Source organism: Muscardinus avellanarius, assembly GCF_963383645.1.
Source record: "Muscardinus avellanarius genome assembly, chromosome: 5".
In the NCBI taxonomy this organism is placed as follows: domain Eukaryota; kingdom Metazoa; phylum Chordata; class Mammalia; order Rodentia; family Gliridae; genus Muscardinus; species Muscardinus avellanarius.
Window position 1 is genome coordinate 70,012,497 of NC_137790.1, and position 144,179 is coordinate 70,156,675.

At 43.1% G+C, this 144,179-nt stretch overlaps 1 protein-coding gene and 2 pseudogenes across 4 annotated transcripts; 1 reads left to right on the top strand and 2 right to left on the bottom strand.

The window, feature by feature from the left end:
- Positions 1-3,204: 3,204 nt before the first annotated feature.
- GPR156 (G protein-coupled receptor 156) lies at positions 3,205-98,603 on the bottom strand (the record flags this gene model as incomplete). 2 transcript variants are annotated; one of them, XM_080695465.1, is made up of 9 exons in its annotated part: positions 3,205-4,518; positions 10,190-10,348; positions 17,157-17,393; positions 22,993-23,088; positions 24,311-24,424; positions 29,326-29,436; positions 29,694-29,823; positions 98,256-98,392; positions 98,508-98,603. In XM_080695465.1, the coding sequence occupies 9 exons, from the start codon at positions 98,601-98,603 to the stop codon at positions 3,205-3,207; spliced, it is 2,394 nt and encodes a 797-aa protein (XP_080551591.1). The 2 variants fall into 2 exon arrangements, with proteins under 2 accessions (XP_080551591.1, XP_080551590.1); XM_080695464.1 differs by having other exon boundaries at positions 24,299-24,424.
- Positions 93,237-97,735, bottom strand: LOC308263112 (ribonucleoside-diphosphate reductase subunit M2-like; annotated as a pseudogene). Its single transcript has 2 exons — positions 97,330-97,735; positions 93,237-93,915 (listed from the first exon to the last, which is right to left on the bottom strand). The product of its transcript is annotated as a ribonucleoside-diphosphate reductase subunit M2-like (transcript).
- Positions 98,604-134,624: 36,021 nt separating the features above from the next.
- LOC308263510 (proteasome subunit beta type-5-like) lies at positions 134,625-135,414 on the top strand (annotated as a pseudogene). Its single transcript has one exon. The product of its transcript is annotated as a proteasome subunit beta type-5-like (transcript).
- The last annotated feature ends 8,765 nt before the right edge of the window (positions 135,415-144,179 follow it).

Here is a 144,179-nt window from a genome sequence, read left to right on the forward strand (position 1 = left end):
TTGGGGTCAGAATCAGGTCTGGCTCCAGGCCACAGGTTAGCACCTACAGAGACAGAGTCTGGAGGACGGCAGCAGAGGTAATGTTGACTTCTTTAGATTCCTTTGCACAGTTTACTGCCCTTTCTTCAAGAGCATAAAGAGGGTGTCAAAATTCACGGCACACTCTCCCTTTAAGAATTTCTTCACTGGATTAGCTGGTCTTGGGGAAAAGCTTTAGGAAGAGGGCTGGCAAAAAGAAGAGGTGGTGCTGCGCAGAGTCAATGACAATGAAGACAATGTTTGAGGCAGACAGTCATGGGGCTTGGCACATCTTTCTTGAGGCAAATGATATGCAAAGAATATCTGGGTTGACGCTCCACCTTTTCTTTTTTTTTCTTTTTTTTTTTTTTGTGGTACTGGGGATGGAACCCAGGGGCCTTCTACCTCCGGGCTACACTTCCAGACCTATTTTATTTTATATTTTATTTGGAAACAGGGTCTCTTAAGCCGTTGAGGCTGGCTTCGAATCTGTGCAATCCTCCCGTCTCAGCCTCCGAAGTCCAGGGATTACAAGCGTGTGCTACCATGCCTGGCTGACACTCCACCTTTTCAACCAGGCCGGTAGCATGGCTCACAAAGTCTTTCTAGGTAAAACGATAATAGAAGCCTCTATACAGTTGGATCCAAGACATGAACTCTTAAACATCCTTCCTCATTTAACTAAGGGACCAGCTAATTTTATTCTGGGGTACTCAGGAAAGGCAGAAGACAGACAGTATGTTCTTTCACTTGAGCCTCAAAGGGTGAATAATTCACAAGGTGCACAAAGTGGGGAAAGAAATTCTGGATGGAAAGTTGGAGATGTGAAAGGGCTGGGGTGGTGGGACTGAGGCTCCAGAAGCAGATGGACTGAGGAGGCCATGATGACCACGCTGAGAGCCTGCAGGTCCCACATGAACAAATATCAGGCTGCTAAAGGTAGCATTCTGGAGGAGAGGAAGAGCTGAAGGAGGTGAAGGCAAGCCACAGGACCCCCAGGGTTGGGTGCAGGCGAGGGGTGCCAACATTTCCTCTATCTACCGGAGAGCATGTTTCTGGGAGAGGGAGCTGTGCAAGTTTAATACAGAAGAACACGTTGCCAAAGGAAGCTTGGTCGATGTACTCAGAACCCAGAGGAACCCAGCAGCAACTTTGTTGGCTTCTGTATTTCCTCTTTGTTGGGGGCTTCAGTCTTACCAAGGCCTTTCCTCCCCAGCCCTCAAGACAGTTTCAGAGGAGACTTGCCTTTCTTCCTTTCTTTTTATTAAGGTACCACTTAACAGCATACAAACAACACACACAGAAGCTACAAACCCACACACAGAATAAATTATGAAATTTATTTTTCAAGGTAGGAAATAGAAGAAGCTGTGCTACCAAGAGAGCCTCCTGGTGCAGCAGCTGGGGGACATGAGATGTCAGGAGACCCCTAGAGTCTAATAAATCTGTAATAAATCTGTGAGACTTTTAGTGCCAAATGCCCCCCTCTGAGGTCCAAACTCCTTCAGGAAAGCCCATGCACACTCACAGATGTGCAGGAATCAAGACAGGGGATGGTGTGCAAGCGAAAGCCAATTTAGCTGCAAGCAAAGTAGGCCCAGCTGTGCTCTCCCTGTGCCTGGGCGGTGGGCGAGTTCCTGGCACTCCTCCTTTACAGGCTTCCTGTTTCTGCCCCCTAGGAGGTGCAAGTGTGCCCTGAAATAGTGAGGAAGTGGAGGCTTGCTGGCCAGGCTGAACGAGTGACCAGGTTTGTTACCCTGGGCTACAGGGAGAGCACATCTCTGGTCTCTCCCGCTACCCAGGCTATATCATCGGCTGAGCCTCGCCTGCCACTCCCAAAAGCACGAGGGAAGAGATGCGTCCCCAGGGAAATGAGGGAGATGCGTCCCCAGGGAAATCCACCACGTTGATCCCGGATGCTATGTGCAAATCCTTCATCAGCAAATCCCTCCAGCAGTGTGATGCTGGGGAACCCACCTCATTTTTCTAACCTCAGATCCCTCATCTGTATATAAACAAACAAATAAAAAACAGAAAGAGTATCTAGTTCACAGGATTATCGTAAGGAATTACTAGAATGTGATAGTGCCAAGCATCAGCCCAGACTCAAGTGAAACGCACACAACCTGTTTTCTTTCTTGCCTTTTTGTCAATCCTTTCTCCTCTTCTTCCTCCTTCTTTTGGTGTTGGGGATTGAACCCAGAGGCATTCTACCTCTGAGCTACACCTCTAACCCTTTTTCACTTTCGAAACAAGGTCTTGCTGAGTTTCTGAGACTGGCCTTCATTTCTTCTAATTTCCCAATTTGTTCCAGGCCATATGTGTCTTTGGAAGTTTCATAATCCAAATGGCGCTAAAGGCACCGCTTGACCAGCAGGACCACCCTCCCCCAGCAGAGATGGCTGGTACGTGCTTTCCCCACCCAGTTCAACACTGCATTACTGGGACAGTCCAGGGGAAAGGCCGTGGGACCAGGAGACAGTGTGGGCCTCAGGTACTGTCTTAGCCCAGGAGAGAGGTCTGGGCTGCCTATGGGCACACGGGGACCTGACCGTCTGGGGATGATGGTGAGTGAGGCGCCATTATTGTGGACAGAGAGGAAGAAGAGTGAGAGAGTATGCTGAGCGGAGTCTGGCCAGAAGCTGAAATCCAGGGGCGGTGCTGTTTACAACCTTGAGCAGAAAGAAACCTATCCCATCCAGGAGTGGGAGGACCAAGGGCATAGGAGATTCACATTCTTGGCAGGTCTGTCCACCAAAAAGCCAGTTGATGGGTCACAGTCCACAACTTGGGTTCTGCAGAAACCTCCCACCCATCTCTCCAGCCTTCCGTCCATTCATCCATCCTGCAGACAGTACCAGTTTTGTCGAATGCGGGCTTACCTGGACAGAAAACTCCATGTGCTCAGTAAGCACCATATATTCAAGGGGGGAGTGTCTTCTAAAGTCACTCAGCAGGAGTCTTTGACAGTAGTGATGTGAGGTAGTAGCAAGACAAGGCAGTATCCTTCTTTTGCTGGATCAAGAAGTGCTTAAAGTTAACAGTTGAGCCTAGCTGAAACACGGTCAGAGCTGGTCAGCTGCAGCACCGGTCTGTCTGTTCCCTGAAGACCAGGCTCTCCTTCTGGAGGCCTCAGTTCTGTTTGACGGGAACGGACTGCTCCCTCCAGACCAACTCTGCTGCTGCTCACACCAGTGTGGGTTTCAAGTCATCTTTGAAGTTCACGATGGGCTTGGAGCGGCCCCACAGCTTTTCCCAGGAGGCCAGTCCCCCAGCAGGCTCCGGGTCAGTGTCTGAGGTGCCACTGTCACTAGAGTCAGAGGAGCTCTGGAAGCAGATTTCACAGTAGGGCCGGTGGCAGCGGCAGAAGAATTCGTCTGAGCTGCTAGACTCGGTGTCAAGGTAGTTGCACGGAGAATACAGGGAGGGACAGTCAGGGGACCCTGGGGGCCGCAGCTGCTGCAGCTGGGCCCGGTCTGGTGAAGGGGACAGGCGTGAGGCAGAGATGGAAGGCTGGTGATGGGGGGTGGTGTGACTCCCTCCGGCCCCCCGGGGCTCTGTCTGGCCTTCGTTGCCCTCCAGGGTGCCCAGCCTCCCTTGAGGATCCGGGAGGAGTGAGGGCTTCCTGGAAGAGAGCCTTGGTACCTTGGGATCAGAAGTTTGGAGGTGCAGCCTCGGGTTGCCCCCACTTTGTATATTCAACCCATCGTGTGCCCGTGAAACGGTCCTGTCTGCCCGATGCCCAGCACTGGATGTGCCAGATGGGTGTATACGGGCCCGCAGAGCTGCCCGCCTCCTCCGCACCACGTAAGGGCTGAAGCCCAGCTCCTTGGGGAGGGGCCTCTTCTGGGAACTGCGGGCAGCACTGCTCCTCCAGAGCTGCTGGGGATGAGACGGAGACAGGGAGATGGAGACGGGAGCCTCGGGGCCCAGGTCCAACTCTTTTAATACTTCCCGAAGCTTCTCCCTGACCACTGAGCTGACCCTAGGTCGTCTCTCTGGGGGCTCCTCTGAGCTCTGCCTCTGTCCCTGGGGGTCAGAGGCCCCTCCACCTGGTACAAGACTCTGGCTGGGGGCTGTGGATACTTGTTCTCTTTCTGGATCCTGGCTTTGCTCAGCCTGTGGCTTCTGCCTACAACCTGGCTCTAGGTGATCAGAAAAGTCTTTGAAGTTGGCTGTCTTCTCTTTCTGACCCAGGCAAGAGCTGGTGCTCCTCCCAGGTGGCCTGATGCACTGCAGGTTTGGGGAGGGACCTGGGGGGCACTGAGAGTCCTGGTCGGTCACGCCCCTGCCATTCTGAGAGGTGGAAGGACATTCTGATGGTTCTTGGGCTGCCAGGCCATGGGCAGAGGCTGCGGCTGGATCATCCTTGCCCTGGAAGGAAGTGGGTGTGGCAGCCCACCCTGGGGGGTCGTAGGTGCACTCAGCAGACATCAGCCTCACTAGCTTCTCTTTGGCGTTGTTTACTTGTTCCTGCAGGCTTTCAATCACAGCATTTTTCTGTAAAATAAAAGCCATTCATCAACCAAAGATGATGCCAAGGGTTCCATACTACCTCCTAAGGTGGAGAAAGTGCGGCGTTGGGACACCGCAGTTCCTCTGGTGCACTGGCTCTAGGGAGGTGCCTCTGTCAGCAGAAAGGAGTTGATGCATGCAAAGTGCTTAGCGCAGTGACCCACACACGGCACTCAATAAAGGCCACTGTGAGTTACTGTGCTAGGACCTCCACCTCCTCTTCCACTTCTAGACTGTGTGGTGCCATGAGGAGGCGGAGTCTACTGCTTGTGGCTGCTGAGCATGCCCTCATCTTTCCCCAGGGCCAAGAGGGTCAGTGTACTCTGCAGGATGCTGGCCTGGATAGAGTGTGGGATGAGCCACCTCTGGGGTTCTCATACTTTTGTAAACTACAGATGAATCTGAAGTGTATCTTCAGGGGATGAACAAATATTTTTCCTTTGCTAAACAATCTAAAAAAATTGGAAAGAACCAGCTGGGCATGGGATCCCAGGAACTGGGAGGCTGAGTCCAGAGGATCGCAGGTTGAAGCTCAGCAACTTAGTGAGGTCCTATTTCCAAATAAAATAGGGCTGGGAGTGTAGCTCAGTGGTAAAATGCTCCTGTGTTCAATACCAAAGTAACACAGAGAGAGAGAGAGAGAGAGAGAGAGAGAGAGAGAGAGAGAGAGAGAGAGAGAGAATTCCTGGGCCAAAGAAACCCAAGAACATGGGGCTGGTGTCATCCATCACCTCCCCCAGACTGGACATCTTGGGATGAGAGGCCCAAGCTAGCATGTGGCAACATCAGCTGTCAATATCTCCTGATAAAGTATGTTATGTGTGTAGAATTATCACTGAAGCTTGAGACATATAAACAAACAAACAAACAAACAACAAGGAGTATTGGGCCTAAGTTTCTGGTAGTTGAATTCAGTAACTCTAGAATGAAACCTGAAGATGAATGAGGCGGGGGAAGTTCTGCACCTGAGCTGTCCACCTGCTGCCTGGACATCAGTGGATAAACAGGCCGTGCACTGCAGGAGACAGCTGCAGAGGTGTACCCGGCGTATCTGCAGGATACTGGGGCAGGAGGTAGGCGTATCGGTGGGCAGTGGGTGTATTGGGTGTGACCACACTCTGGGCATCTTTCTGTGGTACAACAAGTGGATTATCTAGTACAGACAGTCCATCCACCTCTGGAAAGTTCTGATGCTCAAAGAAGCAGAAGGGATGAGGTTTTCCTGGGGAGTGGGCAGCCTTGGGCAGATGGCAGGGGGGTTAAGGGTTTCAAGAGGGCAACAACAGAAGCCCTGTGCTCTAGGAAGGGCTAATGTGAGTACCAGAATGTTACCTCCTTGTTACCATTCTCTTTGGAAATGGAGGGAGAGCATCCCTTTATCATACTCTAGAAACAAAAGGATATTCCCTTTTTTTGGTAAACATATACAGGTGCCCATGGGCCAAGCCTGTGTTTGCCTTTCAGATTTACATGAAAGAGTTGTCCAAAAATGACCCTTTAAGAGGGCAGTAACAGCAGGTGCGTGGTGGCGCATGCTTGTGGTCCTGGCGTTTGGGAAGCTGAGACAGGAGGGTCGTGGTTCATGGCCAGCTTCAGCTACTTAATGAGGCCCTTTGCAACTCAGTGAGACCTTGTTTCAAAATAAAGAATAAAAAAATAGGGCTGGGAGTGTTGCTAGGAGGTAGAATGTCCCTGGGTTCCATCCCCAGTACTTAAAAAAAAAAAAAAAGAAAGAAAAAAGCTGGGCGTGGTGGCACATGCTTGTAATCCCAGCGCTTAGAAGGCTGAAACAGGAGGATCACACAGGTTCGAAGCTACCCTCAGCTACTTAGTGAGGCTCTCAGCAACTTAGTGAGATCCTGTTTCCAAATAAAGTATAAAATAAGTCTGGAAGTATAACCTGGAGGTAGAAAAGCCCTTGGGTTCCACCCCCAGTACCACAATAAATAAATAAATAAATAAATAAATAAATAAATAAATAAATTAAATTAAATAGAGAAGTAACTTACATAAAATTGTCCAGCCGGACATGGTGTCACAGGCTTGTAATCCCACCATTTGGGACAGCCTCGGCTACTTAGCAAGGCCCTTCGCAACTCAGTGAGACCTTGTTTCAAAAAAATATAAAGACTAGCAGGGCGTGGTGGCGCATGCTTGTAATCCCCGCGCTTGGGAGGCAGAGACAGGAGGATCACGCAGGTTCGAAGTCAGCCGCGCTGGCTTACGAGACCCTGTTTCCAAATTTTTAAATGTATAAAAATAGGTCTGGGAGTATAGCCCGAAGGTATAAGGACTTCCAGGAACCCCAGTACCACCAAAAAAAGAAAAAAGAAAAAAAATATATAAAGATTAAAAAATAGGGCTGGGGGCGTGGCTTGAAGGTACAATACCCCTGGGTTCCATCCCCAGTACTCCCCCCCACACACACACATTGTCCAATGATCTGGCAGCAGCCCCCCAGGTGGACCCAGTGTTCCCCATGCTGAGCAGGAAAGAGATTTCTTGACACTCTGGTTTACTGTACTTTACCACCAGGAGAGAGGCCAGGACCAGGAGGCGATATGGTGAATGAGGAAGCAGCTTTTCTGACACCAGCCTGCCAGCTTTCTCCCGCTCCCTGCAGAGTGGTGAGGCCCGGGGGTTGCTGGAGTGTGGGCGACTCAGGAACTTGCCAGGGGCAGGTCAGGTGAGTAACAGGGAAGCACCCAGGCTCCTCCTGATATCTGGGATGTGCCAGATCGATCTCTGCTCTCTCTGTGATCTCGCGGGGAGGGGGGAAGACTGGGATGGGCACAGGGCACCTTGACCCTCTCTCTCCTCCTGAAACCCACCTAGTAACCCTCGTGCTGGCTTCAGGAGGCCTTTACTGCCTCACTGAGTCAGGAAGAAGCATGACTGGTGACAGCTGGGGGAGATCTGAATACTGCCTCTGTACTGAACCATGAGCTCCTCTGAGTATAAGAAAATAGCTTCTACATGAGTTGGGAAGACTGCTCTCCTCCCAGTAAACCAAACATCTGAAGCTGGCTGGCGACAGACTTAGAAGCATCAATGTAAACAGTGTATTTTCCTCCTTCCAGAAAAGGAAGTGGGACTCTGTTTTCACCTTGGACGCGTGCTCATTAGAGGCGCAGCACGAGGCCCTGCGTGGGGAGACCAAAATCTGACCTACCGCCTCAGCAGCTTTAACATTAGCTTATTAATGATGACTTTTGGCGTGCTGGGGAAGCAAATTGACAATGGATGTGTGTCACAGGGTGCATGCTATTTATTAGGGAGACATGGAGCCCAACGCTCGTGTGTTTGGTTCTAGGAGAGAAAATAACAGGTGAGTTTCTGCTGTTGCAGAGCATGGAGGGAGGCTCTTCCATCTCTGGGAGGCTCTGTCTGTGGCCTGCATACAGACTGGGAGGTCAGTGACAGATGTAGCCCCTAGCAGTTTCAGGGGGACCCCTGGCTATAGAGATGAGAGGGCCAAGGACGAGGAGATGGTGTGCCCAGGTCATGGGAAAGTAAGATGGAGGCACCGGGTGGCAGATGGGGCTGTGCCAGAGGAAACTGCAAACTGAATGGCTGGAGTCAGGGCTTAGGCACACCGAGGTGTGTGTGCTTATATGTTGGACAGGGCTGGCACGGGCGACGCGAATATCAGACCCTCTTGCGCCTTCCTTCCACGGGCCCGAGCTCTGGCTGCCAGATCTTAGGACTGACTTGGGGAAGGGGACTGGGGTGTAGTGGGTGCTGGGCAGCCAGCCCTGAACCACCCACACATCTGCGGACCTTCCAGCCCTTCCTCTGCGGACTCCAGGCTTCCTTTAGGATGGAGTAGATACGATCACTGCGTGGGAAACAGGAGCATGGCAGAAGTACAAAAAGCGCGTCACAAATTACCATAATGCTCAAGAGTCAGTCCGCTCGGCCGCTCCAGCATTAGCTGATTATAAAGGAAACCCATCCAGGCTGTTCTAAGCCAAGTTTCTGGCCTTCTGTTTAGCTGGGGGAAAAAATGCTTCTTTGACTTCACAGAGCATCGAAGGCAACGCTACTGTTCCCTTGCCAGGAAAGATGTCTGGCTTTGAACTAAATGTTTAATAAACAGTAAAGAAGTAGAGAGGAGTTCCCCTGATGGACAACCAAGAGGCCCAGGGCCGAGGGCATGGTTCAGGGGGCCAGTATAGCGGTGGGGTGTGGGTGCCCGGGCAGGCTCAGCCCTCCATCTGTGGGGCTTCTCAGGGCCTGCCACACCATGCTCTCACCAGGACTGTGTATGCCATCAGCAGTCCCATTGCAAAAAAAAAAGTCCAGTCTTCCAAACAGCACCTAGCCAGGTATGTCCCATAACCAAAAAACAAATGAAATGCAATTTAGTTAATATCAAAATACTGACTAATCCCCCTGGCCCCGTGCCTTCTTCCTGAGGAATGCAGCTCTCAAGCTCTTCCACGTGTTTGTCTCAAGCCCACAGAGGCTCGTCTGGGAGAGGGGCCAACTCTGGCTCCAGTAGAGAAGAAAGAAGGGCGGGTGGGGGCTGCCTGCCTGTAACCCTGGGTGCTGTGATGACATTCAGAGGCCCTTGTTCAGTGCAATAATGCATCTGTAGAATGGTCTGGAGTTCTGGGCTGACGGGCCGATTGAGATCTCCTCTTAGTACCTGGAGGAGACAGTAAAGGCATCTTGGATATGCGGGCACTACCCTATCTAAAGGAAGAATGTATATCCAGATGTCCACTACGACTCAGGGCCTTTCCACTGCTGTTCCCCCTGCTTAGAATGCTCTTCCCTGTACTCTTTGCCTGGTCAATTTGTACTTAACCTTCTGCTCTTATTCAGAGAGTTTTTCTGACTGCTCTAAATTAGCTTCTTTCCTGATTTTTTTTCTTCATAATTCATTGCATGGTGTGTGTGTGTGTGTGTGTGTGTGTGTGTGTGTGTGTGTGTGTGTCTAGGGATGGAGGCCAGGGGCATTTTATCTCTGTGTGATACCCTCAGCCCTATCTTATTCTTTTATTTTGAAACAGGGTCTAAGTTGCAGAAGCTGGCCATGGACTCATGACTCTTCTCTCTCAGCCTCCCAAGAACTGGAAACACAAGTGTTATTTGCTGCCGCCATGTCCACTAGCATGGTTTATGATTATATGTTTGCTTGATCAATATCCATTTTTTCCACTAGACTGTAAGTTCCATGAGGGTAGACATTAAGTTTTGTCTCTTAGCCCATAGCACAATGTCTGTACCACAGAAATGACTGAATATACACCTGTTCATCGACTGCAGGCAGTGGAGGAGGACCCTGGAAAGGCTGAGTTTTGTTTGCAGTCTAAAGAAAGTGGAAGAAGGGGAAGAGAGAGCTGGGCTTGGTGGTGCACACCTGTAATTCCAGTACTTGGGAGGCTGAGACAGGAGGATCACAGGTTTGAGCCTCAGCAACTTAGCAAGACTCTCAGAAACCTAGTGAGACCCTGTTTTAAAACAAAAAACTTTAAAGTGGGCTGAGGGTGTAGTTTGGAGGTAGAACGCCTCTGGGTTCAATCTCCGGTGCCACAAACAACAACAGAAAGGGAGGAGAAGAAGCGAGAGTGTCGGCCGTGGGGGCGCGTGGTCACCCGTGCGTGGCTGGAGTCTCTGATGGGGATTCGCCAGGCCGGGTGCGGCTTACTTCTGTGAGGAGCCTCTCCATGGAACTCTTCTCTCCTCTTGGGGGGCAGTTCTGTTCCTCACCAAACTGGGTATGGAAGCTTTTGCTGGGAGTGCTGAAATATTTGGCCATGTGTCTGATTGTTTGGTTTTCCCCTTCAAATGCCTTCCACTGCTTCAGCTGTTAGAAGAAAGAACACATGTTATTTATTTAATTACACACCCAGAAACACATTCCCTCACTCTTTCTCATAAACAGCAAGGAATGACTCCGTCACAGACACACATGCGCACGGGCCGTTCCTTGCTCTCCAGGGCTCACAGACAGCAATGACAGAGAGCGGAGGGAATGTTAAGGCTAGACAGTTTTAGAAATGCCCAAGGAAGATGATAGCAGGCAACAGATCAGGATGACCTTAGCTCCCCTACTTACCCACTGCCAAACGGATCAAAGAAAACCAGCACCGACATATACTCCTACAGCCACATTCTAAGGCCAGAGTTTAGGAGCTGTTAGAAGAGGGTCAAGCATTCTAAACGCTGCAGGTTTCAAATGAAACTGTATCTAGTTATATGTAGCTGTTCTTCATTATTTTTCACTTGTTTGAGAGTAATGATGTACTTCCTGCCATGAGAACCCAGTTCCTTGTTACTGGCCTTCCAACCCCAAGGAAGGGAGAGAGCGCGAGCAAGAACCACAGAGAGTAGTAAAAAAAAGATAGCATGTTTGGTCTGACGCATAGCCATAGTATTTCCTTGACGACCGAGGAGAGACTCGAGCAGGAGTGTGACTTGTCTAAGCTTAGAGGGTGAGCTGGCAGCAGACACACAGCTGTAACCAGGGCCCTGGGCCGCAGCACAGGTCCTCACACGCTGATGAAGACAGACTGCTGGCATAAACTTCCCGGAGAAGCAGTCTGTGGAGGCATGGGCTGGCTCACTGCGGTAGGGATGAATGGACACAGGACATTCACAGATGTCCACTTGGTAAACACCAGTGTTGTGGACTGACGGGGACACGGCAGTGGAGGCTTCTCTTTTCCCCTCAGGAATCCCCATAACTAAGCACCCTGGCAATAGATGCCGAGGACCACAGCACATCCGTTTGAGAAACGATGCTTAAGCATTTATGGGCAGCCTTAAAGGAACCGGGGATTTCCTTGGTTGCTCAGCAAACATGTACTGAGGTCTGATTATGGAGTAAACCCACATTCCATAAATCTCAGATAGGATTGTTGATTTCACCCTCAATTTCGGTACCACATGCCCAACCAAGCCCTCTTGTGTCCTCTGTGGACTTGTACCACGAGTCTGCACAAGCTATGCTGGGATGGGGGAGGAGCCATCTTTTCAGAATCTCTCAAAGGGCTCCGCCTACAGAGGGCTGCCTTCTGTTCAGGAGCTACTGGGGCCACTACCACAGGTCACTCTCTGGTCTTATGTGGATAAAGCAGACCTCCAGAGGGTAAACACGTCCCTGGCTGTGTCGCAGAGTTTCTGCTTCCTTTCAGCACCCCCTTCCTTAGCAATATAGCTTTTCTCTCTCACCCCTGGACCCCAAGTCTGAGCCCTCTCTGCAGGAATGCCAGAGGGACAGCTCAACGTGGACATAATGGGCCTCTGGGGCTCTGGGTTGGTCTTTCCCTAAGCTGGCCAGGTGGAAAGACGAAACCCCATCCCTCCTCCCAAATCCCTCATTTGTGAAGATCCTGGTGCTTAAGACGTCAGGGTGTCTGGAAGAGAGCTACAACTGATCCTCGGGTCACAAAGCACTTCCTCCCGAAGGGCAGGCATGTTCCTGCTTTCTCAGCCTGTGGTGAGTGGGTGTGGTAGGCTGCGTAGGGCCCCTCCACGGTGCTCACTTGCTCCCGAAACCCTGGAACTTGTGGCTATGCTACCTTACATGGCAAGAGAACCCTGTACATGGGAACATGGGATTAAGGATTTTGGAATGGAGAGATTATACCAGATTACCCAGGTGAGCCCACAAGAATCACAAGAACCCCTGTTAAATGCAGACCTGGGGGCTGGAATCAGAGCAGGAGAGGCGACAATGGAAAAGTGTGTGTGTGGGGGGGGGGGTTGAAGATGTCACATTGCTGGCTCAGAAGCTAGAAGGGACATGAGCCAAAGAAAGCAGGTGGCTTCTAGAAACTGGAAAAGACAAGGAAATGAATTCCGCTTTAAAGCGTCCAGAAGGAACAAAGTCCTCCAGGACACCTAGATTGTAGCCAGATAAGACCCATTCCAGACTTCTGACCTCAAACTATAAGATAATACACTTGTGTTGTTCTGAGCCACTGAGCTTGTGGTAATATGTCACAGCCTCAACAGGAAACTACTGCAGTGGGTCTGAATGTCCAGGCTTTAACAGATCACACCAGGGCTTTCAGAGGCTGGCCATAGGTACCTCTCACCTCCTGCCTCTCTCCCCTTAACTCCATTTGTGCTTAAAAAATAGCAAAGACACGTGGTATTCCAAGCACACACAGAACATTCTCTCACACCTCTCTGTCCCTGGTCCTGGTGTTATCCCATCTGAAATGCCACCACTGTCCCTCCCCCGTCTGCCCAATAAAGTCTTACAATTCCTCCAAGACTGCCCTTGAATGCTTCATTCTCTGAGCAGGTGGCACAGAGTTCCCAGGGTGGCTGGGTGGGCGCCTTCTTCAAAGCACTTAACACTTGCATCTCAATTCCTTCCCAGTCTAGAGGTGGACCCTCCCTGTTTTCACTCAATGTGACCGGCTGCTAATGCTTGGATGGATCCATGAATAAATGAATTAATGAAGGAAGCTTTTCTTTAAAAAGCTCTCCAGTCTACCAGGGGCGCTGGGACCCAGACAGATAACCATGGGGCAGGGTAGCCAGTCCTAAGCATACTCTTCTTGGAGGTCCCCCCTAATTATACTTTGGGGGGTCTGACCTCAGGCCCCGCCCGCCTCGCAGGAGGAGCAGGGCAGGGCTGGGAGGCTGGGTCACAAAAGCAAAGGCTGGCTGACTGGTGGTGATGACTTCAGTGCCTGGCACAAACACTTAGGCATTTCCCGAGTGCCCTTGTAGAATGTTTTATGGCCCCCTCGTCTCCTTGTCGCTCTCGTCACCTGGCTCTCCAGCGCCGTCTAGAGGCTCCTCGGACATTACTGCTGCTTTCACAAGCTCCTCCATTCCTGGCCAGTCTGAAGGCTCCGCGGAACCACCTCCCCCAAATCTCCTTCCCTGTGGTTCCCCTCACACACTTTCCCAAATATACTCGGATGCCTTTGTGTCCCGCGGATGCATGGTGCAAGTCTCACTGAGAACTGTTCTACCAAAGACCCTGCTGGGGGGGAGGGGGATTAAGGAGGGAGAATCAATTTAGTCAAATCTCAGTCATTTCTATATTTTGAGAATGAAATTAAAAAAAAAAGAATTTACGTCTTTCACCTACAATATAATAGACTATAAAATATTATTTTAGTTTCACATCATGGTCAGTTAAAGAAGAAAGAGGATGAGAGAAAAATAGAGATAAAATAAGAGAAAGAAAGCTCAGAAAGCTAAGAGAAAAGGGGGGAGACAGAGAGGATGCAGAAGGGCCAGGGCCCCCTGTCTGCACAGTTCCTGCAGCCCATAATATCCCTATCTTCACTTCCACTTCAACAAACCAGATGCTCCCCGCTGAATGAAGACACAGGAGTCAGATTTTGAGCTGACTGCCACCCAGCATCTTTGTGTCTGTGTAGAAGAGAATGCACTGAGGTGTCACCAGTGTGCTAGGTGCTGAAGATTCAAAGGCCAGAGGAAGTGGCCCTGTGGCTGAGGCTTAGGACACAAGGGGCAGAGGGGAGAGGCCAGGGCCCCATGTGGAGGCCACTGATTCACGCAGTTTCCCCTGGAGGTTTTGTTTACAGTGGGAAGGCTTCCCTCTGATGGTTCCTTGGTGAATACTTCTGTCCCAAAGTATTTGGTGCTGTGTTTCAGAGACTTCTCTTAGCTCTAAATTGTACTGTGAGATCTGTTCTCCATATTTTTATCTCTTTTCTCATTTTTATCTGTCTTCGTGCTTTCTGCTTCTTTTATTTACTAATTCCATATTTGCAGTGTCCAAGTACCTATTCAATGCTTCTATTGGGATTTAAAATTTAACAACATAGCCAGGCGTGGTGGTGCATGCTTGTAATCCCCGCGCTTGGGAGGCTGAGACAGGAGGATCGCGCAGGTTCAAAGCCAGCCTCAACTACTGAGTGAGGCTCTCAGCAACTTAGTGAGACCCTGTTTCTAAATAAAGTATAAAATAGGTCTGGGAGTATAGCCCAGGGATAGAAAGCCTCTGGGTTCCACCCCCAGTACCACACACACACAAAAAAAATTTAACAACGTATTTTCCTCCCTGCTCGTTATTTCACTATCTAAGACGGCGTCCTCTGTATGATGGGTTGTTTCTGTTGAACAGAGGCAATATCCTTTGGATCTTCTTCTAAAAATGTCTATTCCACTTCAGAGGAAGGTCCTCTCCAGATCTTCAGATATTTATGGTTCTCTTCTTGTGCAGGTTTTCTCCATAGGTCCTCTCCCCCTAAATTTACAGCCTTACACAGGAAGAGCTATACTTTCCTAGCATAATATATATAACCTCTTGCCCTCTCCCTCTTGGTCACAAGATGGCTACCATAGCATCAAGCATCACATATCCTCAAGGCAGGGACAAGATATTAGGGTCTTGCTGTGCTTATTGCCCCCCCACCCCAGGAAAGTAAAAGCTTTCTCAGAAGACTTCCAGAAAAACTACAGTGTCAATACAGTGCCCAGGGGCAGCACTGGCCCTCAGGGAGGCTGACAAACTAAATGTTTAGCTCTTTCAGCCTCCATAGTGGAGGTGAGCATGGAAGAAAGAGGTTGTCACTAATCAACAATGTTGGCCACGGAGGATACAGGGCAGGCCCCTCCCTGTTCCCTTGACCTCCAGGGAAGAACAGCTTTGCTTTTCAGAGCCTGTTCCTGCTGTGTCCCAGGAAATAGGTCTGTGCTTTCAGTGGCTTCCTTCAGTCCAGCTCCTACAACATTAAGATCTGGCAAGAATTCCTCCAGTCTCTGGCATAGACGCAACGCTCATCCTTGGATTCTAAATGCTGCTGCAGCTGATTTTTCCATATTGTTTGTTTGTTTGTTTGTTTGTTTATTTATTTATTTATTTATTTATTTGTGGTACTGGGGGTGAAACCCAGAAGCTTTCTACCTCCGGGCTATACTCCCAGACCCTTTTGTATTTTATTTGGAAACAGGGTCTCACTAAGTTGCTGAGAGCCTCACTAAGTAGCTGAGGCTGGCTTTGAACCTGTGCGATCCTCCTTTCTCAGTCTCCCAAGTGCGGGGATTACAAGCATGCGCCACCACGCCCGGCCTTTCTTTCTTTCTTTCTTTCTTTCTTTCTTTCTTTCTTTCTTTCTTTCTTTCTGTCTTTCGTGGTACAGGGGGTGGAACCCAGAGGCTTTCTACCTCCGGGGTATACTCCCAGACCTATTTTATATTTTATTTGGAAACAGGGTCTCACTAAGTTGCTGAGAGCCTCACTCAGTAGTTGAGGCTGGCTTCGAACCTGTGGGATTCTCCAGCCTCCCAAGTGCAGGGATTACATGCATGAGCCACCACGTCTGGCTTATTTATTTATTTATTTATTTATTTATTTATTTGGTGGTACTGGGGGTAGAACCCAGGGGCTTATCTACCTCCGGGCTATGCTCCCAGACCTATCTTATATTTTATTTGGAAACAGGGTCTCACTAAGTTGCCGAGAGCCTCCCTAAGTAGCTGAGTCTGGCTTCGAACGTCTGTGATTCTCTTGTCTCAGCCTCCCAAGTGCTGGGATTACAAGCATGGGCCACCACGCCCGGCTTACTGTTTATTTGTGTGTGTGTGTGTGTGTGTGTGTGTGTGTGTGTGTGTGTGTGTGTGTGGTGTTGGGGATTGAACCCAGGGCATTCGACCTCTGAGCTACATCCCTCACCCCCTTTTTATTTTGAAACAAGGTCTCACTAAAGTGTGGAGGCTGTTGAACCTGCCAATCCTCTGAGACAAGAGGACTAGCAGGGATTGATTACTGGGACAAACTCCGTGTCTGGTCATATTTGCTTATTCTGACAAACACTTTAATGAGAAGTTATGAGCAGGAGGAAGGGAAAAGGACCCAGGCTTGTGTCGCCATCATGCCACAAAGTGCTCTCTTCTCTTGTGTCAGTACACTGTCATCACTGGGAACCAGAACGGGGGCTGGAGAGAGGAGAAAAAGGAGAACTAGGAGGGAAAGAAGAAAGCGCCCAATGGCAGGTTCACTAATGTGGATGGATGCGGCTCCGTGGTCCCTGGGGCACAGCGTGAACAATTACACGCCACTTTCTCTGAGCCTATGAATCCTTCTCCTGTCCTCTGATGCCCTTTCTCCCTCTTTGCAGTCTGAAGAGTTCTGCTTCTATCTTCCTCCCTTAGATATTTTCTTCTTAATCCCCATAACATGAAACTCATTTTTTATTCCTCCCAGTTGTAAAAAGAAAAGGCACATTTTAGATTTTTCCCCAATAAAAAGAAAAGGAAAACATTTTAAAATCATAAAGTTCCAAGTAGATTTTCCCTTCTATGAATCTGCAGTCTCCAATGGAAAGAAACAACAGTCTCTCCCTCCCAAACTTGGAAAAGAACTAGCATTATTGAGATGAAGGGGGATGACAGGAATGGGTGAATCAGACTGGAGTGGGGGTGAGGGCGGAAAGGCAGCCACCAAGGTGGAGGCGCGGCCACTGCATGGCTCCCTCTGGTCCCTCTGGTCTTCCCTCTTGCAGACAGAGGAGCAGGGCTGTCCTCCCCTGCATGGGCGAGGAAGGACAGAGGGGGCCCCTGCCTTCCTTCTGCCCCTCTAATAAATAGCAAGGAAAGAAAACGAGCTGTCTGTCCTGCCCAGTGAAAACTCTGCCATGACCCAGAGGCCCAGCCCTGCAAAATCCCCCGGAGCTCACCTGGGGAATGAAGATGAAGCAGTTGATTGTGGTTGTGCAAACAAAGATGCCTCCAGACGTGAGTCCGAAGACCAGGTTGGGCCAGGAGTGCAAGTATCTGGTGACTACAAAAAGTAGCCCTGCAGCCAGTACCAGGAGGTTGACCCCAACCATGATGGTTAGGGACTGATTCACAGGAGGAGAGCTGACATGGTCCGTCAGCCCAGCCAGGTAGGCACCATACAGCAGGCACAGTCCCTGGAGGAGGAGAGGGAAGACAGGGAGCAGAGATTCGGAGGAGAACAGTAGGGATGCGAGCCACACCCACATCTGCAAAATTGGGCGAATAATACTTACTTTAAAGGGCCACTGTAAGGATTTGCTAAGAAAGCATTTAGGAATGCCCTTATGGCAGCCCCGTAAAACTAGTAGGTACTTCATGAATGTTATTTTCATCTCTTTCACTGATAATTAGTTTATCAGAGGTCAGCAAGTCAGCCATCAGGCAAGACTCTCCTGGGACAAGGTGCAGGATGGGCTCGCGTGGGTGGGTAGGGCCCCGCTGAAAGGGGCGATGGGTGCAGGAGGACTCGTCCATTGTGTGGTCTGTACTGCACAAAGCTGACGGGGCGGGTGGGAGCTGATAGTGACCCGCGCTCTGCTTCTTGGGTCCTCAACCACAGCGGAGCAGTGCCCAGAAGGAGAAACTTTCCCCCCTAATTTGCCCCCAAATACCATCTGCTTGCCAAGCTCTGCACCTGCAAGACTGCATCTGCCTAGAAGGGATGCCATTTTCTAATTGACACAAAGGATCTCTATAGGCTCTGGTGGCTCTGTGCCAGTGGGGGTTTATGGGAAATGGAGGGTGGAAGAGGAGAACAAAGGCAGCGGCGGGACCTAGGCCAGGCTGTGGGTCGCAGCCGGCACAGGCAGCTGAGCTGGTCTAGGCTTCTCACTGCTTGTAACATTCCCTGTCCCCACCACGAGGAACTCGGGCCAATTCTTTTTCCATGACTATAAACCTACGCTCAGAGTTCTCACTCGTACAAACGTCAAAATAACTCACAGCACCTTAAAGTGCTGCTTTTTCTGCAAGGTGCTGCATATATACAGAAACTGAAGCCTTAATCATAATAAATAGCATATAGCCAGCCACCACACAGGTGGTACTCACTATAATTCCAGTACTTGGGAGCCTGAGACAGGAGGATCCAAGGTTCAAGGCCAGCCTCAACAACTTAGTGAATGAAACCCTGTTTCAAAATCTAAAATGAGATGGGCGTGGTGGCGCACACTTGTAATCCCCGCGCTTGGGAGGTGGAGACAGGAGGATCGCACAGGTTCAAAGCCAGCCTTGCTGGCTTAAAAGACCCTGTTTCCAAATAAAAATATAAAATAGGTCTGGGAGTGTAGCCCGGAAGTAGAAGGGCTTCCAGGAACCTGAGTACCACAAAAAAAAAAAAAAAAGAGCTGGCGTGTTGGCACACGCTTGTAATCCTAGTACTTGGGAGACCGAGACAGGAGGATCGCAGGTTCGTGGCCAGTCTCAGCCACTCAGTGAGGCTCTCAACAACTTAGTGAGACTCTGTTTCAAAATAAATAATAATAATTTTAAAGTGCTGGGGGTGTAGCTCAGAGGTAAAATGCCCCTGAATTAAATCTCTATTTCCACAAGAATAAATAAACAAATAAATGAATGAATAAAAATAGGGCTGAGGTGTAGCTCAGAGATAGTATGCCCTTGGCTTCCATCAGTAGTACCCCTCCCCCACCAGAGCCCCCAAAGCATATAGAGTCAACATGATTTTCTGACTGTGTGCAAAGTGCTATGCTGGGTGTAGGGCAGAAATTTGTGCTACAAAGAATAAATTATGGTCCTGACTCTCAGGGGATAGTCTGGTAGGGAGGTTTAAGGGGAAGCCTGCACCGGTCCTTTCTTATAACACAGATTCAAAGATGCCGTGGGGGGTGTGATGGGGCTGGAACGATGGGGATTCAGAAGGAGAATGATGATAGTACAGTCAGATACCAGCAGGGCACCTCCTGGCGACACTACAGTCACACGACCTGGCCAACCCCACCCGCAGGGACAGGAAAACTAATTTCTGGACCACCAGATGTGTCAAGAAAGAAGGGATCAGTATAATCACACGTTCAAGGCCAGCCAGAGCAACTTAGTGAGACCTTGTCTCAAAATAAAACTTCGGAAGCCGGGCGTGGTAGCACATGCTTGTAATTCAGCCTTCAGGAGACTGAGACCAGAGGATCGCGGTTTGCGGACAGCCTCAGCTACTTAGTGAGGCCTTCCACAACTTAGTGAGACCCTGTTTCAAAATAAAGAATAAAAAAAAAAAAATAGGGCAGGGGTGTAGCTCGGAGGTCAAATGCCTCTGGTTTCCATCCCCAGATCTGCAAAATAAATAAATAAAAATAAATAAATAAAATAAAACTTCAGAAAAGGACTGGAGATTTAGCCCAGAGTTAGAGAGCTTGTCTAACATGGACAAGGCCCTGGTATCATCAATCCCTGGTATCATCAGAAAAAAAGGTTCAAATATGCTTCTAATAAAATATTTTAACCTCATTAGAATTCTTGCTAAAAGAAATCAGGCGTGACTATAGCCTCTCTACAGCGACGACTCCTGTTCCAATGTCAGACCTGATCTTGTCAGTCATTCACCTTCCCTGCTAAGCCAGGGCGAGGGTGGTGGACGGGTGGGGAGTTGCTGGGGTGATGGGGGTCCTGGAACTTAGTGTGGAGACTGGGGTCACGCTTGGGAGCTCCTCCCTGACCAGGGAGCCCATGGGGGTCTGGTCAGTTTCCTCTCCTCCTTCTTCCTTTGTCCCACAGAACAGTATTCCTGTGAAATATGATAGAATGAGAATACGGAAAGGCAATGGAGAAAGGAAGCTGAGGTGAGCGATGGTGAGCGCCGCTGCGGGTTGCTGGGTGTCCTGCGGGGAGCAGGAGCTCTGCTACAGGGGCTCTGGGACCTGGGAAAGGCGCCATGTTTTTCAGAGCTGTCCAGGGGACATGGAAGAAGAACAATAACATCTAATATTGATGGAGCTCTTGCTGTAGGCCAGGGTGACCGAAAACTCTTAGGACCCACTAACTCTTTAGAAGCTTCAGAACGGCGAGGAGGGGATGTCCTCGTCTCACTATTTTGCTACGGAGGGCACTGAGGCTCGGAGAGTTAGATGAGGCCCCATGACAGCTGGAAAGGGCCGAGCCCAGATTCAGACCCATTCTGTCTCCTTCAGATGCTCATTTCCTTAACCATTAGTGAGATGTGAGAGATCACCGGCTGTTCACTTTCTGCAATCTTTTTTTTTTTTTTTTTTGGCAGGTCTGGGGATGGAAACCACGGGCATTCGACCTCTGAGCTACGTCCCCTGCCCTATTTTTATTCTTTATTTTGAAACAGGGTCTCACTAAGTTGTGGAGGGCCTCACTAAGCTGAGGCTGTCTGCGAACCGCCATCCTCCGGTCTCAGCCTCCAGAATGCTGGGATTACAAGCGTGCGCCAACACGCCTGGCTGGAGTCTTTTACACAATATTTCTATCAAAGTAAAGTGTGCATGTAACTAAAAGGCAAGGTTTTCCTGCCCCAGCCCACCCATCTCAGGCCTGCTCGTAGTGGTAGAATAGGTAAAATTTACCTTTTCCTTTTTTGGTGCTGGAGGTTGAACCCATGAGGCATTCCACCTCTGAGTTATACTCCCAGCCCCTTTGACTTTTTTATTTTGAAACAAGGTTCCCCGAAATCGCTGAGGCTGGCCTCTAGCCTGCGATCCTCCTGTCTCAGCCTCCAAAGTAATGGGATTACAGGTGTGTGCCACCACCCCTGGCTAAGTTTACACACAAACATAAATATATACATACATTTATTTTTATTTTTATTTATTTTTATTTTTTGGTGGTACTGGGGTTCCTGGAAGCCCTTCTCCCTCTGGGCTACACTCCCAGACCTATTTTTACATTTTTATTTGGAAACAGGGTCTCGTAAGCCAGCACGCGTGGCTGGCTTCGAACCTGCGCGATCCTCCTGTCTCTGCCTCCCAAGCACGGGGATTACAAGCGTGCACCACCACACCCGGCTACATACATACATTTATTTGTTCATTCATTCTACCTCTGAGCTATACCCCTAGTACTATTTAGTTTTAGGGATTTTTTTTTTTTGTAGTACTGGGGCATTTTGCAGCCCAGGAGCATTCTATCTCTGAGATACATCTCAGCCCTATTTTATTATTTTTTTAAATTAGAAACAGGGTCTAACTTGCAGGCCCTCGCTAAGTTGCTGAGGCTGGCCGCAAAGCCCTCATCCTTCCGTCTCAGCCTCCCAAGTACTGGGATTGCAGTACCCATACAGTTTAACCTTTCAAGGCCACCAACTGCTACAAAAACTCCTCCTGCAGCTCTCTGCCATCCAGGCTTCCTTGCCTGACAGTCAACAGCAGCCTCCCGTCCGGCAGGGCAGGCCTGTTCACCAGCTGGCCCCATACCCTCAGAACCAGTTTCCTGGCCCTCCAAGCTGTAAACCAGCTAAGAGGGATAAGAGGAGACACTGTTCCCAGCTTAATTTGTTCTGAGTGCATGCAGTATGCCACTGTATCTGTTTTGAGGACCACCCTTAGTGCCCTGTATAGTTATCCTGTGCCCTCTGAAAACAGTACCCTGTGTTTGCCCATCTAACAGAGACTAAGGATGGGAGGTTGGGGGCAGTATGGAGATACTCTGAGGCAGCTGGAATCCTCAAAGGACACCAAGGATGCTGCCGTCCGTCTTGCAGGCTGACTTGTTTTCAGCCAGAGTGACAAAGTCAGGTGGGTAAAACGTAGCAGCAAAGCCAGTGTGCTGGCACACGCTTGTAATCCCAGCATTCGGGAGGCTGAGACAGGAGGGTCCTGGCTCCTGGTCAGCCTCAGCTACTTAGTGAGGCCCTTTGCAACTCAGTGAGACCCTGTTTCAAAATAAAGAATAAAAAGTAGGACTGAGAGTATAGCTCCGAGGTAGAATGCCCCTGGGTTCCAAAAACAAACAAACAAACAAACAAACAAACAAACAAAACCAGACCACAAGCCAGGAGTCATGGCACATGCCTGTAATCCCAGTACTTCAGAGGTTGAGACAAGAGGATGGCAAGTTTGAGGACAGCCTCAGCAATGTAGTGAGACTCTCAGCAACCTAGTGAGACCCTGTTCCAAAGAAAAAAAATGCTGGGTGTGGTGACGCAGGCCTGTAATTTCAGTACTGGGGAGGCTGAGACAGAAAGATCACAGGTTTGTGGACAGCCTCAGAAACTTAGTGAAGCTCTCAGCAACTAAGTGAGACTCTTGTTTCAAAATAAAAAAAGTAAAAAGGGCTGGGAGGTATAGCTCTGAGGTAGAATGTCCCTGAGTTTAATTCTCAGCACCACAAAAAAAAAGAAAAAAGGAAAAAAGAAAGGAAGGAAGAAAGGAGGGAGGGAGGGAGGGAGAAAAAGGGAGAGGAGGGAAGATAGGGAGGTGGGAAGAGATAGCATGCCCCTGGGTTGAATCCCCAGTATCACAAAACAGAAAAACAAAAAATGGACATGACATCGGAGAAATCAGTTCATGAATTCCACATGACTTAGGGGCAGGCTGAATGAGGAAGTCCAGAGTTGGAAAAGTGACCCCCCCCCAAATAAAGAGATAAATAGTAGAGAAACAACAGGGCTTTGAGATGCATGCATCAACAGAGGGGACCTCTGAGTTTGAGATTCTTTGTAGATGCCATTGATTAAAGGATCTCATTCATTCTTGTCATTCTCTCTTCATATCCATTGTTGGTGACAGATAAACTGTATCTCAAGGAGATGTGGTTACTGACCTTGCATCCCAAGACAAGAGCAATCCAGACATCGGAGTAGCGTGACGCACAGAAGTGTGTGTTGGTCAAAGAGCAGGACACGTCTCTCCCTGTCACCTAGGAGGGACACAGGGTCAGGTGTAAGGGTCCCACAATGACCAGGCTCACACAGCATCCATGTGAATGTCCTGGAGCGCGAGCTCCTTCACAGGACACAGCCCCCCGCCCCGTATGTAAAAATGGAAGTGTGTAGGTGACCCCACTAGAACCCCAATGAGACCGACCACTGAGCTGGAGGAAAAGATGAGGCAGCTGAGCGGGCATGTGGGTGCCGGGTGGCGCTGAATTACCCTCAGTCACATGCTTTGTGGCCTTTTATTTTATTTTATTTTATTCCTATACTGGAGATTGAATCCAGGGGATTTCTATCTCTAAGCTACACTCCCAGCTCTATTTAATTAAATTAATTAATTAATTTATTTATTTATTTATTTTTGTGGTACTAGGGAATGAAACCCAGGGGCATTCTACCTCCGAGCTACATACACCCCCCCAGCCCTATTTTTATTCTAATTTTGTTTTATTTACTTATTTATTTATTTAGTGGGTCGGGATGGAACTGAGGAGTATTCTACCTCTGAGCTACACCTCCTGTCCTATATTTTATTCTTTACTTTGAAACAGAGTCTCACTGAGTTGCGGAGGGCCTCACTAAGTAGCTGAGGCTATCTGTGAACCACAATCCTCCGGCCTCAGCCTCCCTAATGCTGGGATTACAAGTGTGAGCCACCACGCCCGGCTTGATCCTTCCACTTTAGAACCTACAGTGCTGTGATGTCCACTGAATTCCTTAGCCCTCTGGGAGGCTGGAGGAAAAAAGACTTAGCGAGGTTAAGTAACTTTCCCCGGGTCACATCCCTGGTGAGCTGTGGAGCTGGGATTTGAACCAGGAATGACTGGCTCCGAGACTGCTGCAAAATACTACCTCCGCTTCTCAGTAATCAGGGGAAGGAAAGGACACCGGGCTGAGAGTTGGGCTGAGAGTTGTCGTTATTGATGATGTGGAGGCAGAGATAACTGCCAGGTGGACTCCAGGTGTTGACATCTCCTGAGAAGGGCTGGGGTGGGGGCAGGGAGCAGAGGCGGGGCAGCTGGGCCTGCAGAGAGGCCAGGGAGCCCAAGGCAGCCACAGCTCCCAAAGCTCCTTTTCCTTCTTGCTGCAAGGACAGCTGCATGGTGAACACGGTGAACACAGCTGGGAGAATGACCCAGTGAACACAGAGGCCAGCCCCGCCGGCTTTAGAATCCCCAGGGACTGGGCCCTCACCGTCATGCTGACGCCGAGGATCTGGAGGCACTGGATGGGATCAGTCAGCACCCATGTCACCAGCAGGACCACGTCAGCCATCACCAGGGCCGCCACCAACCCCAGCAACTGCAGGTCTTTGATAATCTGAAAAAGAATCGAGGTCGGAATGTCCCCTTGCTTGCTCACATGCGGCTAGAGCGTCCCACATGCCCCGAGCTGTGGGCTCCATGGGCAGCCCTCCCCAGGAGCTTCAAAGGCAGCCAGCAAAGAAGACTCCGGCACCAAGCATCTGCAATGACTTCTATGCTGTAATTATCACGCTTACCGTTCTATACTACCATTTGTGTAACTTTTTTTTCTTTTTCTTTTCTTTTCTTTCTTTCTTTTTTTTTTTTGGTGGTACTGGGGGTGGAATCCAGAGGCTTTCTATTTTCATATTTTATTTGGAAATAGGGTCTCACTAAGTTGCTGAGAGCCTCACTAAGTTGCTTAGGCTGGCTTCGAACCTGTGCGATCCTCCTGTCTCAGCCTCCCAAGTGCAGGGATTACAAACGTGCGCCACCACGCCAGGCTCATTTGTGCAACATATATATATATATATATATATATATATATATATATATATTAGTGGTACTAGGGGTGGAACCCAGGAGCTTTCCATCTCCGTGCTATACTCCCAGACCTATTTTATACTTTATTTGGAAACAGGGTCTCAAACCTGTGCGACCCTCCTGTCTCAGCCTCCCAAGCGCAGGGATTACAAGCGTGCACCACCACGCCCAGCTCATGACCTATCTTTTCTAACAATGGATTGGAGTCAAGGAGTCTTCTCAATTAACACATTATTTCTAGATATGTTTAGATGAGCAAAAAGAGAAAAGTGGAGGTTTTAACATCAATCTGCTAACAACTATGAACTTGGAGGGCGGGGCTGAGAGATGGAGGTGGTACATGAGGAATTACTAGCATTTTATTTATATACATAGGAATCACTTGATTTAATAGGATGAGAATGTGTTACCTTCATGACCACAAAATTAAGAAAAAACGGTGGCAGGAGAAAACATTGAGAAATATCAGGGAACAGAGAAGACAAGAATTATGAGGAAGGCTCAGGCTCGGGACTGTATGCAGCTCTCGGAAACTGGGGCACAACTGGGGCTCGAAGCTTGTGGCAATCAATTAAAGAAGCACAACTAGTTATATGATTCAACAAAGTATATCTGCTGCCTAATCCAATGACTCAACCAGGAATAAAGAGGAACTCCCCAAAGCAGAGTAGTGATAAGGGAGTTATCGACGGTGGAGGGACAAGCTTCAAAGTGCAGAAAGAGAAAAAGAAAACCTTTCTTTAGAATTCTACACCCAGAGCTGGGTATGGTGGTGCATGCTTATAATTCCAGTACCCGGGAGGCTGAGAAATCAGTTCTCTACAGTTGAATACAAGATTCAACACAATTCCAAACAAAATCCCAAAAGGATTTTTGTAGAGACCAACAAACTGATTGAAAACTTCATACGGGAGCCAGGCGCGATGGCACACGCTTGGGAAGGCTGAGACAGGAGGATTGTGGTTTGTGGACAGCCTCAGCTACTCAGTGAGGTCCTTTGCAACTCAGTGACACTCTGTTTCAAAAAATAAAGAATAAAAAATAGGGCAGGGGGCATAGCTCGGAGGTAGAGGCCCTGGGTTCCATCCCTAGACCTGCAAAAAAAGGTATTTCTTTTTTTATTTTTTATTTTTTTGTGGTACTGGGGTTCCTGGAAGCCCTTCTACCTCCGGGCTACACTCCCAGACCTATTTTTACATTTTTATTTGGAAACAGGGTCTCCTAAGCCAGCGCGCGTGGCTGGCTTTGAACCTGTGTGATCCTCCTGTCTCTGCCTCCCAAGCGCGGGGATTACAAGCGTGCGCCACCATGCAAAAAGAAGTATTTCTAAAAGGAAACACAGGAGAGAAATCTTTGGTGCCTTGAGATAGGCAAACATTTCTTAGATAAAGAACAAATCAGTAAATTGAAATTCATCAAAATTAGAAATTTCTTCTTTTTGAAAGATACTCAAGTAAATATTAAAAAAAAATATTGCTGCAAATCATGTATCTAATAAAGAACTTGTGCCTTAGCCAGGCGTGGTGGCGCACGCTTGTAATTCCCACGCTTGGGAGGCTGAGACAGGAGGATCATACAGGTTTGAAGCCAGCCTCAGCTACTTAGTGGGGCTCTTAGCAACTTAGTGAGACCCTGTTTCCAAATAAAATATAAAATAGGTCTGGAAGTATAGTCTCTGGGTTCCACTCCTAGTACCACCAAAACAACAACAAAAAAAACTTGTGCCCCGAATAATGAGTTTAATTAAAAAAAAAAACTAGTGAAAGAGGGCTGAGACAGAAGGATTGCAGGTTTGAAGCCAGCCTCAGCAACATAGCAAAACCCTCAGCAAATTAATGAGACCCTGTTTCAAAATTAAAAAGATAAATTAGGGCCTGGGGTATAGCTCAGAGGTAGAATACTCCTGGGTTCAATCCCTAATACCAAGCCCCCCCCCCACACACACAGGGGGAAAAAAAAAAAGGGAAAGATTTGAATAGATACTTCACCAAAGAAGACACATGGGTGGTAAATAGGCACGTGAAAAATTGTTCAACGTTGCATTAGGGAGATGCAAATTAAAACCACAGTGAGCTATCTGCCACACACACTAAAATGAGAAAGACTAACACAATCAAGATTCGGCAAGGGTGCAGGTTGATCGGGAGGTAGGCTGGAACCACTGCTTTGGAAAACAGTTGTTACTTTTTTTTTTTTTTTAATGGGTGCTGGGAATGGAACAAACCCAGGGTCCTTCTACCTCCAAGTTACACTCCCAGATCTATTTTATATTTTATTTGGAAACAGGGTCTCACTAAGTTGTTGAGAGCCTCACTAAAGTGCTGAGGCTGGCTTTGAACCTGCAATTGTCCTGGCTCAGCCTCCCAAGAACTGGGATTATAAGCATGTGCCACCACACCCAGCTTTTATTTTTTTTAAAAGTTAAATATACACTTATCATTTGACTCAACCATTCTACTCCTAGGTTTTTATCAAAGAGAAACGAAAGCATAGGGTCCAGACAAAGATGTGTGCATGAATATTCATAGCTCGATTATTTTTTTTTATTTATTTATTGAATGCAGGGGTATTCTACCTCTGAGTTATATCTCCAGTCCTTTTTATTTTGAAATAGGGTCTACTAAGTTGCAGAGAGCCTTGCTAAGTTGCTGAGGCTGGCAGCAAACCTGTGACCTTCCTGTCTCAGCCTCCCAAGTATTGGGATTACAGGGTCTGCGTGAATTCAGGTGTGCACCACCAACCCTGGATAGCATCTTTACTTTTATTTTTATTTTTATTTTGGTGGTACTGGGGTTCCTGGAAGCCCTTCTACCTCCAGGCTACACTCCCAGACCTATTTTTACATTTTTTTTTTTTTAAATTTTGGAAACAGGGTCTCCTAAGCCAGCGCACGCAGCTTGGCTTCGAACCTGTGCGATCTTCCTGTCTCTGCCTCCCAAGCGCGGGATTACAAGCGTGCGCCACCACGCCCGGCAGCATCTTTATTTTTAATAGTCTTGAACTGGAAACAGCTCAAACATCCATAAACAGGTGAATGGATAAGCACTTGTCTCTACACTGGAATACTACTCAGCTAACAAGGAAAAAACTTTTGATGCATACAACAATAAGGATGAATAATTATACTATTCACCAAGATAATCATATGGGTATTTGAGGGTCTGAGACAGGAGGAAGATGGCAAGTTCAAAGCCAACCTCAGCAACTTAGTGAGACCCTCATTAATTTAGAGAGACCTTCTTCAAAATAAAAAATTAAAAAGAGCTGAGGGTATAAATCAACAAAAGAAGTTTATATGGGTAAAATAAGCCAGACCCCCCCCCAAAAAAAAGGACATACTGAATGATCGCATTTATATTGAATTCTGGAAAATGCAAACTAATAATGACAGAAAGAAAATCAATGGTGTCCTGAGGACAGGGAGAGGCGAGGGGACTCAGGAAGCTTTGGGGAGGGCTGCATATGTTCCTTATGCACCATGCTTCATGGGTGCATACATATGTTGAAACTTATCAAATCGTATGCTTTGAACAGATGCAATTCCTTGCATGTCAATTATACCTCAGAAAAAAAAGAGCTGTTTTTGAAAGGGAAATCAGTGTTCTGGGAGGATGGATGAACTTTTTGTCCTTTCAGGCATCTTCCTCATCTGCATGGTTACTCACAGCTGAGCTTTTCATAAATATTCATCATGATTCAATAATATTTGCTAAAAAATCTCATCATTCCAAAGAAGTAGACTGTGACGGCATGACATAAGAGGTCTGGGAAGAGCCTTTATCCAGAGGCTGGGGGTTGGCGCTGAGGTTCGGGAGCCTGATAAAGTGGAGGGTATGGTTTTGTCAATTCCCGGTATCAGGGATTTGTGGGTGATCTGGCCACCAAGTGGCTTCTGGGGCTGATTCTATCTGCTGCAGGGGTTTCCTCTTCTTTGATCACTGCTCTAGCCACATCCTCAGCCTTCTACAGCAATCGTTCTTCTTCCTGTCATTTCTGGACCACACCGGTGCCAAGCACAGGGTATAAGCCAACAAAAGAAGCCATATGGGTAAAATAAGCCAGGAAAAAAAGTACATACTGAATAATCCCATTTATATGAAAATTTGGAAAATGCAAACTAATAGTAACAGAAAGAAAATCAATGTGTGTTAAGGCTTCTTGTTCTCCCTCACGCCTGTGCCAGGTATTCAGGTCCCCATGGGGCCTGGGACGGGTGAAGGAAGAGCAGAGGCCAGGTTCAAAGACCTAGCTCATAGTCCTTCAGTTGTGGGTCTTTCTGAGGCCGCAGGGTGCCAAGGTTTGAAATGAGGAGCAAAAATTTCAGATGTTCCTCATTGGGGCAAGGCCTGGCGAAGTGGGCAGGCTTCTCTAGCATCTGCTGCAGCGTGGAGCTGCTCTCTGAGATCCAGCATGGTGTGCGAGCTGCCTACTCACCACTCTCTTGTCTGGGACCCTCTGGGTAAACACCTTGTAGAGTCGCCAGCTCTTCCCCAGGATGGGGCCAAACACGAGGGAGGTTCCGATGCACAGCATGGACAGTCTTATCTACGGGTGGAAGGGGCAGAAGAGAGTCAGGAGAGGATCCTCCATCGGTTCTCCATGCATCCTGATCTGCAAAGCCTCAGGCCCAAGGAAGACCTTGGGGCGGAGAGTGGGCCTCACGGGTTGGACATACCAGGGATCGCCTCTGACCATGCCCACACCAATGACACAGGGAACCGACACTCACGGGAGCAGCTAGTTTAAAACTTTATCAAGACTTTAACAGTATGTTCAAAACCAAGTTTCAAAACATCACCTACCTGAATGAGAGTTTCCATCGAGCTCCCCACTAGAACATCTTGAATCCCAAAGAGGAACGCGCTACTGTAGGTCAGACAACTGCCCAGCAAGGTCACGATGTTCAGATTGGGACTGGACATCTTCACAATCCTAGATGGGATCAGGAAAGACACATCCATGACTCCTTGTCCTGAGGCCAAAGATGTGTGGGACCAGTGATTCCTCCCCAGCATAATCTCCACTGCAAGAGGGCCAAGTGAAGGGCCCCTGCCTGGAAGAAACTACTTTACTGTCTTGTGAAAGCACATGCTTGCTTGCTGCTTGCTTGCTTGCTTTATTTGTTTGTTTATTTATTTACTTACTTACTTATTTATTTTTGCAGAACTGAGGACTAAACCCATGGGTGTTCTACCTCTGAGCTATACCTCCAGCCCTATTTCATTTTTTCTTTTGAAACCCGGTCTCACTAAGTTGTAGAAGGCCTCGCTTAGTTGTCGAGGCTGGTCTTGAACCACCACACCCAGCAAATTTATATTCCAAGAGAACTAAATTCTGGTACTTCTCGCTTTGTATCTACAAGTCTTTTAAAAGAAGGCTGACTACCTACACATAGGAGGGACAGGATGAGAGTTAGGATCCTACCACAAAGGTTAGAGTGGCTAAGGCACTGCTCTATGCAGTGTAGTGAATACATGACCGGCAGGTAGACACCCGGAGAGAGAGCTTGGAGCTTTTGGAAATGAAATGTAAGGCAAACTACTACTTGGAAAGAGATTTGGAAATTTTTGGCAGACACCACTCATTTTATTTGATATGTAAATTGTTTTCTTTTCTCTACTTGAGTAAGAAAGAGAAACTTGGGATGAAAAGTAGGAAAGACCGATGTTGACACTGATTGGAAACAGAGGTCCCTGCTGACCCAGCCATTGGTGTAGTGAGAAGCTTGGGTGGTGGTGTAGCCAGTGGATGGTTTCCTGATGACCAGTACCCAAGGCCATTTGTGTGTGTGTGTGTGTGTGTGTGTGTGTGTGTGTGTGTGTACGCGCGCGGTGCTGGGAATTGAACCCAGGGGTATTCTATTTCTGAGCTATATCCGCAGCCCTTTTTATTCTTAATACAGGTCTTACTGGTTTGCTGAGAGCTTCACTAAGTTGCTGAGGCTGTTCTCAAATTTGTGATCCTCCTTTCTCAGCCTCCCAAGCACTAGGATTACAGGCATGCACCACCATGCCTTGTTCCCAAGACCATTCTTCCCACGGTTGTACAAATACTCCTGTACATCAGCCATGAATACCTGGCGGTGGCTTCCTCACCAGACACCTGCCTGGCTCTCAGAGCCACTCATCTGACCTGTCTAGGTCACCGATGGTCAGTTTTCTCATTTTATTCCTCTCTGAATCCAGTTTATGTGAACACCCCAATCCAGTTTTCTTTGAGTGACTGAGTAATGTATGAAATTTTTATGTAGAATTATTCCCCTTTTTGATCAAGTTAAGAGGAACTCAATTGACTTGGTTTTGATGGAGCAGACAGTACATAGTCTTCACCTCTCAGACACTGGTATAACTTCATTGTTCAAACGACATACTATGAACTTACATAGGTATATTTTTATTTTTTTCTGAGCAATTTTACTGAAAACTTGTCTCAGAGAAGAAAAAAAGTGAATAGAAGATGATTTTCCTATTTTGTTTGGCCAAGCAAACACCTGCAGAATCACTTAAAGGAGAATTATCTCTGATTCAGCAGGGGAATTTTGTATGTCTGGGGAATGTCTTTGCTGCATTGATATGAACTCAACCACCAATGCATTTTATATTTTTCTGTTGAACTAAAAATGAACTATACATAGCTGAATATTTTAATTCAGCCACAAGCATGCATAATTTACACAAAGCCAGAAGATTTAAATATTACGTACTTAATTATGAACATCCAGTATTCTCTTTATTACTTGTATCCATTTATGAGGAGATAAAGCCTGAACTGCTGAACTGGCTGTATGAAACAAGGTGGGATTTTTGTTTGTTTGTTTGGTTTGCTTTTTAATTTTTTAAACTTTTATTTTTATTTTTTACTTTTTGGTGGTACTGGGGTTCCTGGAAACCCTTCTACCTCTGGGCTACACTCCCAGACCTATTGTTTTATATTTTTATTTGGAAACAGGGTCTCTTAAGCCAGCAAGGCTGACTTTGAACCTGCGATCCTCCTGTCTCCGCCTCCCAAGCGTGGGGATTACAAGCATGCGCCACCACGCCCAGATTTTTTAAACTTTTTATTGGTGCATTGTAGTCATACATCTTAATGGAGTACAAGATGGTGGAGGCATACATGCACACATCACTCATTCAGCCCTTCCCCAGTTCCCACCCCATCCCCTCCCCATCCCTCCTTCTCATGTTTGGCTTAGTGATTGACATTGATATGTTTGTTAGTGTTTGTTAGATAATTTTCCTTTTCTTCCTTCCCATCCCCTCAGTTAGGTACCTTATTAGCTCATCTAAAGTTTCTCCTTTGTCTACAGTTCCTCCTATGACCCATTATCTCTCTCGCTTCTGCATATTAGGGAGAGTATCTGATTTCTTATTTTTTGTGACTAACTAATCTCAGCATAATGTTCTCCAGTTCTATCCATTTCCCTGTACATGACGAAATTGTGTTTTTCTTTGTTTGAGTAGAATTTCATTGTGTACATGTCCCACAGTTTTGTAATCCATTCATCTGTTGATAGACATCTTGGCTGGTTCCATAGTTTGGCAATGGTGAATTGTGCAGCTATGAACATAAATAGGTATGCATTAGTTTAGTTGTTTGTTTGTTTTAAAGGGCAATATAACTATCTTATTACCTCTTTATTTATTGGCTAGAAATGTAACTGGAAATGCAAGACAAGAGCTTTCTTGATTTTTCTATTTTCAAGTAAGGTCTTAATATCTACAGATAAGTACCTATTGATACCTATAGATAAATATCTGTATACATCTACAGAACTTGTATAATCCTGGATTATTTCAATAGTCTTTAGTGAATTCTGATGCTTAAGTAGCACCCATCAGCTCATAGGTATAATATTTTAAAAATATTGATCAAATATTGGTTTCTGAGCCAGGCAGGGTGGTGCACACCTATAATTCCAGTACTTGGGAGGCTGAGACAGGAGGATCGCAGATTCAAGGCCAGCTTCAACAACTTAGGAAGGCCTTTAATAACTTAGCAAGACCCTGCTTCAAAATAAAAATAAAATAGGGATGAGGGTATAGTTTGGAGGTAGAATGCCCTGGGTTCAATTCCTAATACTGCATCAAAATAAATAAATTAATAAATTAAATAAAAATAAATTGGTTTCTGAGCCTGAAGATTTATTATATTTGGTGTTATTGAGTCTGGAAACAGGGCCCAAGATTGGGGCATGCTGTGACTATTAGAAAACTTTCCTAAGATGTCACAGGACTTGCTTTTTAAAATGTGATATGAGTTGATATAAACACTGAGTTTAACATATCTAAAACCAAATATAGATGCCTTTCAAGAAAACTTTTTAATAAAAGAATTAAGATTTGAATTGTGAGAATTTATTGAATTTTTTCAATCTACTGTTTTTGATCTGTGTGGCCATGGGATTATAAATTTATCTCAGGAAAAACTCCAAATAGCTTTATCATAATGCTATCTGATGTGTTTCCACAAATCTGACTTTTGCCTTTTTGCTGTTTTTCCTATTTCTAATGTATGAGTCAATCTGAACCTAATTCAAATTCTGTATATCTCAAACAGTGATGTGATCTCTGACCATTTATATTTCAACTCCGCATCACAAGGGCTGGCCCTGCTCCTTTCTCTCTTGCCTGGTTCACTATCTTAGAAGAACATCCCAGGAGATGTCATTAACCTTCAACCTTCAGACTTCTACATTCTTTATGACTTTATTTTATCCCACTAGACACCCATCCCCGGAGTTACACTCAGAATCTTATAATCATTTGCAATGACTCCACTTCCAGCACCTTAAATATCAACATGCTGCTCTTTGACTACAATTCTTCCAAATTTAACTCCTAGTCTTCTTCCCAAACTGTTCCTCCCACATTCTTCCCCAGTTCATTTAACGGGAACTCCAGCTTTCTACTTGCTTGGACCAAACACCTTGGAGTCATCCTTGACTCTCGCTCACCTCCCACATCCAATCTGTCATGAAATCTTGTTGCCTGCATCCTTGAAATACATCCAGAACCCAACCAACCACCTCTGCTGCCACCGCCTGATCAAAGTCTTTCTTGCAATAGCCTCCTAACCAGTTTCCCTGGTTCTACCCTGGCACTTCCCTGAAGTGTATTTTCAACATAGCAGCTCAAGTGATCCACTGAAGGTAAGTCAGATCACGTCACTTCTCTGCTCAAAACCCCGCAACAGCTTTGCACTTTCCAGAGGAAAAGCCAGCCTCCATCAGGGTCTCCAAAGCAAACCTGTTTGCCCACCACCTAATTTCCTACTCTTCTTGCCCATTCCCCTGCGGCCACATAGGCCTCTTTGGGTTTTTGTTTTGTTTTGTTTTGTTTTGTTTGTTTGTTTGTTTGTTTTTTGGTGGTACTGGGGTTCCTGGAAGCCCTTCTACGTCCGAGCTACACTCCCAGGCCTTTTTTTTTGAAACAGGGTCTCTTAAACCAGCAAGGCTGGCTCCGAACCAGCGCGATCCTCCTGTCTCCGCCTCCCAAGCCCGGGGATTATAAGCGTGCGCCAACATGCCCGGCCCTATTTTATATTTTTGAAACAGGGTCTCTTACGCCAGCGTGGCTGGTTTCGAACCTGTGTGATCCTTCTGTCTCTGCCTCCCAAGCGTGGGGATTACAAGTGTGCGCCACCACGCCCGGCTCACATAGGCCTCTTTGAAAACAGGAGTAACTCACACTTTGAGGCTTTGAAGTGTGTGCATGTTCCTGCCTGGTTATTTCAATCTACACATCTGCCTGGCTCATTCCCTTTTCCCCTTCATATTTCGATCAAATATTACCTTCGTAGCCAGGCCTATGATGACATCCCATTTAAAGTTACAGCCTTCCTCCTGAATTTCACATCCTTTTTGTCCTGCTCTATTCCCTCCTCCCTATCCCACCTTAGTACTTTGCGTGTTTTAACACAGTACATAACCTACTTGACTCTTACTATTGATTGTCTTCTCCCAATTAGAATTGTTCATGATCAACTCCCAGCACTAGACCCTGCCCAGACACTGAAGGCGCTCACCGAGCACCTGGTGATGAATGAAGGAGGCTCCTGTTCTCTGGCCTCTCAGATGCTTACTCCTCACTCACTTGCTCCTCGACAGCCAACAGACCTTCACTTTCTTGGTTCTTTTGCTTCCTCGCCGTCTCTCTCTCCCTTTCTCCATCCCATTCCAAACCTTTGCTTAGTCATTGGAATTTTTCTCTCAACACCACCCAAACAAGTCGTTTTGCTGTACCTACCCAATACAACTCAGATAAGAATTACAGCCACTGTCTGCCTTTATATCCAGGCAGCTGAGAATTGCAGGAGAACATTATAAAATCTTGCAGAATGTTGCCACCCAAATCAGCCGTCTCCTACATCAATCAGATAAGCTTCCTGTGCCACCAATCTTTTTATTTGCTCTATGAGATATTTCTCTCCATTTTCTCTGTGAGTGAATCATCTTATTGGATTAAAAAAAAATAAGGACACTGTCTGGATGATGTCCTCAAGTCTAGGTTTGATGCATCCTCTATGTCCTTATAACACCCTATGGTATATGTGCATCAGTAAATTGTTTAACATTAGAGTACTACCATATTTCTATCTGTCCTATTAGACAAATATAAAGCCAGGTTGTTTTTGATTCATCTGTATGTCAGTCCCTAACATACCCTTTGCAAAATGATAAGAATTTTGTAACCATTTTTTGAACAAATGAATAAATGCATTGATAGATAAGGTTTGTCATATCTTCCTTTCTTTGTCTTCTTCCCTAATCTCAGTTTCCCCTGGCAAAGCAGGCAGGGGAGTCAAATGGCTCTAGAATGCTGGACTTCCCTGAGAGTCAGAGGGAGCCCTGAGCCGGCTCGGCGCCTGTGTGTTAGGACAAGAGGGGCACATTCTAGGTAATGATAGCAGTTTCAGAGAGATCCCCATGGTCTCTCCAGGGATGGCTGAGAACCCACTGGTGTTATGGAACACAAAACGTCCAGAGATATTTTGGAGGCTCTGACTGTTATAGATTCTGATCACCTGGCAAGTCCATACATCCCACGACCTCACTGAAAACCCTTGTTGTCTGGGTGAACCCTTCCTAGGCTTCCCTCTCAGAGTGGTGCTGAAAAGAGTCTAAAATTGAAGAAGAAAAAGGATCCTAAGGGGATGTTTATGCAGCTTTTTGTTCTCCCACCTCTGTGACTAGGAAAGTACAGTATTTACTCACAAATGCACAACCACAGATATGATCACTTGTCTCCAATGAGATCAGGCTACTTCAAAGATTCCTTTCCATTGGCTGAATTTTTCCTGAAGAAAAATTCCTGAAGAAAATGCTCTGATCAACTATGTCTTTTACATCATGTGCTGAGGGCCCCATAGGCCCTGAGATATGTTAACAACCCTTGTCAGGCAATTGATGGATAAGAGCTCACCCTCACAACCATACAGACTTTTGATTCTCAGCTGACATTTGCACAAGAAATTAACAATAGGCACCCTTCTCCCAGGCTTCAGAAAACCTGCTGATCTCAGACTTATGTGCGGCTAGCAGCTGGAGGCACGACTTCTTTTTACATCCTTGAAGCCAGCAAATGATGGTTTGCCATGAGCTAAAACACGTAACATGCCTCTTGTCCCGGGCGGGCTTGGTCTCTAAATCCTCCTGCCTTCCTGTAGTCCTAAATGCTTGCATCACTTTGACACAGTGATTACAAGCTCCCTAGCCACCATTCTGTTATTCAGGGCTACAGATGCTGCAGCTGCAGAGGTCCTGGAAGAACAAAGACATTCTGCCCCCAGGGAGCTGATGGGTAGCAGTTGGACCAGATGAAATCTAAGGTCCCTTCCAGCTCTTCCCTTCTTACATTATTTCAGAGCCAAGCTCTTTCCTCGACTGCCGGTTTATTAATAAGCCAGTCACACTGCATTTCTGTCTCTCTTCCTTAACCAGAGACAAAAGAATGACCTGGATACCAGAGATGCAGTAGAATTTACATCCCAATCAATTAATCAAACGACCATCCAAATAAAATATTTAGCTATTGCGTGCAGGAGGAAAACTCGCTAACTATTCTGTCCCTAAATTTCCCTCCAGCCAGTGACCTCCATGTCCTCATGCTTTAGCAGTTACTATCTCATTGGTGATCACCCGTGTCAACCATGAACTCCACACTTCCTAAGGGTCAATGAGGCTTTGGCACCTGGAGACAGGAAGGCAGGGAGATGAAACTCTCCTCTCCTCTCATTAAAACAGCAGCTCCTTGGTTTCTAACCTTTTCACTGCAAAGCCACTTTTTAATTCTTTCTTTTACCTTCTTAAAATGGAATCAAAATTTAATACCAAAAGTTATCTTTTCAGCATGCCCTGGGCCATTTAACAAAATATCTATCTATGAATACATGGATATTAATACATGAATATACATAAAATTCAGAGTATATATTTAAGAATTTATAGCTCTCTTAGACTATAAACAGAACTAAGAATCAATTAGAATACAGTCTACTGACTATTTTAAAACTGAAATATGAAAATTTAGATGTAAGTCTAAATGCTCATTACCTCATTATAATGGCTCAAGTTTAGGGACAATAATGAAAAAAGCATAGTGATAAATTCACAGTAAGAATGATGAAGAGGATAAAAAATAAAACCCCCAAAGGATACCCTTACTGGAAAGAAAGTTGGATGGCTTTATTTAGAAATATTATAGCCACATTCTACATTGATTTGTGTGTGTGTGTGTGTGTGTGTATTTGTGTTATTTGGGATTGAACCCAGGAGCATTCTATCTCTGAGCTACATCCTCAGCCCTGTTTTACTTTTTTTTTGTGTGTGTGTGAGTCTGGTGATAGAATCCAGAGGCATTCGACCTCCAAACTACACCACCTCCCCTATTTTTTATTCTTTATTTTGAAACAGGGTCCCACTAACTTGCAGAGGGCCTCACTAAGTAACTGACACTGTCCCCAAACTAAGATCCTCTAGTCTTAGCCTCCTGAATGCTGGGATTACAAGCATGTACTACCACGCCCAGCTTGTTTTACTTTTTTTTTATTCATTCATTATTATTTTTTATTACACACACACACACACACACACACACACGTTTTTTTTTTTTTGTGGTACTGGGGTTCCTGGAAACCTTTCTACCTCCAGGGTGTACACTCTCAGACCTATTTTATATCTTTATTTGGAAACAGGATCTCTTAAGCCAGCAAGGCTGGCTTCCACCCTGCGCAATCCTCCTGTCTCCGCCTCCCAAGCATGGGGATTACAAGTGTGTGCCACCACACCCGGCACTATTTTTTTTTTTATAAATTTTTATTGGTGCATTGTATTTGTGTGTGTGTGTGTGTGTGTGTGTGTGTGTGTGTGTGTGTCTGAGAATGGAACTCAGGGGCATTTGACCTCCGAGCAAACTCCCTGCCCTAATTTTTATTCTTTATTTTTGAAACAGGGTCTCACTGAGTTGCAGAGTAGCTGAGGCTGTCAGCGAACCGTGATCCTCAGGTCTCAGCCTCCCGAATGCTGGGATTACAAGCCTGTGACACCAAGCCTGGCTTACTCTTTTTATTTTGAAACCGGGTCTCACTGAGTTGCAGAGGGCGTCACTAAGTAGCTGAGGCTGTCCATGAACCGCGATCCTCCAGGTCTCAGCCTCCCGAATGCTGGGATTACAAGCGTGCGCCACCACGCCTGGCCTATTGGTGCATTGTAGTCTTACATCTCAATGGGATAAAAAACTTGTGGAGATATACATGGACACATCACCTAATCAGCCCCTACCCAATCTCTAACCCCTTTCCTCCCCCTTCCTCCTACTCATGCTTGGCTTCCTGATTGACTTTGATATGGTTAAGTACATCATGTACTTTATTTGTTTTTTTTTTTGTGTGTGTGTGTGTGTGTGTGGTACTGGGGGTGGAACCCAAAGGCTTTCTGTGGGGAGCCAATAAGGTTTTCCCCTTTAAGAATACTTCTGACTGTTCTTTGCCCAGAGCCAATAAAGTTTGGGGTCATGGAAAGTTCAACGTCTGAGACAAGCTCAGGTGGAATTGATTGCTTTGACCGTTAAGCGCATAGGTGGTGACAGCACAGGCTTGATTGGTTTGGCTGTTACGTGCGTAGGTGGTGACGTCACGAGGGTTGGTATAAATAGGACGAGAGTGATAAAACCAGGATCGGTCAGTAGAGATATCGACCCGGGAGTGTACTGCCGATCCTTCCATGAGAGAATGAAGTATTCTATGAATAAAATTCATTGAATAAAATTCTTTTCATCCTCACTCCTCTCTTCAGAACCCGTACTTTTGCCGGCTGGCTCCGGCAGGTGGTGGCCCGTACGGGGAGATTCTGAAACTGAGGACGCAGTGAAGGACACCGCTGAAGAGAAAGAGAGCACGCTCGAAGACTTGTGGTGGCGGCGAGTAACGTGGAAGTTGTAATATACAATGGGTCTAAAACTTAGTCTTTTGTTTTTTGTACAGATGTTAAGAGATATGCTTGGTGTAAGTAAAACTAAGATAGAACACAAAGGCGCTTTGCCTTCACTTCCTAAGGAAGATGAGGAAACTGAAGGAGAGGAGCGGCTTGAGGAAACTGCTGCTCGGTTCCATAGAAATGAGTTAGGGGCTTATCCAGATATTCCAGAAACTCTGGAGCCCACTTTTTGTATAAAACAATTAGAAATAGCCGTAGAGACTTTAACTAAACGTTTAGATCAGATAGCTCCTTCAAATAGTGAAAAAGAAGGACCTCAACAATATTCTCCTATTATCAGCAATACGAACCTTCAAAATTCTCCCACTGTAGCATTTGCTAAACAAAGCATTGAAAAACACTGACCTTTATCTTTAATATCACCTCTTCAAGCAGCTATAAATTGGGCTGCAGAAAACGGAGAAGATACTAGGGGATTTAGAGTTTTCCCCATTACTGAAGACCCTGATGGTCGAGGAGGTGTGATTAGAGGACATAGACCCTTTACTTTCAAACAATTAAAAGAATTAAAAACAGCTTGTAGCCGGGTGTGGTGGCGCACACTTGTAATCCTCGCGCTTGGGAGGCGGAGACAGGAGGATCTCGCAGGTTCGAAGCCAGCCGCGCTGGTGTAAGAGACCCTGTTTCAAAAATGTAAAAATAGGTCTGGGAGTGTAGCCTGGAGGTAGAAGGGCTTCCAGGAACCCCAGTACCACCAAAAAAAAAAAAAAAAAAAATTCAGTTACGTAAAGATAATTTAAATACCTTAAATGATTTTCAAAAACTTTTAGGAGATATTAATTGGCTAAGACCATTTTTAAATATTACTACTGGAGAATTAAAACCTTTATTTGATATCTTAAAAGGTGACTCAGACCCAGCTTCCTCTCGGATCTTAACAGAGGAAGGACGTGTTGCTCTTAAAAAGGTTGAATTGGCTATTGAATGTCAAAGAAAACAGTACATTGACTATGCTAAAGAATGGGCTGCTTATATATTAACATCAGCACATACGCCCACTGCTGTTTTGTGGCAGGATGGACCATTAATGTGGATACATTTACCCACTACTCCAAGCAGAGTCTTAATGCCATACTGGGAATTAGTTGCCTGCTTGGTGTGTTCTGTCAGATCAGAATCTATAAAATATTTTGGAAAAGAACCTTCACTTATTAGTGTTCCTTTTACTAAACAACAAGTACAATGGCTTTTTCAGAATGCTGATTCATGGGCTATTGCTTTTGCATCTTTTATTGGAAAAATTGACAATCATTTACCCCATGATAAATTATTACAGTTTGTTAATAAACATGCTCTTATATTTCCTAAGATAATTCATGCTACTCCCATATCTCAAGCGGTCTTGGTATTTACTGATGGCTCATCAAATGGTAAGGCATCTTATGTAATTAATAAACATAGTACTACAATTCAAACATCTTTTACACCTGCTCAAGTTGTAGAATTGCATGCAGTAGCAGCTGTTTTTCAACATCTATCTGATACGCCTTTTAATTTATATACAGATAGTTTATATATAGCTAATGCCCTTCAAACATTAGAAACTGTACCATATATTGATACGCATAATAAATTGATAGGTAATTTATTTTTTCAAATTCAAACTCAGATCTTATCACACCAACATCCTTGTTTTATTGGGCACATAAGAGCACATTCTGCCCTGCCTGGTCCTTTGGCAGAAGGTAATCAGATTGCAGACGATGCTACAAAGTTAGTCTGCCCCTCTCAATTGGAACAAGCTCAGCAATCACATTCTTTACATCATCAAAATAGTGCTGGTCTGCGTAAACAGTTTCAAATTACTCGAGAAGCAGCACGACAAATTGTTAAACAATGTCCTGTATGTCCAGAGTATTTGCCTGTTCCTCATTTAGGTGTAAATCCACGGGGATTGATTCCCAATAATTTGTGGCAAATGGATGTTACGCATATTTCTGCCTTTGGTAAACAAAAGTATGTTCATGTGTCTATTGATACTTTTTCATGATTTATTATGGCTACAGCCCAAACTGGGGAGGCCGCTAAGCATGTGATTTCCCATTGTTTGAAATGTTTTGCTTTCTCAGGCCTTCCTACCTACATTAAAACTGATAATGGTTCAGGATATACAAGTATGGCTTTTAAACGATTTTGCAATACATACAATATTCAGCATATTACAGGTATACCCTATAATCCTCAAGGACAGGGCATTATAGAACGTGCCCACAATTCTTTGAAAACAACACTTTTGAAAATAAATAAAAAGGAAGAGTTATATCCCCATTCACCACAGAACTCTTTAAATCATGCTCTTTTCATTCTTAATTTCTTGAATGCTGACAAAACTGGTCGCACAGCAGCAGATAGATATTGGCATCCATCCTCCAAAAACAATTTTGCCCTAGTGAAATGGAAAGATCCTTGCACAGGAATTTGGAAAGGTCCTGACCCTGTACTAATATGGGGAAGAGGGCATGTTTGTGTTTTTTCACAGGATGAAAATGCACGGTGGATACCTGAGCGGCTGGTGCGATATATGGATCAAGCAAGAATGGAAGGTTCTCAGATCAATGCTGATGATGCTCCTAGCTTCAATGTTGAATGAAACATGGACTTACGTTCCACATAATCCCATATTCATCCAGCTGTTTGGGAACAACGGAAGATCACTGTCTTCAGTGACAACTCACGATTACTGGGACTTCTTGCTTTGAACTTTACACCCATTACAGAAACTTTTAATTATTTTGGACAAAAAATTGGAACTTTTGGCTATTTTGGACAAAGAACTGGTACACTCTTATATTTTCCTAAAAATGTCAAAAAGATGGGATGTCTGCAGTTGATGCCCATGATATTGCAGACAAATACTAAGACTAAGAGTAATTGTGCTATTAAAGATGTGGTCTTGTGGGACCCTGGTTACACAGGGAAAGAAGATAAAAATGTTAGCCCACGAATAACTTGTATACCCTGTTAAACTGATTTAACATGTGGAAATCCTAATGTTAATTGGGAAAAATGTCTTACTGAAATACCTATTTTTCATGATATACTCAATACCTTGTTTATTAGAGGCTTGGGACAAAGTGTGACCTCGGATGAAGTGAGAACATTTTTATTCAGCAGAAGTACATGATCTACATCTAAAAAGTACCCCTATTTAAGAGGCTGGTAATCAATGACAGGTAAGATTTCCTTGGGACAAGGAAACCTAAGACAGGATATACAGCTTAGCTCTGTATTATCCAAAGACGGGTAATCCTTGATACCTGAAGGATCAACCTAAGACAGGCACAGTCTTCTTTTGAATATAATAAGAAAGGGGGAACTGTGGGGAGCCAATAAGGTTTTCCCCTTTAAGAATACTTCTGACTGTCCTTTGCCCAGAGCCAATAAGGTTTGGGGTCATGGAAAGTTCAACGTCTGAGAGAAGCTCAGGTGGAATTGATTGCTTTGACCGTTAAGCGCACAGGTGGTGACGGCACAGGCTTGATTGGTTTGACCGTTACGTGCGTAGGTGGTGACGTCACGAGGGTTGGTATAAATAGGACGAGAGCGATAAAACCAGGATCGGTCAGTAGAGATATCGACCCGGGAGTGTACTGCCGATCCTTCCATGAGAGAATGAAGTATTCTATGAATAAAATTCATTGAATAAAATTCTTTTCATCCTCACTCCTCTCTTCAGAACCTGTACTTTTGCCGGCTGGCTCCGGCAGCTTTCTACCTCCGGGTTATACTCCCAGACCTATTTTTGGAAACAGGGTCTCACTAAGTTACCGAGAGCCTCACTAAGTAGCTGAGGCTGGCTTCGAACCTGTGTGATCCTTCTGTCTCAGCCTCCCAAGTGCGGGGATTACAAGCGTGCGCCACCACGCCCGGCTACATCATGTACTTTAAAGAGTTTCCCTTATCCTCCCTCTTATCCCCTCAGGTATGTCACCTTAATTGCTCCTCTATAGGGTCCCTTCTTCATCTAGAGTTCCTCCTGTTACCCATTTCTCCCTAATATTTTGCACATTAAGAAAAGCATCTGATTTCTTTTTTTTGTTACATTTCACTGTAAATGCCATAATTTTGTTCTCCCTTATGGTTGGGCAAAATTCCATTGTGTACATATCCCACAGTTTTGAAATCCACTCATCCATTGAAGGACATCTTGGTTGGTTCTACATTTTGGCAATGGTGAACTGTGCAGCTATGAACATGGTTGTTCATGCATTAGTTTGGTATTTTGGTTTTCATTCTTTTTGGTAGATACCCAGAGGTGGTATTGCTGGATCATATGGTAAGTTCGTTTCCTTCTTCTGAGGATCTTCTATACTGTTCTCCAAAGTGGTTGCACCAACTTGCAATCCCACCAACAATGTATTAGAGCTTCTATTTCTCCACACTTATTCCCACTTACTGAAAACATGAAAGCCAGAAGGTGAGTAACTTTGACAAGATGATCCACTCACAACCATTCTTTTAAAAATAGAGGTCACTTGGATCTGGAAATCTGCTGAGAGATTAGGTGAGGCAGTGGCAGCTTCTAGTGCTTCCTGGCCACACAGCTAAAGAAACCCGCTGGCCTTTTGGTGTGAAGCAGGCCTCAGTTCCAGGCCTGCTGCACAACAGGCTCCAGGCCCGGCCTCACTGGCTCCAGACCTGGCCTCACGGTGTGGCAGGCTCCAGGCCTGGTCTCACTGACTCCAGACCTGGCCTTGTCACGTGGCGGGCTCTGGTTCCTGTCACTGTGGGCAGGACGTTTACAGAGGTTCCTATCTCTCTCTCTCTCTCTCTCTCTCTCTCTCTATATATATATATATATATATATATATATATATATATATATATGTTTTTTTTTTCTTTAGGAGAAAATAGCACATGTCATTTGCAGAAGCTGGGAACCCAATTCCCTAGCAGCAATGAATACTATCTCCTCACTGAAAGTGGAGGCTCACAGCCTCACCATGGAGAATGGGATCCGTTGCTCCAAGCACTCCTGGCCCCTAGTGCAGCACAGATGAGTGTGGCAGCTTTGAGCTGAGGTCTCCCTGGATACCCAGCACAACATGCCAGCCCAGCAATATGGGCGGGGCTCCATCCAACTTGTCCCATTTTTCTTACATAGTATGTTGTCCAGAATCCCTGCACATGTGCAGCAGGAGCAGTCTACTTTTAAGGAGATTTCTTCAAAATTTCAAGGTGGATTTGGGTTGGATCTGTCTGCCTCTCTTGAATACTGGCTGCTGCCGCAGCCTTCTTAGTCTATTCTAGAGTACATTGTTGTTAAGTATTCCTGTGCATGCATGACAGGAGCAGTCTGCTTTCTGATCTATTCTGGGATATCCCTCCAAAAATCACTTTTCTTGCAGTGGCGGGCGCCACGCTGCTGTCTCGCCTCTAATTCCACCATTTTCCACTCTCTCTCCTTTATTTCAGATAGGATGTGATGACTGGAAATGTTTCTGTGTGTTGTCCCAATCAGCTATTAGAGGGATGCATGTCCTGTTCAGCCGCTGTCAACCTATACTGCTCTGGCCATGGTCGCTGCTGCAGCCACAGCCACCACCATCTTCCTCTTTCATATATATATACTTTTTTGTGGGTCTTGGGATGAAACCCAGGGGCATTCGACCTCGGAGCTACATCCCCTGCCCTATTTTTTATTCTTTATTTTGAAACAGGGTCTCACTGAGTTGCAGAGGGCCTCACTAAGTAGCTGAGGCTGTCCACGAACCGGGATCCTCCGGTCTCAGCCTCCCGAATGTTGGGATTACAAGTATGCACCACTATGGCCAGCTTCTTCAATATATTTTAATAAAATAAAACAGTACATGTTTTTTTGCAGGAGTCGGGGGCCCAAGTACTTAGTAGCAATGTGTTTTATCTCCCGACAAGAGTGGAGGCCCACAGCTTCACCACAGAGAGTGGGTTCTGCTGCTCCAAGTGCACCCAGGCCCAGCGCTACGCAGAGGAGCGTGGTGGCCAGGAGCGCCCTTGGCTCCTGGGACACGCGGCACTGGCTGACCTGACTATGCGGGGCTCCATCTGATGCGCCCCGAACATTTTTCTTACATTATGTTGTCCAGAGTTCCTGAGCATGTGGGGCAGGTGCAGGCTACTTTTGGGGAGATTTCCTCAAAAGTTCAGAGTGGATTAGAATGAATCTACCTGCCTCTCCCCAATACTGGCTGTTGCCGCCGCTGCTATCTTGGCCCTCCTCCTGAGCATTTTTCTTACGTAGTATATTGTCCAGAGTTCCTGAGCATGTGGGCAACAGCAGTCTTTTTTTTTTTTTTTTTTTTTTTTTTGTGGTACTGGGGTTCCTGGAAGCCCTTCTACCTCCGGGCTACATTCCCAGACCTATTTTTACATTTTTATTTGGAAACAGGGTCTCCTAAGTCAGCGTGTGCAGCTGGCTTTGAACCTTCGCGATCCTCCTGTCTCTGCCTCTCAAGCGCGGGGATTGCAAGTGTGCGCCACCATGCCCGGCTAACAGCAGTCTTTTTTGGGGGAGATTTTTTTCCAACAGTTCAAGGTGGGTTAGATTGGATTTATCTACCTCTCTTGAATACTGGTCACCGCTGCTGCTGCCTCCGCTGCTACCCTCTCCGCCATCTAGGAATGTCTCTTCTCTATTATATTTTAGGTAGGAAGTCATGGCTATAAATGTCTCAATATGTTGTCCCAATCAGATATTAAACCAAAATCTGATGTCCGGGGTTTCTCAGAGGAATACATGTCCTATTTGGCCACTGCCAGTTATCATCGCTGCGGCTGTGGTCACCAGTGCGTCCGCGACCCTTTACTTTTTATTTTTATTTTATTTTACTTTATTTTGCAGTACTGGGGATGGAACCTAGGGGCATTCTACCTCCAAGCTATAACCCCAGCCCTATTTTTTATTCTTTATTTTGAAATAGGGTCTCACTGCGTTTCAAAGGGCCTAAGTAGTAGTTGAGGCTGTCCTCAAACCACAATCCTCCTGTCTCAGCCTCCCAAATGCTGGGATTACAAGGGTGTGCCACCACACCTGGGTAAGTCTCATCAAGTTGTGGAGGGCCTCATTAAGTTGCCAAGGCTGGCCACGAATCCACAGTCTTCATGTTCAGCCTCCCAAGTACTGGGATTACAAGTGTGAGCCACCATGCCTGGCTTCTACATTGATTTTAAAATTTTAATTAAAACATTTTTTGTGTGTGGTACTGAGGACTGAACCCTGGGGTGTGCCACCTCTGAACTACACCCTGAGTCCTATTTTACTTTTTCATTTTGAAACAAAGTATTGATAAGTTATCCTACTCTGGCCTCAAACCTGTTATCCTCCTGTCTCAGTCTCCCAAGTACTGGTGTTACAGGCATGTGCTACCCTGCCTGGTTTCATTGATTTTTTTAAAAAAATTAATTTACAGATGCATTTTTCCATATCTCATGCAACTGTGGTATATTTCAAATGTGCTTTTAAATGCCAGAGGAGAAAACAGTAGAAACACAAAAAACCCTCTTTTCTTCTAGAACCTCAGCCCCTAGGGTTACAATCCAGGCATGTACTGAAATTTACGAGGCAGAGATTTCAACTTCCTTTTTTCCCTTCGCTGCAGGAAAAGGCCTTGGGCAATTCTTAGCAGGAGACTTGCAGCACTTCCAAAAAGGCAGAGCAGATGCCCTGCTTTTAAGTAGGGCACAAAGCACCGGCACAATCGGCCACAGGAGGTGTCCAGGCAGAGGAGTCTACTGCTGTCCAGAGAGTATCGTCGGCTCCCAGGTGGTATGCAGGCCAATATCTGAGGCAGGGAGACTCACCCAACACACTGTGGAAGTTTCCTTCCCCTCCTTCCATCCTCAGGCCTGCAGGAGGAGAATGCTGAGCCCTGGTGTATCTTGAACCCGAAAGGAAACCTGAATGATAACATTGCTGGCATCATCCCACAGCCCAGAATCCATGAATTCATAATTTGGAAACTGGGTTTGATCCAGCTTTGTCCCCATAACACACCTTCTACGGAGCTCTGAACCTAGTAGTAGCTTACTAAAGTACTTGTTAAACTGAATAAATAATTGGAATTAGAGGGGTTTTTGTTTGTTTGTTTGTTTGTTTGTTTGTTTTTGGGAGTGGGGATTGAACCCAGGGGGCATTCTGCCTCTGAATTATAACCCCAAGCCCTCTTTTATATTTTTATTTTGTTTTTTTGGTGGCACTGGGGGTGGAATCTAGAGGCTTTCTACCTCCGGGCTATACTCCCAGATCTTTTTTATTTTATATATTTGGAAACAGGGTCTCACTAAGTTGCTGAGAGTGTCACTAAGAAGCTGAGGCTGGCTTCGAACCTGTGCGATCCTCCTGTTTCAGCCTCCCAAGCGTGGGGATTACAAGCGTGCACCATCACGCCCGGCTTATGTATTTTTATTTTGAAACAGGATCTTGAGTAGCTGCTAAAGCTGGCAATGAACTCCTGATTCTCCTGTCTCAGCCTCCCAAATATCAGATTACAGGCATGTGCCATCACAACCAGTGGAATTAGCGAGGTTTTAGAGGTTCGAGACTTAGAGAGAGAGAAGGAAGAGTGATATAAAGCAGGGCCTGTTGCTCTTCACTATTCAGCCTCCACCAGTTGCGTGGGACAGAACTGGAGACCAGGGGTGAGGGGCTGATTTAGCTTGAAACCCAGTGATCTGCCCTGACTCCCTCGTTTTAAGATGAAGGAAATGGCCTGTGATTTTATACTGGACAGGGCCACACTGGGGCAGCTGGTCCAGATGTCCTGACTCGGGTTTCCCCCACTGTCCTTTCACTTCCCCTTAGTGACTCCAGCTGCCCGGGACCCTGTTTTCATCCTATGGATGAGTGAAGCTCCGTCAGGAGCCTTCTTGGCCCAGGCTTCTACCATGCGCTAGTAGTATTGGTAGGCCAAGGGTTTTCCCCTGCCCCCAACTAAGACTCCATGAAGGCCCCATTGGCTGTCTGTGTCATCGAGAGGAGATGGAGGGGTGCCTCAGGTCCCCTGGGGTGCACAGAGCCTGTGGTGGCTTCTGCTGTGCTTTGCCTGCCCCTTCAGATTCCGACCGCTGCCTTGGATCTTGGCCCTTGGCAAACTTCCTAGCTTGCTATCATGACTCTTGGATGTATCCACTGGAACTCAAGACTGAATTCTTTTTTTTTTTTTTTTTTTTTAACTAGGTATTGACGACCCCAGGGGCATTCTACCTTTGAGCTATACCCCCAGCCTTTTTGATTTTGTATTTTGAAACAGGGTCTTGCTAAGTTGCTGAGCCTACCCGTGAGTTTGAGATCCTCCTGTCTCAGCCTCCCAAGTACTAGGATTACAGGCACCACCACATCTGGCTTCATTACTTCTGTTTTTAATATTAATAGGGAAATGGGGTTTAGCAAAGTCCAAAAGAGTGACCCAGCCCCGTGGCTGGTAAGAGAAGGAGCTGGGATGTGAGGTGGGGTGTCATTGCAGAGCTGAGTTCTTATGCCATTTCTTTTTCTTTTTTTTTTTTTTTTATTGTGGTACTGGGGTTCCTGGAAGCCCTTCTACCTCTGGGCTACACTCCCAAGATACCTATTTTTTATATTTTTGTTTGGAAACAGGGTCTCTTAAACCAGCGCGGCTGGCTTCGAACCTGCGCGATCCTCCTGTCTCTGCCTCCCAAGCGCGGGGATTAAAAGCGCCACCACGCCCGGCAATGCCATTTCATCTTTATCGTTCACACACAGGCAACCTGTTGTGAAGCTGGTTAAGGAGGACGCCTCATCCCCTTCTTTCTGTTTTCCCAACCAGGCTTACAGAAGAAAGGTTTCCTCCTTCTCTCCCCATGTACAAAGCTGCTAGAAAAGATGCTTCCACCCCTGCGGCCCCCCTCTGTACCTCAGCATTCACTCCACCACAAGCAAGGAGTGGCCACCGAGGCAGGAGAGGGGCTCCAGCACTGCCCTGTGCTGCCAAATGGTCTCCAAGCCAGAGCCTCCCGGTTTCCTGTGCCCGCTCCCCAGGCACACCAGGCAGCAAGCTCTCCTCCGCTTCCTGGGCCCGGCTTCAGCGAGGTCAAGCAGTCCTTTCTAATTTAACTTTCACCAAAAATCTCTGCTTTCATTTTCTCAACAAACTTTTCATTTTGAAACTATTTAAAATTCACAAGAAGTTGCAAAAACAGTATAGAGAGTTCCTATGTACCCTTCACCCAGCTTTCCCTAGTAACATCTTACACAATCAGCATTTGTGACCAGAGCCGGAAAACTCACATTGGTGCAATACTATTATCTGAACTGTAGTCCCTGTTTGAATTAAACCAGATGTGCAAGCCTTCCTGCATAAAAATTCAACATCAGATTGTTTCTTTTTTTTGTAGTACTGAGGATTGAACTCAAGAGCATTCTACTTCTGAGCTATACCTATAGCCAAATATATATATTTGGATAGAAATATTTGGATAGATAGATAGATAGATAGATAGATAGATAGAGTGTATATATTTGTTTTGGAACAGGGTTTCACTAGCTTCTGAGAGTCTCACCATGTTGCTGAGGCTGTTCTTGAACCTTTGATTCTCCTGTTTTAGCCTCCCAAGTACTGGGATTACAGGTGTGTAACACCATGCCCAGTAAGGCCTGTATAGATTAATCATCACCATATTCAGAATACTGGACTGTTCTGAACTGTTCTCTCTCTCTCTCTCTCTCTCTCTCTCTCTCTCTCTCTCTCTCTCTCTCTCACACACACACACACACACACACACACACACACACACCCCACGGCTCTCATATTATTCCTTTATAGTTGCACCTTTCCCCACCCTAATTCTTGACAATCATTGGTTTGTTCTCCATCACTACAAATTTGTGTTTTGAAAATGTAATATAAATGGAATAGTGTGTAACTTTTTAAGATTGGCTTTTTCACCTAACATAATGCCCTTGAGATTTATCCAAGTTTTTGCACATATCAATTCTTTGTTCCATTTTTATTGCTAGGTAGTATTTTATTTTAGGATGTCCCATAGTTTATTCATTCACCTGTTGAAGGACATTTGGGTTGTTCCCAGTTTTTTCTCCCAGCTTTATTAAAGTATAATTAACAAATAATTCTGGGTGTGGTGGTGTACATCTGTATCCCAGTAATTGGGAGGCTGAGACAGGAGTATTGCAGGTCCAAGGCCATCCTTGGCAACTTAGGCCCTCAGCAACTTAGAAATCCTGTTTCAAAACAAAAAAATAAAATACGGCTGGGGGTATAGTTTGGAAGAACATCCCTGAGTTCAATCTGCAGTAACACACACACACACACACACATACACACACACACACACGTGTACACGCATGCATACAAATGTGCCTGAGTGACTATTATATATTTACAATGTATAACATAATATTTTATGTTATATAATATTAAATGATTGAATCAAGCTGATTAACACATCTATGACCTCACAAACTTATTTTTTGTGGTGAGAATATCTAAGATACACTCTCATAGCAATCTTGAACTGTAAAATACTTATTAACTATAGTCACCATGCTGTTCAATTGCTCTTCAAGAATTTATTCATCCAAGATGAAACTTCTACCTATGACCTGACCAGCATATCTCCATTCCTGATATTTCCCCCAGCCTTATTCCCTGGTAACCAGCATTCTACTCTCTGCTTCTATGAGTTCAATTTTATTTTTAAAAAGCCACATATAAGTGAGATAATACAGTATTTTTTTTTCTTGCTTATTTCACTTAGTGTATGATCTTCCAGGTTTATACATGTCGTGGAAAATGATAGAACATCCTTTTTAAGGGTAAAAAGTATTCCATGGTATACATATACCACTTTTCCTTAGCCATTCATTTGTTGACACTTAGACTGGTTCCATATCTTGGCTATTGTAAATAATGCTACTATGAGCCGGGCGTGGTGGCACACACTTGTAATCCCAGTGCTTGGGAGGCTGAGACAGGAGGATCACACAGGTTCAAAGCCAGCCTCAGCTATTTAGTGAGGCTCTCAGCAACTTAGTGACACTCTGTTTCCAAATAAAGTACAAAATAGGCTGGCATCGGAGCCTTCCATGAGGCAAGGCTGCTACTGAGGCCTCCGAGGCCGGCATCGGAGCCTGCCGTGAGGCAAGGCTGGTGCTGGGGCCTCCGAGGCCAGGATAAGAGCCTGCTGAGGGGTTAGGCTGTGCCGGGGCCAGCGGCCGGCGTCGGAGCCTTCCGTGAGGCAAGGCCGCTACTGAGGCCTCCGAGGCCAGGATCGAAGCCTGCCAAGGGGTTAGGCCGGTGTCGGGACCAGCGAGGCAGGGATCGGAGCTCACCGTGAGGAAAGGCCGGTGCTGGGGCCTCCGAGGCCGGGATCAGAGCCTGCCAAGGGGTTAGGCCGGTGCTGGAGCCAGCGGCCGTCATTGGAGCCTGACAGGAGGCAAGGCCACTACTGGGGCCTCGTAGGCTGGGATCGGATCTTGCCGAGGGGTTTGGCCGGTGCTGGGGCCAGCGAGGCCGGGATTGGAGCCTGCCGTGAGGCTAGGCCGGTGCTGGGGCCTCCGAGGCTGGGATCGGAGTCTGCTGAGGGGTTAGGCCGGTGCCGGGGCCAATGGCTGGCATCGGAGCCTGCCGTGAGGCAAGGCCATTACTGGGGTGTCCGAGGCCGGGATTGGAGCCAGCTGAGGGGTTAGGCTGGTGTTGGGGCCAGCGAGACCAGAATTGGGGCCTCCCATGAGGCAAGGCCACTGCTTGAACCAGCAAGGTCTGGATCAGTCCACCGGGTAGCCAGGCCACTACTGGGGCCATCAAGAGTATGATCGGTACTTGCAGCGCGGCATGCACAGAGAAATATCGCAGAAAATAAAAATCAGATGCTTCCCCTAATCAGCAATAACTAGGAGGAAAGTGTCAATAGGAAGAGGTGGAGCTATAGAAAGGGCCCTACAGTGAAGCAACTAAGGTGACCAATCAGAGGGTATGGAATAGGGGAGGATGGAGTCTCTTTAAAACGCAGGAGGTACATAAACAAATGTATCAAAGTTAATCACCAAACAAGCCTGGGATCAGGGAAGGGGAGGGAATGGGATGGGGGCTGGATGAGGGCTAATTGGATGATGTGTGCTTGTATATCCTCTCAAGTCTTGTACTCCAATGTGATTGATATATGACTACAATGCACCAATTAAAAATAAATAAATAAATAATTGCTTGCAAAAAAAAAAAAGTACAAAATAGTTCTGAAGTAGAGCCCAGAGGTAGAAATGCCTCTGGGTTCCACACTCAGTAACACACACACACACACACACACACACACACACACACACACACACACACACATTAATAATAATGCTACTATGAACAAGAGATTGCACCCATCTCTCTCATATACTGATTTCAGCTCCTTTGGATATATACCCAGAAGTGGGAATTTGGATCATATGTAGTTTTATTTCTAAGTATTTAAGAAAACAAATAAGAATGTCCTATCATTTGCCACAACATGGATGAACCTGGAGGACAGTATACTGATGATGTATGTTTTCTTTAGAGCAATGTTTATTCAAAACCTTAGTCCAGCCGGGGTGTGGTGGCGCACGCTTGTTATCCCTGTGCTTGGGAGGTGGAGACAAGAGAATTGCACTGGTTCGAAGCCAGCCATGCTGGCTTAACAGACCCTGTTTCCAAATAAAAATATAAAAATAGGTCTGAGAGTGTAGCCCAGAGTTAGAAGGGCTTCCAGGAACCCCAGTACCAAAAAAACAAAAACAAAAACAACTTAGTACATTATTTTTTTGGTGGTTTTAGGATTGAACAAAGAGACCCTCTACCACTGAACTACACCCCAACCCTTTTCATTTTTATTTTATTTATTTATTTATTTATTTATTTATTTATTTATTTATTTATTTTATGGAATAGGGATGGAACCCAGGGGCACTGTACCTTCCAGCTACACCCCCAGGCCTAGTTTTTAGTCTTTTTTATTTTTGAAACAGGGTCTCACTGATTTGAGAAGGTCCTCACCAAGTAGCTGAGGCCATCCATGAACCTCAATCCTCCCATCTCTGCCTCCCGAATGCTGGGATTACAAGTGTGTGCCACTACACCCAGATTTATGCTTTATTTTGAAACAGTGTCTTACTAAGTTGTTGAGGCTGGCCTTGAATTTGTGATCCTCCTTCTTTAGCCTTCCAAGTACTGAAATTACAAGCATGTGCCCCTGTGACTGGCTCTTTTTTCCTTCTTTTTTTTTTTTTTGCTGGTCTGGGGATGGAACCCAGGGGCATTCTACCTCTGACATACACACCCAGCCCTATTTTTTATTATTTATTTTGAAACAAGGTCTCACTAAGTTGTAAAGTCCTCACTAACTAGCTGAGGCTGTCCTCGAACTGTGATCCTCCTGTCTCAACCTCCCAAATGCTGGGATTACAAGTGTGTACCACCATGACCAGCATTCTTTTTCCATTTTTAAATTGGGTTATTTGTTTTCTTGCTATTGAATTTTTTGAGTTTCTTAAATATTTTGGCTATCTACTCTTATTAAATATATGGCTTACAGATGTTATGGTACACTCTTATAATTCCAGTGCTTGGGAGGCTGAGACAGGAGGATTGCAGGTTCACAGCCAGCCTCAGCTACTTAGTGAGGTGCTCTGCAATTTAGTAAGAACATGGTTAAAAGTAAAGGATAAAAAATAGGTTTGGGGGTATAGCTTGGAGGTAGAATGCCCCTGGGTTCAATTCCCAGTACCACACACACACAAAGAGATGTATGGCTTTAAAAAGGTATTTTCTCCCCTTTCATAGATTATCTCTTCACTCGATTTATTGCTTCCTTTGCTATTTATTTTACTATTTAGAAGCTTTTTAGCTTTACATAATCTCATTTGCCTATTTTTTACTTTTATTACCTGTATTTTGGAGGTCAAAAAATTCATTGCCCAGACCAATGTCATGAAAACATATCTATGCTTTCTTTTAGACATTTTATAGTATCTTATAAAGTTTATTTGAGTCCTTAATTTCTTTAGAGTAGGTATATGAAATAGGATAGAGAATAATGGTCTTGTTTTATTCTTCTGCAAATGGACATCCAGTTTTCTCAACAGCATTTTGAAGAGTCTATCTCTTCCCCTTTGTGTGTTCTTCGCACCTTTGCTGAAAATCAATTGATTGTAAACATATGAACTCTATTATGTTTGGCTTATGTGTCTGTTTTTATACCAATGCCATGCTGTTTTTTTTTTTATTATTAGAGACTCTTAGTAAATTTTGAAATCAGGTTGTGTGATGACTTTAGCTTGGTTTTTTTCATTCAAGATTGCTTTGGCTATTTGGGGGTCTTTGTAGTCCCATACAAATTTTAAGATTATTTTCTATTGCTATCAAAAATACCTTTGAAATGTTAGTAGGGATTGCATTGAATCTGTATACTGCTTTGAGTAGGATGAGTAAATATTTTAACAGTAGGGAAGGATGAGTGTTTTAACAGTAGTCATTCTTCCCATCCATGAATATGGTACATCTTTCCATTTAATTGTGTCTTCTTCAATATCTTTCATCAGCATTTTGTAGTTTTCAGTGTACAAATATTTCACCTTCTGGGCTAAATTTACACACTGTGTGTGTGTGTGTGTGTGTGTGTGTGTGTGTGTGTGTGTTTTAAATATTGATAATAAGAGAGCAACAAACAGCCTAAAAAGTTGGCAAGACCAGTTAGGGGGCTACTGCAATAGTCCAGATGAAAAGAAAATTAGGAATATTCTTGGGCAATGAAGATGGACAATTAGACATATATTTGAGGGACACTTCAGAGGTTCAATTTCAGAGACTTGGTGACTACCTGTATATACAGGAGACAAAGTAATCTAAAATGTTAAGTGGATGGATGTTATAACTATTAACTAAGACAGAAATTACATGGAGGGAGAAGACTGATGAATAAGACCTGAGTCTAGCCAGGCATGATGTCACACGCTTATAATCCCAGTACTTGGGAGGCTGAGACAGGAGGATTGCAGGCTCTCAGCCAGCCTTAGCTACTTAATGAAGCCCTCCAAAACTTAGACTCTGTTTCAAAATAAATAATAAAAAATAAGGATGCGGTGTAGCTTGATGATAGAATGCCCCTGGGTTCAATCCCCAGTGAGACACACACACACACACACACACACACACACACACACACACACACATCCCACCACCACCACCACCAACACCAACACCAACACCACCACCACCACCAACAAAACCCCTGAGTCTAAATTAACTGTGAAAAATCCATACAGTAAAATCAAATATAAAATTAGAAAATGAGATTATAGAGAGACAGGGCTAAAGATATGTCAGAGGAGAGGTTAAAGCCAGATGTAGGGTATAGATAAGAAGTAAATTGAGGGCTAAGGTATATCTCAGTGGTAGAGCATTTGCATGGGTAGGTAGAATTCTGGAGCCAGGGAAGCAGATGGCAAGAGGCAGAGAAGTAAGACCAGGACATTCATGTATGGTAGAGTAAATATAAGAGAAGACTTTGTAAAGAAGGAAGAGTGGAAATAACATCATATTAATGATGTTAATATGTCTTGAAGGCTAAAATAATGGAATTTGGAAAGAGATCTGTTGATTTAATGTCCTTGGCTAGGATTCAGATTTAATAACCTTTCATGGAACCAGAAGAATGGGTTAACGATGAGTTGGAGATGAGAAAGTGGGGGTTGCTGGTGAAGACTATTCTTTGGAGAGGCTTGATGGTAATAGGAGGGGAGCGCTGGGGCAGTAGCTTCAGGGAGAGGCATGACCTAGAGAAGAATTTATTCTGAAAGGTTTCTAAAGTCTCAAGAGGAACACCAATAGTTTTCAGTAATTAATCTATTTATGCTGTCTACCTGACTTGAAATATGTAAAACACAGAAGACTATTTGGTTGACTACTACAAATCCATTCACAGGAGGGAATTCCAGTTTGATAACAACTCTGTGATCTTTCTTAACAAATTCAGAGGCACGTAATTAGTTTAGTCTATTGTCTTTTGGTACCTGAGAACTCCCTGAGTGCTCAGAAAATAAAGAAAAATATCCCACTGTCATTCCAGCCTTCTCCTTTTAACAGATTTTAAATAATCTCTTTATGCATTTTAGACTGTCTTTAAAAGTGCTTTTCAAAGTCTTTCCCCCCATTTTCTTTGTAACTAAAGTGACATATTCTGCAAACCCTCTGCTTTCCTCTGGAGAGCTTTTTATATTATTTGAGAGATGTCATTTTCCCTCAACAATAACTACCATGACTGTCACATTTTTATGTGCTTGGATTTTTAGAAGTTTCTCAGTTGCTCTTTCCCTATGCCTCCAATAGAGTCTCTTAAAATAGTTTCCATCTTCTGACTTTCAAAAATCTACCTTTCAACTTTCTCCTAGTTAATAGTCATATTTTTCAGTTTCCTTAAAAACAATGAATAATTGAGGTACACTTCCTGTGATTATAGATTTAATTGTGTCATGACCACTCACATTTATTGGCTCAGCCACAATTACCTCATACTAGACCAACTTCTAGTCATCAGCCAGGACGTTTTCTCTAACTAGAGATGGTTTGAGAATTCCTATAATAAGAAAGCTCATTCTATTGAAAATCCTTATTAAAAAGTTCACTTTTATCTCTTGACCTAATTAGGCATTTTACAATTCACATTTAGGTCAACTCTCCCACTTGTAAATGCCTGGCATATTTTCCAAGTTTCTGAATCTTTAACATTTATATATTTGTATCATTGGCTTGATCATCCAGTATACAACAATGATTCTCAAACATTAGGATTACCTGGAGAGTATGCATGTATGTATTTTTGTGGTATTGGAGATTGAACCCAGGGATATTCTACCTCCTGTAGGGGTGCTGGAAAGCAGGCTGGAAGAAGCGCTTTCCCCCCAGTATGAGAGGTTAACTAGAGAAGTCTTCTTCCATATTAGGATTAGAAATAAGGTATTAAAATATAGAGTTAAGATATAGAAGTAAGGTAGGATTGGAAATAGAATGGAGATCCATAAGCCCAGCTGCCCAGGTTGCAGGATTCAAGGACGAGGGTAGGGGACCCACCAGGTCAAAGCCTCTAATCTCCAGCTTGCCGGCCAAGGTCTTTGTAAATGGGACCCCATCCCCATATCTCTGAGCTAGATCAGCAAACAAGGCCAGGCTAATCTGCTCTCCAGGCAGATTCTCCAGTGCAGAGATAAGCCTGGCCCAGCCAAGGTGGGTGGGAAAGGCAGAGCAGGCTCTGACGTGTGTGGATGCATGTTTTAAAATTATTGGTTGTACTTGTTTGTCCTTGTATCTGATTGGTTGTATTCTAAGGTTGGCGGGCTCTGACGTGTGTAACCACTCCCTCGTGTGTAACCACTCCCTCCTAGGGTTATAAAATTCAGAGCGTGGAGTGGGGAGGGGTCGAACCTCGGCCATAGTGTCTTGGTCTTGACCCCTGGCTAGCCGGGACAGAGCTGCAGCACAATAAACCTCGCTTGCATTTTACATCTCTTGTGAGTCCTTCGATATTTGGGTTGGTGGGCTATTCTTGGACCCTTCACTCCAAGCTATACCCCCAGCCCTATTTTTTATTCTTTATTTTGAAACAGGGTTTCACTAAGTTGCTGATGGCCTCACTGGGTTGCTGAAGCTGGCCTTGAACCTGTGATCATCCTGTCTCAGCCTCCCAAGCACTGGAATTACAAGCATGCACCATAATCTCCAGCTACCTGGAGAGTCCTCCCACCTCCATGGTACTGGGAATGGAACCCAGGGGAATTCTAACTCTGAGCTATACCCCTAGACCAATTTTATTCTTTTATTTTGAAACATGGTCTTACTAGGTTGCAGAGGACCCCACTAAGTTGCTGAGGCTGGCTGTGAAACTGAGATCCTCCTGTCTCAGACTCCAAAATACTGGAATTACAAACATCTGCCACCATTCCTGGCTTATCTGAAGAGTTTGTAAAAACTGCTATCTCCATGCCGGTGGTGGCACATGCTTGTAATCCCCGCGCTTGGGAGGCTGAGACAGGAGGATCACACAGGTTCGAAGTCAGCCTTGCTGGCTTAAGAGACCCTGTTTCCAAATTAAAATATAAAAATGGGTCTGGGAGTGTAGCCCGGAGGTAGAAGGGTTTCCAGGAACCCCAGTACCACCCAAAAAAAACCACACAAAAACCTGCTATCTCCAGATACCCTGATTTAACTGTTGTTGAGTGAAACTTGAAACATATGAAATATATATATATATATATATATATATATATATATATATATATATATATAGTGGTAGTGAGGGTGGAACCCACAGGCTTTTCTATATATATATATAGTGGTAGTGAGGGTGGAACCCACAGGCTTTTCTACCTCCGGGCTATATTCCCAGACCTATTTTATATTTTATTTTGGAAACAGGGTCTCACTAAGTTGCAGAGAGCCTCACTAAGTACCTGAGGCTGGCTTTGAACTTGTGCAATCTTCCTGTCTCAGCCTCCCAAGCACTGGGATTATAAGCATGTGCCATCATACCCGGCTTGGACATCTGAATTTTAAAAAGCTTCCTAGAAGATTGAACTTTGAGAACCACTGATTTAAGTACAGTCCAAAAACAATCTAATTTTTGTAGTACTGAGGATTGAACCCAGGGGCATTCTACCTTCAAAGTATAGCTCCAGTTCTATTTTTATTTTTATTTTGAAACAGGATCTTGCTAGGTTGATGAGAATCTTACTTCTTCCTAAACCGGTCTCAACCCTGCAATCCTCCAGTCTCAGCCTTCCAAATACTGAGATTACAGGCATGTGCCACCATACCCACCTAAGATAATTTAAGTTTAAAAATTGTTGAAGAGCTAGGCATGGTGGTACATGCTTGTAATCCCAGCATTTGGGATGCTGAGACAGGAGGATCACAGGTTCGCAACTTAGTGAGGCCCTTTGCAACTCAGTGAGACCGTGTCAAAATAAAGAATGAAAAATAGGGCTGGGATGTAGTTTGGAGGCAGAATGCCCCTGGGTTCCATCCCCAGAACCACAAAAATAAATAAATAAATAAATAAATAAATAAATAAATAAATAAATATCATTAAAGGAATAGATACTTCTCTAAAGAAAATATACAAATGGCCAGTAAGTATATGAAAAGATACTCAACATCATTGGTCATCAAATAAACACAAATCAAGCCAGATTTGGTGGTGCATGCTTGTAATCCCAGCATTTGGGAGGCTGAGACAAGAGGATTGTGGTTCGTGGACAGCTTCAGTTACTTAGTGAGGCCCTTTGCCACTTAGTGAAATCCTGTTTCAAAATAAAGAATAAAAACTAGGGCTAGGGGTGTAGCTCGGAGGTAGAATGCCCTTGGGTTCCATTCTTAGTACCACAACAAAACAAAACAAAACAACCCACAAATCAATACCATGAGAAAAACTTTACATCCAGCAGAATGGCTGGAATTAAAAAGACAGATAAAGCTGAACATGGTACACCTGGTGGCGCACACTTGTAATCCCAGTACTTGGGAGTCTGAGACAGAAGGATTACAGGTTTGAAGCCAGCCTCTGCAACTCAGTGAGGCTGTCAGCAACTTAGTGAAACCCTGTTTCCAAATAAAAAATAAAATAGGGCTGGGGATATAGCTCAGAGATAGAACTCCCCTCTGGGTTCAATTCTTAGCAACAGACACACACACACACACACACACACACACACACACACACACACACCCCAAGACAGGGAAAATGAGTGTTTGTGATCAAATACAGAAATTGAAGCCCTCATACATTGTTGGTGGGATTGTAAAATTGTGTGGCTATTTTGAAAAAGAATTCTGAACTAATGTTGAACACAGTCACCATATGATCCAGCAACTTCACTTACTGGTGTATCTATACAAGATCAGTAAAAACATAGGTACACACAAAAACTTGCACATGAATGTTCAGAGCAGCATTTTGTTCAGAATAGCCAAAAAGTAGATATAGACAAATATCCATTAACTGATGAATGGAAAAAAATGTGTCGTACCCCTACCATGGGACTTGAATCAACCATGAAAAGGAACGAAGTGCTGCTTAATGTTACAGCACTGATGTGCCTAGTGAGCATGCTAAGATTATGCTAGATGAAAGAAGCCAGACACTAAGGGCATCATTTTATATGATTCCGTTTATATGAAATGTCTAGAATAGGCAAATAAAGACAGAAAGATTAATGGTTGCCAGGGGCTGGGGGGAGGGGAGTGAGGAGAGACCGTGTTGGGAATGTAAGGGAATTAGGTGGTGATGGTGGTTATACAACTTTGTGATTCTAAGAAACACTGAATTTCAGACTTTAAAGGGGGAAAGTTCAATGGTATGTGAGTAGTATCTCAGAAGAAAAAGAGTACTTATATTCTTATTGTCATCCTATGTGTCTGAGTGGTTCTTACAGCTATTTGAGAAAGATTGTCCTTGCCAACAACATTTCTATTTTACTATTTTTTCATTGTCTATCTCATACAAAACTAGATCACCTCCTCCATTTTCTTCTGAGAGCCTAAAGCCCAGAGTAAATTCCTACAATGTGCCAGAATGAAATACCCGGCACCAGTGACCTTTAGGACATGAGGAAATAAATTCTAGCAAGAAAACAAGAATGACAGGGTCTCTCTTGAATGGGAACAGACCATCCTACAGCCTTCTGGGACAGGAACAGCCTAAAACCTATTAAGTCACAAGACAGTGTTATGTTTGGGGTCTGAAATACCCCAAAGGTTCCTGTGTTGAAGAAGTTTTGTCCCAATGCTGAATGAAGTGTTCAGAGGTGGTGCTTTTGGGAAGTGACAGAGTCATGAAGGCTCTGATCTCATTAGTGGGTCGATCCCTGGATGGGTTCATATTGAGTGGACTGCTGGTGGTGGTGTGAGAGGTGAGGCCTGGTTGAAGGAAGGAGGTCACTGGGGTATGCCTGGAAAGGTGCACTTTGTCCTCACTGCCCCCTTCTTCCCTCTCCCTCCCTCCCTTCCTTCCTCTGTTTCCTAGCTGCTGTAGGATGAGGGACTCTGCTCTATCATACCATTCTGCCATGATGTTCTACCCAACTACAGGAGCCAGCTGACCATGGACCGAAACCAGGAGCCGAACAAAAACACATGGTAATTTAACAATGATCATTATCTGCCGAGAGCTGGTACAGGAAATAAAACACAGTTTTAAGGAAACGGTTCTATAATAGATTAATTGACCAAAATGAGTTAGTACTGATAGGAGATTTTGTTCCTCTTTTTCTGGGAGATGGGTCTAACCACACAGGTGGACATTCCAAGGATTGACCTGCCTGCTTGTACTCAGGTGCTTGATATCACTCTCCAAAGCAGAAAAATGGTCAGAACTGAGTCTTAAATGGTAGTCAAAGACTGAGTCCAGAAGAGTGTAAATTCAGGAGTCTGGTAGACCCGTTACCCAGGTGGAAGTGGGGCAGCAGGGGGGAGACGGAGCTTGGCTCTGCAAGGACATCTGAGGCCCAGAGACAAAGAGCCAACAAAGGGAAAACTGGCAGCAAGACCCACAGTCTATCAAGCAGGAGAGGGAGGATAGACAATTCGCAGAGCTCCGGTCCGTCTGTGAGGGGTGGTCCCAGAAAGGCCACAGCTGGCGTGAGTCTCTGCGCTGAGGTCTAGGGCTCTGGGCAGAAAATTGGCTGACAGAAAGGAGGGAACAGACAAAGCAGACGCTTGGCGGTTCCCCCTGAGCTGCTGCCCTGGGGCACGATGACCTGGTGCTATGGAGGGGTGGGAGGGTGGAATGCAAACAGAGGAGAGACCAGCCAGGGAAATGTATGCCGGGTGTCAGGCTGACTCCTAACATCCAAAGGGCTGTGGTTGCTTTGATTTCCATCCTGGCCGGTCAGTGTCGATATCACCATGGGCTGTGTTTGGTGGGATATAGAGACATCCGTGTAGTAGGGATGCTTAGGGTCCAGAAAGTGGTGATTATGGTTTGAAGGTTGTAGTGGGCCTGCTATAAAATAAATTTGGCACTAAGTAAACCCAGACCATGAGTTTTCTGGTGACCTAAGCCAAGGTATGCCCAGATTCTGGGGGAGGGACTAAGCTGACAGGGCCAGCTGCATGAAGAGGAGATGAAAGTTAGAAGGTGGTTGGTTCTTTGCAATCCAGGCTGGATGGATGAAATGGCTCTAATCCAGCGTGAAAGTTTTCAGGATAGGAATAATCATTCAGATGTCACATAGACAATGTTACCAGTTTGCCATTTCTTTCTTTCCTTTCTTCCTCTTCTTCCTCCTCCTGTTTTTTTTTTTTTTTAAGTCTAAAGGAGATTTGTATAGATGTGTAGGGGAGAAAAAGTGTTTCTAAAAAAACTACTTACAGATAAGCTTCTCTAATTTGCTATTTCTTTTGTGCTGAGACATGTTTTCCAACAAACAGAACACACTAATAAATCTATGAGGGGCAGAAAGGCAGCGGGGACAGCTGCAGCCGCACTGTCCAGGAGTGACAGTGATTAATTCCTACATCTGCTCAGTCCAACAGAAACAAAGGTCACTATGCATAGATTAGCATTGTGATCACCAAAACACACTCACATGCACGCACACACATGCACACATACACACACTCACCACTGACAACGGAAAAATTCAAAATGCCTGCAAAAAAATTGTTTACTATCTAATCAAAAGAAAATAAACAAAGCAAGCTCCTTAGCAGGATGGTGAGAGAAGAGGGCATACAAAAGGAGGACCAGGCACTGATTAATGTCAGATTATTGTCCTATCTGGGCAGCATCCAAACTGAGGGAAACGTGGGTGCTCAGCTATATTTACGAAAACAAGGGGAAGAGGAAGTATAGGAATAAATCCTAGGGCAGTTGTTTGATCAAGGAAAGAGGGGCTGTTGTGGCGAAGCAGCTGAACACAGCTGACTACCTGGGGTATTATTCTGCTCGGGCTGCCCCAGGCTGCATCTCACAGTTCCAGAGGACGGCAATCCAAGAGCAAGATGTCCTCCAGCTCCGCTGCTGGTGAGGCCCTGCTTCCTGCCTGCAGCAGACAGCTGTCTTCTTGCTGTCTTCTCAAAAGGCCTCTTCTGCTCAGGCAAAGAAAGAGAGCTCTGGTTTTTTTCCTCTTTTTTTTTGTTGGTGCATGCACACACACACACACACACACGCACACGCACACGCACACGCTCGCGTGCACGCATGCGCAAATGCATGTACCCAGGGGACTCTCTACCACTGGGCAACATCCCCAACCCTTATTATTATTATTTTTTTTTGTGGTACTGGGGGTGGAACCCAGAGGCTTTCTACCTCCGGGCTATACTCCCAGACCCATTTTTTTATATTTTATTTGGAAACAGGGTCTCACTAAGTTGTCAAGAGCCTCACTAAGTAGCTGAGGCTGGCTTCGAACCTGTGCGATCCTCCTGTCTCAGCCTCCCAAGCACGGGGATTACAAGCATGCGCCACCACCGGCATGGAGATAGCAGTTTTTAAAAACTCTTCAGATAAGCCAGGAATGGCGGCAGATGTTTGTAATTCCAGTATTTTGGAGTCTGAGACAGGAGGAGCTCATGCCCGGCTATCCCCAGCCCTTTTAATTTTTTGAGACAGCATCTCCCTAAATTGCTCAGGCTGGCCTTGAACATTTTCTTTTTCTCTTCTTTCTTTTCTTTTCTTTCCTTCCTTCCTTCCTTCCTTCCTTCCTTCCTTTCTTTCTTTCTTTCTCTCTTTCTTTCTTTCTTTCTTTCTTTCTTTCTTTTTTAAAGAAAGGCAGACTGCCACATGTGGCGCCTCATTTGGATGTGTCTGGAGTCTTGGAAGCTTGACCACCCTACGTTTTCCTACAAATGAACCTTGAGAGATTGTTTGAAGGTTCTAGCAAGGGAGTGCAGCTACTCTTATACCCTTGACTGAAGACTGGTCCTCCTCTATTTGGGGAAGGCCATCTTCTTGGACCAAGCACACAGCTTTGGGAGGGACACACATGGAGCAGTGAGGGAGGGAGGGGACACCCACCTAGCCAGCCAGATTAGCCGAATCAACCCTGGAGATCAATAGGATGACAGATGTCGCAGCCAAATCGCCCTCACATCCGTGGCCTTGAACCTTTGATTCTTCTGCCTCAGCCTCCCAAGTTACTGGGATCATAGGCATAGACCACTGTGCCCAGCTTCCTCCACTTTTATAAGGATACCTGTCCTATTAGATGATGGCCTCAACCTAATGAACTTCTAAACTCACTTAATCCAAAAAACTCTTTCCAATTCAGTCACATTGGGACTTAAGAGCTTCAACATATGAAATTTGGGAATACATTCTGCCCACACATTTGGAATTATGTAAAGATGGTATTTGGAAGTCTACTCTGTTCTTATGTTCAATAGTAGTCTGTCAAGCTCCACTTCCAGGTCATGACTCCTACAATTATAGATCTCTGAGTTTGTCTTTATTTTTAAATAATAATCTTTAGCTAGAAAAGGCATTATTGAAGTATTATAAATGTATAGCTCAAGCCAGGTGTGGTGGCACATGCCTATAATCCCAGTACTTGGGAAGCTGAGACAGAAGAATCACAGGCTCAAGGCCAGCCTCAGCAACCTAGGGAGACCCTCGGCAGCTTAGTGAGACTCTGTTTCATTTATTTGTTTATTTTTGCGGGTCTGGGGATGGAACCAAGGGGCATTTGACCTCCGAGCTACACCCCCTGCCCAATTTTTTATTCTTTATTTTGAAACAGGGTCTCACTGAATTGCAGAGGGCCTAAGTAGCTGAGGCTGTCCACGAACCACCATCCTCCGGTCGGTCTCACCACGCCTGGCAGTGAGACTCTGTTTCAAAATAAAAAAATAAAATAAGGCTGGGGTTATAGCTCAGAGGTAGAATATCCCTAGATTCAATGCCTAGTACTCCCATACACACATAAATAAGTAAGTAAATAAATATGCGGCTCAATGAATTATCACAAAGAAAACATCTGTGACTATAATCCAAGTAAAAAATGAGAATATTGGAATACCTAAAACTTCTACCTCATAATTATTAGCCTTTCCTTTTTCCTTAAAGGCAAGTACTACATTGGCTTTTAACACTATAATTAACACACTTTTTAAAAAACTTTTTTTTAAACTTTTTTTTAAACTATTTAGTATATGTTACTTTGTGGTTGAATTTTTTTGAAGATTTAAAGGAGTTTATTATTAAAAAGACAGAAGCACAGAAGACAGTTACAGTGCCATGCTATTCAGGGATAGCATGGGGGGTTGGTCCGAATGAAGTCACCGAAATACAAAATACAAAACAGCTTTCATAGAAACCAAGTCCTCCATCTTGCTCTACTATGTAACCCTATGACCTAAGTCTAAGTCCGCCCCTTTACTTCCTGCCTAACTGTTGGCATACGCCTAGGTTTCTTTGTTTAAACCAGAATGATTCACAAGGTCAAGGGCCATGTGGTATCTGCTCCCCTTTCAGGAAGGTCAATCCCCTCCTCCCATCTCTTGGAGAATCCTTAGCTAGATATCATTTATTATGCAAACCTGTCTTTAGAATGTGAAAAGTCCTAAGTCCCACTCCCCTATCCACTTGCTAATTACTTTTAGGCAGGGTACTTTTGCATTATAACAGCTATCTGACTGCCTGTCAGTAAACAAGCCCTAACCAGCCTTCCCTTTTACAGGTCTGCCCTCCATTTTCTATAACCCGATTTATTTTAATAACCACAACTTCTTTTTCGAATCTTTTTAAGCCATTCCTAATACTGGTACATTCCCCCTCTTTCTAGTAACTTCCCGATACCTGTCAGGCCAAAGGTAATAATAGAAAATATATTTTGATTTTTTTACAATTCTTATTAACACTTAACATGAGCTCAATCCCCATCAATTTCCTCCCTATTTTTACTACATGCATGTACCCATAGCAAAGGAATAAGAACGCTGACTCAATCAAACTTCTTCAGGCTGAACAGGGATGATGTAGGGGGCACTGGCTTTAGGGTACATGCATGCAGCTTGGCTCTGAGGGGGTCACATGGGTGTCTTGAGTTTCTATGGCCATCCAAAAGGCTTCAATAAATGTTCCTCTTTGGTTCCATTTGTAACACCATCTGAAGTTTGAAAGCTGCAAGCCTACGAGAGACAAAACTCACAATACAGTTTAGCAGGCATGGCCCAGAAAGCAAAATGGCAAGGAGAATAAGAAGGGGAGTTACAAAGGGTATAAGCCCTGTCATCCATGATGAACCATATCCCAACAAAAACCCCGTTATATTGTAGTGGCTTGGCATACTTTGCCAAGTTCAGTATTGATAGCTGCCAAAGCCAAGGCTGAGTCATCAACTGTCTTAGTGAATAAACAGGCAAGTTGATTAATTTGCATATAGGCACCTAACATTAATCCAGGGATGGTTTCTTTCTTTCTTTCTTTCTTTCTTTCTTTCTTTCTTTCTTTCTTTCTTTTTTTTTTTTTTTGGTGGTACTGGGGTTCCTGGAAGCCCTTCACCTCCGGGCTACACTCCCAGACCTATTTTTACATTTTTATTTGGAAACAGGGTCTCCTAAGCCAGTGCGCACGGCTGGCTTCCAACCTGCGCGATCCTCCTGTCTCCACCTCCCAAGCGCGGGGATTACAAGCATGCGCCACCACGCCCGGCCAGGGATGGCTTCTAAAGTGAGAGATTGGAAGCCTTTAGGCATAATGGAATAAGAAAAATTAAAACAGAAAACCAACCAGCCTAAAGGGCAATGTCCAGAAATTAGTACTGTGAAGACCTGAAATAGGCTTTGGGGTAATTTGAATAAAAATTTTAAATGATTTGATTAGTACCAGGTCACCTGGACAAAACAAAGTTTCCCCCTTCCACTCAGGTACTGTTTGGAGTTTACTTAAAACTTGCTGATATGCTGCCAATTAGGTAACATAGTCTGTTATCTAGGACTATGTCCCAGTCAGAAAAGATTTAAAAGTATCCACCAGTCTAAGTTGCTTGCCTGATGGACTTAAGCTGTTTTGGGGATTAGTTCTGAGGCAAATTCCACATCCCTGTATGATACGACTCAGTCCCCTGTAACTGTTCTCCAGTAAACAACCTTGAAGCCAGTTTATAAGAAGTTGGCTTACTAGAAACCTACTTTCTTTTAACTAATAAAACCATCTTCATCACATATGCAAACAAACATACCACAAATGCTTTCCTATAAGTGAGCTAACCCAAAACAATACCATTTCACAATGTGGTTCTTATACCAACAGTTTAAACCCTCATTTAAAAGACTTACGTTGCCGGGCGTGGTGGCGCAGTTTGTAATCCCAGCATTCGGGAGGCTGAGACTGGAGGATCGTGGTTCGCGGACAGCCTCAGCTACTTAGTGAGGCCTCTGCAACTCAGTGAGACCCGGTTTCAAAATAAAGAATAAAAAATAGGGCAGGGGGTGTAGCTCGGAGGTCAAATGTCCCTGGGTTCCATCCCCAGACCCGCAAAAAAAAAATAATAATAATAAATAAAAGACTTACGTGTTACTTTAAACCTTATGAAGTTAAGAGCACTTTAAAGCATTGCATTTTACATTTTCCCAACTTAATAATTGAACTACAGATTACCATGGAAAGTTAAGAAATCAGGTAAGCCGGGCGTGGTTGCACACGCTTGTAATCCCCGCGCTTGGGAGGCGGAGACAGGAGGATCTCGCGCAGGTTCGAAACCAGCCGCACACGCTGGCTTAGGAGACCCTGTTTCTAAATAAAAAAAATATAAAATAGGTCTGGGAGTGTAGCCCAGAGGTAGAAGGGCTTCCAGGAACCCCAGTACCAGCAGAACAAAAACAAAAAAAATAAAAATAAAAAAACAACAACAAAAAAAGAAATCAGGTAAACACTAGTACCTTAAAACCTTAATTTTGCAAAAGGAATAAAATTAAAGACAATGCATATCGTATTTGATCACACAACTTAATAACTGTATTATAGATTACCACAGAAAACAAAGACATCATATAAGCATCACTAGTGTCTTAAAACATTAATTTTGCCAAAGAAAAAGGAACTTTAAAAGCAATGTATATTCAGCCAGGCATGATGGCGCACGCTTGTAATCCCCACGCTTGGGAGGCAGAGACAGGAGGATCGCGCAGGTTCGAAGCCAGCCGCGTGCGCTGGCTTAGGAGACCCTGTTTCCAAATAAAAATATAAAATAGGTCTGGGAGTGTAGCCCTGAGGTAGAAGGGCTTCCAGGAACCCCAGTACCACCAAAATAAATAAATAAATAAATAAATAAATAAATAATAAATATAAAAGCAATGTATATTGTATTTAATCACATCTAGCTAAGACTGGTTGAGATTAAAAAAAAAAAAAAAACTTTGAGCAGTAACTTTAGTGCAGCCAGCAAAAGAAAAAAACAAAAGAACAGTTGGTTTCCTGATATTATATCTAAAAAATAGTGTTCTAAGGGCTTGCTGGAGATGCCCTGAACTGTTACTTTAAGAGAGGATCTTGGACCAGGAGAATACCATGAGGCAGAGAACCTGGCGCCTGCATCCACTAGGAACCAGACAGCTTGTGAACCCCCGTTAAAGTTACCAAGGTTCCTCTGTCTTTACCCAGGTGGTAGAAGCCCAGAGAGGCAGCTCTGGGGCCCATTAGTGGGAACTTGGATCTGGAGACCCCAGGTTCCTTTGGACCTGGGGGTACTCAGACTTCCAGTGGTCCCCCTTGCAGCATAGGCAGGGTGTTGGAGGGCATTTGTAGCCTTTGGGAGAGGGCACTGGCTTCTGAAATGCCCTGGCTTTCCACTCCTGAAGCAGACCTGAGCCTCATGCACCTGCACCTGGGTTCCTGTGGACTTGGCGTTTTTCCTCCCATTTTTCTCTTTTTAAGTCTCCATTATAGCGGACAGAGTTAACAGCCTGCACTAATTTTCCAGCATGCATTTTAGTGAGAGTGGCTGATGGGCCAGTTTGGTGTCATGGTTTTTTGGTTCTAATTAGTCTTTAGATTTTGTTTTAGCCAAGACTGCCACAATTGTCTCAATTCTGCAATCATTAAATAAATCTGGGTGGTCCCGGAGGTAAAAGAACAGCTGAAGATAAGCTACCTCTATCCATTTGCCCTCCTTTTTAAAAAATAGATCTTGCCGGGCGTGGTGGCGCACACTTGTAATAGCCGCGCTTGGGAGGCAGACACAGGAGGATCGCGCAGGTTCGAAGCCAGCCGAGCGCGCTGGCTTAGGAGACCGTTTCCAAATAAAAATGTAAAAATAGGTCTGGGAGTGTAGCCCGGAGGTAGAAGGGCTTCCAGGAACCCCAGTACCACCAAAATAATAATAATAATAATAATAATAATAATAATAATAATAATAAATCTAATTGCAGATGGTGTTAAAAAGTTCCCTGAAGGAGCCAGATTTCTTCGTCCCCCAGCGCATACTGTGACCATACTTGGGTGCAGAAAAAAATGAGATCTCTCTTCCAGTGGAGATCCAGCTTCCACTTTGGATTGCTGGGATCCCACCTTCAAGATGCAGTGGCTTCAGGCCACCATCGGCTGGAGTTGCCTTTGGCTCCAAAGGTAGCCCTGCATGGGTACAAAAATGTTACAGTTTGAGCTCTTATGGTTTTAGGGGGAACTATCCCCAGGGACCTCGGTTAGGCTCCTGGAGATTATTCCCATAACCGTGGGTCCTTGTCCTGGACTAAGGATAGACAGGCACTAGTCCAGACTCTTGCTAAAGATTTAAAGGAGTTTATTATTAAAAAGATAGAAATAAGCTTGGCGTGGGGCGCACGCTTGTAATCCCCGTGCTTGGGAGGCGGAGACAGGAGGATCGCGCTGGTTCGGAGCCAGCCTCGCTGGCTTAAGAGACCCTGTTTCCAAATAAAAATATAAAATAGGTCTGGGAGTGTAGCCCAGAGGTAGAAGGGTTTCCAGGAACCCTAGTACCAACAAAAACAAACAAACAAGATAGAAATACAGAAGACAGTTACAGCCCCATGCTATTCAGGGATAGCACGGGGGGGGGGGGGGGGGGAGGATGTAGCCCGAACAAAATCACCCTGAATTTTTTGTTTCTGAGATTCACTTATGTTGCTGTGGGTAACTGTAGCCTGTTCACTTCCGCTACTGTATTGTATTCCATATTCCATTTCAGGAATAGAACACAACTTATTTATTCCTTCTACTACAGATGGGCATTTGGGTAATTACAAATAACACTCTATGAATATTTTATACATCTCCTAATACAAGTGTGCCCATATTTCTGTTGGGTATAATGTACAAGTAAGTTTGTATAGTAAACATATTACTAATTTTAGAAGATTTGATAAATTATTTCCTAAAATGGTTGTACTGAACCAGGCGTGATGGCACAGGCTTATAATTCCAGTACTTTGGAGGTTGAGACAGGAGGATCGCACAGGTTCGAAGCCAGCCTCAGCTACTTAGTGAGGCTCTCAGCAAATTAGTGAGACCCTGTTTCCAAATAAAATATAAAAATTAGGTCTGGGAGGGTAGCCTGGAGGTAGGAAGCCGCTGGGTTTCATTCCCATTACCACACACACACACACACACACACACACACACACACACTCACACACACACACACTCACACACATACACATACACACACACTCACACACACATACACACACACACACACACTCACACGTTTGTACTGATTTGTATTCTCATCATAAGTAGATGGGAGTTTGTTAGCGTCCCTTGCTTTTTTAATTTTTAGGTACTGGAGATTGAACACAGGAGCATTCTAGTTTTGAGCTATACCCTCAGTCCTTTTTATTTTTCATTTTGAAACAGGGTTTCTCTCAGTTATCAAGGGTTAAATTGCTGAGGTTGGCCTCGAACTGCCATCCTCCTGTCTCAGTCTCCAAAGTAGTAGGATTACAAGAATGGGCCACAATGCCTGGCTTAGCTTCACATCTTAACATTATCTTTAAATTTTAAATTTAAGAGCCAGGCATAGTGGTGCATGCTTGTAATCCCAGCATTCGGGAGGCTGAGACAGGAGGATCACAGTTCGTGGACAGCCTCACATACTTAGTGAGGGCCTTTGCAACTCAGTGAGACCCTGTTTTAAAATAAAGAATAAAAAATAGGGCCAGAGGTGTAGCTCAAAGGCAGATTACCCCTGGGTTCCATCCACGGCATGGACAAAAAAAAAAAAAAAAAAAATGTAGGTGGGGCATGGTGGTACACACCTGTAATCCCAGTCCTTAGCCTGAGACAGGAGAATTTCAGGTTCAAAGCCAGACTCAGCAAGCTAGTAAGGCTGTTAGAAAATTAGTGAGATCCTGTTTCTAAATAAAAAATAAACAAAATAGGGTTAGAGGTGTATCTTGGGACTAGAATGCCCCTAGGTTCAATTCTCAGTACCACAAACACACAAATTTTAATTTAAAAATACAATTCTTTGGATATACCTAACTGTAGTTTTAATTTGCATATTTCCAGTCATACATAACTACTAATCTATTTTCTGTCTCTATAAATTTGTCTACTTAAGATATTTCATATAAATGAAATCATACTGAATGGGCTTGTGACGGACTTTTTTAAATTAACGTTTTAAGTTTCATGTAGTAGCATAAGTCAGTAAGTCATTTTTATGGGTGAATAATATTTCACTGTTCAGATATACCACCCTTAATTTATCCATTCATTAGTTGGTGGACATCTGGTTTGTTTCCACTTTGGGGTTAGTATGAATAATGGTAATAACATTCATTTACAAGTTTTTATGTGGAGATAAGTTTTCATCTTGGGCACAGACCTAGCAATTGAATGGTTGGGTTACAGGGTAACGCTATGTTTAACATTTTGGGGAACTGCCACACTATTTCCAGAGCATCTGTACCTTTTACATTCCCACCAGCAGTACCTGAGTATTCTAATACATCCTCACAAGCACTTGCTAATGTTTTTTTTTTTTTTTTGGTGGTACTGGGGGTGGAACCCAGAGGCTTTCTACCTCTGGGCTATATTCCCAGACCTATTTTATACTTTATTTGGAAACAGGGTCTCACTAAGTTGCTGAGAGCCTCACTCAGTATCTGAGGCTGGCTTCGAACCTGCACGATCCTCCTGTCTCAGCCTCCCAAGCGCGGGGATTACAAGTGTGCGCCACCACGCCCGGATGCACTTGCTATTTTTTTTTTATTATAGCCACACTTCTCACACTTCTGAGTATAAAATTGTGTGTGTGTGTGTGTGTGTGTGTGTGTGTGTGTGTGTTACTGGGATTGAGCCCAGGGGGCATTCTGACTCTGAATTATACCACCAGTGCTGTTTTATTTTTATTTTTATTTTTATGCGGGGTCTTGCTAGTTGATGAGAGTCTCACTACTTGTTAAGGCTATCTTGTTGTGGTTTTGATCTACGTTTCCCTCATAGATAATGATATGCATATTCTCCATTTACATATCTTCTTTGGGGAGATTTACCTATTCAGATTGTTTGCCAGTTTTAAAATTGGTTTATTCATCTTTTTTTTGGTGGTACTGGGGATAGAACCCTTCTACCTCCGGGCTACACTCCCAGACCTATTTTATATTTTTATTTGGAAACAGGGTCTCTTAAGCCAGCTAAGGCTGGCTTCGAACCTGCACGATCCTCCTCTCTCTGCCTCCCATGCATGGGGATTACAAGGGTGCACCACCACGCCTGGCTTATTTGTCTTTTTATTCTTGAATTATGAGCATTCTTTTTCTTTTGAAAAAAAAATTTTTTTTGGTACTGGGATTGAATCTAGGGGAATTCTTTTTCTTTTTTTAAACAGGTCCCAATAAGTTTCTGCAGCTGACTTCAAACCTACAACTCTTGTCTCAGCTTCCCAAGTACTGGGATTTCAGGCATGAGCTACGAAGCTTGGCTAAGCATTCTTTATATACCTAGATATAAATGATTTTCTTTATTCTAGAGTTTTTTTCACTTTCTTGATAGTGTTTTTTGAAGCACAGAAGTTTTAAATTTTGGTGAATGATGATGTTAATGTATCTATTTTATTGCTGTTTATGCTTTTGGTGTCATTTAATTTGTGAGTGTGTGTGTGTGTGTGTGTGTGTGTGTGTGTGTGTGTGTATTCCCCAGCCCTTTTCATTTTTTGTTTTGAAACAGGTTGCTGAGAATCTTGCTAAGTTGTTGAGGCTGGTCTCGAACCTGTGAACCTTCTATTTCAACCTGCCAAATACTGAAATTATAGTCCAGCTTTGTGTCTTGATAAACACAAGTTCTTAATTGCTTCACTATTATCAATGATTCCACAAATAAGTCTTATAAAATTCACTTCTGCATTTATAGTGAAATTACCCATTATGTTCTTCAGTATATATAATATACAGTTGTAAGAATTTTTTTCAGAAAATAGTATTTTACATCTTCCCTCACAGCACCAGGCTCCAGGAAAGAGGGGGACTCAGAACAGAGCTCAAAACCAGAGAGGAGTTACGCCAGCCTCATGGCCGAGGATGCAGCAGCAGCGCCATACTGCTGGTGGCAGTGGCGAGTACACCGGATGGCCCCAGATCAGTGCACTCAACAACCCACCAGGCTCCAGAGAGCTGAGGTGAGCAGCTGTGGAAAAGCTGGGTGTAATTCAGTAGCTTTTTTGGCACAAGGAGCGTCTAAAGCTCCCAGGGCCAGGCTCAGAACACCCTGCAGGGACTCAGAGCAGAGCTCAAAACAAGAGAAGAAATACACCAGCCTCACGGTTGAGTGCGTACCAGTGGTGCCATATTGCTAGTGGCGGCAGCGTTGAGTTCACCGAGTCCGCAATAACTACAGAACAGCGCACTCAACAACCATGAGTCCAATTGCGGCCCTTAGAGGAGAAATCCCAGGACTGCACCCCCAGGGACTTGCACAGCTTTGATAGTCTCCCTGGGTCTGAGGTTTCTGCAGTCCAACCCAGTGGGGGAGTGGCAGTGGCAGAGATATCACACCATAGTCACAGCTCCCCATAGGAGAATGCCCAGCCTGGCACCCCCATGGTCTCAAGCAGCCTCAACTGACTCCCTGGGTCTGAGACTTTGCGATACAACCCAGTAAAGGAGTGGTGGTGGCTGAGATACCACAGACTCGAGATCCAGAGCACCTTAAGTGAAGTCATAGTGACCGAGGGAAGAACCCAGAGAAGGCACAAACTTCCAAAATCATGGGAAAGAGGAATAACAATGGAGCAGTGAATGCCCACAACCCCACAACATCAGAACCTGATAACACAGAAATTCAGAGATCTCTAGAAGATCAAATCAGGAAAATAACTGTAGGAATAATAGAGGACCTTCGATAAGAATTCAGAAAGAGTCTAAAAGAGATAAAGGATGCAATCAAAAAGCCTCAATTCAAAGTATAAACAACTGATTAGAACACATGGAGAATAGAATCTCGCTCCTAGAAGATGATCACTCCAAAAATGAATGCATAGTTTCTAATTTAGAAAAAAAAAATCCGACAGCAGGAATTTGAAATTGAAGAAATATGGGCCCATTTTAAGAGAGCTAACCTAAGAATAATTGGAATAGAGGAGGGAAAAGAAGGTGAAACCAAGGGGATCAATAATCTCTTCAAGGAAGTAATAGCAGAAAATTTTCCAAACATAGAGCAAGAGGTCGATACACAGGTCCAGGAAACTTATAGAACTCCCTTTATTTTTTTATTTTTTATTTTTTGGTGGTACTAGGGGTGGAACCCAGAGGCTTTCAATCTCTGGGCTATACTCCCAGATCTTCTTTTATATCTATTTTATTTGGAAACAGGGTCACGCTAAGTTGCCGAAAGCCTCACTAAGTAGCTGAGGCTGGCTTTGAACCCATGCGATCCTCCTGTCTCAGCCTCCCAAGTGTGGGGAATACAAGCGTGCGCCACCACGCCTGGCTAGAACTCCCTTTAGACAGGATCAGAGAAGAGGATCCCCATGGCACATAATTGTCAAAATGACTAATGTGAGCCGGGTGTGGTGGCACACGCTTGTAATTTCTGCAGTTGGGAGGCAGAGACAGGAGGATCGTGCAGGTTCGAAGCCAGCTGTGCGCGCTGGCTTAGGAGACCCTGTTTCCAAATAAAAAAAATATAAAATAGGTCTGGGAGTGTAGCCCGGATGTAGAAGGGCTTCTAGGAACCCCAGTACCACCAAAAAAAAAAAAAAAAAAAAAAAAAAACCCTAATGTGAAAGCCAAGGAGAGAATCTTAAGGGCAACAAAAACAAAAGGCCAAGTGACATTCAGAGGCAAATCAATTAGAATCACTCCAGACTTCCCAAACCAAGTCATGAAAGCCAGAAGGGCTTGGAGTAACATGTTCCAAACTCTGAAAGAAAACAACTTCCAGCCAAAAATTTCCTACCCAGCAAAACTTTTCATCAAATTAAATGGGGAAATAAGAAGCTTCCATGACAAACAGAAACTGAAGGAATTTATGTCTTCAAAACCAGCACTAGAGAAAATATTCAAGGAGATTAACTGCAAAGAAGAAACAGGTAATACACACCAGAACCAAAGAAACAATATTTCCCATCCAGCAGAAAACTAAGCAAAGAAGAATAAACAGTATCTCAAACAGAAATAAAATCTTAACATGTTAGGAATTAAAAATTATTTCTCTATATCAAACTGAATGTAAAAGGCCTCAACTCCCCAATAAAGACATAAAGTGGCAAAATGGATTAAAAACCAGAATCCATCCATCTGTTGCTTACAAGAAACACACCTTACAAGTAAAGATAGAAACAAACTCAAGGTAAGGGCTGGAGCAAGGTAATCCATGCTAATGGAACTCGAAGACAAGCAGGAGTAGCATCAATGATATCAGACAAGTTAGACTTCAAACCCAAACTTATTAGAAGAGACAAAGAAGGTCACATTTTACTGGTAAAAGGAATAATCCAGCAAGAGGAAATAACAATAATCAACATCTATGCCCCAAACATAGGTGCAGCTACTTTCATAAATCAAACTCTGTGTAACATGAAGTCACACATAAATCCCAACACAATAATTCTGGGAGACTTCAACACACCTCTCACAACACTAGAATGATCTTCCAGACAAAGGATCAGTAAAAATGCCTCAGAACTAAAGAACACCATTAACCAAATGGACCTGTTGGACACGTATAGAAATTTTAACCCAATGACAGTGGAGTTTACATTTTTCTCAGCTGCTCACGGAACCTTCTCCAAAATAGATCACATCCTGGGACACAAAATGAGCACTAGCAAATTTAAAAAATGTTACATACTTCCCTGTGTCATTTCAGACCATAATGGAATGAAACTAGAAATCAACTATAAGAAGACCCAGAGAACAACATAAACATGTGGAGACTGAACACCACACTTCTGAATGAAGAATGGGTCATAGAAGATGTAAGAGGTGAAATCAAGAAATTTCTAGAAACAAATGAAAATAAATATACGACATATCAAAATCTCTGGAACACTTTGAAGGCAATATTAAGAGGAAAATTTATAGCACTGAGTGCTCACATAAGAAAAACAGAAAATCTTCAAATAAACAATCTAACGACAAACCTCAAAGCCCCTTGAAAAGCAGGAACAATTGAACCCCAAAGCCAGTAGAAGAAAGGAAATTATTAAAATTAGAGCAGAAATTAACAAAATAGAGAATAAAAAAATACAGAAAATCAACAAAACCCAAAGCTGGTTTCTTGAAAAAATTAACAAAATAGATAAACCACTAGCCAACCTAACTAAAAAAAAAGAGAGAATCAACCCAAATTATGAGGATAAGAGATGAAAAAGGAGACATTACTACTGACAGTGTAGAAATCCAGAGGATTATCAGAAACTACTTTGAAAAACTATACTCTAACAAAATGGAAAATCTGGAGGAAATTGACAACTTCCTAGATAAATACAACCTTCCTAAACTGAGTCAAGAAGATATAGAATACTTAAACCAACCAATAACAATCAAAGGGATTGAAACAGCAATAAAGAGCTTACCATCAAAGAAAAGCCCAGGACAGATGGTTTCCCAAGTGAATTCTATAAAACCTTTATAGAAGAGCTAACCCCAATACTCCTCAAACTATTTCACGAAATAGAAAAAACCAGGTCTCCCCCAAATACATTCTATGAAACCATCATCACACTAATACCCAAACTGAATAAAGACAGTTCAAGGAAGGAAAACTACAGGCCTATATCTCTGATGAACTTGGATGCAAAACTATTAAACAAAATACTAGCAACACGTATTCAAAACCACATCAAGAAAATCATTCATCACGACCAGGTAGGGTTCATCCCAGGGATGCAAGGTTGGTTCAATATACGAAAATCAATCCATGTAATTCACCATATAAACAGAACCAAGGACAAAAATCACATGATCATTTCAATAGACACTGAAAAAGCATTTGATAAAATTCAACATCCATTTATGATAAAAACACTGCAGAGAATTGGAATAGAAGGAACATATCTCAACATTATTAAGGCAATCTACAATAAGCCCACTGCCAACATCATATTAAATGGGGAAAAACTTCAAGAATTCCCCCTAAAAACTGGAACGAGACAAGGATGTCCATTATCACCACTTCTCTTCAATATAGTACTAGAGACTCTATCCAGAGTAATAAGTCAAGAAAAGGAAATCAAAGGAGTACAAATTGGAAAAGAAGAACTTAAACTTTCACTATTTGCAGATGACATGATACTATATTTAGAAAACCCAACAAACTCAACCAAAAGGCTTATAGAACTGATCAACAAATACAGCAAGGTATCTGAATACAAAATCAGTCTTAAAAATCGGAAGCTTTCCTGTACACCAACCATAAATCCAGAAATTCAGAAAACACTTCCACTCAGGATCTCCCACAAAAAAATAAAATTCTTAGGACTAAACTTGACCAAGGAGGTAAAAGATCTCTACAAAGAAAATTATAAAACACTGAAAAAATAAATCAAAGATCTTAGAAGATGGAAGGATCTTCCATGTTCATGGATTGGAAGAATAAATATCATTAAAATGACCATCCTTCCAAAAGTGATCTACAAATTTAATGCAATGCCCATTAAACTACCAAGATCATTCCTCACAGACAGAAAAATCAGTCCTTAAATTTATCTGGAATAACAAAAAGCCCAGAATAGCCAAGGTAGTTCTCAGCAACAAAAACCACGCAGGAGGAATTACAATACCTGACTTTAAACTATACTACAAAGCCATTGTAATAAAAACAGCATGGTACTGGCAAAAAAAAAAAAAAAAACAGATACATAGACCAATGGAGCAGAATAGAAGATCCAGAAACAAGTCCACACACTTTCAGCCAATTGATTTTTGACAAAGGGGCCAAAAACATACACTGGAAAAAACATAGCCTCTTCAACAAATGGTGTTGGCAAAACTGGTTAACCATATGCAGAAAATTGGAAATTAATCCCACTTTCGCACCCTGCACAAGAGTCAACTCAAGATGGATCAAAGACTTGGAAATCAAACCAGAGACCTTGAAGCTTCTTGAAGAGGGCACAGGTCCAACACTGCAACACACAGGCACAGATAAAGACTTTCTCAACAAGACCCAAAAGGCACAACAAATTAAGAGGTGAATCAATACGTGGGATTGCATGAAACTGAAGAGCTTCTGTTCAGCAAATGAAACTATCAAGAACCTCAATCGAGAGCCAACAGAATGGGAGATTTTTGCCACCTACACAACCGATAGAGGACTAATATCTAGAATATATTAGAGAACTCAAGAAACTCAACACTAAGAAAACAAAGCATCCAATAACAAAATGGGCAAGTGAACTAAATAGACACTTCACCAAAGAAGAAATTCAAATGGCCAATATATGCATGAAAAAATGCTCAACATCACTGGCAATCAGAGAGATGCAAATTAAAACTACCCTGAGATTTCACCTAACTCCAACTAGAATGGCAATCATTCAAAACACAAACAACAACAGATGCTGGCGAGGATGTGGAGAAGTGGGAACTCTAAGACATTGTTGGTGGGATTGCAAATTAGTGCAACCACTTTGGAAAGCAGTATGGAGAATCCTCAGAAGAATGGGAACAAATCTACCATTTGATCCAGCAATACCACTTCTGGGTATCTACCCAAAAGATAGGAAACCAAACTACCAAACTAATGCATGTGTATCTATGTTCATAGCTGCACAATTCACCATAGCCAAACTATGGAACCAGCCAAGATGTCCATCAACAGATGAATGGATTACAAAACTGTGGGATATGTACACAATGGAATTTTACTCAGCCATTAAAAAAAATTCAATTACATCATTTTCAGGGAAATGGATGGAACTGGAGAACATTATGCTAAGTGAGATTAGTCAGTCACAAAAAATAAGAAATCAGATGCTTATTTAATATGTGAGAGCTAGGGAGAAATGGATCATAGGAGGAACTCTAGATAAAAAAGGAAATTCTATAGAGGAGCAAACAAGGCAATCTAAAGGAGGAGAAAGGAGGGGGGAAGAGGAAAATCTCTAAAACACACAATGTACTTAAACATATCGAAGTCAACCACTAAGCCAAGCAAGGGAAGGAGGGACGGGGAGGGAGTGGGGTGGGAATTGGGTAGGGGTTAAATCAGTGATGTGTACGTGTATGTACACACAAGTTTTTATCCCAATATGATGTATGAATATAATGCACCAATAGAAAAAAAAGAAAATAGTATTTTAGAAAAATTTGCTTCTGCTAATAAACTGACATGTATTCTTTTGCATGCATCCTTTTGTGTCTTGTTAAGAGATAACTTGTTAAACTTTTGTTGAAAAAAATATGTACTAAAATATTATATAAATGCACAATTCATTAACTTTTTATAAAAAAAAACAGATCTGTACAACCAGCATGCAGGCAATAAAACAAACATCAACCACACCCAAAAAGCCTTCCTCTTCCTCTCTTTTGATTAATATTCCTCCCTTCCCCTCTCTGTCCTGACCTTAGGGTAAATAGTATCTTGATTTCTTTTTGGGGGGGGGGTCTGGGGGTGGAACCCAGCAGCATTCGACCTCTGAGCTACACCTCCTGCCCTATTTTTTATTCTTTATTTTGAAACCAGGTCTCACTGAGTTGCAGAGGGCCTCACTAAGTAGCTGAGGCTGTCCGCAAACTGTGATCCTCTGGTCTCAGCCTCCCGAATGCTGGGATTACAAGTGTGCGCCACCATGCCCAGCTTAATATCTTGATTTCCGACAGATTAGCTTTGTGTATTTGTGCTTAAATGGAACCATTCAGGGCATATTCTTTGTGTCTGATTTTTTTTTTTTTTTTTTGCATTCTACCTCTGAGCTACACCCTCAGCCCTATTTTTTATTCTTTATTTTGAAACAAGGTCTCGCTGAGTTGCAAAGGGCCTCGCTAAGTAGCTGCGGCTGTCCACAAACCATGATCCTCTGGTCTCAGCCTCCCAAATGCTGGGATTACAAGCATGTGCCACCACGCCCAGCCTGTGTCTAAATTCTTTGATCAACATCATTTTCTGAGAGTTGTCTGCACTGTGCCATATAGTTTTGTTTTGTTTGTTGTTATTGTTGTTGTTTTTTTGGTGGTACTGGGGGTGGAACCCAGGGCTTTCTACCTCCAGGCTATGCTCCATGACCTATTTTATATTTTATTTGGAAACAGGATCTCACTAAGTTGCTGAGAGCCTCACTAAGTAGCTGAGGCTGGCTTCGAACCTGTGCGATCCTCCTGCCTCAGCCTCCCAAGCACTGGATTATAAGTGTGCGCCACCACGCCCGGCTTGCCATGTAGTTTTAGACTGTTTACTCTCACTGTTGTGCAGTACTCAGTTACTGAGTGTATCATAAACTATATAAACATTAAATTGTTAGTGAACTTTTTTTCTTTTGTGGTATTGAGGATGCCACCCAGGGGCATTCTACCTCTGAACTACATCTCCAGCCCTATTTTTTATTCTTTATTTTGAAACAGGGTCTCACTAAGTTGTGGAGGCTCTCACTAAGTAGCCTAGGCTGTCTGCTAACCTTGACCCTCTGGGCTCAACCTCCCAAGTAATGGGATTACAAGTGCGCAACCATTCCTGGCTGCTTGTAGACCTTTGAGTTGCTCCATTTCAGGCCTTGCTGTAGTTTAAATATGGTTTATTTCCACCAAGACTTATGCTGAAGTGTGGTCCTCAACATCAAAAAGTTGTAAATAAAAAGTAAAAGTGTTGAGAGGGACTTTAAGTGGTATTTTGGGCCACACAGGTTATCACCTCCAGAAAGGATTGATGCCCATCTTGTGGGAATGGGTTTAGTCTTGAGGTTTAGCTTAGTTACCATGACAGCAAATTGTTACAAGGCAAAGTCACCTCCACTTATTTGGTCTATTTTGCAGATGTTCACTTCCATTTCTGTTTTCCTACCATTGTTATGGTTAGAGAATATCCCTAAAAGAATATTCCCTAAAAGAGCACATGAATTGATGTTCAGAGTTTATATGATTAAATCAGAATAGTTGTGATCTCATTGGTGGATAAATCCATTGAAATGGATTAACTGGGTGGGAACCTAGGCAGGTGGAGTGTGGTGGAGGAGGAGGTGGGTCCCTGGGAGTGGCCTTAGGGACTGTCTATGGGTTCTTTTTTTTTTTTTTTTTTTTTTTTTTGCTGTACTAGGGATGGAACCCAGGGGCATCTTACCTCCAAGCTACACCCTCAGCCCTATTTTTTATTCTTCATTTGGAAACAGGGTCTCACTGAGTTGCAAAGGCCTCACTAAGTATCTGAGGCCGGCTGCGAACCAGGATCCTCCTGTCTCAGCCTCCCGAAGGCTGGGATTACAAGTATGTGTCACCACACCCATCTTGTCTATGTGTTCTTGACTCCCCTTGCTCCTCTCTCCTTTCTTCTCTCTCCTTTTTGCTCTCCCTCTTTCTCTTTCCTAGCTTCTGTGATGTGAATGCAGAGCTCTTTCTCCCTGCTTCCTCCTGCCACTATGCCCTGACCTCTGGCGATGTAACCTGGCCTAACATGGACTGAACCCCCATAGCTCCAGAACTATGAGCAAATAAACCTTCCTTTCTCTACGTTGTGTGATTAAGTGTTCTAGACTACAGCAGTGAGAATGCTGACTGAAACAGCCATGTTGTGATGCAGCCAGGTGGCTCTCGCCAGATCCTGCCAGGCTGTTGGGGCTTTCCAGCCACCAGAACTCGGAGACAAATAAGCGTCTTTTTTGTATACATAGGGTATTCTGTTATAGCAACACAAAACTGACTAAGATAGGCATGTTAAAAAGAGTGCTATTAGGCCGGGCATGGTGGCGCACGCTTGTAATCCCTGCGCTTGGGAAGCAGACACAGGAGGATGGCACAGGTTCGAAGCCAGCCGCGCACGCTGGCTTAAGAGACCCTGTTTCCAAATAAAAATGTAAAAGTTGGTCTGAGAGTGTAGCCCAGAGGTAGAAGGGCTTCCAGGAACCCCAGTACCACCAAAAAAAAAAAAAATAAAATAAAGAGTGCTATTAGGAATATTCTAGTACATGCATTTTAGTGACTATATATGTATGATTTTCCTGGAATTTTGGGGACCTAAGATATGAATATGTTCAAGTTCAGTAGATACTGCTAAATAGTTTTCTAAAGTGATCATATCAATGTATACAGTTAAGCACCATTTATAGTGTTGTGGTAATAATGGACTGCTATCTATCTATCATCTATCTATCTATCTATCTATCTATCATCTATCTATTTATGGTCCTTAGGTAGTCTAGTTGTACGGAAGGTGATACAGTCTAGGTTTGTGTTAGTACACTCTGTTTATACAATGATGACACCACCTCATAATGCATTTCTCAGAGCAGGGTCCCTGTCATCAGGCAACATATGACTGTACCCCCACAACGATGCATAAGAATTCCCACTGCTCCCCATTCTTCTCAAGGCTTGGGTTTCTCAGTCTATTTTAATTGTAGATATTCAGGTGAGCATTCAGTGTTATCTGAGTGTGGCTTTACTCTGCATTTGCTGATGACTTGTGAAGATCAGCCCTTTAATGGCTATCTTGATACATTCTTTTGTGAAGTACCAGTTCACATCTTTTTGTTTTAAAAGCTATGTTCTCAAGCCAGGCATGGTGGTGCATGCTTGTAATCCCAGCATTTAGGAGGCTGAGACAGGAAGAGTGGGTTTGTGGACAGCCTCAGCTACTTAGTGAGGTCCTTTGCAACTCAGTGAGACCCTGTTTCAAAATAAAGAATAAAAATAGGGCTGGGGTGTAGGTTGGAGGTAAAATTCCCCTGGGTTCCATCCCCAGTGCTGCAAAACAATAAAAACAAATAAATGAAAGCTGGGTTCTTTGTGTTTTTCATATTGATTCTTTATACTTTTTATTCTGGATAAAAATCCTTTAGTGATAAATGCATTGCGAATATATTCTACTAATCTATGGCATGCCCTTTTCCTCTCTTAGGGTTTGTTGTCTTTAATGAGAAAATTTTCTCTAATTAATTAATTGATTTTGGTGCTAGGTATTGAACCCATGAGCATTTTACATCTGAGCTATACCCTGAGCCCCCCCCCCCCACCCTTTATTTCTGTAATAGGACAGAACTCAGGGAATTCTACTGCTGAGCTATACCCCCAACCCTATTTTTTAAAATATTTTGAAACAAGGTCTCACTAAGTTGCAGGAGGTCTCACTAAGTACCTAAGGCTGTCTGTGAACTACAATTCTCCTGTCACAACCTCCCAAGTACTGAGATTGCAAGCATTCACCATCACACCTGGCTTACCCCGAGCCCCCCCCACCTTTTTTTATGGTACTGAGGATGGAACCTAGGGGCAGTCTTCCTCCGAGCTATACCCCCAGCCCTATGTGTTATCCTTTATTTTGAAACAGGGTCTCACTGAGTTGCAAAGGGCTTCACTAAGCTGAGGGTGTCTGTAAACCGCGATCCTCCTGTTTCCGCCTCCCAAATGCTGGGATTACAAGCATGCACCAGAATATCTGGCTCACCCTGAGCCCTTTTTATTTCAATTTTTTGCTTGTTTTGAAGGAGGGTTTTGCTAAGTTACTGAGGGTCTCACTAAGTTTCCCAGGCTGGCCTTAAACCTGCAATTCTCCTGTCTCAGCCTCCCAAGTACTAGGACTACAGGTCTGTGCCACTGTGCCCAGCTGCTCAATTTTAACATAGAGCAATTTAACAGTCTTTATCCTTGTGAAAAATACTTTGTGTGTGTGATCTGTCTGACATGTTTTCCTGTCTCATGTTCATGCAGACATCCTCATGTTATTTTCCTGTAGCTTTACTGCTTTGCTTCTCTACAGTTCACCTAGAAGTGACTTTGTGGACATAGCATTCAGGCTGTGTTTCCCCCAGTGGATGGCCAACCGACCCTGCACCATCGATTGAAAAGTGTGTATTATTCTCGACTCTTTCTGGAGTCTCTCCATTCTGTCCATTGGACTCTGTCTCTCCGTATGCCACTTGCATACATAGCAAGTCTTAATTACTAGTTATAATAAATCTTGATTCTCAGGGAAGAAAATCCTCTTTTCCCTTCCCCTCCCCTAGCCTACTTTTGGCCCTTTAAATTTCCTATAAATTTTAGAATCAGCTTTGTTTTTCACACACAAAAAAAAAAAAAAAGAAAGAAAAAGAGTTGCCATTCTGTTGTGATTGCATTAAACACATATATCAATGTAGGAAGAAACTTTGTCTTCACTGTACTGAGTCTGGTACATGACCTGGATCTCAAATGGCCCCTCCATGCGTTCCAGTGAATACCTTTGTGCTATTCTCGGCTCTGTTCTGGGGTCTGTTAGATGTTCTCTGCTCCTCCCTATTTCTCCTACACAGACACAAACAACACAGTCCTTGTGATTCCTGGGGGTCTGCCCCAGATGGTCATCTTTTGCAGTTCACAGAAATATCCTGTCATCTTGTTTTCTTGCAAGTGGATGTTGTTCGGTTGCCCACAGGGCTTTGTGTTTTCTAGCTAGCTGCTCTATTTTCACGTGGAGACTCAGGAAGATCAATCTAACAATCCACAGTGCCACCGCCAGAATTCCTTGAAATTCGTTACTAGTCTAATAGCGCAAATGAACACTCATTTGAATTATCTACACATGCAATCACATTATGTGCAAATAAGTCTTTTTCTTCCTCTCCAATCTTTAATCAGTAACAGCTGGCAGTTCTTTTTTTCTTTGCCCCAGTTTTTACGCTGTAGCCCGTGCTCTAAGTGTGTACATGAAGTGCCATCGGTAATATTTATTACTTCCAGGACCAGATTTCCCTTGGCTTATATAAAGAAGGGCACTGCCCCTTAAGGGAGCCTCTCTTGTGTGCTATCAACCTTATGGTGTCCCTGTGACAAATTCAGAGCACAGAAGGAGTCCATGCGCACGCTGCCCTGCTAGGGAACCTTAGCCAAGGAAGAGGTGCAGTTGGCACTTGCCTGTCCAGGCATGATCAGAGGAGAACAAAGAGGGCCCCTTTCAAATGCTCCAGGGTCTCTTAGATGCTACCTTTAGCTACTGAAGTACTTGCATTAAGGCCCCTCAAGGAGACCACTTTATTTAAGGTGGCTCCAGGTAGCTCTTTTAAATATAACAGGTCAGCCGGGTGTGGTGGCGCACGCTTGTAATCCCAGCGCTTGAGAGGCTGAGACAGGAGGATCGTGCAAGTAGCCCTGAAGTAGAAGGGTTTCCAGGAACCCCAGTATCACACACACACACACACAAAGCGTGCACCACCACGCCCAGCGATAAAGACTGACTGGCTCCTCTTCTTTCTTCTTGGTCAACAGCCATCAAATCAGGGATTATAAAGACAATCCTGGAATCCTTGTAGTATGGGACAGCCATGGTGGTACATGCTTGTAATCCCAGTTCTTGGGAGGCCGAGACAGAAGAATTGTGGGTTTGAGACCAGTCTCAGAAATATAGCAAAATTTCCAGCAACCTAGCAAGACCTTTTCAAAATGAAAAAATGTTAAAAGGGCTTGGAGTGTAGCTCAGAGGTATAATGCCCCTGGATTCAATCCCCTTACAATAAAAAAAAAAAAATCCTTATAAGACACAATAGTGTGCAAACTTTTTCTTGGCCAAGAAAAATCAGTATTGCCTTCCTTTCTTCCAGACACCTTTTTTTTTTTTCAGCTCCAATTGCTTAAACCACAAAGAAGACAAAGCTGAAACAATCAATAAGAGCATAGCGCCTATCCCTGCAGCAAGGCATTGTTTTTTGAAAAGCTATTCTTTAAAAAATGGAATGCAGTGTTTTTCTGGCTCAATTTTTTCTGCCCAGGGGATGCATTTAAACTCCCAGAAACCCCTAAATCACACTTTACACGGTATCCTGGGCCCATAGGAATTCAGCTCAATAAATCTTTACTATTGACACTGATAAATAAACCTCACTGAGATGATACTTTAAGGCTTTCAGGAGGAATAGAAAGGAGAGAAAAGATGGGTCTACACCTTCTCAGAAGTACAGCAATCTTGAGGAGTTTTATAATACAAGGTAGTGATGTGAAACCCAGGGAGTCAGGAAATTCTGAGAAGGCCACGGCTGCCACACTCACTCAGGAGTGCCACGACTCAGGCAGTCTGCAGGATTTTCTGAGGGCAGAGAAGGCAAGCGTAACACGGTACACGAAAGTATGGAGCTCAGCTCTACCAGATGCAGTGCGAGGGCCCCTCGGTGGCTCTAACTGGGGAGGAAGGTGTGTCAGAGTGAGGAGGGAATGGAGGGAACATTCCAGCCATTCGCCAGTGTCTGGGTCTCTGGCCAGCACTTCTACCCAAGGAGCAGGCAGAGGTGGCAGGTGCCTTTATGCTGAGCTCCCGGGGCTAGAGGCAAACCTCCCATGGGTGCTGAGCAGCTCTGCACACTCTTGCAGGTTCACCAAGAGGCAAGGCCCTGACCGCTGCGTATCCAGGTCATTTCTCACAACTGTGTTTACAGTGAGCGAATTCAAGGAATCAGGTAGGACCTCCCATCAACAAAAAACAGGCTTGTTATAACTCATTTTGAGAGTAGTGAATTCTCTAGACTCAGGGGTCCTCTCTTCAAATGTGAGCCCACCCTATGTGCGAGCATCGGTGGCGGGCCCTGCCTTGTCTTCGTGAGACGCTGAGAACCAGTACACACCCACCATGAAGCTTTGAATACTGTTTGTGCTATGAAAAGTGAAATACTCAGTCTCCATGCCAAGAGTCTTGAGTAAGACATGCGAACATCCACGAATCAGTAACAGGTTAAGTGGTTAGTTTGCAAATAGGGTAAAAATTCATATTTCTTGATTTTTCCAGACAGTAAAATCCTAGATACTGAGGATTTTTATGAGAATGCTACCTTTAATTCTGAGATGTAACAGTATGTCAGTAACGACTACTGTTTGCAATCATGATCACAGGTGATAGTGAAATAAGGTCTCAGGATAAAAGACCTTATTGAACAAGTTTAGTCTAATGCAGAATTTACAGCACTGCCTTCATTCTGTGCATTTTAGGGCAGGCACCAGGAGAGAGTCCTTTGCGCCTGGAATATCTGCTTTGTTCCAACAGTCAAGTCACTGTGGTCCTAATTAAACAGCATAAAAATCCAGGAAAAAGAAAAGATTCTCCTTTGTTATTAATATTTGGCAAAGTTAACAGATGGGTTTTAGGACACCTAGCTCAGCCCTTCAGAAAATGACATGACATAGTATATATTTCCCCCCAAAATAAGAATGTATAAAACATTTTAAAAACTTTGGGAGGCTGAGACAGGAGGATCACACAGGTTCGAAGCCAGCCTCAGCTACTTAGTGAGACCCTCTTTCCAAATAAAGTATAAAATAGGTCTGGGAGTGTAGCCCGGAGGTAGAAAGCCTCTGGGTTCCACCCCCAGTACCACCAAAAAAAAAAAAAAACAAAAAACAAAAACAAAAAAACTTTATCAAGGCTTAGTTAATATACAAAATTGCACATATTTAAAGTGCATGATATAATAAGCTTTAAGATATGCATAGATCATTGAAATACCACAACCAACCCATCTATTACCTTAAAAAGTTTCTACATGACCCTTTAAAATCTTTTATTTCCATCTTTCTTTGCCAGCCTCACCTACCGGCAGGCAACCATGGATCTGCTTTCTGTCACTACAGATGAGCTAGCAATAGATTAATATAATTTTATACAACTTTGTGATTAGAATTACATAGTAACCCCCCTCATGCACTTGCTCTCTCTCTCTCTCTCTCTCTCTGTAGAATTATTTTGAGATGGATCTATGTTCTTTCCAGTGTTAATAATTCATTCTTATTGCTGAGTAGCATTCTCTTGTATGGATATATAAAAATATGCTTATGCACTCACCATTGATAGACATTTCTGCTTTTTTTTTAGTTTGGGGCTATTACAAATATGAACCATAAACATTGGTGTACAAGTCTTGGTATAGACAGAGTTTCATTTCTCTTGAATAAAAACCTGAGTGTGAGATGGTTGGATCATATGGTAGGTGTGTGTTGAACTTTAAAAGAAATTATCAGACTGTTTTCCAAAGTGGCCACACCATATTACATTCTTACCAACAGTATATGTCAACACATTATGAATATAAATATTTTATCAGATACATGATTTAAAAATATTTTATTTTTTTATTTCAGTCTATAGCTTTCTTTTAATTTTCTTTGGAAGAGAAGGTGTGTGTGTGTGTATGTGTGTGTGTGTGTGTGTGTGTGTGTGTGTGTGTGTGTTTTACTAGACACTGAACTTGGGGCATTCTACCTCTGAGCTATACACCCCTGTTATAGTTAGATATAAAATGTCCCCTAAAGAGCTCACTTATTGTTTGGCACTGATGTAATTTAGTCATGAAGGTTCTAATCCCAGAAGTAGATAAATCCACTTTAATGGATTTACCTGGGTGGTACCATAGGGTGTGCTGGAGGTGGGTCCCTGGGGGTGTGGCCTTGGGGACTGTATGAAGGGTTCCTCCTTTCCTGCTCTCTCCCTTGCTGCTTGCTGGCCTCCATGATGTAAAGAGCACGGCCCATGTGCTCTCCCTCCACCTCTGCTGCCATGCACTGAGATCTGCAATCCCCAGCCTCACCTGGACTAAGCCCAAAACCGGAAAAAAATAAATCTTTCCTTTAAGTTATGTGGACACATATTTAGATTATAGCTGCAAGAGTGCTGATGGATACCACTCCCAATACTATTTTGTTTTGTTTATTTTTTATTTATGTACTTATCTATTTTTGCACAACTGGGGACTGAACCCAGGGGCATTCTACCTCCAAGCTACACCCCCAGCCCTATTTTTATTCTTTTTTTTTTTTTTTTTGCGGGTCTGGGGATGGAACCCAGAGGCATTTGACCTCTGAGTTATACCCCCTTCCCTATTTTTTGTTCTTTATTTTGAAACAGGGTCTCACTAAGTTGCAGAGAGCCTCACTAAGTAGCTGAGGCTGCCCGTGAACCACGATCCAGTCTCAGGCTCCTGAATGCTGGAATTATAAGCGTGCGCCACCACGCCTGGCTTTTTATTATTTATTTTGGAGAAAGAAAAGACCTAGATTAGACAAAGCAATTCTCAGCAATAAGAACCATGCAGGAGGCATCACAAACCCTGACTTCAAATTATACTATAGAGCAATAGTAATAAAAACAGCAAGGTATTGGCACAACAACAAACATACAGACCAATGGAACAGAATAGAAGATACAGAAACAAACCCACACACTTACAGGCAATTGATCTTTGACAAATGGGCCAAACTCACACCCTGGAGAAAAGACAGCCTTTTCAACAAATGGTGCTGGGAAAACTGACTTTCCATTTGTAGAAAGATGGAACTAAATCCTTATCTCTCACTGGGCACAGGAATCAACTCAAGATGGATCAAAGACTTGGAAACTAGACCAGAGACTGTGAAGTTAATAGAGGAGGGCATAGGCTCAATACTCCAACATATAGGCATAGGCAGTAACTTTCTCAACAAGACCTCTCTAAAGCACAGGAAATTGAAGCAGTAATTAACAAGTGGGATAGCATCAAACTAAAAAGTTTCTTCTTATCAAAGGAAACCATCAAGAACCTAAAGAGGAAGCCTACAGAATGGAAGAAGATCTTTATTAGCCACCACTCTGACAGAGGGCTAATATCCAGAATATACATAAAGCTCGAAAGACTCTATACTAGCAAAACAAATAACCCAACCAAGAAATGGGCACCTGAATTGAATAGATACGTCACAAAAAAAAGATACAGTGACCAACTGATATCTGAAAAAATGTTCAACATCATTAGCCATTAGGGAGATGCAAATCAAGTCTACATTGAGATTTTATCTAACCCTAATCAGAGTGGCAAGTATAAAGAAATCAAATAACTACAAATGCTGGCAAACATGTGGGGGAAAAGGAATTCTTTTACACTGTTGGTGGGAGTACAAACTAGTTCAGCCGCTATGGAGATCAGCGTGGAGATTCCTTAGAAAACTGTGAATGGATCTACCATATGATCCGGTTATACCACCCCTGAGTATCTTTCCAAAGGGGTTGAGATCAGAGAACTACAGTAACATATGCATACCCATGTTCATAGCAGCACAACTTGTAAGAGCCAAAATATGGAACCAACCTAGGTCTCCATCAACAGATGAATGGATTGCAAAATTATGGGAAATACACACAATGGAATTCTACTCAGCTATAAAGAAGAACAAAGTCATGTCATTCACAAGAAGATGGAAAGACCTGGAGAACATTCCATTAAGTGATACTAGCCAAGCACAGAAAGAGAAGGGACATATGTTTTCTCTAATATGCCCAAACTAGGGAGTATTAGGGATACCAGAGGGACTCCAGATAATGGAAGGGAAACCTCAGCAAAGCTAGAAAGGAAGGGTAGGAGAGGAAGAAGGCTGAGGTTGATTAACTGAAGGAGCTACATTTGAATATGTGTATAAGTGTGAATATAGCATGGTCAACCTGGACACTCATTATTTGGAGGGGGAAAAGGAGAAGCAGGAGGGGGAGGGCACCAAGCACTGTGTAAATGTATGCCATTTCCAATATGATCCACATTAAAAAATCTGAATTTTTAAACTTTAAGCAATAATAATTTAAATGATAGAAAAGAGTCCCCTATTACAGGAATTGAAAAATTGACCATACAATAAATGAAGGAAACTGATCAGTGGTCAGACAGCTAATATATAACACAAGTTGTTAGCAAATGGGGCCAAAGGACCAACCTCATCCACACACCTAATTCCATGTAACATCTTGGCTTTTTTTCTCTCCCAAACATAGACAGGTAAATTAAAGCTAGCTCTACTAACTACCTATTTATAACCCCACCCAAAATTAACATTTGAGCAGAACACATTCTTAGTAGCTCATACAGTATTTGTTTTCCACTGGGAGTTAAAAATTTACTGGGTAATGCTTATATTTAGGCAAATATCTTATCAATTATTAACCTCAATACTGAGATATTTTTTCCAATATGTACATAGTTAAAACTTAAAAGGATCTATATAGTAAAATAACATTTTCTAATTTAAGAGACATGGAGGAAATAAAAATGGATCAAGTCTCAATGTACCCACTTAAAATCAGAAAACCTTTTGGAGAGCCAACCTCAGTTCTGGTTTTACACTTCATAGGAACACTTATGCAGGTCATTTTGTTCAACGAAGATTAAAAATTTTTTAATACTGTCTTAGATCTCACCCACAAAGACCTTTCAAAAGTCTTCTCATACCAACTAGCAATTGGGTTAAATACCATTTGAGAAAGAGAATGATACTGTCCCCTCACACATATAAAACCCAGATCACTAGCTGCCCAAATCACACCTCAGTTCTTATTGACTTAAGTTCGAAGCTCCTTACCATGAGAGACTCTATACAGTTGGGCAGGAGATGCCATAATACTGTATCTGGGCCACATAATAAAAGCCTTCTACTGGCACAAGCAGACTGATATTAGTCCAGGTACACACGGGACTGACTTGAAGTTGACTAAAGAGTATTTCAGTTCATTAAAGTAAACAAAGTTTAGAGCCGGGCGTGGTGGCGCACACTTGTAATCCCCGTGCTTGGGAGGCTGAGACAGGAGGATCACACAGGTTTGAAGCCAGCCTCAGCTACTTAGTGAGGCTCTCAGCAACTTAGTGAGACCCTGTTTCCAAATAAAATATAAAATAGGTCTGGGAGTATAGCCTGGAAGTAGAAAGCCTCTGGGTTCCACCCCCAGTACCACCAAAAAATAAAAAATAAAAAAATAAATAAAGTAAACAAAGCTTAGAAATCATACACTTAGCCAACCCAAGTTTAACTTTTTTCAGTCCCCACTTGTGGTAAATACAATATTTTGTTTGATACAGAAACCAAGTCAACCAGGCTTTTCTCTTAACAGGAAAATGTTTATTTGTGTGTAAAGTGTCTGTTTTATTTACAAACTAAGTAAACTTTAAAGTCTTTTTTGAAGCAGTAAGCCTGACATCTTTCAACTACCTCTTGGCAGTCAATGAATGCCCGATCCTGCTGGATCAAGTTTGCTTGAGGGTCCCCTCCCTCACTCTAAAGCCTCGAGTTCCACCATTAGTGCTGTGGTAAGGTCACAGCTGGCCAGCCTGCTTTCAAAACCAAGGAGGACAAGATAGCCCATCAAATCCAAGTCGCCTTCACTTCAAATGTCCTTTCCTTCTAGGTGACACCACTAACATGACTAATAGACGGGACTCACTTTGAGGTAGCTTCCAAGTTTTACAGATGCCATTAATAAACATTATAGCCAACTCATGGTATGGTGAAGCTGGTTGATTCATTTTAGCTGATTTCTTTTTTATGACAGGGGAAAAATAATCAGCAAAATAAAGAGCACATCTGTTCATTTAGAAGTCAGTATACAAGGTAAAAGAATTCTCTGTTGGACTTGACCTCACTCTCATCCTCTGATACTCACCTATTCTCTTCTCAAGAAGTTAGTCTTCCCTTCCAGCGAAATATTCTACATGAAGTCAAATAGATTTTCTACTTTGAACATGTTGCTAAAGCCCAGCTCCAACATAAGCTTGTCTGCCATGAATTCAATGTACTGCTTCACTGAAGTGCAACGTCCCAATGAGCTTCCTAGGCAAGCTGGAGTGAGGAACTCCTGCTCCACCCTAATGGCGTTGGTGATTATTTCTTGTACTCGTTGCTCCAATGGTGTGTGCAGCAGGTGGTTGAGCATCACGCAAGCAAAATCACAGTGTAAACCCTCATCTCTTCTAATAAGCTCAATGGAAAATGTGAGGCCAGGCATCAGCCCTCGTTTCTTGAGCCAGAATACTGATGCAAAAGAGATAGAAAAAAAGGTTCCTTCCACAGCAGCAAAGGCTACAAGCCATTTTCCGTAAGTGCCACTGCAAGGCCCAGTCTGCTTTCTTCTTCACACACAGCATGGTTTCAATGTCATTGAAAAGGAAGTCCCTTTCTTTGGGATCTTTAATATAAGTGTCAACAAGGAGACTATACATTTCAGAATGTATGTTTTCCACTGCAATTAGCCATAGAAACAGTGACCATGGGCTATTTTAACGTGTTCTATTTAGTTTCTGAATATTTTAGCAATTTTCAGAGGTCTCTCTGTTGCTGTTTCTAATTTAATTCCATTGTGTCCAGAGAACATACTTTGGATGATATGAATCTTTTTAAAATTGAACAAAACTCTTCCTGTGCCCAAGAATATGGTTTATCTTGGCAAATGCTCCAAAGGTACTTGAAAAGAAATTTGTAGCTTATTATTGTTGGGTAGAATGTTATATAGATGTCAGGTTGGTTGGTAGTATTGTTCAAGTTTCCTATATTTTTACTGATTTTCTGTGGTAGATTACATTTATATTTTTTATAAAAATGCAACATCTACAACTGAACTAATACATTATTATGTTGTCAAAGAATTTTTCTTCCTCCAGCACACTCATGTATGTATGTATGTATGTATGTATGTATACACACACACACACACACACACACACACATACATTCATACAAATTTAGACCATGGAACTGAAATGACATGGAACATCTGACTGTGATTCTGTAGCTTTCAACAAATTTTATTGCTTCATAAAGCACTTTTTTTTTTTTTTTTGGTGGTACTGGGGTTCCTGGAAACCCTTCTACCTCTGGGCTACACTCCCAGACCTATTTTATATATTTTTTTCACATGACATGAATGAGAAATTTATTATTTGAAAAACAATCAAATGCTGGCATTGTCCAGAGAATTAAACAGGCTTATTCATAATTGTTACAAAGTTGACCTGGTGAAAGGCTTTCACCAGAACACCTGGATTGTATGAACATTATTATTATTAAAAATATTATTAGTATTAAAAGCTATATTATTAAAAGCTATATTTACATTATTATTGTTTACATTGTTGTTATTTACATTATTATTACATTATTATTATTAAAAGCTATATTAAAATATTACCATATTAAAAGCTCACAAATGAAAAATGGCAAAAAAAACCTTTCGATTTTCATCCCATTTTTATCACTTGCAAGCACAACATGTATGCGCCATGGGCAGGCTATTTTATACTTTTTAATTTGGAAACAGGTTGCTTAAGCCAGCATGGTTGGCTTCTAACCTGCGTGATCCTCCTGTCTCTGCCTCCCAAGCGCAGGGATTACAAGCATGCGCTACCACACCTAACTATAAAGCACTTCTTAAAGTGGGCTATTTTACCTTTCCTGTCTGACCTTGTAAGCTACTTAATTGCAAAATGTATTTTATTCACAGTGCCTCTTATTATTTTATTTTTTATGCCAAGTCATGCTTCCACTGCAAACAAAACAGGCAGCAAAATATTTAATAGAATGAAAGAAATATAGGTGTTCCTACATTAATGCTGTTTACATGTTTCTGTTTTAACAGAATCTATAAATTCTTGACAAACATTACATTCTGGAAAAATCATGTATAAAAATAATGGGTTAGGAGAAAAATACAATAATATCCAAACCACAGTATTGATAAAATAATAATGTCCCAATTAAAATACAAGTACTCAGTAAATGTACACTATTTGTACCCAAGATCATAGGTGATTTCTATAGCCTTAAATTTCAAGATGTAGGTTCTAGAACATTTATATCCAACAGATAACATTGTCATCAAAATTAAATATGTTCTGGCTCTGTGCTTCAAAAAACAACTGAAATATTTATTATTTATTTATTTATTTATTTATTTATTTATTTTTGAGGTACTGGGGATGGAACCTAAGGGTATTCTACTTCCAAGCTACACCCCCAGCCCTATTTTTTATTTTTTATTTTTGAAACAGGGTCTGAGTTGCAGAGAGCCTCATTAAGTAGTAGCTGAGGCTATCCATGAACCACGATCCTCCCATCTCAGCCTCCCAAATGCTGGGATTACAAGCATGCGCCACCATGCCCGGCCTCTAACTGAAGTTTTTAAATATAATGTCTCTTCTGTTTCTTCATCTATACTTACAGCTTCATAGGTAGGAAAGTCATGGTTCCTGAAAACACTAAACCTTCCACCACATGTACCAAGGGAGAGTAGTGCCATAGTATTCTTGGTTTAAGGTTTCTTTTTATCTGTCATCTTTCTCCCTTCCTTCCTTCCTTCTTTACTTCTTTCTTTACTTCTTTCTTCTTTCCTGGGGATTGAACCCAAAGGTAATCTACCTCCAAGCTACACCCCCAGTGGATTTTATTTCTCATTTGGAACAGGGTCTCACTAGGTTGCTGAGAGCCTCACTAAGCTGGTAAGGCTGGCTTTGAACCTGTTATCGTCCTGTTTAAGCTTCCCAAACACACTGGGGTTACACACATGCACCATCATACTCGGCATAGTGTGTGTGTGTGTGTGTGTGTGTGTGTGTGTGTGTGTGTGGTGTGCACGCGCATGCACATGTGTTCTGAACCCAAGGAAATTCTACCTCTAAACTACACCCCTTGCTGGGCGTGGTGGCGCACGCTTGTAATCCTTGCGCTTGGGAGGCAGAGACAGGAGGATCACGCAGGTTCGAAGTGGGAGTGTAGCCCGGAAGTAGAAGGGCTCCCAGGAACCCCAGTACCACCAGAAAAAAAGAAAAACTACACCCCAACCCTATTTTGTTTTTTATTTTGAAACAGCGTTTCACTGAGGGTCTTGCTAAATTGTAGAGGCTGGCATGGAACACTGAAAACCTCTCATGTCAGCCTCCCAAGTACTGGGATTATAGGCATGAGCAACTATATCTGGCTTTTTTTAACTATAAGAAAATACTTTTAAACTACTGCTTTGTTCCTGAATAGATTATATGTGAAATGATATCATTCTGTTCTTATTTGCCAATTGGGTTTTAATTTACACAATATAAGTGTATTGCAGCTGAAGAGTCTGTTAATCTCATGTTCTCTAACCTTGAAATGCATGATTTTTTCTAGTCATTTTCTTGGGACCAGACAACATTGGGATTTAAATATCCTCCTTCCAGGATCACTGAACACATTTTTACTGGGTACTTATTATGTTCCAGAGTCTGTTATAAATACTGGAAACACAGTGGTAAGCTTGACAGACAAGGTCCTTGTGTTCATAAACTTTACATCCTGGTAGGTGATACCAACTGAAATGGATAATTCGATCAGTATCAGACGTTTATACTCACTATGAAGAAAATGAAACAGGGTGATGGGATATGGAATGGAATAGGGCTGGGTGGCCATTGGGTAGAAAGGCTACTTTAGATAGGATGGTCAGGGAAGGTTTCTCTGCAGAGGTGCCAGCAGGGTCAAGACCTGTAAGATGATGAGGAACTAGACATGGGAAGACCTGAGGAAGGCTATCAGACAGGAGGAAATGTAAAGGGACAGAAAGCACAAAGGCCCTGAGATGGGGGTAAGCTTTTCAGTGTGTTGGAAGAACAGAATGAGCAGTGCCTGGGTTTGTCTTCAATGATGCAAGACAAGTGCCACATGTCACTGCTATGCTGAGGTTGACCCAGCCAGCCAAGCCACTGTCGCTTAGCAACCGCCTTTCTTGGTGTCTAAAATGGCAAATAGCACCCCACAATGCATGGTAGACAAATCCAGCTGCCCCGTCCTTATCTGAGTGCCAAATCCACTGGCAATGAGCACAACACACTGTATCAACAAGAGGTGCGAGTCTGGGGTGGGCTGGCGAGTGTGGCCTCTGTGGAGGAGTGGGTGAATTCTGATTGTGGGCTCCAAACAGAACAAGGGCTGGAGCAGGGCCTCTCAGGAAGCATACTGGGACAGGGATCAGATAAGGGTACAGCTTTGGGATAGGAGAGATGGGATGGGTCCTGAGGGGAAGAATCAAAAGTTGGTAAAGGCATGAATCTGCAACACAAGTCACCATTTTGCCTTTATGCTAGCCTGAGAACCATAGATGCTTCCCCTCATGCGCCAGGAATGGACTGGCCTACCACAATTGTTCAGCAGAACAGCCTGGCAGTCAAGCTTTACTGTTTTTGCAAAAACTTTAACCCACCCAGACCGGTTCCATTGTGCTGACCATAAACTTTTATGTTATTTTGGGCACTTTTCTCTCCAGGGTCACTGTTTTTTGATACAAATACTTGATCTGCTCAGAAGGACTTGCAGGATCTTCTTTAAGGAGAGAGATCTTTTATTCTCTTCTCTGGATACCCAAAGTAGTAGCTGGCACAATATTGAGCTACATCTGTTGCTTCTGTAGAGGGAAGTGTCCTAGAAGGCCAGGTGTATTTCAGAGGCACCCTCTGCGTGGCTCAGTGCCACAGGGGGAGACCTGTGCAGCTGGTACTGGCTGGCCGCCTGTGGCACCCAAATGACGTGAGCGCGCCGGGTTTCTCAGTTCAGGATGTGGTTGGTAAGGAACCAGGCACGGGGTTGCTTACCTGTTTTTCCTGCAGCGAATCGTAAAGGCAAGGAAGAAGAGTATCAGAAGCAGTCCACAGCTGAGGAAAGTCCAGATGACACCCAAGAGGGCAGGGGACAATGGGGAGATGGTGTGGCTGCTGTGCTGGGAAGAGGTCTGAGGACAGAATAAGAGCAAGTTATTAGGAATGAAGTTTCTCCTCCTCCACCACCCCTGTTGCCAACGGCAACATGTGTGTGCACAGCCCTGATGCCCCGGGCTGTTCACTTACAATCGTTGTCTTGCAGAGGTCGTGAAGGGGTCTCCGCTCCAGCTCCTGGCCAGGAAAACTGTCACAGAAGTCAGAGCAGTTTATTTCAGGCTCCATGTCACCACGTGCCCTGTTGGTGTGCATTTATTCACAGTCTTGGCCACCAGCTGGTCGAGATGCAGTCCTCTGACTAAAACACAAAAGCAACTCAAATCTTTTCTTCAGAGGCCCCATTTTGGAGCCGGCTTCTGGCTCAGAATCCAGGGTAAACAACCAGTTCAGGCGGATGCGAAGATTATTTCACTAGATTCCTTCATTAGACACACTCCAACGTCAGCCATTCTTCAACTGGTCACTTGCTGCTAGTGTGTGCCCGGTGAGTTCAGAGCGGGCATCTCAATAACCATTAGGTCACACCAAGTGATGATTCCGACTCACCACCAGAGGGCAGTCACTGCTCCAAGTACTTTGATACTGGGCCTTAAAGAAAGGAAAGCAGTTAGACCTGTTAACACACACACACACACACACACACACACACACACACACACACACACACAGAGTTTTAAAATTATTTTATGGTAGCTGGGCGTGGTGGCGCATGCTTGTAATCCCCGCGCTTGGGAGGCTGAGACAGGAGGATTGCACAGGTTCGAAGCCAGCCTCAGCTACTTAGTGAGGCTCTCAGCAATTTATTGAGACCCTGTTTCCAAATAAAATATAAAATAGGTCTGGGAGTATAGCCCGGAGGTAGAAAGCCTCTGGGTTCCACCCCAGACCACCAAAAAAAAAAAAAAAATTTATGTTGCAGTGAAATATGTTCAGTGTGTGAGGGGAGAAATAATTCCCCCAACACAACCACACAAACAGAAAAACCGCAGGTCCTTGTTCTGAGCTTAGTATAAACACACATTAGCCCGAACTCTTGCTGAAGATTTAAAGAAGGTTATTAAAAAGATAGAAATACAGAAGATAGTTACAGCCCTGTGCCAAAGAGTGGCACAGGGGGCAATTCGAATGAATTTACCAAAGAACCCCAGTATGCTGAGTGTTTTTATCCTGACCAAGTCTGCGGTAGGTCCTTTGATATGTAGATATGCTGCCCTATCTCTTAGCCCAGTTTTCTGCTGTCTCCATCTCCGAACACAGACCTCTACACCTTTTGTTACCCTCCCAAGATGTGTTAAATTGCTTCTCCGGGATCCTATCTCTCTTTAGAAATGTAAAGAGACCCCTTTCCTGGCTCTGGCTTTCTTTGCTTTTCTTTAGAAATGTAAAGAGGCTCTTCTTCCTGACAATCCTGGCTTCCTTTAGTACAAACGATATATTTTCAAAATTGGAAATCTTTCCCAATACTGGTACATTAATACATTTTAAAACCTCTTCCCAATACTAGTACATTTTAGTTATATGCAGTAACATTTTATTACATATAATTATTTACTTAAATATGTCATGAAGGTTTAAAATACAAAATGCTTTAATAAATATATTTTAAACCATTATAATAAATAATACCTTAAAAACAAAGATAAAGCAAATCAAACAATTACTAGATAAAAATCTTCAGATCTATTTCATGGCCAAGTCCTGTAAAGGCCTTATGTTAAACTTATAAGATACAACTTCCTCCTCCCCCAACTCCTTGCCCTTCTGAGATCTTTCCATAAAGCTTCTGATCCCAGGTGGCCCTGGGCTAAGCGCCCCATGCTGTCGCCATATGGGATCTGTCGGTCACTCTAGCACTTGTTTTCTTGCACGTGGAAAAACATTCTATGACCAGTCAGCTGTGGCTGCTAAGATTTCATGTTTGTTGTTCAACTGATAGACTAAAGGAGGTAAGAGAGAGGCCACTTGGTAACAACCAGGAGAGGAACTCAGAAGATATAGACATCAGTTCTGAATGTACGCCTGGGGTAGTGTTATTTCATAATATGTTTACGATACGAATACTGCAATCTAAAAAGAAGCCCAGCCTTGCAGACCAAAGGCAGAAAGGCAAAAAGGCTCATCTCAGCACCAGCAGAGAAGCAAGCCTTTCTATAATCTAATTTCTTCAAGCAATCCATCCTTTAATAGAGAACATAGAGTTGAATTTTTACCCAGGCAATTTAAGAGGATGCTTTTTCTGTGTCTTTTGAAAACAGCTCTACACAGTATTCTTTGACTGTGGGTGAAAGTTGGATTTAAAAAAAAAATGTTAACTACTATTATTTCAACAGCCACTGAACATAGGACCCATATTTAAGCCAGAACAGTAGTGACAGGTATAAAATGCCATCTTTGGATTCTGTGTGCTTAGGCATGAACAATATAGCACCAGGTGCTGCCCATTCATTGGCCTTTAATATGTTTCTGAATTATTTACCAGGTTCATTACAATGAAATCCCCAGAGAAGTAAAATCCACTATCTCCCGTTAAGATATTTAAATTCTTGTGCAGTCTGGTCAGATTACTGAATACAAAATTAAAAAGCAAATACAAAAAATCCTATTTGCATTCTAATTTAGTTAAGGTTTGAATTGCTGAAATAGCACTCTTCTTCTTTTAAGTTAGATATCCCCTATTGAGCTTTCTAGCAGAAAGCAATATCACACACCACAGGGAGGACTATACTACATGATGGATTGGAAGATACATTTTTTCCTATATTGCCCTTTTAATCATGCTGGCAAATTAAGAACACGTATATTTGAACCATTATTAAGTCCATGTGTATGAATCTTTACATGGATGAAGTACATGTGTATATGTATGAGTATGTATGTATATGTAAAACCTCACTTTGTTTTCACTACTGCAGTGTTGTGTGACATAAACGCCACCATTCCTCACTTTTAAGTAAGGAAACCAAAGAGCAGAGAAGCAGAGAACTTTGTTCCAAATCTACAGAGACAGGACTTGAATCTAGGAGTTTGCATTCCAAGGCCAGTGTCCTCCCAGTATATATTCTACTGGGGCAGACACTGTAGACTGAACTGGTTTCTTCAGGTTTAGTTCCAGAGCTATGCTTCTCTAGGTTCCCTGGAGCATATCATGGCGTATTTAAACCAGTCGTTCTCAACTAGGGCAATGTTGTACCTCCAGGGGACATTTGACAATGTCTGAGGACATTCGTGGTTGTCAAAACTGAAAGGAGAGTGCTGCCGCCATCTAGAAGGTATAAGCCAAGGGTGCTCCTAAACATCCTACACCATAGAATGGTCCAGATGACAAAGAATTATCCAGCCCCAAATGTCGATAGTGCTAAGGTTGAGAAACCCTGGTCCGCACTGAGTCTCAGAAAGGCTGACAATGTTAAGTCCGAATCATTTTTGAGAGACTCTGTGAACATGATGGGGTTGTCCACCTGGATGAGACATCTTAGAAGATGCAACTTTGATATGGGACAAATTTCTGATTATATTCTAACTGTCCCCTTGGGTAGACTGAATTCATTGGCATGAAATATAAGAACCCTTCAGTTCATGGATATCAAGTATAGGAACTATATATCATGATGTTAGGCCCCTTTATAGGGGAGACATACAAGTTTGAAATTGGTACACATTTATATAAGGTCACATGAGGAACTGGTAAAATAGGGAAGGGCCTAGTGTATTTTTTTTTTTTTCTGGTGGTACTGGGGATGGAACCCAGGAGCCTTCTACCTCTGGGCTACACTCTCAGACCTATTTTATATTTTATTTGGAAACAGGGTCTCTTAAGCCAGCTGAGGCTGGCTTCGAACCTGAGTGACCCTCCTGTCTCAGCCTCCCAAGCGTGGGGATTACAAGCGTGCGCCACCATGCCCAGTAAGGGCCTAGTTATTAAGAAGAGAGACTTGAGTACTTTCGGAGTGTGATGTGGTTAGGAGAATGGGTGGGAAGTAGTCAGAAAGGGTAAAAGTGAGTCACTGGACCATAAGAAAGAAACAGAACTTAAGGCCCAAGGGAAAAGGACAGGCCCTTCCAAAAGCAACCTTTCCCTACATCCCCACACACAGTCTCTAAGGGTAAACTGTTAGAAGCACATCCAAGGCCATGCATGGCAGTACTTTATATGATTTTACAGAGATTGCAGAATTCTTCCCAGGGATTAGTTTCAGGAAAATAGATGTTATATCCGCTACACTGTTCCCAAATATTCTTTTACAGGTTTACAACTCCCAACATATCTTGCCATAAAATCTCCTCTATACTTCTACACATTATTTCTGGTTATTGAAAAAATTAATCATATGACTATTATTTTTAACATGTTATTTATTTTGCTATTGGTAGAATTTCTCCTTCTGTCCATAAAGAATTAACTGCCAAGAGAATTACCCCTGTAAACAACTTGGAAACCAGATGAAACCACTTTTCAGACATTGTACAACAGAGATCATATGACTATGGTTCCTGTCACGCCTTGTTAGTAGAACTAAACCCTAAATTAGAGGCTACTCTGGAACTGCCCTAAAATGCTCTAAAGAAAGTCTAAAAAGGATCAGTGATCCATCAGGAGCTCAACAGTATTCTAGAACACAATCTAATGCTTTTTAAAGGATTTAATAGGATCTAGCACTCACCAACATAAAATTTAGAATATCCAACAACCAACAAAAATTACCAGACATTCAAACAAACAAAACATATGACACATAATCAGAATTTTAAAACCAGGTTAATAAAGTCATATAAATAACATAAGTTATATTACTAACACATACATAAGAACCTTAAAACAATGATTATAAATATGTTTTAGAATATAAAGCAAAACATGAACACATACAGGAGAGAAATGAAAGAAGACACAAATGGCTGTGTGTGGTGGCACACACTTGTAATCCCAGGACTTGGGAGGCTGAGACAGGAGGAACTGGGTTCATGGCCAGCCTCAGCTATTTAGTGAGGCCCTCTGCAACTTAGGCCCTGTTTTAAAATAAAGAATAAAAACTTGGGCTGAGAGTATAGCTCAGAGGTAGGAAGAATGCCCCTGGGTTCAATCCCCAGTACAGAATAAGAATAAGAATAAGAATAAGAATAAGGAGGAGGAGGAGGAAGAGGAGGAGGAGGAGGAAGAAGAAGAGGAGGAGGAGGAGGAGTTGGAGCAGCAGCAGCAGCAGCAGCAGCAGCAAATGGAATTTCTAGAGATAAAAACAATATCTGAAATAAAAATACACCAGATTACAAACTGTAAAAAGAAATATTGGTCAACTTACAGATATAGCAATATAAATTATCTAAGCTGAATCAGAGAAAATGAATCAGAGAGAAATTAACAAAGCCTTAGTGACCTAAGGGAACTAGAACAAGTGGTCTAACATATGTATAATCCATGTTCCGGGGGGTAAAGGTGGAAGAAGAGCTAGGAAAAAAAATTAAAATAAATAATGTCCCAAATTCTTTACAACTGATAAAATATGAGCCTACACACTCAAGAAGTTTAACAAACTCCAAGCAGAATAAACACTAAACAAATAAAAAAACAAAAAAAGGGCACATCATAATAAGATTGCTGAAAAGGTAAAATATTAAGAGCATCCAGATTATGGAGAGCAAAAATGGTAAAATTTATTCTTGTACAGTTTTACCATTGAAAATTATGCAAACCAGAAGAGAATGAAATTACGTCTGTAAAGTGTTGCCAAAAAAGTCAATCCAGAATACAGTATCTACTAAAAACATCTTTTTGAAATGAAGATAAATCTTCCAAGTGATTATTAATTAAAATTTTAATTATTTTTTCAATATAGCACTACACTTTTGCAACTAAATAATACGGATAATAAAAAATTTAAAAATCCCCCAACTATTAATTATTGGGATTAAAAGGGTAGGCTTCACCATTTTTATTAGGCCCTTAAAAAGTAATTTTATAATATACTTGATTTTTTCAAATGTATTTGATTGATGGGGGGAGAAGAAATAAAGGCAAAATAAAGACATTTTCAGACAAAGAAACTCTGAGAATCATGTACTGAAATAAATGTTAGAAGAAATTCTTTAGGCAGAAGTAAAATGATACCAGGTGCAAATATGGATCTATGCAAAGGAATTAAGAGAGTTCTGGAAATGGAAAATGTGTAAGTAAATAAAAAAAAATTGTAGCCCGGCGTGATGGCACATGCCTGTAATCCCAGGAGTTGGGAGGGTAAGACAGGTGGATCTCAGGTTCCAGGCCAACCTCAATAACTTAGTAAAACTCTGCTTAAAATAAAACAGGGATGCCGGGCGTGGTGGCGCACGCTTGTAATCTTGCGCTTGGGAGGCAGAGACAGGAGGATTGGGCAGGTTCAAAGCCAGCCTGGCTGGCTTAAGAGACCCTGTTTCCAAATAAAAATAAAATAAAATAAAATAAAATAAAACAAAACAGGGACCCGGGTGTAGCTCAGAAGTAAAGCACCTCCTAGGTTCAATTCCCAGTACTGCAGGCACAACTAAAGGAACAAAAAAACCTACACCTCAGAGTTGCCTTATAATAGAGGAAAACATGATAAAAGTTCCTTCTTAACGTCTCTGAAGTGCCTCTAAGTTTTCCGCACACTTTCCTGGTGTCTGAATAATCATTCCCAGGAGCCTGGAACAGGGTTTGTAGAGGGAGGAACCCTGGTTCACCTGAGGAAGTGCAAGGGGAAAGAGATGTTCTTCTCCAAACACAGGCTTCTGGGATTTTGCAAGCAGAAGTGAACCGCTGTGTGCACCCAGCCTCGGTGGGAGGTGGGGGGGGGGGTGGGTGAAGGGGAACAGACCTGACTCACTCCTTTAATCTGCTGTGATCTGATCCCAGAGAAAACAAAGCCTTGGAATCATTAAGCTTCGGACAAACTGTTGGACTTCTGACCTCTCCTCTCTGATCCCTGTGTTTCGAAGCCTTCCCTTCCTGGCTGGCGATCAGTGATCTTGCCACCATCAGGAGGATGTTTTTGCTCCACTCCACTGAATGCTCTGCTCAACCTTCCAGTTTCACATTACACGTAACTTTTCTTCTACCTGATTTACCCCTCTGCTATATAGCTTTTTTATTTTTCTGGTTGCTTGGTCGAATTATAGTGAACTGGAATGGCTATAAAGGTTTGGTTTCCCACAGGATCTAGGAGAATACTTTCAACAGTAGGGTTTATTTATTTGTTTAGGGGGTACTGGGGATTGAACTCAGAGGCATCCTACCTCTGAGCTACACTCCCACTCCTTTTTATTTATTTATTTATTTATTTTAATTTTGAAATAGGGTCTTGCTAGATTGTTGAGAGTCTTACTAAATTGCTAAGGCTAGTTTTGAACCTTTGATCCTTCTGCTTCAGTCTCTCCAAAACAGCATTTTTCTATAAACAGCAGGTCAACTGAATGCTTGGCACAACCCAGGGCTCCTGGGCCAATTCACCCTCCATCTCAGTACTTGGATTTCGGCTTCATTTTACATACTCTAGGATCGCCTGACATAATACGCAACACTGTAATGACAACCTAGGCTAAATGTAAGTCTTAGCTCCAATACTTTCTAACTGTGCCTTATAATCACTTCTCCAATTCTTATCTGTCTGCTCAATGAAGCAGAGATAAAACTCTCTACCCCTCATGAGTTCTGTTGATGATTAAGTTATAAGATGCAGAATTTATGCAAAAGCAAATGACACATACTAGACCTTCAATAAAGATTGGCTTCTCACATTTCCACAATTTGGAGGAATCATCTATACAAAAGACTTAGGGCATATGTAACTAAAGTCATCTATCTGTTTCTTTAAATTTACTAATGTAATCTCAAGTTCTCAGTTATTAATGTTTCTTCTAACATAAAGAACAATAATCTTTATGTTGTATTTAAAATGAAATTTTATAAGAATAATGAATTATTGATTTCCAGAAACAGAGATCATGTTCATTAAATCTATTAACATTTATTGATAGCTGTTCCCTGCTATTCATAAGGCTAAGAGCTATGGATGGACCTGTGAACAAGCAATGGTCTTGCTCTAGCACCTAGTATCACTAGTACCTTGTAGATAGTAGGCAATCAATACATATTTGTTGACCCAGAGATGCTCAGAAAATATTATATAGAGTATTGTATTGTATAGAGTCCTAGGAACAATCCTCTGAACCAACCAGATACTCTTATGATTCAGGAGAACAGGAGAGCCAACTCGTGAAAGCAGAAGGAGGGCTGGAACATACCCCCTAACTACTGTGGGCACATCTGCTGCCTTCAAAGATGTACCCTCATGTATTTTGATGACTCTAAGGTACAAAATGGTACAAGCACAGAAACTGATCTTTGTGTCACTACTGCCTTATATTTGAATCCCAGAAACCTATTAATATTCCACACTATTCCAGGGGCCAGAGTTTGGGAACTGGAAAAAAAAATAGCACCGTACAAAAACCTTCACTAACTTTTCAGAGTTGCCCTGTTACCCCAAAGCACTTAGGTACTATTATGCAAATGATACATGCATGATTTCCATAAAAACCAGTCACAAATGTCAATTAGTGCTCATTAATATGCAATAAAATTCTCATTCGAAAACTATTAAGAGCCAAGAATGAATTCCACTTGGCTGCCCTCTTTTAATGAGAACTGCAGTGAAGTGCCCGTGCTATTTTTTATCAGCTCAACAGGCAGGTGTCATAACAAATCTAGCTCCAGGCAGCAGTGGGACCAGAGAGAATGAGGACTTGAGGGTTTCCGAGGCTGGTTTGGGATAGCTCAACTTTTCAGCTGCTACAGCTCAGATCCCTGTCCTGCTGGGTACTCAGAACATGGGCTGGGTGAATTCAGTTAGCTCTTCTGTGAAAGGAGCATGGTGATACTGAGTCCTCCATGAAAAACACATGTGAGGGTGACGCTCCGCTGGAAGAGGGTAAAGAGCCCTCACTCCTAAGGGTCAGTCCCTTGCCCCACTGGAGGCTGAGAGCCAAAGCCTTGGATTTACTGAGGCTCATCCTTGAAAAGCTTCCCGGTCAGAATGTTTGTATGTGAATTCACATGCTGTGTTTCTACACTCCAGTTTCAGCTGGATTTCTCTAAATTGTTGTTCCGTGGTGTTGTGCAACCCAAGGCACGTGTGTGGCAGCAGTTTGGACTCTTAGAAGAGAAAAAGAAGGGAAATATATATTATCAACATTAGACCAGTCATTCAGCAGCTATTTGGTTTACAAAGCGATCTTAAGACTGGCCCGGAAGCATGGCGGAGAATAGGTTCTTCCAAGTCTAGTCTAACACAGTGATTATCAAATTTTAATGTACAGCAGAATCACTTGAAGAGCTGCTTATAAAACACTGGTTGCTGGTTCCCAACTCCAGAGTTTCTGATTCAGCAGGTCTGAGGGGCCTGTGAATCTGCATAACTAACAGGTCCCCCAGAGAGTGCTGCTGCTACTGCTTCTGCTGATCTGGGAATCCTATCCTGAGAACCCTGTCCAGTGAAAGAAAGACAAGACTCTAATCAGAGTCTGAACCACACCAAACCTTGGAATAACATATAACTTGTTGTTCCAGAGTATTGTGATAAGGTTCATGGACCTATATGGAGATTGATCTCTCCATGACCACATGAATCACATGAATTCACAATTCATTCTCTTCCCTGGAAATTAATTCTGATAAAGTACTATTTGGAAATTAGGGCTAAAAATAGCCCTCAATTCCTTTATTCTCCAAGCCATGATTCTTAAATATTTTGTGTTAAGATAATACCAATGAAGAGCTACGAACTTTCTGGGCATGATGGTGTTCACCTGTACTTAGGAGGCTGAGACAGGAAAATTGCGGATTCAAGGCCAGCCTCAGCAACTTAGTAAGACCCTGTTTCAAAACAAAAAGTAAGCTGGGCATGGTGGTGCACGGTTGTAATTCCAGCACTTGGGAGGCTGAGACAGGAGGATCACAGGTTGGCTGCCAGTTTCAGCTACTTAGCAAGGTCCTCCACAACTTAGTAAAACCCTGTTTCAAAATTAAAAAAAAAAAAAAAAAAGAATACAAAATAGGACTAGAGGTATAGCTCAGAGGTAGAATGCCCCTGGGTTCAATCCCTAGTTCCACAAAAATAAATAAATAAATAAATAATAAAAGCTGGGTGTGGCAATACACACCTGTAATCCTACTATTTGGGAGGCTGAGATAAGAGGATTGGAGGTTTGATGTCAGTCTTAGCAACTTAGCAAAGCTCTGTTTCAGAATAAAAAACAAAAATGGCTGACAGTGTAGCACGGAGGTAGAATGCTCCTGGATTCAATCCCTAGTACCATAAAAAAGAATCTATGTACTGTCTCTTGAAAAAGTACACAAATACACATGATGCTGTATACACAATTTGAGGGGATCACAGGCTATCTACCATCCCTTTGTAAAGCCCAGTCACACCAAGTGAACAGCTTCATTTCAAATGACAACTCAGCTCAAGCCAGAAATACAAATTTTCAAGTAAATTATTCTTTATAGTATTCTCATAAATGCAAATATTTCTTTGTGGCTGCCCACAAACGCAGCACGATGATAAAGCGTGTTGTGCTACTGTGATAAAGGCTATGACAAACTGTCACCAATTAGAGCACTTCAATAATTTTTTTTTTTTTGGTACTGGGGATGGAACCCTTCTCCGGGCTACACTCCCAGACCTATTTTATATTTTTATTTGGAAACAGGGTCTCTTAAGCCAGTGAGGCTAGCTTCAACCTGCGAGATCCTCCTGTCTCTGCCTCCCAAGTGCAGGGATTACAAGTGTGTGCCACCACACCTGGTGCAATTCAATAATTTTGAATATGTTTATTATCTAGTCTCCTAATCTTTTAATTGGAGTAATCTATTTATATATGAAGGCCATTGTTACACAAATATGTTTAAAAAAATCTGGCTTTGGAAAACAGTATGGAGAATCCTCAGAAGAATGGGAACAAATCCACCATTTGATCCAGCCATACCACAATCTGATATTGAAGAAATATGGGCCCATTTTAAGAGAGCTAACCTAGGAATAATCGGAATAGAGGAGGGAAAAGAAGGTGAAACCAAAGGGATCAATAATATCTTCAAAGAAATAATAGCAGAAAATTTTCCAAACATAGAGCAAGAGGTCAATACACAGGTCCAGGAGACTTACAGAACCCCCTTTAGACAGGATCAGAGAAGAGGTTCCCCATGCCACATAATTGTCAAAATGACCAATGTGGAAGCCAAACAGAGAATCTTAAAGAACAAAAACAAAAGGCCAAGTGACATTCAGAGGCAAATCAATTAGAATCACTCCAGACTTCCCAAACCAAGTCACGAGAGCCAGAAGGGCTTGGAGTAACATATTCCAAACTCTGAAAGAAAACAACTTCCAGTCAAAAATTTCCTACCCAGCAAAACTTTCTATCAAATTAGATGGGGAAATAAGAAGCTTCCATGACAAACAGAAACTGAAGAAATTTATGTCTTCAAAACCAGTGCTAGAGAAAATACTCAAAGAGATTAACTACAAAGAAGAAATAGGTAACACACACCAGAACCAGAGAAACAAGATTTTCCATCCAGCAGACAACTAAGATTGGTTATCTTTGGAGATTCCTTATTTATTTTAGTCTTTTACCTGTTTCTAAATTGTATTGTTTGCTTTTATTGTTGCTAATTTTTTGGATTTCTATTTGGATTATTAATTATCTTCAGATATAGAATTTGGAAATATTTTATCCCATTCTATCAGTAACTTTTAACTCTGTTTACATTGTTTTTGGATGTACAATTTTTTTTATTTTTTAGGGAGTTTGTTTATTCTTTTGTTGCCTGTGCCGTTGAAATCATATCCAAGAAATCACTGCCAATTTCAATGTTGTGAAGTTTTATGACCCAGGTTTTCTTCTAAAAGTTTATAGTCTTAAGATTTACATTTAGGTCCTTTATCTAATTTGAGTTAATATTTGTATATGGTGTTAGGTAAGGGTTCAATTTTATTCTTTTTCATGTAATTATTATTTTTCAATAATATTTAGTGAAAAGGTTATTATTTCCTCCACCAAATGTTCTTGGAAACCTTGTCAAAAATAACTTGACCATATATGGAAGAATTTATTTCTAGGCTTTTTATTTTACTCCACTGGTTTATATATCTGTCTTTATAGCAGTACTACACTGTTTCGATTATTGTAGCTTTATAAGGTTTGAAATCAGAAAATGTTCATCTTCTAGCTTTGTTCTTTTTTGAGATTTTTTTGGGTATTTAGAGTTCATATTTTATGTTAGGATAGATTTATTTTCTGAAAAATAAATAAATAAATGTATGATAGTTTCACCTTAAAAAAAAAAAGAAAAAAAATCCTCTGGTAAGAAAGAAAGCAAAAAGAAATATTGAAGTGTTATCTCTAAGTCATCAAAAGCTTGATATCAGACAAATGAATCTGTTATGTGAGATTACCACTGCTTATTTTGGACAAAGTGCTATAATATTAGATGTCATCCACTGAGCCAAGCATGGGAAGGTGGGATGGGGAGGGAATGGGGTGGGAATTGGGTAGGGGCTAACTGGGCGATGTGTGCATGTATGTCTACACAAGTTTTTATCCCATTATGATGTATGAATACAGTGCACCAATAAAAAAATTCAAAAAAAAGAATTTTCTTTTTCTAAGTTTTAAATACTGTAAATTTCCACCTAAGTACTGCATTTGATATGACTTTTTACTTTCATTCAGTCCAAAATAATTTTTCATTTTTCTTTTGATTTCTTCTTTGACTAGCAAGTTATTCTGAAATATATTACTCAATTACAAAATATCTGCAAATTTCTATCACTGATTTCTTAATTCCAATGTCCCAGGTGTAACTGAAAGGAATGTGTATGTTCCTGCTGTTGGGTGGAGTGTCCTAAAAAGATTAACGAGGTCAAGTTGGCTCTTTATATTGTTACCTTCTTTACCCTTAACTATTTGTCTTCATGTTTATGAATTAATGAGAGAAAACTAATGAAATTCTTCACTACACTTACAGATTTTTCTATTTCCCCCTGAAGCTCTATCAATTTCTATTTTGTTTATTTTGAAGCACAAGTGTTTACTGGTGTTGTCTTCCTGATGAATTGACTCCTTTATTTTTATAAAATGATCTGTCTCCCCTGATAATATTCTTTGCTCTGCAATATATTTTATATGATACTAATATTGCTACCCCAAATGCCTCCAAATATTCTTCAGCTTTGTTCTGAGATGCGGTGGACAGCTGGCACTGGACAATTGCTCCTTTCCAATTGTTCATCTTTTATGTGTGTGTGTGGTACTGAGGATGGAACCCGGGGGCATTCTACCTCCGAGCTACACCCACAGCTCTATTTTTTATTCTTCATTTTGAAACAGGGTCTCACTGAGTTGCAAAGGGCCTCACTAAGTAGCTGAGGCTGTCCTCGAACTGCGCTCCTCCTGTCTCAGCTTTCCGAATGCTGGGATTACAAGCGTGTGCCAACATGCCTGGCTCAATTGTTCATCTTTAAAGATTTGTTAGGCAGTATCACAGCAGTGCTCAATCTAAGGTGAAGTATTCCCCCCTATCCAAGAATGATTTCCAGAGCCTGTTACCCAATATTTCATGAAATCCGAGCTTTCATTGAGTTTCATGTTCAACTACACATGAAACATTGGAATTAAGAAATCAGTAACAGAAATCCTCAAATATTTGGTAACTGAATAATATACTTCAGAATAACTCACTAGTCAAAGAAGAAATGGGTGGAACAGGCACTATTCCCATCCCCATATGAGCAATGAAGATGGCTCCCTCTAATCCTTTAGGGTGGTTCTTTTTCCATCTCCTGGTCATTTCTTCACGTGCTGAACAATAGTCAGCTATAGACATGAGGTGCACCCTGGGTAAATCTCTGCATTTTTCTCCGTGGCTTTCTCTTCTTTAATACTCTTTTCTGTGAATGCTAGTGGCTTTGCTCTTCTCCCTAGACCTGAAGCTCTGTTTTCTGAAGTTAATGAGTCTGAGTTGTCCCTGTTTGCAACATATTCTAGAGATTGTATTTTGGTATGACTGCTTTTGTTTTGTTTGACTGGATATCACAAATTATCCATTAAAAGTGTAGAGAATTGCTGGGCGTGGTGGCGCACACTTGTAATCCCCGAGCTTGGGAGGCGGAGACAGGAGATCACCCAGGTTTGAAGCCAGCCTCGCTGGCTTAAGAGACCCTGTTTCCAAATAAAATATAAAATAGGTCTGAAAGTGTAGCCCAGAGGTAGAAGGGTTCCATCCCCAGTACCACCAGAAAAAAAAAAAAAAGTGTAGAGAATCTGGATCATTTTCTCCAAATATGATGGAAAAGACTTCTGCTAAGGTGTTGGAACAGTAACAGATTACTTTAATCATCTAATCACTGACTGAATTGATTGAAAGCTGGAGTTCAAAATTATACGAGACAAGGTCTAATTTGTTCTGTTGTTGTTGTTTTTGTTTTTTTTAAAGTTATTCTTTTTTGTGTGGGTCTGGGGATGGAACCCAGGGGCATTTGACCTCCAAGCTACACCCCCTGCCCTATTTTTTTTTTATTCTTTATTTTGAAACCATGTCTCACTGAGTTGCAGAGGGCCTCACTAAGTAGCTGAGGCTGTCCAGAACCGCGATCCTCTGGTCTCAGCCTCCCGAATGCTGGGATTACAAGTGTGTGCCACCACATCCAGCTGACAAGGTCTAATTTGTATGGCTTCAGTTTTTCTGTTTTATAATATTTTGTACTAATTATCTTTGTGAAGATTATTTTGTTCATTGGGCTATTTCCTGATGGCTTATTTCCAGTCTGTGTCTTCCTAAGACACAAGAAGCTTGCCTATTTGAGATACATCTAGTTTGTTCCAAAGATAAACTCCTTTAAGTAGAGTTCCTGGGTCACAGAGTATAATACACATTGCCAGACTGTTCTTCAAAAAGATTATTTCCAGGTATGATGGCATGTATCTATAATACAAGCCACTTGTGAGGCTGAAACAGGAGGATCACTGGAAGATCATGTCAAGAATCTGAAGCTGACTTTAGCAACGTAGAGAGACCCTATCTCAAACAAACAAACAAACAAACAAACAAACAAAAAGTGAACAGATTCCAGATCCCTTCCATGACCTCCCACAGTGGGGAAGGGAGATCAGGAGATACGAATTCCAACAATGAGGAGATTTTCTATTACATCAACAGTAAGCATACTTGGTTGTGTTGGGCTATACTAATAGTTTTGACCATATAAAGAACTATAATAAACTTAAATATTAAAAAAAAAAGACCAGGTCTACTTCTGGTTCTCCCTAACTGCTTTAGGCATCCCAACTAGAAACTTAGAGTAGTTTTTCAGCCCCTTCTATCTTGGTGGGTACCACACTCCAATTCTTACCTTCCCAGCCCAATAAGAGTTCAAGCAGCTCTGATAAGCTTTCAGCTTTTTGGCACCCTCTTTTTGTTTGGATGTCTTACCTCTTGGCCTGTGCTACTTACAAATCAGTGAATGATCCAGAAGGGAAATGCTTAGACCAGTGGACTTACTCTGTGTCTGTGCCTCTTTTTTTTTTTTTAATTTATTTTTATTGGTGCATTGTAATCATACATCACATTGGAATACAAGACTTGAGAGGATATACAAGCACACATCATCCAATTAGCCCTCATCCAGCCCCCATTCCATTCCCTCCCCCTCCCTCGATCCCATGCTTGTTTGGTGATTAACTTTGATACATATGTTTATGTACCTCCTTTAAAGAAGCTCCATCCTCCCCTTTTCCATGCCCTCTGATTGGTCACCTTAATTGCTTCACTATAGGGCCCTTTCTATAGCTCAACCACTTTCTGTTGCCCCTTTCCTCCTAGTTATTGCTGATTAGGGGAAGCATCTGGTTTTAATTTTCTGCGATATTTCTCTGTGCGTGCCGTGTTGCAAATACCAATCCTACTCTTTTTTTTTTAATTTTTTTTTATTTTTTATTGGTACACTGTATTCATACATCATAGTGGGATACAAACTTTTGTAGACATACATGCACACATCGCCCAGTCAGCCCCCACCCGATCCCCACACCATTCCCTCCCCATCCCTCCTTCCCATGCTTGGCTTAGTGGTTGACATCTAGTATTATAGCAATTTATCCAAAATTTAAAATGATAATCTCACATAATAGTTTCATTTGTCTGATACCAAGCTTTTGATGACTTAAAGATAACATTTCAATGTTTCTTTTTACTTTCTTTCTTACCAGAGAATATTTTTTTCTATTTTTTTAGGTGAAACTATCATATATTTATATATTTATTTTTCAGAAAAAAAATGTATCCTAATATGGAATATGGACTCTAGATAACCAAAACGATCTTGAAAAAGAACAAAGCTAGAAGATATATATTTTCTGATTTCAAACCATAAAAAGCTACAATAATTGAAACAGTGTAGTACTGTTCTAAAGGCAGATATATAAACCATTGGAGTTAAATAAAAGCCTAGAGATAAATTCTTCCCTATATTGTCAAGTTATTTTTGACAAGGTTTCCACGAACATTTGGTGGTGGAAATATTAATCTTTTAACTAAATATTGTTGAAAAATAATACTTACATGGAAAAAAATAAAATTGGACCCTTACCTAATCCCATATACAAATATTAACTCAAAATAGATAAAAGACCTAAATATAAATCTTAAGACTATAAACTTTTAGAAGAAAATCTGGGTCATAAAACCTCACAACATTGAAATTGGCAGTGATTTCTTGATATGATTTCAATGGCACAGGCAACAGAAGAGTATACAAACTCCCTAAAAATTAAAAAAAAATATATTGTATATCCAAAGACAATGTAAACAGAGTTAAAAGTTACTAATAGAATGGGATAAAATATTTCAAAATGCTATATCTGAAGGTATATTAATATTCCAACTAGAAATCCTAAAAATTAACAACAATAAAGGCAAACAATACCATTTAGAGATAGGTAAAAGACTAACATAAATAATGAATCTCCACAGATAACCAATCTTAGTTGTCTGTTGGATGGAAAATCTTGTTTCTCTGGTTCTGGTGTGTGTTACCTATTTCTTTTTTGTAGTTAATCTCTTTGAGTATTTTCTCTAGCGCTGGTTTTGAAGACATAAATTCCTTCAGTTTCTGTTTGTCATGGAAGCTTCTTATTTCTCCATCTAATTTGATAGAAAATTTTGCTGGGTAGGAAATTTTTGGCTGGAAGTTGTTTTTTTTCAGAGTTTGGAATATGTTACTCCAAGTCCTTCTGGCTCTCATGACTTGGTTTGGGAAGTCTGGAGTGATTCTAATTGGTTTGCCTCTGAATGTCACTTGGCCCTTTGTTTTTGTTGCCTTTAAGATTCTCTGCTTGGCTTCCACATTGGTCATTTTGACAATTATGTGGCCTGGGGATCCTCTTCTCCGATCCTGTCTAAAGGGAGTTCTATAAGTTTCCTGGACCTGTGTATCAACCTCTTGCTCTATGTTTGGAAATTTTTCTGCTATTACTTCCTTGAAGAGATTGTTGATCCCTTTGGTTTCACTTTCTTTTCCCTCCTCTATTTCAATTATTCTTAGGTTAGCTCTCTTGAAATGGGCCCATATTCCTTCAATATCAGATTCCTGCTGTCGGGTATTTTTTTCTAGATTAGAAACTATGCGTTCATTTTTGGAATGATCATCTTCTAAGAGTGAGATTCTGTTCTCCATGTGGTCTAATCGGTTGTTCATGCTTTGAATTGAGGCCTTTACTTCATTAATTGCATCCTTTATCTCTTTTTGGCTCTCTCTGAGTTCTTTTCAAAGCACCTCTATTATTTCTACAGTTATTTTCCTGATTTGATCTTCTAGAAATCTCTGATTTTCTGTTTTATCGGGTTCTGATGTTGTGGGGTTGTGGGCATTCATTGCTCCAGTGTTATTCCTCTTTCCCATGATGTCAGAAGTTTGTGCCTTCTCTGGGTTCTTCCCTTGGGTCACTATGACTTCACTTAAGGTGCTCTGGATCTCAAGTCTGTAGTATCTCAGACCCCACTACTCCTTTACTGGGTTTTATCACAGAGTCTCCGACCCAGAGAGTCGATAGAGGCTGCTTTAGACTATGGGGGGGGTGCCAGGTTGTACGTTCTCCTATGGTGTGATATCTCTGCCACTGCCACTCCCCCACTGGGTCAAGTCCCAGGGAGTACAATACTGGGATTTCTCCTCTGTGGCCCGCAATTTGACTCACTGTTCTTGAGTACGCATATGTAGCTGTACTGGACTCGGTGAATTCTGTGCTGCTGCCGCCGGTGGCAATATGGCGCGGCTGCTACGCCCTCTGCTGTGAGGCTGGCATATTTCTTATTGGTTTTGATTTCCACTCTGAATCCCTGCAGCGTGTGCTGAGCTCAGCCACTGGGAGCTTTAGATGCTCCCTGTGCGGAGAAATTCTGCCTGGCTTTTCCGCAGCAGCTCACCTCGGCTTGCTGTAGCCGTCCGGTGAACTCGCCGCTGCCGCTGGCAGTATGGCGCTGCTGCCGCGTCCTCGAGCGTGAGGCCGGTGTATCTCCTCTGTGGCTCTGAGCTCTGTTCTCAGTCCACGTTCTCACTGGAGCCTGGTGATGTTTTTGTTTCTCTGGTGATGGTGTTTTCTGGCTATGAAAGGCGCTGATTTTGTGGTAATGGAGATTGGTTGTTAGCGGGGCTCTTAAGCCCCGCTTTTCTCGGTCGCCATCTTCCCGGAAGTCCCAATCCTACTCTTGACGGCCCCAGTTGTGGCCTGGCTACCTGGTGGACTGATCCAGACCTCGCTGGCTCAAGCAGCGGCCTTGCCTCATGGGAGGCCCCGGTTATGGCCTCACTGGCCCTGACACTGGCCTAACCCCTCATATGGCTCCAATCCCGGCCTCGGAGGCCCCAGCACCGGCATTCCTCACGGCAGGCTCCAATGCTAGCCGATGGCCCCGGCATCGGCCTTACCCCCTCTGCAGGCTCTGATCCCAGCCTCGGAGGCCCCAGCACCGGCCTTGCCTCACGGCAGGCTCTGATCCCGGCCTCGCTTGCCTCAGCACCGGCCTAACCCCTCGGGAGGCTCTGATCCCGGCCTCGGAGGCCCCAGCACCGGCCTTGCCTCACAGCAGGCTCTGATCCTGGCCTCACTGGCCCCGGCACCGGTCTAACCCCTCGGCAGTCTCCGATCCCGGCCTCAGAGGCCCCAGCACTGGCCTTCTGTGCCTCTTTTCTTCCTACAGGCATGGTCTCCCATGTCCTAGATCATTTGGAATCCTTGAATTATAATTTCATTTTTTTTTCCTCAGCCCTATAAAACTGCAGAGTTATTGTCCTTAGCTTCTCTGACTCTTAGCAGCTACTTATTATTTGGGTTCCTAGCTTCTCTCACATGCTACTTAATAAATGGTAAATGTTTCAAGGGGAAAAAAGCCCTCTAGAATGTGGGGTGCTTCATGAGTTTCCCTTCTCTCTGAGGTCTGAGCTCTCAAGTTCTAGCTGCCTTAGTCAGTCTTGTATACTTCTAAATAAATTCTTTAAATCCAGCTTTTCTGGCTGCCCACCAAGGGAGCAATACTTTAATACTAGATGATGCAGTCTTGCCAGAAGCAGATACTTAATGTCCTAAGTATCTTTCATCTTAAAATGTTTTATTGACAAGACCAAATTGTTTAAAGATAATAATTTGCAAACATAAATGACAGTGCAAACAGTATAAGGTATAACTAAACTTACTATTAATTGTCAGACCAATTAGGATGCATCATAGAATCCCTAAATTACGAAAGACAAACCTATTATAGGAACGAGTTTTACTGTCATTATTACTCAGTACATATTTGAAAATTAAAAGTTTATATAAAAGTATGTATTCATAGTAAGGGTAATGCTTATTTTGCAAGTATACACATGCACAAACTAATGTTAAAATTTTCTCCTTAAAAATTGGTTGTAACTTCTATTCTGCATTTATCTTAGTTTTCCATAGTTTTCTGCGTTTATCTTAATTTAGTTTTATTTCTCTATATGAGAAATCCATTCCAATGTTACTAAGCCAAACTGCAGCATGTAGAAGCCTATAGCAAACTACTTGCCAACAGGACTTGACGATTCCTTCCCGTTCTGGGCTAATATTTACATTCTAGGTCTAGATTCACATTGGAGTTTAGGTTAGAGATCACAAATTTCCTTGAGTGGCCACCAGTTCAGAGGCCCATTGGTCACACCACAGTCTTCACTGAGGATGTAAAAATCTGACCTACTTGTTGCCTGTTTATGTTTTACCTGTCTGTACTCACCAGATGCCCTTGATGCTTCTCTGATATTTTCTCCAGCCCTGGTGTGGTGGGCAATCCCACTCTTCTCTGGTCTGGTAAACCAGCCTAAAGTCTTACAGCCCAACAAAAGCAAATCTAAAATTGAAAGCCAAGTACTCCTGGCAAGCTCGCTCCTACTACCAAGTTTGTTAAAATCATTTGTTTAAAAGTGTTCACATCTGTTGCTTGGCACTGATCCTTAAGCTCTAAGACCCCTACCTTCTCAACTAATTATCCTCATGTCAAATAATCAGTTACAGTTGATTGACTATACACTTATTAAATTCCCCAAATCTCAAATCCTCAAAACAGAACAGAGAGAGACGGAAATCAAATGACCTTTCTCAGTCCAGCTACTGAATACTGAAGAAAGGGCATGGCACACACACACACACACACACACACACACACACACACACGGCTTTCTGAGAAAGTTCTGTAATTAAGTTATTGTCCCTGACAGCCCCCCTTCCCAATATGCTGCCCCTCAGATCCTCTGGCTTCAGACGCACATCATGCATAATTACACAGCATGAAATAAACTAGGAAGGGGGATTGTAACATGTCTGGCCAACTGGAAGCAGGAGAGACACAATGCACCCAAGACACCACAGACTCCATTCCCACTGAGTGGTAGAACCCACAGTTGGCACAGAGGCGTTCCTGCTGCCAGCCCTCCTGCCTGCCCGTGGGGAGGGAGGGAAGAGAACAACGGACACAGAGGAGACCCACCGTGAGGATTAAAATTGTATATATTCCCGCTGGCCTAGAAATGCCAGTTTGGGGACTCTCTTTCATGGAATTGTTTTGTTGTGGTGGTACTGGGGATGGAATCCTTCTACCTTCAGGCCACACTCCCAGACCTATTTTTATTTCTTATTTGGAAACAGAGTTTTGCTAAATTGCTGAAAGCCCCACTAAGTATCTGAGGCTGGCTTCAAACCTACAATCCTCCTGTCTCAGCCTACCAAGTACTGGAATTACAAGTGTGCATCACCATGCCCAGATTTTTAAGGAAATACAAAACAAAGTAGACAGGGGCTGGGATGTAGTTCAGCAGTAGAACACTATGCAAGGCCCTGGGTTCAATCCCCAACAACTGAAAAAAAAAAAAAAAGGACAAAAACAAAGTCCTCAACTGTATGGATAACTGTGTGGGATGTGTGCTGTGGCATAATTTGTTCTGTAACAAAACCTAGAGGAAAATATAAATATCTTTCAATGGGGAAACAATGGGAGAAATTATGAAATTTGTTATTTATTTGTTCATTGGTATTAAGGATTTAACCCAAGGGCATTCTACTTCCAAGCTGCACCCCTGGCCCTATTTCATTTCAGTCCATTTCATCTATTTTTTTCATTCAATAAATTTATTTTATTTTTTTATTTTCTATTGGTGCATTGTATTCACACATCTTAACGGTGTACAAGATAGTGGAGACATACATGCACACATCACCCAGTTAGTTAGCCCTTACCCAGTCCCCGCCCCATTCCCTCCCCCTCCCTCCTTCTCATGTTTGGCTTAGTGACTGACTTTGACATGTTTGTGAGTGTACATCATGCACATTAGAGGGTTTCCCTCTTCCCCTCCCATCTGTTAGGTCACCTTATCTGTTCATCTATAGTACCTCCTTCTTTGTCTAGAGTTCCTCCTATGACCATTTTCTCCCTAGCTTCTGCATATTAGGGAGAACATCTGATTTCTTATTTTTGTATTTCACCCCTATTTTGAAATAAGGTCTCACCTAGTTGCTGAGGGCCTAACTTGCTAAGGCTGACCTCGAGTCTGTGATCCCCCTGTCTCAGCCTCCCAAGTTCCAAGATTAGAGACATATGCCAACACATCCAGTAGAAATCATGGAACTTTCTATAAGGGAATATTAGTTAACTATTAAAATAGTAATTGAACTCATTATATATTTTAATCTAGAATAACATGCATAATCTGAAAGGAAACCAATAGATTAACTGGTATTAACAACTCTAAACATGTTTGAATGTAGAAGGAAGTAAAGGAATTCATAATGAACTTTCAACAGTGATTTTGTCAGAAACATGAGGATGGGAAAGAAATGAAGATTTAGATAATTTTTCTTATATACCATTTCCCTAGCCTTGTTACAATGTATGCGTTACTTTTATTATTTAAACCACAATCAAGTTACAATGTTGAAAGGCTTTCTTGAGACTTTAAAACTGCAAGAAATGCCCAGAGTTCAGTGGAGTCTGTGGTTCTCTGGCATTTGGTTTTAATTGATCCTAGTGGACACAGACAGCAACTTCTGCTCTTGGAGTGAGGGCTCACCTGTGTCACTCAACAGAAGCCAATTAAAGCTCGGGATCAACAGAGCCCCCTGGAAAGAGCCAGCGGCTGTGAAGTGAGAAGTGGAGCTACTTCTCCAAAGCCTCGGCCACGGGGCTTCCCAGGGGCTGCCAAGCCAGCGCGGCCAGCGCAGGCATTTGAGAAAATCCCACCACTCCACTATTGACAGCTTTTGCTGGCTCCTCTTCCAGCTTCAGAGAGGAGCACAAAAATAGGAAGGGAGGAATCATCTGCAGGAATAAACACGTACCTCCCAGGCTGGAAGCGGCCTGTGTGCGCACCTGGGCGGAAGATGCTTTGAGCACCACTGGGAGCCACCTGTGGGCCTCGCAGTTGTCGCCCACAGAATGGCTCCGGCCAAGGCAATGGCCTCGGAGCTGTGATACCTGGCTCAGTGTTTGCAGTTTGGTTTCATGCTAATAGATCCTTTCAGCTCTTCTGGGAAACAACAGACATGACATTTAATAGCAAAGAAAAAACATGCAAAAGCTAGCAGTCTGTGAAGAATTAACGTGTGTGTGTGTGTGTGTGTGTGTGTGTGTGTGTACATATGTACGTGCATGTGTGTCACTGGGGATTGAATCTAGGGGTGATCTGAGCTATACCGTTAGCCCCATTTTATTTTTATTTATTTTTTATTTTTAATTAATTTATTTATTTATTTATTTATTTTTGGTGGCACTGGGGATGGAACCCAGGGACCTTCTACCTCTGGGTTACACTCCCAGACCTATTTTACATTTTATTTAGAAACAGGGTCTCTTAAGCCAGCTGAGGCTGGCTTCGAACCTGCGTGATCCTCCTGTCTCAGCCTCCCAAGCGCTGGGATTAAAAGCGTGCACCACCACGCCCAGCTTATTTTTAATTTTTTTTAAAGGCCAGAATGTTGACTTTTTATTATTTATTTATTTATTGGTGGTACTGGGGTTCCTGGAAACCCTTCTACCCCCGGACTACACTCCCAGACCTATTTTATATTTTTATTTGGAAACAGGGTCTCTTAAGCCAGCGCGGCTGGCTTCGAACCTGTGTGATCCTCCCATCTCCACCTACCAAGTGCGGGGAATTACAAGCATGCTCCACCACGCCCCACTCATTTTATTTGTATTTTGAAACAGGGTCCACTAAGTTGCTGAAGGCCTTGCGAAGTTGCTGAGGCTGTCCTCCAACCTGTGTTCTTCCTGTCCCAGCCTCCCAAGTACTAGGATTATAGACATGTTACCGCCATTCCCTGGAATTAACTACAATTCTACCCCCCTACACTTCTTCCATCTCCCTATTTAAACTCTTAATAGGTTTCCTTAATATTTTCTTGGTTATCATAGAAATACATGCTTCTTCTAGAAAATATGGAAAACACAGATAAGCTAAAAAAAAGAAAAATAATCAAATATAATCTTACCACTCATATTTTGGAATAGCTTGCCCTTTAAGCAGTCTACTGTGTGAGTGTGTGTGTGTGTGTGTGTGTGTGTGTGTGTGTTTCTAGTGTAGATGAATAGTCCACATATATAACTAATACTGTGAAGAAATAGAGCGTGTGTGGAAGAGTGAACAAGGGGTCTGGATGGAGCCTTCCTGCTGGGGGCTGCACAGCTGTGATATGGCCACGTGTTTTTGTGTGTGGCGCTGCATTAATATTCCTCAGACTGCCTGTGACAACAGCCTTTGTGTCTCCTGCCTTTCTCCTCAGGGCGGCTGTGGAAGTCTGCAATATTTGCATGTAAAGATTCCCATGAGTGGTTATTTGATCTTTCATCCCAGTTTCTTGCTTGCACATAATTGGGTATCTTCAACCCTAGTGGGCCACTACTCTCTTCCTTCCCTGACTCCTGCCATTTGCGGTCCCTCTCCATCTTCACCCTTTTAGGTTAAACCTACAGCACCCAAAAGCAGGCAGGCAGCCATCACCAGCCCAGGCACAATTACAGAACCACCAAACTTCCCATTCAGAAAAGTCACACAATGAAGCATGCACTCTTTACCTGCTCCGAGGAAATACTACAGCTACCGTGGCCCTGATGGGAGAGATTCCACCTCACAAAACAAAACAAAACGAAAACAAGCCAGGACTGTTTCAGATCAGAGCCAATAAAAGTTTTGTGGATCTGGGGTCTTGCCAGACTAACACTTCCAGGTCCTTCCCACATCTTCAGAGCAGTCCCCTGGTTAAGATACTCACTTCTACCTTCTCTCTAGACATCTTTCCAATTCCCCTTGGAAAATCAAGATGGAGAACTAGCAGTGATATTCCAGTGGAGGCAGATGGCAACGGGCAAGCTCAGAACATACTTTCCTAGGTGTTCCCATGGTCGCTCTGGAACCTGCGCTACCCACAGTAGCGAGAGAGCAATTCCCATCAGCAAGGCTCTGGGAGAATCTCTAGGAGGCCTCCACTGCCACTGTCTGTCCTGCTGTCCGAAATGCCTTCTCTCCACAGAACTCCAGGGCTTCCTGGCTAATCTCTACACAGCTATATCTGTTGATTCAACCAACCACAGATCGAAAATATTGTAGAAAGGAAAACTGTGTCTTTGCTAAACACATACAGACTTTTTTGTTGTTGCTGTTTCCTAAACAACGCTGTTTAATAACTACTTATATAGCCTTTGTATTGAATTAGATAATAAGAGTAATCTAGAGATAATTTGAGGTATATGGGAAGATGTGTTTAGGATCTTTGAAAATATTGCATTTTATAAGAGGGACTTCAGCATTTACAGACTTGGGCCATCCCAAGGGTTCCTGGAAGTGGTCTGCCAAGGATGCTAAGGGACGGCCATAGATACCCAGTGCCTTGCTGCAGCACTAACAACTGATTTCCCCAGGACCAGAACTTTCACAATGATCTCTTCTTGATCACAGATAGGATAATGGCAGCTCTCCCACCTACTTTTATTCTGAGTTAAAAAATAAACATTCTAGTGTATTTAAAAGGGTTGGAATTTTTAATAGGAACCTATAGCCTGAAGGGAGAATACACAGGAAGGTGACCAGCAGACCTCTGGATTATCCAAGTGCATGACCTCAACACCCCACTGCCAGTTGCCTCTCTATCTAGTGGCTGGTCAGGGTAGGATGGGTTTGTCAGGATGGTCTGCCAGCCTCATTACTTAATGTTCTGTTGCCTGGCAACACACATCTGAAGCATACAGGCCCAGGTCTGGGTTCAGATGATAAAAGGATGCTCAGACCTCAATCCCCCTACCAAGGCAAAGGGGTCATGAGGGAGACTGGAGGGCACAGCATGCAATCCATGAATCTCACTTGATTCAGAGCCTTCTGAGTATAAGTTTGTTGGGGGGCAGGAAGCGGTTTGGAGAGACCTGTTTCTAGTCAGTCCTGGGACTGCATTAAACGAATCTAACTCCTCTTCCCCACCTCCCAGAGAGTAGACTTAACAATCTCTAGACTGGACTGGACAAAGCAAAACATACCTTGTGGATTTGCTGAAGCTAGATGTACCTTCCAAAAATGATACAAAATCTGACCCAATCTCTGGTAAAAACATATATGGCTCCCAATGACAAACAGACCAAGGTCCACACTCCTGATTCCTTCCTCTGACAGCCTTTAGCTCTCTGTCATCTCTTGCAGCAGCCCTGTGCTGACTTCCCTTACTCTCCTTCCCACCTAACTCAAACCACTTTGGTTCTGATTCAAGTTATGCGGCCCCTCTAGAAGTACCGTCTGCATCACAGCTACAGAGGAACATTTCCTTTAAAGCCCGGTTTCAACCGCCACTTCTTCCTGGGAGGAAAATTATTTCTTTCAGAGAAGCTCTCGAAACTCTGGCTAGCCTCCACCCCTGTCCTTATAATCTCACATCAGGATGTAATAAATTACAACACTCTGTCTAATTGTATGTTTGTTGGTTAGTTGGTAGGTATTGGGAATTGAACCCAGGGGCATTCTCTCTCTGAACTACACCCCAGACATTTTTTTTATAAACTTTGGAAACAGGTTCTCACTAAGTTGCTGAGGCTGGCCTCAAACCCATGATCCTTCTGCTCAGCCTTCTAAGTACTGGGATTACAGGTGTGCACCACCACACCCAGCCGGCTCTGCATAGTTTTGCACAGACCTTGATGACCACAACCATGTCAAAGGAACTGCACCTTTTATAAGGCCAGGTCCTCTATTCTTACATTTGAAATGAAGGCATCTCCCCTTAATTAACCCATCCTCATTCAAACAAATTCTCATCATCTCCTCTAGATTTACATCTTTCCAGGTAGCACATTAACAAGCTCTTTTCTCAAGCTACTTTCAACAGCAAATGATGATCTAGTCACTATTAATACTCTTTTTTTCCCCTGTGTTCTCATTCTCCCTCACCCCTAGAAAGCAGGGTGCTCTGCGAGGTGAGATTCAATAACATGGACATTCCCAGGCTGGGTCATCTGTCTCTGAGTACCACATGTTTATGACAAGCAGCTCAGAAAAATGCCTCGAGAAATCTAGATGGAAACCAATGCCCGATGGAAACACATAAATATTTTATCAGGCTCTGAACAAGACTCTTGCTTATAAATGTTTAAACACCTCAGTGGCATAATGCTCAGAGGCTGATTAGAGTCAACTTGTACTGGGATGGGGAAGCTGGGAGAGGAGGAGGGGAACGCAACAGTTATGGCAGTGTCACATTTAAGGACCTAAGAACACTTAACGTGCACCCGAGGGCTCCCAGATTTGCACAGGCGCTCATTTTCCAAGCGCTGTCTCCCTGGAGTGGAGCTGGGTCAGCTCCCAGTAGAGCTATCTAGGGAGGGCGCTGGCTGGGCTGCAGATGCAGCCCCATAACCATGCGGTACTTCTCTCAGCATGGATGACACAGGGAAGATTTTTACATAAAGCACTTAGGATTTAAAATGAGGCAGACTCTAGAAGGAATGTCAGCCTTCTTTGAAATTGCGCCCCCCAAATAGCAAACAAATGCAGCTATATTCAAAATGACCCCAAATAGTAAACAAACCAAATGTCCATCAAGAAGAATATCTGTACATAGTAGATATTCATACAATGAATACTAGCTTGGAATAAAAAGAAATGAATGACTAATATGCTCAACAGCATAGATGGATCTCACAGACATTATATGGAGTGAAAAGAAGCCAGACGGTGTCTCTGTACTGTGTAATTGCATTTATATGAAGCTCGGGAACCAGCAAAATCCAAGATAATTCAAATTGGAACAAAGGTTGCTTTCAGATGGTGGTGATGGCTAGAAAGAGGCCTGAGGGAGGTTTCTGGGATTGCAATTTCTTATATCTTGTTTGGGCTGTGTTGTCAAAACTGGCAGTTTCTAGCACAGGATTCAGCTTAGAAGCACTTTGAGGATAAAAGAGGTCACTGATCTCCCGGATCATCATTTACCTATAAAATATTGATTAGCTGAATTACCTAAAAGCACTTCTAGTATTTTATCAAGGGTTTTACAATCCTTATTGAAGACAATGCCTTGATATATATCATTTAATTATCTAATTAGTTCAAAAATATTTATTCATTATTTGCAATAGGCCAAACAGGAACATAACTACAAACAATAACAACAACAACAAAAATCCTTTGTCCTTATGGGGTTTGTATTTGAGTGGGAGATACACTCAATTAACAAAGAAAGAGATCTATAATGTAGTGACCAGTGCTTTGAAGACAGAGAACGCAGTGTCAGAAGACAGAGACAAGAGGCTAATGTTTTAGATCAGGTGGTCAGGAAGGTCCTACTGAGACGGTCGTGTTTTTAAATAAAGCCCTAAAGAGTTGAAGATTGAAGCCATTCCAGCATCCGAGGGAAGCGTGTTCAGCAGAGAGAAGAATGAGGAGGGCAAAGAGGGAGAGGACATGATAGAATGCTGCAACACAAGCCAGATCGCATCCCCAGTGGGGAGCTGGGCTGTATTCCACGTGTGAGGGGAGCCACTGGAGGGTGTTGCACAGGGCAGCGAGACAATCCAACCAATGCTTTAAGAACCAGAAAAAGAGCCGGGCGTTGGTGGCGCACGCTTGTAATCCCAGCATTCGGAAGTCTGAGACAGGAGAATGGCGGTTCGCAGACAGCCTCAGCTACTTAGTGAGGCTCTCTGCAACTCAGTGAGACCCTGTTTCGAAATAAAGAATAAAAAATAGGGCTGGGGGTGTAGCTCAGATATAGAATGCCCATGGGTTCCATCCCCAGTACCAAAAAAAAAAAAAAAAAAAAAACCAAGAAAAAGAGCTAAGTATAGTGGTGCACACCTGTAATCCCAGTACTAGGGAAGCTGAAATAGGAAGATGACAGGTTTGGGGACAATCCTAGCAATGTAGCATAACTCTCAGTAACCTAGTGAGACCTTGTTTCAAAACAAAGCAAAAAAAAAAAAAAATTTTTTTTTTTAAAGGCTGGGCTTATAGCTTGGAGATGAAATACCCATGGGGTCAACCCCCAGCCACCTGCCCCAACAGACACACACACACACACACACACACACACACACACGAAAAAGAAGACAATTAAGAGAGTAAGAGATTTGCCCAACATTCTTAGGGAACAGGCAGAAGGATAATATCCATTTTTATGTTAATATCCTTCACACATCAATTTCTTAACCACTTTCTGATTCAAACTCTATCCAAGGCCAGATTACATTCATCTGGAATATAAACTCTGCTGTTTTTATTAACAAGTTTATGTTTTAAGTTAAAATTTTTTTTTAAAAAGAGAGGTAGGTAACTTTTTGTCTATCTGAAATTTTTCATAATAAAATGTTGAAGAAAAAGAGACAGGAATTTTCATCCTTTATAAAGTAAACCACAATGAAACATGAGTATCTTGGTTCCCAATCCTTTCTATAAAATAAAGGCTAAGATTTTTTAAAAATTGAATGTAGAATATTACTTTCAACTCTCAAACCCAACTCCTCTGACCCAGCCAGTCCCTGTCCCATCATTTCTGTGGCAGATGAGGACTCTATGCTTTTATCCTCTCTCCCTGGCCCTCAAGGACTTGGAAACCTACAAGTGATGGAATAAGATGAATTTGAGGAGACAGGGGGCATTTCTTAAAGAAGGCCTTGTCCTCCCACTCCATCTGGAAATGCCCTTATGGCCGAAGAGAAGGGAGGAGGAAATATTAGAAGAAACAAACTGTGAAGCCCCTCTCCTCTTTCCTGAGAATCCTTCCCCCTCAACCACTCTTTCACTATCCTGAGGCCCTTCTACACTGGAAGTTGTTTCATTTCACCCACCCTGTGGGTCTCTCCTAGGTAGTATTTCTGTCTTCCATAGACTCGAGATTCTCTGTCCCCCGGCTACCATGACTCTTCTTACCAGGCCAACTCTAGATTTTACTGGGGAAAAGGGAGAAGCTAAAAGCTGGAGGTAAGAGAGAGAGAAACAAAAGGAATACTGCAGAGACCATGAGGGCCCCGAAGTGGAATTAAGCTGGCAAAATGTGGACCCCAGAGCCACCTCGACTTCCCTAGAGATCCCCAACTCACGCAAAACCCCCCAAAAGCTAGCTTTCTTTCTTTCTTTCTTTCTTTCTTTCTTTCTTTCTTTCTTTCTTTCTTTCTTTCTTTCTTTCTTTCTTTCTTTTCCGGGTCTGGGGATGGAACCCAGGGGCATTCGACCTCCAAGCTAGAGCCCCTGCCCTATTTTTATTCTTTATTTTTTGAAAAAGGATCTCACTAAGTTAGTGAGACCTCAGTAAGTAGCTGAGGCTGTCCATAAACCCCGATCCTCGGGTCTCAGCCTCCCAAATGCTTTTACAAGCGTGCACCAACAGGCCCGCTTGTAAAATCACTTTTTTCTCCATCAGACTGCCTTAACTCACATGCAAATCCTTTCTTAGTCACAGGTTGGCCTGCCTACCCATTTTCTCTACCTGCAATGAAAGGATTGTCTTTGCAAGCCTGGCTGCTCCCCAGACTGCCTGGAGACCCACTGGACCAAAGTTAGCCAGTGGTGGAGAAAAATAAATTTTTCTTTTCAGTTATTGCTGCCTAATATGTCAACAAATTTTCCAGTTTTTCACCCCCTCTGAAAATCTCCTTCACCGAGGGAGGCCAACATTTAGTGTTATCCTTTATATCCTGGTTTAGAAATACCAAGAAAGACATTACATTGTAGGCTAGGACCTAATTTACCTACTAATCATGCATGCACAGACCTGGAAAATCAAAAGGGGTAAGGGGCTGCCATGCCAAATTTTCATCCTGAAACGTTAACAACAAAACTCAATTTCAGAGGAAAACTATTATTCTGCAGCAACAGGTGCCTATCTAAAGTTCTAAGAAGAAGCCTCTGGTTTCTAACTGAGCTAATAACTTGGAACCGACCGCTCGCCAGGGAACAAGGACGTTGAGGCGTCCAGGCGACTGTTCTGCACCCAGAAGCGAGGCAGTTCCAGAGACCACAGAGCAATAAAACGCCCCCTCCCGGGCTTTGCGTTCCCCGCGGGGAGGTCACCTGCCAGCCACCCCGCACCTGGGGCCCAGCGCGCCCTACACAAAGTGGATCTGGGGGCCGAGGAGGCTCTGGAAACCTCCAGGCAGTGGGAAGCACTTCTGGGGAGCTCTCCTTTCCAGCTCAGTCTGTCTATCCAACAAAACACAACAGCCAGGGTCCTCTCTTCACACCAAATCCCTCCCTCCTCCCAAAACGCCCCCCCCCCCCGCATCCCTGATGAGCGCCCCGTGCTCGCCGCCACTTCCCAGAAAGTTTCTTCACCGTCTCCAAAGAAGCTGCCCCGAGTCCGGAGAGGACAGAACCCCCCCCCCCGCTCCCCACTTTTGACGCGGTCTCGTTTGCAGGGGGTAGGTGGCTCGGGTCCCCCGGGCGGCCCCACACCCCGCATCTGGGATCACCCCGGGGCCGCGCTCACCTCGCGGGTCCGGCCGCCCGGGGTCGGCGTGGCTCGTGGCTGGCCGGCTGGCCGGGCGCCCTGCCCATCGCCGCGGCCGCGGGGTGCAGGCGGGCGACCGGCCGGCCTGGGCAGTGCGCGCCGCGCTCCCGCAGCCGCCTCGCCCGCCCCGGCCCGCAGCGCCCACCCTCCGCCCAGCTCCGCCTCCCGCGCTCCGGACCGGCTCCGGGCCGCGCGGCCCCGGGCACCCACGCAGAAACACTCCGCTCGATGATTGGGGTGGAGTTACGTTTAAAAAAAAAGGTTTTAAAATTGCATTTTGTACTCTCTGAGGTTTTCAAATTCTTTGCATTGAATTTGTATTTCTTACTTATTTATGGTACTGGGGATGGAACCCAGGGGTGTTCTACCTCCCAGCCACACCTCCAGACCTATTTTTACATTTTATTTGGAAACAGGGTCTCCCTAAGTTGCTGAGGCTGGCTTTGAATCTGCGATCCTCCTGTCTCAGCTTCCCAAATACTGGGATTACAAGCTTGTGCCACCACGCATGGCTTTCTATTATTATTATTATTATTATTATTATTATTATTATTATTATCAGAAATACAATGTTACTTTTTTCCAGCAATGCAAAAAGGACCCACACACAAATATGCTTACATTCAGACCCTCTGGCCACTCCTCAAAAATAGAGAAATGAGCCAGGTGTGGTGACTATGCTTGTAAGCCCAGTACTTGAGAGGCTAAGACAGGAGAATCACAGGTTCAAAGCCAGCGTCAGCAACTTAGTCTCAGCAACATAGACTCTCAGCAATATAGCATTAATACCCTGCTTCAAAACAGGGAGATGTAAGCCGGGCGTGGTGGCTCAGCTTGTAATCCCCGCTTGGGAGGCTGAGACAGGAGGATGGGGCAGGTTGGAAGCCAGCCTCAGCTACTTAGTGAGACCCTGTTTCTATTTTTTTTTTAATTTATTTATTTTTATTGGTGCACTGTATTCATACATCATAGTAGGATACATACTTTTGTAGACATACATGCACACTTTTCCCAGTCAGCCCCCACCCAATCCCCACCCCATTCTCTCCCTATCCCTCCCTCCCATGCTTGGCTTAGTAGTTAACATCTAGTATTATGGCAATTTATCTAAAATTAAAAATGATAATCTCACATAACAGTTTCATTTGTCTGATACCAAGCTTTTGATGACTTAAAGATAACATTTCAATATTTCTTTTTGCTTTCTTTCTTACCAGAGAATATTTTTTTTTCTATTTTTTAGGTGAAACTATCATATATTTATATATTTATTTTTCAGAAAAAAATCTATCCTAATATGGAATATGGACTCTAGGTACCCAAAACGATCTTGAAAAAGAATAAAGCTAGAAGATATATATTTTCTGATTTCAAACCATATAAAGCTACAATAATTGAAACAGTGTAGTACTATTCTAAAGGCAGATCTATAAACCATTGGAGTTAAATAAAAGCCTAGAGCTAAATTCTTCCCTATATTGTCAAGTTATTTTTGACAAGGTTTCCACAAACATTTGGTGGTGGAAATATTAATCTTTTAACTAAATATTGTTAAAAAATAATAATTACATGGAAAAGAATAAAATTGGACCCTTACCTAATCCCATATACAAATATTAACTCAAAATAGATAATAGACCTAAATATAAATCTTAAGACTATAAACTTTTAGGAGAAAATCTGGGTCATTAAACCTCACAACATTGAAATTGGCAGTGATTTCTTGGTTATGATTTCAAAGGCACAGGCAACAGAGGAGTATACAAACTCCCTAAAAAAAAAATTGTATATCCAAAGACAATGTACACAGAGTTAACAGTTACTAATAGAATGGGATAAAATATTTCCAAATGCTATATCTGAAGGTGTATTAATATTCCAACTAGGAATCCTAAAAATTAACAACAATAAAGGCAAACAATACCCTTTAGAGATAGGTAAAAGACTAACATAAATAATGAATCTCCACAGATAACCAATCTTAGTTGTTTGTTGGATGGAAAATCTTGTTTCTCTAGTTCTGGAGTGTGTTACCTATTTCTTCTTTGTAGTTAATCTCTTTGAGTATTTTCTCTAGTGCTGGTTTTGAAGACATAAATTCCTTCAGTTTCTGTTTGTCATGGAAGCTTCTTATTTCTCCTTCTAATTTGATAGAAAGTTTTGCTGGGTAGGAAATTTTTGGCTGGAAGTTGTTTTCTTTCAGAGTTTGGAATATGTTACTCCAAGCCCTTCTGGCTCTCATAACTTGGTTTGGGAAGTCTGGAGTGATTCTAATTGGTTTGTCTCTGAATGTCACTTGGCCCTTTGTTTTTGTTGCCTTTAAGATTCTCTGCTTGGCTTCCACATTGGTCATTTTGACAATTATGTGGCCTGGGGATCCTCTTCTCCGATCCTGTCTAAAGGGAGTTCTATAAGTTTCCTGGACCTGTGTATCAACCTCTTGCTCTATGTTTGGAAATTTTTCTGCTATTACTTCCTTGAAGAGATTGTTGATCCCTTTGGTTTCACTTTCTTTTCCCTCCTCTATTCCAATTATTCTTAGGTTAGCTCTCTTAAAATGGGCCCATATTTCTTCAATATCAGATTCCTGCTGTCGGATATTTTTTTCTAGATTAGAAACTATGCGTTCATTTTTGGATTGCTCATCTTCTAAGAGTGAGATTCTGTTCTCCATGTGTTCTAATCGGTTGTTTGTGCTTTGAATTGAGGCCTTTACTTCATTAATTGCATCCTTTATCTCTTTTTGGCTCTCTCTGAGTTCTTTTCGAAGCACCTCTATTATTTCTACAGTTATTTTCCTGATTTGATCTTCTAGAAATCTCTGATTTTCAGTTTTATCGGGTTCTGATGTTGTGGGGTTGTGGGCATTTATTGCTCCAGTATTATTCCTCTTTCCCATGATTTCGGATGTTTGTGCCTTCTCTGGGTTTTTCCCTTGGGTCACTATGACTTCCCTTAAGGTGTTCTGGATCTCGAGTCAGTAGTATCTCATACCCCACTACTCCTTTACTGGGTTTTATCACAGAGTCTCCGACCCAGAGAGTCGCTAGAGGCTGCTTTAGACTGTGGGGGGTGCCAGGTTGCACGTTCTCCTATGGTGTGATATCTCTGCCACCGCCCCTCCCCCACTGGGTCAAGTCCCAGGGAGTACAGTACTGGGATTTCTCCTCTGTGGCCCGCAATTTGACTCACTGTTCTTGAGTACGCAGATGTAGCTGTATTGGCCTCGCTGGATTCGGTGCTGCTGCTGCCGGTGGCAATATGGCGCCGCTGCTACGCCCTCAGCTGTGGGGCTGGTTTTTTCTTCTTGGTTTTGGTTTCCACTCTGAATCCCTGCAGCGTGTGCTGAGCTCGGCCACTGGGAACTTTAGATGTTCTCTGTGCGGAGAAATCCCGCCTGGCTGTTCCGCAGTGGCTCACCTCGGCTTGCTGTAGCCGTCCCGTGAATTCGCCGGCAGTATGGCGCTGCCGCCGCCGTGTCTGCCGCGTCCTCGGGCGATAGGCCGGTTATCTCCTCTGTGGCTCTGTTCTCAGTCCGCTTTCTCTCTGGAGCCTGGTGATTTTTTGTTTCACTGGTGATGGTGTTTTCTGGCTATGAAAGGCGCTGATTTTGTGGTAATGGAGGTTTGTTGTTAGCGGGGCTCTTAAGCCCCGCTTTTCTCGGTCGCCATCTTCCCGGAAGTCTGAGACCCTGTTTCTAAATAAAATATAATCAACAAATAAAAAATTTAAAAAGTAAGTAATAAAGTAGGGATGGGATGAATCTTGGAGGTAGATCACCCCTGGATACAATCCCCAGTACCACAAAAATAAATAAATAAATAAATAAATAAATAAATAAATAAATAAATAAATAGGCTAAGTATGGTGGTGTACATCTGCAATCCCAGTACTTGGGAGGCTGAGGTAGGAGGATCACAGGTTCAAGGACAGCCTCATCAAGTCGAGATTTTGATCAATCTAGCTAGACCCTATTTCAAAATAAAAATTTTAAAAATGGAGATCAAGTGATCTTCATAGTTAAAAGTGAAGGGAAGTCATTATTTAGAGAGCAGGTGATTTCTGGATTTCATGAAAAAAGAAAAAAAAAGAAAAAAAAATAAGGGAATTTCCCTAATGTATATAATGTACATTAACAAACATGTCAAAGCCAATCACTAAGTCAAACATGAGAAGGGATGGAGAGGAAGTGGGGAAGGGCTAAATGAGTGATGTGTGCATGTATGCCTGCACCATCTTGTACCCCACTAAGATGTTTGACTACGCTACATCAATAAAAAAAAATTAAATCTGATAAGGCAAAAATAAATAAAAATAAAAAATAGGGCTGGGGGTATACTCAGAGGTAGGGCTCGGGGTGTAGCTCAGAGGTAGAATACTCTTGGGTTCAATCTCCCTACTTAAGAAAGAGTCAACAGGGTGGCATACATCTGTACTCACAGTACTTGGAAGGCTGAGACAGGAGGATCTCAGGTTCCCAGGCAGCCTTAACAGTTTAGTGAGACACTTTTTCAAAATAAAAAATAAAATAGGGCTGGAGGTATAGCTAGGAGGTAGAATACCCCTGGGTTCAATCCCCAGTAGTGTGTGTGTGTGTGTGTGTGTGTGTGTGTGTGTGTGTGTGTGTGTGTACGTACGTACAGATAAAGACTGTGTTTAAAACCCACTTAAGGGGTGCCCTGATCAGACATGGCGCTGGCTAGTGTGTTGGAGAGGCCACTCCCGGTGAACCGGCACGGGTTTTTTGGACTTGGGGGCCTGCAGATCTGCTGGACCTGGGCCCGGGAGCCCCGGCGATGGGCTGAGCCTGGCCGCACCCAGCTGGGCGCCCCCGAGGAGCCACACATAGAGATGCTGCACGGAACCACCACCCTGGCCTTCAAGTTTTCGCCATGGAGTCATTGTTGCAGCCGACTCCCGGGCCACAGCGGGTGCTTACATCGCCTTCCAGACGGTGAAGAAGGTGATAGAGATCAATCCCTACCTCCTGGGCACCATGGCTGGGGGTGCAGCAGATTGCAGCTTCTGGGAGCGGCTACTGGTGCGGCAATGTCACATCTATGAGCTTCGGAATAAGGAAGGCATCTCTGTAGCAGCTGCCTCCGAGCTGCATGCCAACATGGTGTACCAGTACAAAGGCATGGGCCTGTCCATGGGCACCATGATCTGTGGCTGGGATAAGAGAGGCCCGGGTCTCGACTACGTGGTCAGTGAAGAGAACCGGATCTCTGGGGTGGCCTTCTCCGTGGGTTCTGGCTCTGTGTATGCTTATGGGGTCATGGATCGAGGCTACTCCCATGACCTGGAAGTGGAGCAGGCCTATGATCTGGCCCGTCGAGCCGTGTACCAAGCCACCTACAGAGATGCCTCCTAGGGAGGCTCCGTCAACCTCTACCCAGTGCAAGGGGACGGCTGGATTCGAGTCTCCAGTGACAATGTAGCTGACCTTCACGACAAGTACAGCAGAGCCATTTCCTGAAGAGGGTGGACGTGGCTGCTCGTGTTTCTCGGGGTGCCTGTCATCTTATGGGGGGCTCCTCGGTTGTATCAGTACTTTTTTCAAAGCTCTGGAATGTTGACCTCTATGTTACCAGTTTCCTTGAGTTGTGACTTTGACTTGCTTGGGTGTTAACATTACACTGTTCACCAAGCGGGAAAAAAAAAAAAAAGACACACTTAAGGATAAGTCATAGAGTGAGGGAGCTAAAAAGAGTCCTGGGGATCTGTTTTTGACTTTTCTATTTTCATTTATTTTATTTTAAAACCTCAGACTGATGTATGCTCTTTGGTCAATTCCACATTTTTACATCCTGGGCTGCAGAAGGGGGAAAGGGAGAGACCAAGGCAGGCCAAGTCTGTCAGTACAGAAGTAACATTCTTAGATGATTTTTTACACATTTTGTTACTAAAAGGCTTCTTTTCCCAGGAAAGACTCTACTAAGGAGGAAAAGATGAAGAAAACAAACAAACAAAAAAAAACAATAGCTAAGGTTTTCTTCAGGGCAGTGACTCAAAAGAGCTGCTTTTCTGCGAGCGTGAATAGAGTCTGAGATTTTACCCAGGACAGTTCTCTGATCTCTCTCTCTCTGCACAGCTGGCCCCTTTCCTTTAGTACATGTAGAAGCTGAGGAGGTCCACTTGATCCTCCTTTGGGAGTGGGGATGGGATGGGGGGGTTGCTCCGGTTAAGAAGGCTTCAGGGTCTTTTTCTGCGACAGCTCACTTTCAGAGTCCAGATCTTCTGTGGTTCCAATTTGAAGGACCGCCTTTCTGATCTTTGGGGGCTTTTCTGTGACGTTGAAGTAACTCTAGGCTCTTAGTCTGGTGATCTCATTGCCTGGTGTTCTCTACATTCTGCAAGCTGTTGGAATCTTGCTCCCGGCCCCTCTCATCCAAAATTGGAGTCAACCCAGCTCCTCAGTTGCTAGGGACTAAAGGTTTTCATCTTCCACCTGAGCCTGCTATAGATACCTCAAAAAATGTCTCTGGAATTTCTCCCCGCCTGGGCATTGCTCGGCTGGTCCTGAGACTTTGATTAGCTTGGGTTGAATCATTTCAATCATTTCCTGGTTAGTTATCTTGCCTCCTGTCCATCCCCACCACCAGCACAGATTTAAGACTGTGACTTTCACGACGAAACAAGTAAATGTCACCACGCAATTGCGAGGCAGACTAAACCGTCACAGTTGGGAACTAGCCTATCTTTCCAACATTAGTCCTCTCAACATCTCCGTTGTAGTTAGGCCAAGCTATGCCAGTTACTATTGTGTGTGTGTATGGGGGTACTGGAGTGCCACCCCCAGCCCTTTTTATTTTTTGTTTTGTTTTTGTCTCACTAGATTTCTGAGTCTCACTGAGTTACTGAGGCTGGTCTCCAACCTGCAATTCTTCTGTTTCAGCCTCTCAAGTACTGGGATTACAGGTGTGCACCACCACCCCTGGGTCCCGTAGACATTCTTTGAATCGATTTTGGGGTTTTTTTTTTTGTTGTTGTTGTTTTGTGGGTCTGGGGATGGAACCCAGGGGCATTTGACCTCCGAGCTATACTCCCTGCCCTATGTTTTATTCTTAATTTTTTGTTTGTTTGTTTTTTCTTTCTTTTTCTTTTTCTTTCTTTCTTTCTTTTTTTTTTTTTTTTTTTTTTTTTTTGGTGGTACTGGGGTTCCTGGAAGCCCTTCTACCTCCGGGCTACACTCCCAGACCTATTTTATTTTTGGAAACAGGGTCTTTTATGCCAGCATGGCTGGCTTCGAACCTGCGCGATCCTCCTGTCTCTGCCTCCCAAGCGCGGGGATTACAAACGTGTGCCACCACGCCTGGCTTTTATTCTTTATTTTGAAACAGGGTCTCACTGAGTTTCAGAGGGCCTCACTAAGTAGCTGAGGCTGTCCATGAACCGTGATCCTCTGGTCTCAGCCTCCCGAATGCTGGGATTACAAGAGTGTGCCACCACGCCCGGCTCGATCTTGGGTTTTTAATACTTCTGTTTATTTTGCTCACTCTGTTCTCTTATCCTGGATTTATCTTACTTCCATCTTTACCTGCTGAGTTGCTTCCAAGCCTTCAAGGCCCAAGTCAAATGCCTTCCCCTTTAACAGTGTTTTTCCAGATTCTCCCAGTCAGATCTGTGGGATCGATTAATGCTGCTGTCCTGGCGTCCTGTCTTTGACAGCCCTCCCTGAGTTTGGCTTTAGGTTATGGCCTGCGCTGCCTCCCTGTCTTCTTAGTACTGTCAGGGCCTGCAAGGTAGGTTATGTTTCTGACTCATCTTCATCCCACAGAGCAATTGGCCACATAGAGTTTAAGTAAATAATCACGCCGGGCAGGGTGGCACACGCTTGTAATCCCAGCATTCAAGAGGCTGAGACAGGAGGATCACAGTTTTCAGACAGCCTCAGCTACTTAGTGAGGCCCTTTGCAACTCAGGGAGACCCTCTTTCAAAATAAAGCATAAGCCAGGCATGGTGGCGCACGCTTGTAATCCCAGCATTCGGGAGGCTGAGATCGGAGGATCAGGGTTTGCAGACAGCCTCAGCTACTGAGTGAGGCCCTCTGCAACTCGGTGAGACGCAATTTCAAAACAAAGAATAAAAAATTGGGCAGGAGCCGGGCGTGGTGGCGCACGCTTGTAATCCCCGCGCTTGGGAGGCAGAGACAGGAGGATCGCGCAGGTTCGAAGCCAGCCGCGCGCGCTGGCTTAGGAGACCCTGTTTCCAAAAAAAAAAAAAAAAAAAAAAAAGTAAAAATAGGTCTGGGAGTGTAGCCCGAAGGTAGAAGGGCTTCCGGGAACCCCAGTACCACCAAAAAAAAAAAAAAAAAAAAAAATTGGGCAGGGGGTATAACTCAGAGATCAAATGCCCCTGGGTTCCATCCCTAGACCCACACACACACAAAAAAGCATAAAAAAATCAGGCTGGAGGTAGAATATGCCCCTGCTTTCCATCCCCAGTACCGCAAAATAAATAAATAAATAATTAATAATCACTACTTGATTGTACATAAACTGTGAGTTGATTGCAAAAATTTGAATACATAAATGAATAAGGAAGGGAATAGCCCCCCTTACCCTGAAATAGGCAGTATTAATGTTTTGATGACCATCTCTTCAAGCATCTCATTATATGCATGTTTGTGCAGATATATAATCAATTCATGCAGCTGTGAGGTTTTTTTTCTTTTTTGGGGGGGGAGAGGTGATGACTGGGGGTTAAGCCTAGGGACATTCTACCTCTTAGCTACACCCACAGCTCTTTTTATTTTGAAACAGGGTCTTGCTAGTTGCTGACGGTCTCACTAAATTGTTAAGGCTAGCCTCAAACCCAAGAGCCTCCTGTGTCTGCCTCCCAAGTACTGACATTACAGGCATGTGTAACCATGCTCGGCTACAGTTTTCTTTTAGAAAGTTGTAGTTTTTTTCTTATATGACTTTTCCCCTCACCTCTCTGCCTTTTTCTCTCACCAAATTATATGGCTTTTTTTTTCCCCATTCCAACATCTTTTTCATATACATACTATATTTGTGTGTATTTATGAGTTTTTATTTGTTTTAATAAATGAAACACCATAATATATACAGTCTCTTGACCACAATAATGATGGACATGATACGCACTAGAATAAAAAGTTTCTCTGTCCCAACAATTTGAATCAGGAATTTTAGAACGGTAGTATCTCGAAAGAATTGTCTTCAATCCCAGTCACTAAAATCCCCAAGTCTACCCTGTTTATTTTAATTGTATATATTTATTTTCTGAGTGTTTGCCATGGGCATTGCCATTAACATCTGAACTGATAATAATCTAGTTCTGATTAATATTAATCTCATTTCAATAGTATAAAAATCTTTCTCCCAATATGTCTCCATTCCATCCATCCTCCTTTGAGCTATTGTTTTCATATAAATATGATTTTATGTAAGTCATCAATAAATTTTATGATTAGCTATTGTCTTATGTACTTGTCTTTTAAATCACTAGAAGGAGCTGGGCATGGTGGTGCATGCCTGTGATCTCAACAACTTGGGAGGCTGAGGCACAAGAATCCTATATCGGAGACCAGCCATGGCAACTTAGTGCCACCGTGTCTCAAAATACAATACAATACAAAACAACACAACACAATAGCTGGAGATGTAATTCAATGGTAGAGCATGCCTGAGTTCAGTCCCCAGTAGTGTCCCCCAAAAAATCAACAGAAGGATTACAAACACATTTATGTTGTCTTTTATATTTACCTGTGTAATTATGTTTGCCAGTGCTGTTTATTTCTTCATGTGGATTTGAGTTACTATCTAGTATCTTCTTTTTTTCAGCTAGAAGCATCCCACTGCCCCTCTTTATTTTTTATTTTATTAATATTATTTTTTTTTTGTAGTACCAGGGTTCCTGGAAGCCCTTCTACCTCCAGGCTACACTCCCAGACCTATTTTTACATTTTTATTTGGAAACAGGGTCTCCTAAGCCAGCGCTCGCGGCTGGCTATGAACCTGCGCGATCCTCCTGTCTCTGCCTCCCAAGCGCGGGGATTACAAGCGTGCGCCACCACGCCTGGCTTTTTTTTTTTTTTTTTTTTTAGTTAGTAGACCTTCCCTATTTGTTGTGAACATTTGAATTTTTGTTTTTCTGGAATGCCTGATTTCTTCATGTTTGTTTGTTTGTTTGTTTGTTTGTTGCAGTACTGGGGATGGAACCCAGGGGCTTTCTACCTCTGAGCTACAGCCCCAGCCCTATTTTTTATTCTTTATTTTGAAACAGGGTCTCACTGAGTTGCAAAGGGCCTCACTAAGCAGCTGAGGCTGTCTGTGAACTGCGATCCTCCTGTCTCAGCCTCCCAAATGCTGGGATTACAAGCGTGTGCCACCACACCCGGATTGGTTTTTTTTTTTTTTTCATATTTGAAGGACAATTTTGGTGTAAAAGAATTCTTTTTTAAAAATTTTTTATTGGTGCACTGTATTCATACATCATAATGGGATTAAAAACTTGTGTAGACATACATGCACACATCGCCAAGTTAGCCCATAACCAATCTCCACCCCATTCCCTCCCCATCCATCCTTCCCATGCTTGGCTTAGTGGTTGACATCTAATATTATAGCAATTTATCCAAAATTAACAATGATAATCTCACATAACAGATCCATCTGTCTGATATCAAACTTTGATCACTTAGAGATAAAATTTCAGTATTTCTTTTTGCTTTCTTTCTTACCAGAGGATTTATATTTTTTTAAGGCAAAACTATCGTACATTTTTTTTCAGAAAAAGTCTATCCTAACATGATATATGAACTCTAAATACCCAAAACAATCTCAAAAAAGAATAAAGCTAGAAGATGTACATTTTCTGATTTCAAACCTTATGGAGCTACAATAATTGGAACAGTGTAGTACTGCTATAAAGGCAGATATATAAACCAGTGGAGTAAAATAAAAAGCTTAGAAATAAATTCTTCCATATATGGTCAAGTTATTTTTGACAAAGTTTCCAAGAACATTTGGTGAAGGAAATAATAATCTTTTCACTAAATATTGTTGAAAAATAATAATTACATGAAAAATAATAATATTGGACCCTTACCTAACACCACATACAAATAGTAACTCAAACTATATAAAAGACCTAAATGTAAATCTTAAGACTATTAACATTTAGAAGAAAACATGGGTCATAACACTTCACAACATTGAAATTGACAGTGATTTCTTGGATATGATTTCAAAGGCACTGGCAACAAAAAATAAACAAACTTCCTAAAAAATAAAAAATATTGTACAATGTAAACAGAGTTAAAAGTTACTGATAGAATGGGATAATATATTTGTAAATGCTATATCTGAAGGTATATTAATATTTCAAATAGAAATCCTAAAAATTAGCAACAATAAAAGCAAACAATATAATTTAGAAATAGGTAAAAGACTAAAATAAATAATGACTCTCCATAGGTATTAAGCTATAAACATATGAATATATTCTTTTTTGCATAGTTGTCTGCTGGATGGAAAATCTTGTTTCTCTGGTTCTGGTGTATATTACCTATTTCTTCTTTGTAGTTAATCTCTTTGAGTATTTTCTATAGTGCTGGTTTTAAAGACATAAATTCCTTCATTTTTGTTTGTCATGGAAGCTTCTTATTTCCCCATCTACTTTGATAGATAGTTTTGCTGGGTAGGAAATTTTTGGCTGGAAGTTGTTTTCTTTCAGAGTTTGGAATATGTTACTTCAAGCCCTTTTGGCTTTCATGACTTGGTTTGGGAAGTCTGGAGTGATTCTAATTGTTTGCCTCTAAATGTCACTTGGCCTTTTGTTTTTGTTGCCTTTAAGATTCTCTGCTTGGTTTCCACATTGGTCATTTTGACAATTATGTGGCGTGGGGATCCTCTTCTCTGATCCTGTCTAAAGGGAATTCTATATGTTTCCTGGATCTGTGTATCAACCTCTTGCTCTATGTTTGGAAAATTTTCTGCTATTACTTCCTTGAAGAGATTATTGATCCCTTTGGTTTCACCTTCTTTTCCCTTCTCTATTCCAATTATTCCTAGGTTAGCTCTCTTAAAATGGGCCCATATTTCTTCAATGTCAGATTCCTGCTGTCGGATTTTTTTTCTAAGTTATAAATTTTGCGTTTGTTTTTGGAGTGATCATCTTCTAGGAACCAGATTCTATTCTCCATGTGGTCTAATCGATTGTTTATACTTTGAATTGAGGCCTTTACCTCAATGATTGCTTCCTTTATTTCTTTTACACTCTCTCCAAATTCTTTTCGAAAGTCCTGTATTATTCCTACAGTTATATTCCTGATTTGATTTTCTGGAGATCTCTGAATTTCTGTGTTATCAGGTTCTGATAATATGGGGTTGTGGGCATTCATTGCTCTATTTTTGTTCCTCTTTCCCATGATTTCAGAATTTTGTGCCTTCCCTGAGTTACTACAACTTCACTTAGGGTGCTCTGTATCTCGAGTCTGTTGTAATCTCAGCCGCCACTACTCGTTTACTGGGTTGTATCTAGAAGTCTCATGCCAGGAAGTTAATCAAGGCTGCATAAGACCGTGGGGGTGCTGGGCTGGGTGTTTTCCCACAGGGAGCTTCAACCATGGTGTGGTATCTCTGCCACCGCTACTCCTTCACTGGATTGGAATGCAAAATATCATACCCAAGGAGATTATCAAAGCTGCGCAAGTTCCTGGGAGTGCAGTACAGGGATTTCTCCTTTAGGGACCGCAATTACACTCACGGTTATTGTGCGTGCAGATCTGGAGTTGTGACGGGGCGCAGTGAACTCGCTGTTGCTGCTGGCAATATGGCGCCACTGCCACACCCTTGGCCGTGAGACTGGTGTATTTCTTTTCTGGTTTTGAGCTCTGTTCTGAGTTCCTGGAAGACGTGATGAGCTTGGCCAGTAGGCGTTTTAGATGTTCAATGCACTGAAAGAACTGCTGAATTACACCCAAATGATCCGCAGCTGCTCACTTCAGCTCCTTTTTACCTTTCCTCTCTGGAGCCTGGTGCTGTGAGGGAAGATGGTGCCAGCGTGGCTCCGCTGCCACATTGTGGGCTTGATTTCTGGTTTCTGGTTGTTCTTCTAGTTTTTTCTTCTCTGTCCCTTGTGTTTACATTTTTTATTTCTCTGCTGATGGTGTTTTCTGGCTATGAAAAGTGCTGATTTTGTGGCAACAGAGATCGAGTTTTAGCAGGACTCGTAAACGCTGCTTTTCTTGGTCGCCATCTTCCCAGAAGTCAGAAAAGAATTCTTGAATGAGTTTTTACTTTAAACACTTTGAATATGTCATCTCACTGCCTTCTGGCCTCCATGGTTTACAATGAAGGGTCAGTTATTAATCTTTTTGAAGATCACTTGTCTGTGAAGAAATATTTGTTTCTTTCTGCTTGAATGATTCTTTTTATTACAGTTTTGGGGGTAACCATAATGTTTTGGGGGAACTGTTCCCAGTGACCTCTGTTAGGTTCCTGGAAACTTCCCATAGCTGCGGGTCCTTGTTTTGAACCAGGATCGATATACACTAGCCCGAACTCTTGCTGAAAACTTAAATGAGTTTATTATTACAAAGATAGAAAGAAAAATTGTAACTATTATGGTGCCATTAAAAAGAGGGAAAGATAGAGCCAGGCGAGGTGGCGCACGCTTGTAATCCCGGCACTTGGGAGGCTGAGACAGAAGGATCACACAGGTTCGAAGCCAGCCTCAGCTACTTAGTGAGGCCCTCTGCAACTTAGTGAGACCCTGTTTCAAAATGAATAAAAAATAGGGCAGGGGGTGTAGCTCGGAGGTCGAATGTCCCTGGGTTCTATCCCCATACCTGCAAAAAGAAAAAAAAAAAAGAAAGAAAGAAAGAGGGAAAGGTAGAGCTTAGAATGAAACACTATGCCATAGAGTGACATAGTAGGATGGCCCTATACGAAGTCACTGGAGTTCAAAATATAAAACAGCCTTTTATAGATACAAAGTCCCCCATCTTGCTCTACTACATAATCCTATGACCTAGGTGTAAGTCCACCCCTTAACTTCCTGCCTAACTGCTGGTATACACCTAGGTTTCTTTGTTTAGATCAGAATGATTCACAAGGTCAAGGGCCTCTGTGGTATCTGCTCTCCTTTCACAAAGGTCAGTACCCTCCTCCCACACTCTTGGGGAATTCTTAGCTCCTTGAAAGATATAATTTATTATGCAAACCTGTTTTTAGAATGTGAAAGTCCTAGGTCCCAACTCCTCTATTCACTTG